This window comes from Coregonus clupeaformis, chromosome 27 (assembly GCF_020615455.1).
Source record: "Coregonus clupeaformis isolate EN_2021a chromosome 27, ASM2061545v1, whole genome shotgun sequence".
In the NCBI taxonomy this organism is placed as follows: domain Eukaryota; kingdom Metazoa; phylum Chordata; class Actinopteri; order Salmoniformes; family Salmonidae; genus Coregonus; species Coregonus clupeaformis.
Window position 1 is genome coordinate 21,086,531 of NC_059218.1, and position 144,179 is coordinate 21,230,709.

General features: G+C 45.3%; 1 protein-coding gene across 1 annotated transcript; it reads right to left on the reverse strand.

The window, feature by feature from the left end:
* Window positions 1–11,060: 11,060 nt before the first annotated feature.
* Window positions 11,061–111,341, reverse strand: LOC121541620 (matrix metalloproteinase-17-like). Its single transcript, XM_041850778.1, has 10 exons — window positions 110,759–111,341; window positions 64,757–64,889; window positions 64,400–64,547; window positions 41,058–41,344; window positions 20,159–20,335; window positions 18,973–19,075; window positions 17,843–17,925; window positions 17,434–17,586; window positions 14,722–14,979; window positions 11,061–13,045 (listed from the first exon to the last, which is right to left on the reverse strand). The coding sequence occupies exons 1-10, from the start codon at window positions 110,948–110,950 to the stop codon at window positions 12,717–12,719; spliced, it is 1,863 nt and encodes a 620-aa protein (XP_041706712.1). The 5' UTR covers window positions 110,951–111,341; the 3' UTR covers window positions 11,061–12,716.
* Between the last annotated feature and the right edge of the window lie 32,838 nt (window positions 111,342–144,179).

Consider the following 144,179-nt stretch of genomic DNA (forward strand, 5'->3'; position numbering starts at 1 on the left):
CAGGACTCCTATTATGATTGCTAAATACTGCACAATTTAAACACTTGCCCCTCAATCCCCCCTTCCCCACAACACGTGAAAGTATTGGACAAAAATATTATGCCTTCCTGTATTACACTTATGCTAAATATGTTATTATATTTTACTGAGCCATATACTTTATGTTCGTATTCTTATCTTTTATTATTTATTATTATTGTTGCATTGTCGAGAAGGAACCTGCAAGAAATGAAGGAACCTGCAAGTAAGCATTTCGTTAGCATCCCGGACACAAGTCCCCGCAGCACAGTTCCAACATCTACTGGAAAGCATTCCCAGAAGAGTGGAGGCTTTTATAGCAGCAAAGGGGGGACCAACTCCATATTAATGCCCATGATTTGGAATGAGATGTTTGACGAGCAGGTGTCCACATACTTTTGGTCATGTAGTGCATCTTATGAGCCATACACACATTCACTTTGTATTTTAGAACAAGGGTAAGGGATTGAAGACTCAAACTAAAGAATCTATCCTGCGAGAGTGGGACGTTCAGACCAAGAGAAAGAACAAATAGATAAAATATGCACTGGTCTACAGAGAGGCAACAGGCGAGACAGAGAGATAGCAATAATGGAAGCAGTTTTGAGAGACCATCAGGAGACAGGGAAGGACATTCAGGAATTAAAGACATCGGCAGAGAGGGAGAAAGGGCATGTCTGGGAGGGACGGAGAGACTAGTACACATGGAGAGAGAAATGGAAGACATGCAGAGGAAGATAAAGACACTAATAGAGAAGGGGAGGAAACAGTGAAAGTCAGCCAGAGATGGAGAGACAGCTACAAATGGAGAGAGACAAGGAAGACATGCAGAGGAAGATAAAGACTAACAGATGCAGAGGAAGATAAAGACTAACAGAGATGGGGAGAAATGGTCATAGTCAGAAAGAGAGAGAGACTGCTACCAATGGAGAGAAAGGATGAAGATATGCAGAAAGAGATTGAGAGACTTGGAGACAGGGGCATCATTTCAGCTATACCTAGGGATGGCAAAGTAAAGCCCATTTACTGCATTTCTACTCCAGCCCTTATCACCTTGGTTGCTGTAACTTCATTCAACCACAGTTGATCGGGGACGTAACATTTTACAAACACATGTCATACAGCAATTAGCTGCTACGCACTAGCTCAGCACCAGAATCAAAAACTCTAGTTTAGTTTCATGTCAAGTCAAACAGCAGTTACCTAGCCATCTACAGCCATCTTCCATCTCTGCATTGTTTTGAGAGAAAAGCTGCGCTGTTCACTGCAGAGTTGCGTCGATGTGCTGTCCCAGAGATACTGTATATATAATGATATGGTCTTGTCACTCCCAACAATGGGAGTCATTGTCCCAAAGACAGGCAGTCTGCTTATTTTTATTTAACTAGGCAAGTCAGTTAAGAACAAATTCTTATTTACAACGACGGCCTACAACAGGCCAATTGTGCGCCGCCCTATGGGACTCCCAATCACAGCCGGTTGTGATACAGCCTGGAATTGAACCAGGGAGTCTGTAGTGACGCCTCAAGCGCTGAGATGCAGTGCCTTAGACCGCTGCGCCACTCGGGAGCCCAGAGTAAACCCTCTCGCTTTGCCTCTTCATCTCTGGCTGTCCATAGTCGAGATTATGTGACGTGATGAGGTTGGACCCAGGAGCAGAGATGAGACCAGATGAGGAATCAGTTGTTTAGGATAAACGTAAGTACTTTACTCTGATCCTCAGTATTACTCTGAGGATCAGAGTAATACTGGAAAAACAACAAACACTAGGGCTAGACAACTCACTCAGGACACAAACGCACATGGAAAAAACGAATCAAGCTTCTGCTAAGGGAAACAGAAAAAACACTCTTAAAAGGGAAATCATAATTAGTGATTGAACACACCTGAGTGTCATTATTGTCTCTAGGACGGTCACTGCCGCCCTCTGGTGACAGGTGGAACCATGACAGATTCCCTAAAAACACGCCACTTCGATACAGCTACAACCGGAAGTGACATTCTTTCGTAGCAGGTTAGGAGAACTTACGCAGCAGGTTCGGAGAATTACCGTAGCAGGTTAGGAAAATTAAGTTAAGGAAAAAGGGTTAGGGTTAGCGAAAATGCACTTCTAACCTGCTACGAAAAGTCACTTCCAGTCGTAGCTGTATCAAAGTGGTGTGTCTTTAAGGAGTCCCATAGTCCAGCCTTCCCACCCTACGCTGAACCGCCTGTATGGTCCTAAAGCCATGCCTCTAATACCTCTACATTGCATTTGCCTTGTAATCGAGATTGGAATGATTTTAGTAGCCTATTTTAAACTGTTGGTGTTGAGCTAGGGTATGGCGATAGCCATACTCTGCCATACCCATTGAGGCCTCTGCTTGGAGAGGTTTAGAGAATGGTGGAGAGTCAGAAAGAAACCATGGAGGATGGAGAGGGAAACCAGGGAGATGGAGAGGGAGATGGAAGGACTCATAGAGAAGGTGTGATGAAGAGAAACAGAAAGTGATGGAGACACTGGCCAGAACAGAAAGAGAGATGGATGTGATGCAGAAGGAGATAGACTTAATAAATTAGTGAGGAAGATGGAGAGACAAAGGGATGATAAACAGAATGGATTTGAAACTGTTACAGGAGTGGGTTGCAGTTTCCTGAGCAACCCACTAGGAGTCATGCTCCGACAACCTTAGGCACCTCCTCACTCACAGTCGGGACTAATTATCTGCCTATTGGTGTCACCTGTGTCTATCTGATTCACTTGTGTATTTATGCCCTCACTTCCCTGTGTTCCCTTGCTCAGTTTTCTCTGCTAGTTCCTTGATGTCAAGCAGTATGTATCGGTGTCGGATCACGTGACGGAGTTACAGGTACTCGAGAAGTGTTCTCCCTGTGTCATTGTGTTTTTCCAGTCAGAGTAAGTATTTCGTATTGTTTGTTGTCAGCCTGTTTTTTGGCGACCTAAGTGCTCCTCATTTGTTTTCTTGTATAGTTTGTTGTTTTGTATCCTGGCTTTTGGATCACCAGTAAAGGTCCTTGTTTCACCATCCTTGCCTACTGCCTACTGTCTATCCTGCACCGCACCTGGGTCACACCTCACACCAACCCTTACATGAAACACAAAGAAAGATGGAACATGAAGATGCAAGAACAAAATACATTCTAAAAAAGACAGAGATGGAGATTAGAGAGTTGAGGCAAAATATGGAAGATATGCTAAACATGGAGAAAGAGAGAAATACAAATTCAACAACTGAGAAACAGAATAAAAACGTAACAATCAAGCTGGATGAAAGTGGTGGAGCGAGAGAGCGGTTCAGTGACACAAAGACAAATGTCGGGGGAGAGGAGAAATTGGGGAGGAAAGAGAGACAGAAAAAGAGAAAAAAAACGATTTAATACAAAACTTGTTTATGGATGATGACAAGGAAACAACAATGAGAATTGAAAATATAGAATATCCGAGATAAAAGAAACAGAGACTCAACACTTGAGCACTACCTAAAAACAATAGCGGAAAGTGATGTTGACAAAGTCATGACAACAAAAGGGAAAGAGGAGAGAGCGAGAGAGAGAGAGGAGGAGGAAAGATAGATCAAACTGAATGAAAGTGACAATAATAATATGCCATTTAGCAGATGCTTTTATCCAAAGTGATTTAGTCATGTGCGCATACATTTTTACGTATGGGTGGTCCCGGGGATCGAAACCACTACCCTGGCGTTACAAGCACCATGCTCTACCAATTGAGCTACAGAGGACCACATAGACAAGATGAGAGTGAGCGAGAGGGAGAGGGTCATTGACACAAAGACAGAAGCAAGTGACAAGAATGGCGGAGACAAGAGAAATTGGGGAGGAAAGAGGACGGGACGAGAGGAAAACGTATTTAATGCAAAGCTTGTTTGGGTGTGATGACAAGGAAGATACAACAGTAGTTACAATGATAATTGAGGAGGTAGGCCTACAAGAAATGGAGTCGGAGAGGGAAACAATTTGAAACATCAGGGAACAAAGCAAAAGGGACAAACCACTTCATAGCTATCTTGTGATGACAACGGGGGGAAATTGGAGACAGAGGCGGGAAGAAAAGAGAGATAAAGACAGACAGAAAAACAGAAAAGACAGCATTGCTAGATGAATTTAAAAGATTTCAAGATTTCAAAAATAGACAAAGACAGGGAGATAGTGGAAGAAAATGAAGGCAATGGAGAGAGTGAGAATGCAGAAAGAGGAGGAGAAACAACAGAAAGAACAAGAAAAGCAAATTGAGTTGGAGAGGAAGAAAGAGGAGTCAAGACAAAGAGTAGAAGAACAAAGGAAGTCCAAAGAGAGATGGATGACAGGCAAAAACAGATAGTCCAGAGAGAGGAGAATAAACGGATGGCAGGGGAAAAGGAAGAAACAGAGTAATGTAACAAAAATACAGAGAGCGCTAGCAAAATAAATTGTGGGGAACAGCAAAGAGTCAAGCCAACGAGAGGAGGAAAGGTGGAAGGTAACTAAACAGCAAATGGACGAAGAGAAAGGAAAAATCCAGGAAGTGGAGAAGAAACTGACATGGAAATGCAGGAAAGACAACGAGAGATTGATAATGAAAAAGAACCCAGACAGAACTAGAAAACAAAAATAAAAGGATGCGAGGATGAATGTAGCTGCACCATCAAGAGCATCCTCTGGTTGCATCACTGCCTGGTAGGGCAACTGCTCGGCCTCCGACCGCAAGGCACTATAGAAGGTAGTGCGTACGGCCCAGTACATCACTGGGGCCAAGCTTCCTGCCATCCAGGACCTCTATACCAGGCGGTGTCTGAGGAAGGCCCTAAAAATTGTAAAAGACTCCAGCCACCCTAGTCATAGACTGTTCTCTCTGCTACCGCACGGCAAGCGGTACCATAGCGCCAAGTCTAGGTCCAAGAGGCTTCTAAACAGCTTCTACCCCCAAGCCATAAGACTCCTGAACATCTAATCAAATGGCTACCCAGAATATTTGGATTGCCCCCCCTCTTTTAAGCTGCTGCTACTCTCTGTTTATTATCTATGCATAGTCACTTTAATAACTCTACCTACATGTATGTATTACTTCAAATACCTCGACTAACCGGTGCCCCCGCACATTGACTCTGTGCCGGTACCCCCTGTATATAGCCTCGCTATTGTTATTTTAATATTGTTATTTTACTGCTGCTCTTTAATTATTTGTTACTTTAATTTTTTATTTTTTGGGGTATTCTTTCTTAAAACTGCATTGTTGGTTAAGGGCTTGTAAGTAAGCATTTCACTGTAAGGTTTGTTGTATTCGGCGCATGTGACAAATAACATTTGATTTGATTTGAAAAGAGAGAGAAAGAGGCGCAAAATGAATCAGAGATAGAGAGAATCCTGAGAGAGGATGGGAATTGGAGAGCAGAGGTTACACAGCTAACAATACAATTCAATTGTGTATAGAGGCAGAAAAACGGCTTGCATTAAAGCAGGAGAGGAAGATGGAGACAGAGATGGAAAAAAGAGCAGAGTTAAAAGGTTGGAAGAACAGTTTGAAGAACAGTTTAATAGGGCAAGCGGCAGAGGAAGAAAAACAGCGAGCATTAGAAGATGGAAGATGGAGAGAGAGAGAGAGAAGGAAGAAAGACAAGAACAGATTGAAAGAGAAAAGAGTAAAAAAATTGAGTGGCAGAGCAAAGAGGAAATGAGGACAGAAGAGAGTAAGGAAGATGTTGAGGGAAACAATAACACAGAGAAAAATAAGAAGAAAAGCATCAGGAGGAAAATCAACTGGGGAAATGATAAGATCAAAGAAAGAAACAAACTGAAACTCGAGAGACCTTTTCAGAGGGTGAAGGAGGAAGGTGATAACTAAGTTATACAGCATAGGTAAGTTAGTTGCTTCCATTTGTTCTACTGAAGTGATAATGCCAGAGAAGCCGGTGTTTGGAGGATATATTGGCACGGGTGTTAGGCCCGAGACGGCTTTGAGGGCATTATTACTTTTATACAACGGGTTACTAACATATTCAAATAATGATTTACGTATTTTAATAAAAAACATTATTTTGATTAATTTATTCATACTATTTCATCCATCCACAAGATATATTCCTGACACAAATCGTTCTATCGGTTCGGTTGCCAGAGACGCGACCCAGTCGTTCAGTCTTTTTGTTCTGTATCTATGGACGCAACCCAGTTGCTTGTTCTAAATATTCCATTGCCATACTGGCTGGCAAAGTTCTTATCCCTTACTTTTTAGCTAGCCAACTACGGCTAACTTACAGTCAAGTGAAACATTGCAGCCAGAATAACAACAGTAGCTGCATTTGCATTTGTTTAAGCTGTTTTCTAGTGACATTTATTTGGAGACATCCATAACAATGAGCTAATGAGGCGCGATTTCGCCTGGCATAGAAAATGTGCTCTCTCGTCTGGACACTATTGTTCAGAGAGCTAGCCAACAATACAGCTAACACAATCGCTTCAAACTGAAGCTGGAAATACTGCAAACTAGCTGTACTTTGTTTCATTGTATCTTTTTTCAATTGACATTTCTTTGTATATATCCATAAAAATGATGCCAGCTGATTCATGATTTTGACTGGCTGAGAAACGCTGCCTGTCTGTCTCGTCCCGACACGTTCATTACTATGAGACAGCTGGAGATCAAATTTGACTATTGAAACAGTGTTGCAAATGTCGGAGAGACAGACAGCAAGGTTTATACAAATCTGTTGAAAACTAAATGTTAGTCTAAAAGAAATGTGAGATAATGTCTAGATGAAGTTTAGATGAAGTTTATAAATTGCCTGGCTGGGCTGATGAGACAGTGGATTGCGCAGTCAGATGGAACAGAGTAAATAGGCATTTTAACTGGTGGTAACTTGTGGAATAGACACCGGCTGGAATGCGGTTTTAACCAATCAGCATTCAGGATTAGAACCACCCGTTGTATAAATACTTTATAGTTAAGTTCCTTTTTGTGAGATGTTTCAAGAGAAAGTATTTTTTTTTAAATGACATAGATATTGTTTCAATATATACCAACCGTTTCTTTCCTCTGTCAGGAATCAACAGAAAAACAAGAGTGGAACGAGAGAGGGAGAAGAGGAAGCAGCATATACAGTGAGGGAAAAAAGTATTTGATCCCCTGCTGATTTTGTACGTTTGCCCACTGACAAAGACATGATCAGTCTATAATTTTAATGGTAGGTTTATTTGAACAGTGAGAGACAGAATAACAACAACAAAATCCAGAAAAACGCATGTCAAAAATGTTATAAATTGATTTGCATTTTAATGAGGGAAATAAGTATTTGACCCCTCTGCAAAACATGACTTTGTACTTGGTGGCAAAACCCTTGTTGGCAATAACAGAGGTCAGACGTTTCTTGTAGTTGGCCACCAGGTTTGCACACATCTCAGGAGGGATTTTGTCCCACTCCTCTTTGCAGATCTTCTCCAAGTCATTAAAGTTTCAAGCCTGATGTTTGGCAACTCGAACCTTCAGCTCCCTCCACAGATTTTCTATGGGATTAAGGTTTGGAGACTGGCTAGGCCACTCCAGGACCTTAATGTAGTTCTTCTTGAGCCACTCCTTTGTTGCCTTGGCCGTGTGTTTTGGGTTATTGTCATGCTGGAATACCCATCCATGACCCATTTTCAATGCCCTGGCTGAGGGAAGGAGGTTCTCACCCAAGATTTGACAGTACATGGCCCCGTCCATCGTCCCTTTGATGCGGTGAAGTTGTCCTGTCCCCTTAGCAGAAAAACACCCCCAAAGCATAATGATTCCACCTCCATGTTTGACGGTGGGGATGGTGTTCTTGGGGTCATAGGCAGCATTCCTCCTCCTCCAAACACGGCGAGTTGAGTTGATGCCAAAGACCTCCATTTTGGTCTCATCTGACCACAACACTTTCACCCAGTTCTCCTCTGAATCAGTCAGATGTTCATTGACAAACTTCAGACGGCCCTGTATATGTGCTTTCTTGAGCAGGGGGACCTTGCGGGCGCTGCAGGATTTCAGTCCTTCACTGCGTTGTGTGTTACCAATTGTTTTCTTGGTGACTATGGTCCCAGCTGCCTTGAGATCATTGGCAAGATCCTCCTGTGTAGTTCTGGGCTGATTCCTCACCGTTCAAATCTGGATTTTGTTGTTGTTATTCTGTCTCTCACTGTTCAGATAAACCTACCATTAAAATTATAGACTGATAATTTCTTTGTCAGTGGGCAAACGTACAAAATCATCAGGGGATCAAATACTTTTTTCCCTCACTGTAAGGGAGGAGGAGAAGAGGCAGAAGTGGGAAGAGGCCTGGCAAAAACTTCAGCGGGAGAGAGCTAAGGAGAAAGCCAAAAAGAAAGACCAAAACGAATTGAGCAGGGAGGAGTGGTATGAGAGGTGGGATGCCAAAAGAAAACAAAATGGTCTGAGGGGCTAAGTGTGTGAGGACCAACAGCAAGAGTATGTCACAGAGGACTTCACAGATTCATTCTGAGAAGAAATGCATGAGCATATGGCAGAAAAGACGGTTGAGGTACAGTATAATTTACGTCATTTAGCAGTATGTACATTATCTGTACATTTTTCCATAGTTGTTTGTCAAATGTCAACAGTATGTAATTTTATTAATGCGTGAAACTCATATTTAACTTCTGCCATATTTCTGTTCTGTTTCTCAGATTGAACGTTTTCAGCTGACTAGGCCTATGTGCTGCTCCACCACTCTTTACCCTCTCAATGTCTTCATGTATTCTTTGCTTTCCTATTCAGACACTGGCCTCCCTCTCAGACTCCACAGCCTTTTTCCTGTCTTCTCCACCTGAGTTCCATATGCTACCTTCATCCCTCTGATTGGTTCATCATCCATCTACCTTTATCTTTCTATTATTGTCATTTTTTTGCACATTTATTTGCAAGTGCTTACTTTAACAAAAAATTGTTTTTGCACGTTATGACAAGTAGTGAATTTGTTTTCACCACCAGGGGGCAGTGCAGGTCTACTAAAGTGAGGACACAGGAGCTAGAGGTGAGGTACTGTGGATGAGCGACACGGTATATCAAGTTTCCATCTGAGATATACCCCAGTGTTTCACCGAAAAGGCTCAGACTTTTCTGTTTCCATCTACGCGGGCAGGCCCCTTGACTCACTGGGCCATGGCTCCAGCGGACCTGCTCTGACTTGGGGCTGATGCAAAGCCACTGGTACTTTTCAGCAGGCATATACATAACAATGGCTAACTGTGAACTTTAACACCTTCTCACAAAGCAGCTGTCTTCATAATGCAGAGATTGTTGATTCTGCCTGCCCCAAGTCTTTAGTGTCACACTCCTGATGGAAACACAATTACACTAGAGCTTACATTAACATAAAACATTGGCAACACACTGGTGTCTTAGGTGGAAGGAAGTGCAGCACTACAGTAGTAGCCTAGTAGTAGAATGCCTCCCTCACCCCCCCCACCCTCCCCAGTAGTAGCCTAGTAGTAGAATGCCTCCCTCACCCCCCCACCCTCCCCAGTAGTAGCCTAGTAGTAGAATGCCTCCCTCACCCCCCCACCCTCCCCAGTAGTAGCCTAAATGATAGCCAGGACGTCACATGAAACATCCACTGCTGCATTCCTGCTCAGCAAACCCCATCCCGACAGACTCACAGACACACAGTAGCAATGCAGCCTCTCTAGACTCTGCCTTAAAGGTTGTGTGTAGAGGAGGGGGCGGTTTGGGAAATTGAGATCCAAGACCCAGAGCACCTCAGCCAGTGCAACGTTAACTTTTACTGTTCCAGTAGTCAGTGTGGTGCACCATGTGTCATGTCTTATTGTAGTAGTGGTTGTACAGCGCCATGAGGAGGCACATCAGAAAGGGTTATTACTGAAGAGGTGTGTGTGTGTGTCAAATATCCCATCTGCAGAAGAACTAAGGTCAAAAGATATTTCCATCTAAAATCAGACTGACAAACGCAGTATGTGCTGGCTCATGGCTCATATAAATAACGTTATATACAATGTAGACAGTACTGATATGTGCAAATTCAGGTAAGAAGGGTTGTATGTAGTGTAGCAGAGTTGTGCAGAGGTCAACTCCAACCACTGAGATGAGGCCCATTGTGATCGACATGGTCATGACCTTTCTGGTTGAAACAGCTTGCCATGATCTTCCCTGAAATTTTAAACTCTTTGAACTGAATGATCTTTTGCCCTGTACAAAGACCCCTCTGGAGTCTTTTGCTACTTTAAATGCAGTCAATTGGCAATAATTCAGTTCCTTCCTCCTTTGTGGATCCTTTATTTTGACCTGGCATTGTGCTGCTTATGTAACCCATGAAATTAGTCAGACACTTTCTCCCCAAGTTCGACTGCTGCAGCCTCTGGACTGCAAAAACACATGGCACGTACTGCTGCTTTCTCTGCGTGCTCATTTTTTAATACTGGAAAACAGTGGAGGCTGCTGAGGGAAGGACGGCTCATAATAATGTCTGGAATGGAGTATAATGGATGGAATAAGGTGAATGGAATAGTATCAAACACATGCATGTGGTTGATACCATTCCATTGAATCCATTCCAGCCATTATTATGAGCCGTTCTCCCCTCATCAGCCTCCACTGCTGGAAAACGGTTTGTTTCAATCCTCATGCCATGCATTGTGTGTCTGCTTGAGTGTCTGCCTCACATTTCTTTTTCCTTGAGTCAATAATACAGTATCTGGAGTGTTATTGGCTCTATTCACTGAGTCAACATTGTTCAGACTTATTCTCAAAAGTCACTGAATTCTATCACAAAACACACATATACACATGTATTACACATAATCCTGAATAAACAGATCTGAAACAAGGAATGCATGTAGAAGAAGATGGCTTGTTAACAGGAGAGTACAACTTAATTGGCATGGTTTTTTTTGCAGTGAGGAAATAATAAAATGCGCCTGTACATAAGAAACATGGCTCCCAACAACACAGAAAAGAAAGTAAATACCAGCCTGTGACGGCAGCTGACGCATTGTCCTCCTCTTTCTGTTCAGCCTGGGCTCCCTGTGACACAAAATCATTACACGACCCAGTACACTCTGTCTTACCCCCTCTTTATTTTTCTACAAAAATATTTCACCTTAGAAAAGACGGCTGAGAAATGTACGTTTTTTTTGCAACTGCCATATAACTTTTCACCTCAAATAGATCTGTATATAGAGACTGTAAGTAAATATATCTTAGCAATATTAATAAATCTAGTTGTGTTTTGAGTGGGTGCCCTCCTCTCAGCAGGCAGCTGGTGGGTATCCATGTCCAGCCTCTGTCCTGTTACCCAGACATCCCCCTATCCTCAGAGATAGTTCATGTTAGGAGAGACATCCAATGGAGAAGGAGAAAGGCGTCCCTGGGTGACCGTTGGGTATCGCTGACCACTGTGGTGACCACTGACCAGACCAGACCAAGACATCGTGAAAACCCCATCATGACCATCCCCGAGTAGCGTTCGACCACAATCTCTCTGTGTTTATTACAAAAATACATCCTAATAATCAATACTAATGGGTTACCCTCTCTAATGATGGCAGTAGGTGCTACTGTATCTGAGCTGAGAAAAAAAAGAAAGATACAGGTGCAAAGGTCACAAAAGGGCACGTGAGTGCATTCAAGGAAAGAGAGTCAGTGTCATTACAGGAAGTAGTGTCCATTCCATCCAGATAGCCCTGACATTAGAAGTGGGAGAACAAGCTGTCCAATGATAGGGGAGTGTCCATCCGGCCAGCCCAGACATTACCAGTTGAATGAGTGAGTGGAGACGGAAGCATTTGTCCCGCTAGCTCAGACCGTAAAAAACGCACATGAAGTGGTCTTTGTGTGTGTGAGGGTTCTTAAAGTAACTTTCCAGTGACAATCTAACTTTTAAAAGTTAATATTCTGTTAACTCATACATAAATAATGTTGTTGACTCAACCTATACTAGTATTTGTGGCCAAAACATAAATTGGAGACAAAACACTTGAAAAACCCCACCTCAAACCATTAAAAAAATGCTTGCTATTTCCTCAGAGAAGCTGGTCATCTTCCCGAGGAAGATGAGCTAGCCAATCAGTGGTCTACTCGCGTGAATATTTTTAATGACCGGTATACGCCAACACCATTCTGTTGTTGGGGTACGCCCACAACACTACAACAAAGAAAAGCTGCTTTTTAACATACTTAAATCAATTTGGAAGGAAAACTATTTCACTAATATTGTAATTAATAAAACGTCATATTTCACAGAAATCCCAAAACACTGGACAGTTACTTTAAAGCTCTTATAGTGATTGTAGGAACAAAGGGACAAGGGCGCACAGCATCCCAGAGTACCACTCTCCTGCTAGACTGCTTAGTCACATTTTTGGCTATAAACTTATCATTATTATCATCAAATTGATAAACTATTTCCATTATTGTCATGTTATCACATTTCTAATTCAATATCATAATTTAAACATTATTAATTTGAAAGCATATTGATCCATTGAGAATGATTTTGTATAATAAATAAAACATAAAAAAAACAAATTAACAATGAGGATCCCAATTAAGATAATAACAATAACAACAAATTCCTCCAGTCATCGTTTTGATTCGATGGTGTAGCTGGTCTGGCAGTACCCAGGCGAAAAGCCCCTTAAGCCACTCCCCAGCTCTCAGCAGATTGGCTGCTGTACTTCCTGTCACAGAGTGAGGCTGCTCCCCTCTGCTTACATCATAGAGGGACGTAGGATAGTACCCCAGAGAGAGTCAAGAGAAGGGCGAGCAGCCAGAGGGGGGAGGGCGAGGGCTGGGCTCCAAAGGGCGAGGCCGAGTCGGAGGTGCAGGAGCACACCTCGTAGCCATTTTCGGCGTGGTCGGCGTGGTGCTGCCCGTGTAGCCGCGTGTTAGCCGTGTTATTGGCCTCTGTGGCTGGGGAGTCCGACTGCATCTCTGTACACACCAGCCAGTCCTTTCCTATGGGCCGTGGGTACCCGGCCTCCACCTCCATATCACTGCCTACCACACGCCAGTACTCCTTCCCCTTGAAGAAGTATGAGGAGCCTTAGTGAAAAGAAGAGGACAAAGAGGCTGCATCAGTGAGAAAGAGGGTGTGATGATGATTTATTTTGCTATGCTAATACATCAATGTCGCTTGATTCTGTCGCGCTGTTTTCCTACCAGTCCCTCTCTCGCTATTCACCAGTTCATTTTTCCACAACAAACTCTCCTTCTCTTCCTCTCTCATATGTATTCTTTCCCCCCCTCCTTAATCTCTGTCATTCCCTGTCTAGCTGTCTCCTCTCTCTCCAAGCCGCTATCTCTCCCTCCCTCGCTCTCATCCTCCCTAGCACCACCATCTCTCCCTCTCTTTCCTTCCCTGTCACCACATCCACCTCTCTCCGCACTCTTTCTTCCTGAGGTCTTTGATGTGCTTCCAGTTCCCAGGCCCCCAGGGTCCACGTGTATGTATGTATGTATCCTCTTGTGGCTCAGACTGTCATTTGTGCGTGTGGCCTGTGCTCACACACACATCAAACAGCTCCGAGCAGGACCTCTAGAGTTGGCAGCGGTACAGAGCCCAGCACATGACGAAGGAAAGCGCTTACATACACTCAGCCACAGGAGTCGCTACAGGGGAGAAAGGATCTAACTGGCTCATGTGGAGACTGGGCTGGAGCTGGCCATGCGTGTGTTTATGCACTGTAGAGTGAGTGTGTAAAATGGCTGTGTGTGCTACTGAAGAAGGGGTTTTGATAACTTGTGGTCACTATACTGTTTGCATATGTTTGATAAGCTATTCTATGTGTTTGTAGCTACAGTATATGCTTGTGTGTGTGTGTGCTTGAGTTTGTGTGAGAGGTGAGGGCTGTATACTGCATGTGTGCTTTGTTGGGATATGATTGACCAATGTGTCAGACTGTGAGTGTACTTGAATTACTGTTAGACTGGCCCTCCACTGCTTAGGGTCTGACTCTGAAATAGGCATGAATAGTGCTGTGCAATAGCTGGGACATGATGCCCTAGCACCATCCTGCACACACAGACACACACATCTCAGCTGCAGGCGATTGCTGCCATGACAACCCAACAATGAAAACACGGGCTCGGCAATGGAAACACTATGGTTGCATCCCAAATGACACCCCATTCCTTATACAGTGCACTACTTTTGACTAGAGCCCTATAGGCCCTGGTTAAAGGTAGTGCACTAAATAGGGAATAGAGTGCCATTTGGGACACTGACCTATAATTCCCAGACCACACTCCAGATCAAAAGACAATATCAAATGACATGTTAGGGGCCGTCTGCATTGAGGGCTTTAGAATGCACAGCGGCTCCACCAGGACGGTGGTTTAGGCAGGCTTGACTGATCAATGACCTGGGCTGTTTTTGACTAGATTAGTCTCCAGTCTGAGAGAGTTAGAGGGCAGGGAGGGTGGAGACGAAAAGGACCCAGTGTGGGCTAGTAGTGGATATACTGTAGAAGTAGACCTGTCAGGACCCTGAGTGCAGGCATGAATGACATACACTCAGGTACTCTATTATTTTTGTGTTCTTTTTTACTACTGCTTCCATTATTTTGGTGTACTGTCAAGTGCAGTGTACTGAATGTGTAAGAATTTCAGCTTGTATTTCGTTTTTAGAAGTGAGCTATATGTGTATATGGAGTGTGTATTTTAGAGTAAATGTGTATGTTTAGCATGTTGATCTGTGTGTGTGTCTGTCTAATACTCACCGTCAGACCATCGCATGGCGTCGTCTAGTTGGGGCGGGACCCCCTTCCACAGTGTGCTGTCTTTGGGGTAGCCCTGATCCATACGCCGTAGATGGTCGTCATAGCGCCAGTAGCGGTTGTCCTTGAAGAAGTAAGTCTTGTAGTTGTGGAGCCACACGAAGGCTGCGTCCACGCCCTCCATAGGCAGGCCGAAGTCACTGATTGGCCGAGGATAACCCTCCTCCACGTTGTTGTCCTTGAATATCCAATACTTCAGTCCTGAGGAGGCGGGACAAAGGAACGTCAATCAACTAGAGTGAACTGGATCGCTTGTTTAATTTAATAACTCAACTGAATGAAAATGACTTGTGATTAAATGTGTTTTGTGATTAAACTATTCAATTGACTTTGAAATACAGACAGAGATATATACACTACCGGTCAAAGGTTTTAGAACACCTACTCATTCAAGGGTTTTTCTTTATTTTTACTATTTTCTACCTTGTAGAATAATAGTGAAGACATCAAAACTATGAAATAACACATATGGAATCATGTAGTAACCAAAAAGTGTTAAACAAATCAAAATGTATTTTATATTTGAGATTCTTCAAATAGCCACCGTTTGCTTTGATGACAGCTTTGAACACTCTTGGCACTCTCAACCAGCTTCATGAGGTAGTCACCTGGAATGCATTTCAATTAACAGGTGTGCCTTCTTAAAAGTAAATTGTGTGGAATTTCTTTCCTTCTTAATGCGTTTCAGCCAATCAGTTGTGTTGTGACAAGGAAGGGGGGGTATCCAGAAGCCCTATTTGGTAAAAAACCAAGTCCATATTATGGCAAGAACAGCTGAAATAAGCAAAGAGAAACAACAGTCCATCATTACTTTAAGACATGAAGGTCAGTCAATACGGAACATTTCAAGAACTTTGAAAGTTTCTTCAAGTGCAGTCGCAAAAACCATCAAGCGCTATGATGAAACTGGCTCTCATGAGGACCGCCACAGGAATGGAAGACCCAGAGTTACCTCTGCTGCAGAGGATAAGTTCATTTGAGTTGCCAGCCTCAGAAATTGCAGCTCAAATAAATGTTCATGTCACAGACACATCTCTACATCAACTGTTCAGAGGAGACTGTTCAGGCCTTCATGGTTGAATTGCTGCAAAGAAACCACTACTAAAAGACACCAATAAGAAGAGACTTGCTTGGACCAAAAGCAATGGACATTAGACTGGTGGAAATGTGTCCTTTGGTCTGGAGTCCAAATAGGAGATTTCTGGTTCCAACCGCTGTGTCTTTGTGAGACGTGGTGTGGGTGAACGGATGATCTCCGCATGTGTATTTCCCACCGTAAAGCGTTAAGGAGGATGTGTTATGGTGTGGTGGTGCTTTGCTGGTGACACTGTGATTTATTTTACTGGGCCTCCTGTAGCACAGTTGGTAGAGCATGGCGCTTACAACACCAGAGTTGTGGGTTCGATTCCCACGGGGGGCCAGTATGAAAAATTTATGCACTCACTAACTGTAAGTCGCTCTGGATAAGAGCGTCTGCTAAATGACTAAAATGTAAATGTGAAATTCAAGGCACACTTAACCAGCATGGCTACCACAGCAATCTGCAGCGATACGCCATCCCATCTGGTTTGGGCTTAGTGGGACTATCAATTGTTTTTCAACAGGACAATGACCCAACACACCTCCAGGCTGTGTAAGGGCTATTTTACCAAGAAGGAGAGTGATGGAGTGCTGCATCAGATGACCTGGCCTCCACAATCCCCCGACCTCAACCCAATTGAGATGGTTTGGGATGAGTCGGACCACAGAGTAAAGTAAAAGCAGCCAACAAGTGCTCAGCATATGTGGGAACTCCTTCAAGAGTGTTGGAAATGCATTCCAGGTGAAGCTGTTGAGAGAATGTCAAGTGTGCAAAGCTGTCTTCAAGGCAAAGGGTGGCTATTTGAAGAATCTCAAACATATTTTGATATGTAAAAAAAAAAAAGGGTTACTACATGATTCCAAATGTGTTATTTCATAGTTGATGTCTTCACTATTCTATAAATGTAGAAAATAGTAAAAATAAAGAAAAACCCTTGAATGAGTAGGTGTTCTAAAACTTTTGACTGGTAGTGTATTTTTTTCACAGGTTGTACCAAGAAGTGTAAGAGGTGTCCTTGTTTTGTGCTTTAGTAATCTTGATTATATTTTAAACCCTCTGTCATCCATAAAACCGTCAAAACACCCTCCAAAGCCCATGATGACACATTAAAGTAGCAATCAGCAGTAGAAACAATAACAAAGTGTTTCCCCACCCCTGTTTTGGTAAAAAAGCTGAGGGATGCAGCTGGAGAAATGTAACCACTCTGAAATTCAAGGACTGACCATCCATGATATCAAATTATAGTTTTAACCATGTTTTGAGGCTATATGGTGTTTACATTTACTTTGTTTACAAAAATTAGAGTGAACCAAGCTTATATTTTGGGTTCTGATGGGGTACATTATATTCTTCAAGAATCAATGGGTACATTTTTAAGTCCAAAAATGGATGTAGCATGATAGACCTCTTTTCATGTGTTTCTCAGAACACGTTCGTTTGACCAGCCCCAACATATGAAAAACCTTTAAATTACAACAAAACACTTCCTTTCATAGTTAACATAACATAGTTGGTATAATACCTGGACCTCCCTGCCTCCACCACGACCATGGCTGAGTTTATGAGTTATGTACCTTTGAAGAAGACGATCTTGTGGTCCCCAGGTCTCTCGTAGACAGCGTCCACACTGTCCAGGTTGGTAGGCAGGCCTCTCCAGAACCTGTGGATCTGAGCCGGACGCAGAGACACCAGGTGCTTCTCCCGCGTCAGACGCCAGAAGTACTTCCCTAGGAGGAAAATTGAGAAAGTAGAAAGTAAAGAAAAGTAGTAAGAAAAGAAAAAAGAGGAAATACAAAGTAATTCTCTCTCTTTAAGTGTTTGTATGTACAAGATTGTGCACAGTAGTGAGTGTGTGTTTGTAAGCCCCTCTAGGGCTATCCCTTGTCTTGGGAGTGTGAAGGTGTGTGTGGAACTCTGAGAGATATGCTTGGCTGGGTTCTATATTGATCGCAGGCAGAGCCACACTCTGTTCTCTCTCTGTACCTTTGAAAAAGAAGGCCTCTCCACGAATCTGGGCCACTGCATCGAAGTGACTGGTGCACCTGTTAGGGGCATCTCGTGGCGGCCTAAGAAAGAAAGAAAGAAAGAAAGAAAGAAAGAAAGAAAGAAAGAAAGAAAGAAAGAAAGAAAGAAAGAAAGAAAGAAAGAAAGAAAGAAAGAAAGAAAGAAAGAAAGAAAGAAAGAAAGAAAGAAAGAAAGAAAGAAAGAAAGAAAGAAAGAAAATAATTAATTGAAGAAACTAAGACAGAATGTACACCAAACAACTTCTCTATCCCCAGTCAGACGTAATGTGTGTACGTGTCACTAATATGTGTGCAAAACGCCCATGCACACTATATTTGTGTGTTTATTTACTGCGTATGCGTGCCAATTAAAAAACAAGCCAAACATCAGAGGAGATGTTATCGTCCTGACGCAGGAGACCAAGGTCCTCACACACATTATCCCAGTGCTAACGACCGAGTTAAGCGCCTGACGTGTCCTGGCTGCAAATGACGAGTCAATTACCACGACAGGGCTGCTTTTGTGAGACGCTACTCGCCTAGATCCTTATTAACAAAGATTTCTATTCAGGGCTTATTAACAGAGGAGCTGCGCAGAGACGACTATATTAGTGACCTTTGTCAGGCTAAATCCACCTTCTCCACACATCATCCAGCAAGATGGAGTGGAGGAGAAATGAGAAGGGAAAGCTACACAGGGGAGAAAAATAGTTAACAGAAAAGAGGACAAAGTATCCACTTGCTACGAGTCAATTATGAAAATCTATTATTTGTTCGGTGCTTCTGTTCTGACACTTGGTGTTGAGTGCTGTCATCTGGAGACTGGGTGTGGTATAAATGGCTTCATTTTGTACTCTGAGCACACACTCGGCTGTATTTTACTGTGACTGGGGAACAAGGTGAAATAAGGACTGCTATCTCTCACTGCTGCGGCATTGTGACAATGTCCAAATTCGCTGACCTCCAGGACAGATAGACAACTGAGGGAGAGAAAATAGGTCTGGAAGTTTCTGAGCTTCAGTTTGGAGGTATACAGGGGTGTGTAGATTTAATGTGTCTGCCTATGTGTCCATGTGAGTGTGTGAGTATATGTGTGTGTGTGTGACTTACGGGACAATAGATCTGTTCTCAGGGAGGTCCAGTAGTACAGGTGGGTCAGCGGTCTGGGAGGGATCATCAGGACGGGCCGTATGAGACACTGAATCTCTCACCCCTGGGAAAGATGAAAGGGCAAGGGTCAAGTCAACAGCACCTTGACACGCAACCCCACATTCAGATATTCAAAACATAGGCTGCGTTTACACAGGCAGCCCAATTCTGATATTTTTTTCACTAATTGGTCTTTTGACCAATCAGATCAGCTCTTTTGCCAATAATTGGGCAAAAGATCAGAATTGGGCTGCCTGTGTAAACGCAGCTATACAGCCCCAGCATGATTCAACATGTTTTCTCCCTCCTTCCCTTCCTTTTCTCTCTCCATCTCTCCCCCACTCTCTCACCCTCCCTTTCTTCTTTGTCCTACCTTGCCCGCTAACTCAAGTCTCTTCCCTTCTCCCCCAGCCCCTTATCCCCTCTCACCTATCAGTCTTCCTCTTGTCGCCCCTCAAGTATCTGTCTTCCTCTACTCTCCTCCCTCTCTCAGTAGCATGGCACGAGGTGATAAGCAGGGCCTGTGCCACAGGGATGACCAATTAAAGCCCTCTCTCCACTCCCTGCCACTGTAACCAGCAAGCTAATTAAATCAATAATCCCTGCATATAAACAAATACATTTTGCTTCCTGTGTCGAGGCCTTGAGTTTCCTGCTCTGTACCGCCGTGTCGCGCTGAGTGATGGGCGGCCACGTCCCACTAGGAATCATGGGTAATTATAGGAGACATTTGCAGTGAGTGGTTGAGGGGTGGTGGTGGGTGGGAGAGCGGGCGGTCTGCACCTGTACATTAGACAGCTAATGTATATCTCTAGGATTTTCCGCACAGCATGTGTACATAGAAGGGATGGCAGGATGCCAGTCCAGTGATCGGTGTCTAGTGTAAGTGGGGTAGGCGTGTGGGGGGGGGCAGGTATAGAAGAGTTATGGAGAAGTAGCAAGAGGTGTTCAGATGTGTGGAGCGAAGGATAAAGATGACTGAAATAGGAAAGATTGGTGGAGAGGAGAGTGGAGAGGGAGATGACTGGAATAGGAAAGATTGGTGGAGAGGAGAGTGGAGAGGGAGATGACTGGAATATGCGAGATGGAGAGGGGGAGAAGAGAAAGAGAAACGTTGGTTATAGTAGAGGAAAGCTGGAGAACGTACCGTAGAGCTGCCAGACACGGACCTTGTCCTCATAGGGGAGGTCGTACTTGAGTGGGTCCCCCACAGGACCCTGGTAGTACGGCCTCATGATGGACTCTATGGCTGAGGTGTGGGCCAGGCCAATAGCATGACCAAACTCATGCACTGCTACCGCAAACAGATCCATCCCATGAGATTCTGTGGAGAGAGAGCAAGCGAGAGGATAGACGTGAGAGAGATAACAGTGAGATTTCTCCATCCATTGAAGCAGAGAAAAGCTTTAATAAAGCTTTCGTATCATGAACACACCCCTCACTGATAGACAAGACAAGACAGAAGAATGTTGTGTTGGACTGACCTAGTAAGCCTTGGCTTGTGTGAACCGGAGTGGCTAATAGGAGCAGGAGCCTATTGTGACATGATGAGGTAGGACCCAGGAGCAGAAAAGAGAACCAGACGAGGAACCAGTGGCTTAGAATAAACGTAAATATTTTACTGGGAAAAAGTTCAAAAGTAGGTTTAAAGTAAAACTGGGAAAACAACAAACCCTAGGGCTCAAAAACTTAGGAGACAAATGCACACAGCAAACTAATCAAGCTTCTGCAAAGGGTAACAGAAAACACACCTCTTAAAAGGGAATCATAATTAGTAATAGAAAACACCTGAGTGTCATAATAGTCTTTAGGGCAGTCTCTGCCGCCATCTGGTGACAGGTGGGACAATGAGAGTACCCCCCTTCTAGGAGCGGCTCCAGCCGCGGATCCAGGGTGACCACCAAGTCATTGGTTGAAGTCCCTAACAAATTCCGGGTCCAGGATGTCCGGGCAGGCACCCACGCCCGCTCCTCGGGCCGTAGCCCTCTCAGTCCACCAGGTACTGCAGGGTGCCCCGGACCCGACGTGCTTCCAACAGACGACGGACAGTGTAGTCCGGGCAGCCGCCAACAAGTTGAGAGGGTGGAGGGGTAGGTGTGGGGGGAGAGAGGGACTGGTCCTTACAAGCTTGAGACATGGAAGGATGGACAGACTCTCATTAACCTGGGGAGCTGGAGACGATAGGTGACCGGGTTGATGCGACTCAGGATCTTGAATGGTCCCATGTAGCGTGGAGCAAGATTCCGAGAGTCCACTTTTAAGGGGAGATCACGGGTGGGCAGCCACACCCGTTGACCCGGTTAGAGGAGCCGCAGGGGCCTTCGGTGCCGGTTTGCCTGGTGTTGTTGTCGGACAGAGGAGTGGAGCAGGGAGGAACGCGCTCTAGTCCAGGTGCAGCAAAATCGTTGAATGAACGCCTCTGCTGAGGGCACCCCCGCTTCGGCCTCTTGTTCAGGAAATGGGGGGGGGGCAACCCGAACTGACACTTGAACTTGGGTAGTGCGATGAAATGGGCTGCCTTGGAGAACCGATCGACGACCACCAGGATAGTGGTAAGCCCTTGGGATGGAGGTAACCCCGTGATCAAGTCTAGGGACAGGTGGGACCAGGGCCAGTTGTGGATGGGCAAAGGTTGGAGCAACCCAGCCAGGTCGCGAGGACTTGCTTTGGGCACGGATGGAGCAGGTCGTAAGAAAGGATCTCACATCCTCAATCATGTTGGGCCACCAGAATTTCCGCCTAAGGAACTCCAGTGTCTGATTAACCACTGGATGCCCAATTAATTTAGAGGAGTGTCCCCATTGTAGTACTCGAGAACGGGCTGTTAGTGGGACCCCCACCGGGGTCAGGTTCTCGGGTCTGAGCTTGTCGGACCGTGGTCTCAAGAGCTCCCGGTTGCCTACATCATATTTGCGTTCCACTGGCGAGAACCGCTTGGAGAGAAAGGCACATGGGTGCAGTTTCCTGTCCCCCTCGTTCCGCTGTGAAAGGACCACCCCTGCTCCGGTATCCAGGGCGTCCACCTCTACCACGATGGGACGAGCAGAATCAGGATGAACGAGGATGGGTCTGGAAGTGAAACGTCCCTTGAGCCCCTCGAATGCCCTGTCAACCTTGGGTGTCCAGCAAAACTGGGTCTGGGATTGACGGGTTAGGGCTGTGAGTGGCGCTGCCACCGCACCAAAGTTGCTTATAAAACATCTGTAAAAATTGCAAACCCGATGAACCGCTGGCATTGTTTGAGTGAGGCGGGATGGGGCCAGTCGGTGACCGCCTTAACCTTTACGGGGTCCATTTAGATGCCGGCGGTAGAGATAATGTGGCCCAGGAATGAGACTTGGCATATGTGGAACTCACACTTCTCGATTTTGATGTACAGCTGACTCTGCAGGAGGCATCTCAGGACTTGGCGGACGTGCAAGATGTGTTCAAGAAGGGTCTTGGAGAAGATCAGGATGTCGTCGGGGGAAACAAAGACGAAATGATTCAACATGTCCCTAAGAGTCTCATTGACCAATGCTTGGAAGACTGCCGGTGAGTTCAATAATCCGAATGGCATGACTAAATAATCAGTGGCCACTAGGGGTGTTAAAGGCAGTTTTCCATTCATCGCTCTCCCTGATTCTCACCAGATTGTAAGCGTAGCGGAGGTCCAGTTTGGTGAAGAATTGGGCCCCTTGGGCAAGCTCCAAGGTGGAGGACATCAGGGGTAGGGGGTAACAGTTCTTAATCATAATCCTGTTCAGCCCTCTGTAATCGATGCAGGGACACAGACCCCCATCCTTCTTTCCCACGAAGAAGAAGCCTGCGCCGGCTGGGGATGTTGAGGAACAAATGAAGCCTGCCTCCAGCGACTCCCGGATGTAGTTGTCCATGGCTGCTGCTTCAGGGGCCGAGAGGGAGTAAAGACGACCCCGGGGAGGGGTTGAGCCAGGTAGGAGCTCTATAGCGCAGTCATATGGTCGATGAGGAGGGAGGGTGGCGGCTTGCCTCCTACTGAAGGATTCCCAGAGGTTGAAGTATTCGGGAGGGAGAGTGGAGAAGTCTTGGGCTTCAATGGATGCAGGGTGACGCGGAGAGCCTCTTAGTGGGGGTCTTAGGCATTTAATCTGGCAGTTATTTCCCCAGTCTAGTAGGTGTCCCGTTGGCCAGGAGAATAGTGGGTTGTTGTGCTAGCCAGGGGTACCCTAGGATAAGGGGGTTCTCGGGAGCAGTGATCAAAATAAATCTAAGAGTCTCTGAGTGTTTCACCCCGACCTGCAGTAGAATGGGCTTGGTCTGATATTACACCTGGCCGGAGCCGATGGGGCGTCCATCTTTGGCCTTGAATCTGCAGAGGGATGGGGCATTTCATGCAGAGGATTTGTAATTCTCTGGCGAGGTCCTGATCAATGAAATTATCCGCGGCCCCGGAGTCCACGAAGGCTTGAATATGGTGCTGATGGTTGTCCCAGTGTAGGGTCGTGGGTAGTGACAGACGGTGACTGGGTAGCCTGGGAGTCACTGCACAGCTCATCAGGGTCTCCCCTTGTCCTGGCGAGCCCCTGCGTTTCTCGTAAGCTCTGGGCATGTAGAACGGAGATGGCAGAGATCTCCGTAGTAGAGGCAGCAGCCTTTCCGCATGTGCCTGTCGCGTTCCTGTGGGCTCAGACATGTGCGTCCCAGCTGCATGGGCTCATGAGTGCTGGGCTCGGGGAGCTTGGGGTATTCGGGAAACCGGCATACTGGGATGCTGTCAAAGGGGTGCTGTCTCACTTGTTCTCGGATGCGGTTGTCGATCTTGATTTCCAGCGTTATCAGGGACTCAAGGTCCTCTCCCAGTTTCCGAGAGGCCAGTTCATCTTTGATAGAGTTAGACAGACCCCGGTGGAAGGCGGTGACCAGTGCCTCACTATTCCACCCACTCTCGACGGCGAGGGTGCAGATCTCAATGGCGAAGTCGGCCACTGGTCTTCTCGTCCGCCGACTGGGTGGTCGAAGACTCGTCGCAACTTGGAAGTGAAGGCTGTTAGCAAATCAAATTTTATTGGTCACATACACATATTTAGCAGATGTTATTGTGGGTGTAAAGAAATGCTATGGAGCTGCAGGATGGTGGCTGCTGTTCCCACACCATCGTTGCCCACACCAGGGCTTTGCCCGAGAGTAGAGAGAGGATATAGGCGATCTTGGCCCGATCGGTGTGGAACGAGGAGGGCTGTAGCTCGAACACCAGAGAGCACTGAGTGAGGAACCCCTTGCATCTTGCTGGGTGGCCATCATACTGTTCGGGGGCTGGGATCTTGGGTTCCCGGTGCAGGTTCCCTGGGGCATCTACGGCGATGTCTGGAGCACTGGGACTTGGGCAGTGGCTCCTCCTGGGTTGGGGGTGTGCAGTGGTTGGAGGGAGTCGGTAAGTGCCCGGAGAGTCTCTGATATTTGGGAGAGTTGTTCTTGCTGCCGCCCCAGCAGTGCTCCTTGGTGGGTTATAACGTTCTTGATCTGGTTGATCTCTGCTGGGTCCATGCTGGAGGCAGAAGCTTGCTGTGACATGATGAGGTAGGACCCAGGAGCAGAGAAGAGAACCAGATGAGGAACCAGTGGTTTAGAATAAACATAAATACTTTACTGGGAAAAAGTTAAACAGTAGGTAAAAGTAAAACTGGGAAAACAACAAACACTAGGACTCGAAAACGTACTCGGTAGACAAACATACATGGCAAACGAATCAAGCATCTACAAAGGGTAACAGAAAACACACCTCTCTTAAAAGGGAATCATAATTAGTAATAGAAAACACATGAGTGTCATAATAGTCTCTAGGGCGGTCTCTGCTGCCCTCTGGTGACAAGTGGAACCATGACAGGTCTCTGCCGCCCTCTGGTGACAGGTGGAAGCATGACGCTTATCTCCTGTTTCTGTAGCGTGAGGCAGTACACCCCCTGGACAGGACGCTAGTCTATTGCAAGGCCTTACTCCCAATCGATCTTCTTAATGCTGAGTGTCAAGCAAAAAGCAAATACTTTTTACAGTCTTTGGTACGACTCGGCCGGGGATCAAACTCCCAACCTTCCAATCTCAGGGCGGACACTTAGTTTTTTTCTCTTACTTCTGAACTCATCTTCATATAGTTACAGTTAAGAGGAGTGGCAGACAGGCACAGAGGCTTTTAATGCTTTTGGGGACATGGTGCAGAGAGATAGCTATGGAAATGCAGTCTGTGCCATGAGCTGTCAGTCACAGAGGAGCATTGAGGGACACCTGGAGAGAGTGCAGCATGCTAGAAATACCTCTTCTCTCCTCCATGCTCCTCTGTGACTGACACAAAAACAAAACCTGTTCGTCTGGCTCTGCTAAGCGAGACTAAGAGTTTTAACCTGTGGCTGAGAGATTTCAATTGCGGCTCCACCATCCACCAAAGTCAGTGTGGTGTGTGTGTGTTAGCTTGCCACAGCTAGCTAGGTTCCCTGGCGCTGTGTGTGTGGCTAGCTTTAGATTAGCACAGGCTTGGCTGCGGCTCAGTGTCATGCTCAAACACAGACAAATGAGAGAGTTGGTGATAGATTCACTCCTGGTTAGTGCAGCCACCAGAGCGATTAAAGTCCCAATACATGTTGTAATCTACAGGAGCACATTGTGCAGAAATGGAATGGAGAAATGGTGGAGAAGGAAGGGAGGGAAGGGAGGAAGGGATACAAGGATGGAGGGAGGTCATGGTACCATGGTGCCATTTCATTTACAAGGAGTATGCAGTGTGGAGGAGTTAGCGTCTGGGCTGGGATGGGTAGCAGCAGGGGGTTACAGAGAGAGGGAGAGAGAGCGTGCAGGCCAGATGGAGTCTGTCTGTCCCATTAGATTTGGGGATGGGACCCCTTTCTAAAAGCAAGCCACAGGTGTCCAGAAAAGGGTGCTGCTGGGAATGCTTTAGGAGTCTGTGGAGGATGATAGTAAAGGCTGTGTGTGTGATGAGAGGAACAATCCCCTATTCCCTCTTAGAGTCCTCTGTACACGGACTACAGCAAGTTCAGCCTTGTGACTATTTACTCAGCCAAAATGCTATCAGCTTTGTGGAACCTGACTCCATGCCCCTGTGACCATCTCTAAATATGAATAGGGCTCCATTCCGATGTCTCTCTCCACTCCTCAGGAGAGGGCTGCTGTTCCTCTGTGGTGAAGGTATACAGCCTGTTTGGCCACGGGGTGCATCCTGGTCCCCGAGGAGCCAGTCAGCCAGAGCAGGGAGACTAAATGACTGGCTGGCAGCTTGATAATGTGGATGAGCAGAGTGGAGCAATTTCCTCCCTCCAACGCTCTCTCTCTCTCTCTCTTCCCCTCTCCCTCTCCCTCTCCCTCTCCCTCTCCCTCTCCCTCTCTCTCTCTCTCTCTCTCTCTCTCTCTGCTCTCTCTCTCTCTCTCTCTCTCTCTCTCTCTCTCTCTCTCTCTCTCTCCCTCTTTCACACAAACATGAACACACTCAAGCATGCACACGCACACAGGCACGAATCGAAGCCAAATTGCGAAAGCCATCAAAAACACACCTGCTTAATGAGCCTTTTGTTTCGTCCACCGTAAGCAGTCTGCATTAGCGAGCAATCAGGGGCGAGATAATGAATAAAAGCAATCTGTCTGCTGTCAAAACAAAAACAGCCTTCCCCTGGCTCCACTTATGTGTCCCGGGCCCCAAGAGCCTACCCTGGCCACCACATTGGATGTCACCCCTTACAATCAACCAGTGGGGAGCAGAATGCTAGCGAACTTAAATGGAGCATTCAGCATTCTTCTAGCTCCGCTGTTCTCCAAATGTCCATTTTAAATTCAGTGTTAATTACACACATTAGCAGATGGCCCTCAAAGGGGGGAAAGTTCTAAGGTCCTGACAAGAACAATACACTGGGAGATGTTTTCAGAGAATAGGCAAGGGGCGAGAGAAAAAAAGGGTGAGAGGAAAAGCAATTACTCAAGTCTTATTCCTCTGATAACGTCCATCCTTCTTAAGAAGATTAGGGCCCTGGAAGTCTACTGAACCACCACGTTTCACTGCTAGCTCCTGACCTTACAAGTTTACAACCTCTCCAAAGATTATCGTCTTGTTGGAAAGTTGCAGCAACAACAACCCACTCCAATATCTAGGATACTGGGAAAAAAGCAAGGGCCAGGCCTTGAATCCTGTTACAGACTGACAGAAAAGGACCTAAATGAAAGAAGCACCTGCATGGCTCGCTATTATGACAGAAAACTAGGGACAACTAGTTAAGGTTTAACTCCCTTTTCTAACCCAAAGCACCAACAATGTTTTCATTACGCATGTCAAAGAACACAATCCTTCAGTATCGTAAACACAAAAATAACCATAACACACATACACAACACTTGCCAAGGTTAGGCATTGGTGTCAGTTTTAGTAAGAGATTTTTGAGGTTAGTATCCTACTGTGTGGAGGGACTAAGAGTCGCTGTGTTGACCCTACGGACTGTGAAGTTGAGAAGAAATTAAGAGATGTTTCATTAACTGGCTTTCCTGCGCCTCGGCCACTCACGTCTGCCACCAGAGAGTCAAGGCAAACACGAAACGCAAACAAACACAAATAAATCCAAGCGATGAAGGAGTAGGAAATTATACCAGAAATCAAGACGGTGGTTTGGGGTGTTTATTTGTTTCAGTAAAAGGGTTCATATCATAAGCAAATACTGGCGCGATCTCATTCCCTGTGTGGGTTGAAAAGGGTAAATCATCATATTCATCATCATCATTATCCTTCACTTCCACCTCCTCCTCCTCATCATCATTTATTAATGCAGTGTGCCAATGATGTGAAATGGCTTGGAGAGAGGCTGGATTTTCCAATCATCTTCCTTCACTTTCTCCCACATCATTGAATCCAACCCTCCATCCGCCAACCCTCTCAGTGTATTCCCCTGACCCCTACCGCCTCCCTCCTCCCTCCTCCCTCCCTCCCTGTCTGCTCCACCTGCCAGTCCCCGTGTAGGCAGCTGCTGCCTGCCTGCCCGGCCTGGTCAGGCCTGGTGGGAGCCCTAATTGGAGCAGACTGAGCCGCTGTCCAGGAGCATATGGCCCCCAGGCCTCCTGCAGGACAGTGGGAGACCAGGGCATGGCCTGGCAGCCTGGCCCCATCACCAGGCATACAAGCTGGGCCAGTCTGGATCACACAGCCCCGCTTCTCTCCTACCCCCACCTCCTACCCCCCACACTGAGGTCTGGGTCCCACAAGCAAGCATAGAAGGCCCTCGCTCGTCTGGCATTCGGCAAATCAGATCATGACTTGCTTCCTGTTTAAAAGCAGAAGCTGAAAAAGGAAGTACCCGCGATTCACTTCGTTGAGAAATGGTCACCAGAATCAGAGGTTATGCTTCAGGACTGCTTTGCTAGCACTGATTGGAATATGTTTAGAGACTACACTGATAACATCGACGAGCTAACCACCTCCATCACCGGCTTATTAGAAAACGCATCGGCGACGTTGTATCCACGGTGAGGGTTCGCTTCTTCCCCAATCAAAGGCCCTGGATTAACACCAAGGTTGGCATTAAACTAAAGAGCAGGGCTACCGCACACAGAGCTATCGCAGACAACCCTGATGCTACGGCCGAAGAGAGGAATAAGTACAAGAAGGCCCGCTATGATGTCTGCAGAGTCATCAAACGAGTAAAATAAAACTATAGGAAAATGGTGGAATCATTACACAGGCTCCGACGCCCGCCACATGTGGCAGGGGCTACTGTCTATTACGGATTACAAAGGAAGACCCAACCCCTCCTCAAAAAACCTACACTCGATCCCTCCGATGTCAACAACTACAGACCAGTATCCCTTCTTTCTTTTCTCTCCAAAACTCTTGAGCGTGCCGTCTCTAGCAAACTCTCCTGCTATCTCTCTCAGAATGACCTTCTTGATCCAAACCAGTCAGGTTTCAAGACTGGTCATTCAACTCAGACTGCTCTTTTCTGTGTCACGGAGGCTCTCCGCACTGCTAAAGCTAACTCTCTCTCCTCTGCTCTTATCCTTCTAGACCTATATGCTGCCTTTGATACTGTGAACCATCAGATCCTCCTCTCCACCCTCTCCGAGTTGGGCATCTCCGGCGCTGCTCACTCTTGGATTGCGTCCTACCTGACAGGTTGCTCCTACCAGGTGGCGTGGCGAGAATCTTTCTCCGCACCATGTGCTCTCACCACTGGTGTCCCCCAGGGCTCAGTTCTAGGCCTTCTCCTATTCTCGCTATACACCAAGTCACTTGGCTCTGTCATATCCTCACATGGTCTCTCCTATCATTGCTACGCAGACGACACACAATTAATTTTCTCTTTTCCTCCTTCAGATAACCAGGTGGCGAATCACATCTCTGCATGTCTGGCAGACTTATCAGTGTGGATGTCGGATCACCACCTCAAGCTGAACCTCGGCAAGACAGAGCTGCTCTTCCTCCAGGGGAAGGACTGCCCGCTCCATGATCTCGCCATCACGGTTGACAACTCCATTGTGTCCTCCTCCCAGAGTGCAAAGAACCTTGGCGTGACCCTGGACAACACCTTGTCGTTCTCCGCTAACATCAAAGCAGTGACCCGATCCTGCAGGTTCATGCACTACAACATTCGCAGAGTGCGACCCTACCTTACATAGAAAGCGGCACAGGTCCTAATCCAGGCACTTGTCATCTCCCGTCTGGATTACTGCAACTCGCTGTTGGCTGGGCTGCCTGCCTGTGCCATTAAACCCCTACAACTTATCCAGAACGCTGCAGCCCGTCTGGTGTTCAACCTTCCCAAGTTCTCTCATGTCACCCCGCTCCTCCGCACACTCCACTGGCTTCCAGTTGAAGCTCGCATCTACTACAAAACCATGGTGCTTGCCTACGGAGCTGTGAGGGGAACGGCACCTCCTTATCTTCAGGCTCTGATCAGACCCTACACCCAAACGAGGGCACTACGTTCATCCACCTCTGGCCTGCTAGCCCCCCTACCTCTACGGAAGCAAAGTTCCCGCTCAGCACAGTCAAAGCTATTCGCTGCTCTGGCACCCCAATGGTGGAACTAGTTCCCCCACGATGCCAGGACAGTGGAGTCACTGACCACCTTCCGGAGACACTTGAAACCCTACCTCTTTAAGAAATACCTGGAATAGTATAACAGTAATCCTTCTACCCCCCCTATCTTAAGTTATCTTAAGTTGAATGCACCAATTTGTAAGTCGCTCTGCATAAGCGTCTGCTAAATGACTTAAATGTAAATCTGCCTAACGATGCCTCTCTACCAGACGAACTCAATGTATTTTATGCACACTTTGACAACAACAACATCGAGCCGTGTGTGAGGGCCGTCACCGACCCAGAGGACTGGGTGATCTCGCTCTCTGAGGCCGGAGTGAGAAGGGTCTTTAATTAGGTCAACAGCCGCAAGGCCACAGGCCACACTGTATTCCAGGGCACGTTCTCAGAACATGCGCAGAACAGCTGGCAGGCATATTCAGGGTCATTTTAAACCTCTTCTTGTCCCAATCTACAATCCCCTCATGTTTTAAGATGATCACAATCACCCCTGTTCCTAAGAACTCTAAGGCTCATGCCACAATGATTACCGCCCTGTAGCACTCACTTCTATAATCATAAACTGCTTTGAGAGGCTGGTTATGGCACACATTAACTCCACCATCCCAGCCACCCTAGACCCACTCCAATTTGCCCCAACAGATCCATAGATGACGTAATCTCAATTGCTCTCCACACTGCCCTCACCCACCTAGATAAGAGGAATACCTATGTGAGAATGCTGTTCATTGACTAAAGCTCAGCGTTCAACACCATTATCCCCTCCAAGCTCGTCACCAAGCTTTAGACTCTGGGTCTGAACACCTCCCTCGGCTGTCTGGATCCTGGACATTCTGATGGGCCGACCCCAGGTGTTGAGGGTAGGCAACATCACCTCCACCACACTGACCCTTAATACAGGGGCCCCACAGGGGTGTGTGCTTAATCCCCTCCTGTATTCCCTGTTCACCCACGACTGTGTGGCCATGCACGACTCCAACACCATTATCAAGTTCGCTGACGACATGACAGTGGTAGGCCTGATCACTGGCGACGATGAGTCAGCCTACAGGGAGGAGGTCAGTGACCTGTGTGGTGCCGGAGTAACAACCTCTCCTTCAACGTCAGCAAGACCAAGGAGCTGATCGTGGACTACAGGAAACGGGGGGGCGAGCACACCCCCATCCACATCAACTGGGTGGCAGTGGAGCAGGTAGACAGCTTCAAGTTCCTCGGTGTCCAAATCACTAAAGACTTAAAATGGTCCAAACACACACGCACAGTCAAGAAGAAGGTGCGACAGTGCCTCTTCCCCTTCAGGAGGTTGAAAAAGTTTGGCATGGGCCCTCAAATCCTTAAAAGGTTCTACAGCTGTAACACTGAGAGCATATTGACTGGCTGCATCACTGCTTGGTATGGCAATAGCACCACCCTCGATCACATGGCGCTACAGAGGGTTGTGCGGACAGCCCAGTACATCACTTGGGCCGAGCTCCCTGCCATCCAGGACCTCTATATCAGGCGGTGTGAAAAGAAGGCCCATAAAATCGTCAAAGAACCCAACCACCCAAGCCATAGACTATTTTCTCTGCTGCTGCACGGCAAGAGGTACCGATGCATCAAGTCTAACACCAACAGGCTCTTGAACAGCTTCTATCCCCAAGCAATTAGACTAATAAATAGCTAATAAAATAGCTACACGGACCGAGTTTACCTTATATCTTTATTGACTGTTTATTTCAGTATTTGCACTCTCTCTATGCACACTCACACACACTGTCACTCCAACACACACACACAAACACTCACTCCATCATTTGCTCAGTAACACATTATTAACACATACAGTGCATTCGGAAAGTATTCAGACCCCTTCACTCTCTCCACATTTTGTTCTTACAGCCTTTTCCTAAAATTGATTAAATAAAAATGTTTACTCATCAATCTACACACAATATCCCATAGTGACAAAGTGAAAACAGATTTTTATACATTTTTGCAAATGTATTAAAAATAAAAAAAACTTTACTTAGGTATTCAGACCCTTTGCTATGAGACTCAAAATTGAGCTCAGGTGCATTCTGTTTCCATTGATCATCCTTGAGATATGTCTACAACTTGATTGCAGTCCACCTGTGGTAAAAAGATTTGGAAAGGCACACACCTGTCTATATAAGGTCCCACAGTTGACAGTGCATGTCAGAGCAAAAACCAAGCCATGAGGTCGAAGGAATTGTCCGTAGAGCTCCGAGACAGGATTGTGTCAAGGTACAGATCTGGGGAAGGGTACCAAAAAATGTCTACAGCATTGAAGGTCCCCAAGAACACAATGGACTCCATCATTCTTAAATGGAATAAGTTAGGAACCACCAAGACTCTTTCTAGAGCTTGCCACCTGGCCAAACGGAGCAATCGGGGAAGAAGGGCCTAGGTCAGGGAGGTGACCAAGAACCCGATGATCACTCTGACAGCGCTCCAGAGTTCCTCTGTGGAGATGGGAGAACCTTCCAGAAGGACAACCATCTCTGCAGCACTATACCAATCAGGCCTTTATGGTAGAGTGACCAGACGGAAGCCACTCCTCAGTAAAAGGAACATGTGTCAGGTTTGACGTGTATGCAGAAAACGAAGTCAAGCGCAGGACACCGAGCGACTGGCAGACGTACTTTACTAAACACAGTAATGAAAGTACAAAACAACAAAAACCTCCAAACAGGGAGGAACAACACTAGCATACAACAGCACTGCCGACCTAACGGAGAACAATCACACACACCAAACAATTGAGAGACAGGGGTATAAAGGGAATACAATCAACACTAATGGGACACAGGTGTACACAATACAGACCAATCTAGACAAACACCGAAACATAGATCGGTAGCAGCTAGTACTCCGGGGACGACGAACGCCGAAGCCTGCCCGAGCAAGGAGGAGGAGCAGCCTCGGCTGAATCCGTGACAGTACCCCCCCCCCTTGACGCGCGGCTCCAGCCGTGCGCTGACCCCGGCCTCGGGGACGGCCAGGAGGACGCGGAGCAGGGCGAGTCGGATGACTCCGGTGGTAATCCCTCAACATGGAGGGATCTAGGATGTCCCTCCTAGAGACCCAGCACCGTTCCTCCGGACCGTACCCCTCCCACTCCACGAGATACTGCAGGCCCCCCATCCGACGCCTCGAATCCAAGATGGAACGGACTGAGTACGCCGGAGCCCCCTCGATGTCCAATGGGGGCGGAGGAGCCTCTCGTACCTCACTCTCCTGGAGTGGACCAGCTACTACCGGCCTGAGGAGAGACACATGGAACAAGGGGTTAAAGCGGTAATTAATGGGCAGTTAGCATACCTCGTTCAATATCCTCAGGACTTTAAATGGCCCCACAAACCGCCTACCCAGCTTCCGGCAGGGCAGGCGAAGGGGCAGGTTTCGGGCCGAGAGCCAGACCCAATCTCCCGGTGCATACACCGGAGCCTCACTACGTTGGTGATCGGCACTCGCCTTCTGCCGCCTGATAGCCCGTTGCAGATGGACATGCGCAGCGTTCCATGTTTCTTCCGAGCGCCGAAACCACTCGTCCACCGCAGGGGCTTCGATCTGGCTCTGATGCCAAGGTGCCAGGACCGGCTGATAACCCAGCACACACTGAAAAGGCGTAAGGTTAGTGGAGGAGTGGCGGAGTGAGTTTTGGGCTATCTCCACCCAGGGGATATATCCCGACCACTCCCCCTGCCGGTCCTGGCAATAGGACCTCAGAAACCTACCCACATCCTGGTTCACTCTCTCCACCTGCCCATTACTCTCGGGGTGAAAACCAGAGGTAAGGCTAATCGAGACCCCCAGACGTTCCATAAACGCCCTCCAGACTCTAGAGGTGAACTGGGGACCCCGATCAGACACTATATCCTCAGGCACCCCGTAGTGCCTGAAGACGTGTGTAAACAGGGCGTCAGCAGTTTGTAGGGCTGTAGGGAGACCTGGCATAGGAATGAGATGGCAGGCCTTTGAAAACCAATCCACAACGACCAAGATCGTCGTGTTCCCCTGGGAGGGGGGAAGGTCCGTGACAAAATCCACCGATAGGTGAGACCACGGCCGTTGTGGAACGGGGAGGGGTTGTAACTTCCCTCTGGGCAGGTGTCTAGGTGTCTTACACTGGGCGCACACCGAGCAGGAGGAAACATAAACCCTCACGCCCTTAGCTAAAGTGGGCCACCAGTACTTCCCACTAAGCCAGTGCACTGTCCGACCAATACCAGGATGACCAGAGGAGGGTGACGTGTGAGCCCAATATATCAATCGATCACGAACCTCGAGCGGCACGTATTTCCGACCCTCTGGACATTGTGGGGGAGTAGGATCGGTACGTAACGCCCACTCGATGTCCGCATCAACCTCCCACACCACCGGTGCCACCAGACAAGACTCCGGAAGTATGGGAGTGGGCTCAATGGACCTCTCCCCTGTGTCATATAGTCGGGACAGGGCGTCTGCCTTAGTGTTCTGTGACCCTGGTCTATAGGTGAGCTTAAACACAAATCGGGTAAAAAACATAGCCCACCTTGCCTGGCGAGGGTTCAGCCTCCTTGCTGCCCGGATGTACTCCAGGTTACGATGGTCAGTCAAAATGAGAAAAGGGTGTTTAGCCCCCTCAAGCCAATGTCTCCACACCTTTAGGGCTTGAACCACAGCCAACAGCTCCCTGTCCCCCACGTTATAATTGCGCTCCGCCGGACAGAGCTTCTTAGAAAAGAAAGCACAGGGGCGGAGTTTTGGTGGCGTACCCGAGCGCTGAGACAGTACAGCACCGATCCCAGCCTCGGACGCATCCACTTCAACTTGGAACGCCAAAGAGGGATCCGGATGTGCCAGCACCGGAGCCGAGGTAAACAGGTCCTTCAGATGTCTAAAAGCCCTGTCCGCCTCAGCCGACCACTGCAGACGCACCGGACCCCCCTTAGCAGGGAGGTAATGGGAGCTGCTACCTGTCCAAAGCCCCGGATAAACCTCCGGTAGTAATTGGCAAAACCCAAGAACCGCTGCACTTCCTTCACTGTGGTGGGAGTCTGCCAATTACGCATGGCTGAAACGCGGTCAATCTCCATCTCCACCCCTGACGCGGACAACCGATGCCCCAGGAAGGAGATGGACTCCTGGAAGAACAGACATTTCTCCGCCTTCACATACAGGTCATGCTCCAACAGTCTACCAAGCACCCGACGCACCAGGGACACATGCTCGGCGCGTGTAGGGGAGTATATTAGAATGTCATCAATATACACCACTACACCCTGTCCATGCAAGTCCCGGAAAATCTAGTCCACAAACGATTGGAAGACTGAAGGAGCATTCATTAAACCGTATGGCATGACAAGGTACTCATAGTGACCCGAGGTTGTACTGAATGCTGTTTTCCACTCATCTCCCTCCCTAATGCGCACCAGGTTGTACGCGCTCCTGAGATCCAATTTTGTGAAGAATCGCGCCCCGTGTAATGACTCCGTCATACTAGCAATCAGAGGGAGAGGATAGCTGTATTTGATTGTGATCTGATTGAGACCACGGTAATCAATACACGGGCGTAAACCCCCATCCTTCTTCTTCACAAAAAAGAAACTCGATGACGCAGGGGAAGTGGACGGCCGTATGTATCCCTGTCCCAGAGATTCGGCGACATATATCTCCATAGCCGCCGTCTCCTCCTGAGACAGAGGATACACATGACTACGAGGAAGCGAAGCGCCTACTTGGAGGTCTATCGCACTATCCCCCTGTCGATGAGGTGGTAATTGAGTGCCAAATCGGCATACTCAGGTGGAATGTGCATGGGGGGAACTTGGTTCGGACTTTCCACCGTCGTTGCCCCTACGGAAACACCTACACACCACCCGAAACACTGATCAGACCATCCCTTGAGAGCCCTCTGTTGCCATGAAATGTTGGGGTCATGAGATATCAACCAGGGAAGTCCCAACACCACGGGAAACGCAGGAGAATCAATAAAATACAAACTAATTATCTCCTCATGGCCCTCCTGCGTTTTCATCTTGAGAGGGGCTGTGACTTCCCTAATCAATCCTGACCCCAAAGGGCGGCTATCTAGGGCATGGATGGGGAAGGGCACATCAACGGGCACAATAGGAATCCCTAACTTATAGGTGAACTGCCAATCTATAAAATTCCCAGCTGCACCTGAATCTACTAGCGCCTTATGCTGGGAATGAGGAGAAACCTCGGGAAACACAACTTTAATACACATATGCGCAACAGAGAGCTCTGGGTGAGTTGGGTGCCTACTCACCTGGAATGACTCATCAGTGCGCTGCCTACCGCCTCGATTCCTAGGAGACCCTGCCCAGCACCGACCAGCAGTGTGTCCTCTGCGGCCACAGTTGGTGCAGGAGACGGCCTCCTTCCTGGTCTCTCTCCTGGTCTCCCTAGCACCAGCACCTCCGAGCTCCATAGGGGTCGGCTCGGAAGTGCTGGGGGATGGAATGGACGGCCCTGAATCCGGACGTCCGCGGGTAGCCAACAGGGTATCCAGGCGAATTGACATGTCCACCAGTTGGTCGAATCTGAGGTTGGTGTCCCTGCAGGCCAATTCCCGACGCACGTCCTCCCTCAGGCTACATCTGTAGTGGTCGATGAGGGCCCTCTCATTCCATCCCGTGTTGGCAGCCAGCGTCCGGAAGTCCAGTGCGAACTCCTGTGCGCTCCTCCTCCCCTGCCTGAGGTGGAATAGCCGCTCACCTGCCGCCTTACCCTCTAGTGGATGATCGAAAACTGCCCTGAAGCGGCGGGTGAACTCCGCATAGTTGACAGTAGCGGCGTCTATTCCCCCCCACTCGGCGTTGGCCCACTCCAGCGCCTTGCCGGACAGGCAGGAGATGAGGGCGGACACGCTCTCGTATCCCGAGGGCACCGGGTGGATGGTTGCCAGGTAGAGTTCAACCTGGAGCAGGAAACCCTGACACCCGGCAGCTGTGCCATCATAAGCCCTCGGGAGTGAGAGCCGCATCCCACTGGACCCCGGAGGTGAAACGATGGGCAACGCCGATGGTGGTGGTATCGTCGGAGGAGGTGTAGGCAGACCCCCTCTTTCCCATCGCTCCATAATGCTCACCACCTGTTCCATGGTGGTGCCGAGAGCCTGGATCATGGCCGCTTGTTGTTCGACGCGTTCCTCCATTGATCCAGCTGGCACCGCCGTTCCTGCTGACTCCATGTGTAGGTGTGTGATTCTGTCAGGTTTGATGTGTATGTGGAAAACTAAGTCAAGCGCAGGACACAGAGCGACTGGCAGACGTACTTTACTAAACACAGTAATGAAAGTACATAACAACAAAAACCTCCAAACAGGGAGGAACAACACTAGCATACAACAGCACTGCCGACCTAACGGAGAACAATCACACACACCAAACAAATGAGAGACAGGGGGTATAAAGGGAATACAATCAACACTAATGGGACACAGGTGTACACAATACAGACCAATCTAGACAAACAGCTAGTACTCCGGGGACGACGAACGCCGAAGCCTGCCCGAGCAAGGAGGAGGAGCAGCCTCGGCTGAATCCGTGACAACATGACAGCCTGCTTGGAGTTTGCCAAAAAACACCTAAAGGACTCTCAGACCATGAGAAACAAGATTCTCTGGTCTGATGAAACCAAAATTGAACTCTTTGGCCTGAATGCCAAGCGCCACGTCTGGAGGAAACCTGGCACCATCCCTACGGTGAAGCATGGTGGTGGCAGCATCATGCTATGGGGATGTTTTTCAGCGGCAGGGACTGGGAGACTAGTCACGATCAAGGGAAAGATGAACAGAGGAAAGTACAGAGAGATCCTTGATGAAAACCTGCTCCAGAGCGCTCAGGACCTCAGACTGGGGCGAAAGTTCACCTTCCAACAAGACAACGACCCTAAGCACACAGCCAAGACAATGCAGGAGTGGCTTCAGGACAAGTCTCTGAATGTCCTTGAGTGGCCCAGCCAGAGCCCGGACTTGAACCCGATCGAACATCTTTGGAGAGACCTGAAAATAGCTGTGCAGCAACGCTCCCCATCCAACCTGACAGAGCTTGAGAGGATCTGCAGAGAAGAATGGGAGAAACTCCCCAAAGAAATGTGTGCCAAGTTGTAGCATCATCCCTAAGAAGACTCGATCTCTGCCAAAGGTGCTTCAACAAAGTACTGAGTAAAGGGTCTGAATACTTTTGATTTATTTATAAATTTGCAAACGTATAAAAACCTGTTTTTGCTTTGTCATTATGGGGTATGGTGTGTAGATTGATGAGGGAAAAAAACAATTTAATCAATTCTAGAATAAAGCTATAACATAAAAAAATGTGGTAAAAGTCAAGGGATCTAAATACTTTCCGAATGCACTGTACATTTATACTGACTCTACACACCCGCACACCCACTCACATACAAGCTGCTGCTACTCTGTTCATCTTACAGTGAGGGAAAAAAGTATTTGATCCCCTGCTGATTTTGTACGTTTGCCCACTGACAAAGAAATGATCAGTCTATCATTTTAATGGTAAGTTTATTTGAACAGTGAGAGACAGAATAACAACAAAAACATCCAGAAAAACCCATGTCAAGAATGTTAGAAATTGATTTGCATTTTAATGAGGGAAATAAGTATTTGACCCCCTCTCAATCAGAAAGTTTTCTGGCTCCCAGGTGTCTTTTATACAGGTAACGAGCTGAGATTAAAGGGAGTGCTCCTAATCTCAGCTTGTTACCTGTATAAAAGACACCTGTCCACAGAAGCAATCAATCAATCAGATTCCAAACTCTCCACCATGGCCAAGACCAAAGAGCTCTCCAAGGATGTCAGGGACAAGATTGTAGACCTACACAAGGCTGGAATGGGCTACAAGACCATCGCCAAGCAGCTTGGTGAGAAGGTGACAACAGTTGGTGCGATTATTCGCAAATGGAAGAAACACAAAAGAACTGTCAATCTCCCTCGGCCTGGGGCTCCATGCAAGATCTCACCTTGTGGAGTTGCAATGATCATGAGAACGGTGAGGAATCAGCCCAGAACTACACAGGAGGATCTTGTCAATGATCTCAAGGCAGCTGGGACCATAGTCACCAAGAAAACAATTGGTAACACACAACGCCGTGAAGGACTGAAATCCTGCAGCGTCCGCAAGGTCCCCCTGCTCAAGAAAGCACATATACAGGGCCGTCTGATGTTTGCCAATGAACATCTGAATGATTCAGAGGAGAACTGGGTGAAAGTGTTGTGGTCAGATGAGACCAAAATTGAGCTCTTTGGCATCAACTCAACTCGCCGTGTTTGGAGGAGGAGGAATGCTGCCTATGACCCCAAGAACACTATCCCCACCGTCAAACATGGAGGTGGAAACATTATGCTTTGGGGGTGTTTTTCTGCTAAGGGGACAGGACAACTTCACCACATCAAAGGGACGATGGACGGGGCCATGTACTGTCAAATCTTGGGTGAGAACCTCCTTCCCTCAGCCAGGGCATTGAAAATGGGTCGTGGATGGGTATTCCAACATGACAATGACCCAAAACACACGGCCAAGGCAACAAAGGAGTGGCTCAAGAAGAAGCACATTAAGGTCCTGGAGTAGCCTAGCCAGTCTCCAGACCTTAATCCCATAGAAAATCTGTGGAGGGAGCTGAAGGTTCGAGTTGCCAAACGTCAGCCTCGAAACCTTAATGACTTGGAGAAGATCTGCAAAGAGGAGTGGAACAAAATCCCTCCTGAGATGTGTGCAAACCTGGTGGCCAACTACAAGAAACGTCTGACCTCTGTGATTGCCAACAAGGGTTTTGCCACCAAGTACTAAGTCATGTTTTGCAGAGGGGTCAAATACTTATTTCTCTTATTAAAATGCAAATCAATTTATTCCAACATGACAATGACCCAAAACAGTCTCCCGAGTGGCGCAGTGGTCTAAGGCACTGCATCGCAGTGCTAGCTGTGCCACTAGAGATCCTGGTTCGAATCCAGGCTCTGTCGTAGCTGACCGCGACCGGGAGACCCATGCGACGGCGCACAATTGGTCCAGGGTAGGGGAGGGAATGGCCGGCAGGGATGTAGCTCAGTTGGTAGAGCGTGGCGTTTGCAACATCAGGGTTGTGGGTTCGATTCCCATGGGGGGCCAGTATGAAAAAATATATAAAAAAAATAATGAATGCACTCACTAACTGTAAGTTGCTCTGGATAAGAGCGTCTGCTAAATGACGTAAATGTTATTGATTGTTGGGTTTTGAGTTAGCAAGAAAAGGCATTTCACTGTACTTGTACGTGTGACATTAAAACTTGAAACCTGAAACTTGGGTCGGTTTTTCTTTGGGAGGGTGATAGATCTGTCCTGCCCTGTTGGAGAGGTAATGGGTGCAGCATACATCACACATTACATCACCTCTCCAGATGTGTTTGACTGTCTATCTTTGGATTTATTGGGCTTGGCTAGAGTGGAACATGATTCTATAAACTGTAGGATCTGCACTTCAGGGTGCTCTCAGCGGTTCTAGTCTCATCATAGATGGGGAGACAAACATTTTCCAAAACTGTCTGCGCTCGCCTGCCACCCTCTTCCTCCTTCTGTCTCAGGAAGGAAGTAGAGGTAAGGGCATAACAGAGAAGGCATTTCTTTCTCCATCAGAGATGGACAGGGAGGGAGCGATGGGGAGCCACCTTGAGTCCACTCAGTCTGATGAGAATGGGAGAGGGGAGTGGGAAGAGGTGGTGGACAGTCCTCAGCCGAGCAGCAGCAGGCAGACTTAATGATTCATGAGAGCATCCCTGTGTCTGGGAGCATTTAGTAGATCTGACTGACCCATGGCTGACCGACCAACCACTGTTGCTGCAAGGTGTCACTGGTCATCACACACACGCACGCACCCACGTGCAAACTCCTGGAAATGTACTTCATACACAGAAATATAATGAACAAATGAACATGATATCACATACAATACATGTACAATACACACTAGTCACTGAAGGCACAGTAAACCACCAACCACTCACCTGGTGATCTGAAGGTCCAGGCTTCATCATCATCAAAGTGGGTGTCCCCTGCCGTGAACCTCTCTCCTGGGAAGAAGGCGTGTGCCACGGTGCCTCCCGGCCCATCGAAAGGGTACCCGTCGTTGTGGTCTGCCTTGGTGAAGTCGATCTGGATGTCTGCGTCGTTCCCCGCCACTTCGTGGAAGTTGAGGGGTGAGATGTCACTCCAGACCTTGAGGGCATAGTACATGAGAGCTCGTACCGTATCTCTACCCAACAGAGGAGACTCCTTAGGAAAGGTACGAATCCTGGAGGAGGAGAGGAGAAGAGAAGAGAAGAGGGAGAGGGGACCAGATGGGAGAAGAGGAGAGGGGAAGAAGGAGAGGATGAGAGGAGTAGAGTGGAAGCAGATGGAAGTAAACACAGGGGTAGAGGAGGACAGGGAGAGAGGAGGGTCAGGTAAGAGAGGATAAAAAAGATAAGAGGAGGGGAGAGAGTGAGAGTGAGAGGTCAAAATGAGAATAAAGTACAAGTACACTGGCAGAGCTGCATTCACTGTTCAACAAAATGTTAGCTGATGGCAAACGATTGCCAGCTCATGTATGATTATATGGCTTGTTTGCAGATACCCACTGATTGTATCTCCTTTTCCATTTCATGGCTTGGTGAGCCCTCGCAGTGGAAAACAGATTGACCATAGTGTTAGAATACATCAACATCTTTGAACTGAGTTGCGGAGAGAGAGGAGAAAGACTCTTTTGAATAAACAGTGGGGCAGTCATACTCTTGCCCTCTCCTACCCCTCTTCTCTCACTCTCCTCTGTGTGTGTGTTTGTCCAAAGCGCACAGAGGGTGATTGGGAAGCCACTGTGCCACTCCCACACACACTAATCCCTCTCCTGCGAGGGCCATTTGTCCTCTCCACCCCAGACCAGATCGGTAGGAAATTAATTTAAAGTTCACCTGTTAAAACTTGAGCCCCGCTAGGAGTCCCACACACAGACCCACACACACAGAGTGGGATTCACTTAGGTAGCCATACTCCATTCTCTATCCACTAAGACCAGGACTATCACGTTCCCTATCAACAACCCCAGACTGAACACACACTCAATAGCATTATTACAGGTGCTTGGGCTGCCGTAGCGTAGTAATAGTAGCCTGCTAGCCAAGGTCAGCGGTAGCCTCCCCTGCATCACAGATGCACCTTAGAGACTGCTGCCCTATGTACAGAGTCTAGATCTGACAAGCGAGGAATGTGATTTCCCCAATTTCTTTGAGCATACAATATTTGTTTTGTGCAGTCATTGTTGTTCATCTTTATCGAGGCTGTCAATAATTTTGGACCCCACTTTATATAGAGACATTAAACACTGGACCATTTATTTTAGACGGTTTTTCACACTTCTAATAAACGTACAGTGAGCTCCAAAAGTATTGGGACAGTGACACATTTTTTATTGTTTTGGCTCTGTACTCCAGCAGTTTGGATTTGACCTGATATAATGACTATGTAGCATGTCTCTGTATCATACGCAAACTGTCAGCTTTAATTTGAGGCTATTTTCATCCATATCGGGTGAACCGGTTAGAAATTACAGCACTTCTTGTACATAGTCCCCCCATTTTAGGGGACCAAAAGTATTGGGACAAGTTCACTTATATGTGTATTAAAGTAGTCAAAAGTTTAGTATTTGGTCCCATATTCCTAGCACACAATGATTACATCAAGCTTCTGACACTACAAACTTGTTGGATGCATTTGCTGTTTGTTTTGGTTGTGTTTCATAGAAATGAATGGTAAATAATGTATTTTGTCATTTTGGAGTCATTTTTATTGCAAATAAGAATGGAATATGTGAATAATGTCAATAATGATGAGTGAGAAAGTTACAGACGCACAAATATCATACCCCCAAGACATGCTAACCTCTCACCATTACAATAACAGGGGAGGTTAGCATTTTCTGGGGGGGATGATATTTATGCCTCTGTAACTTTTCTACCAACTCCTGAGAAGTGCGTAGGAAAGCCATACGCAAGAAGGGTGTAATTTCCTAAATCGGAATCGGGCCTTATATGAATAAGAATCTGGCATATAACCAGTATATAAATAAGAATCCAGTATATAAATATGCAGTGTGTATAAACAGTGTGGCTCCCTTTAAATACAGTGTACCTTTTAGTTTGAATTTTGTCAACAGACTCAATTGAATATATTGAGAAAACGTGTTCAGAATATTAGGGATCAATGAAAGAAAGCCATATAAATATATGTATATTTGTCTTTGTTTTAGCACCAATAGGTAGATTGAAAAATACTCTGATGTTTTAGATTATTTAGGGTTAGGAAAGTATTTATGAATCATAAAAAACAGGTTTGGAGAGCTTTTATGCACAAAAGAAAGAAAACGGTGGTTTGATACATTCTGAAAATTGCCACATTCAGTTCTTTAACCCATGGTACTGTTGCAAGATTAGCGTAAATATAATTATAATAGGGAGAATAGTGTACAATAGTAGGCTATACCCTCATCTATTGCCTGCACTAACAATGGAACTGTGTTTTGACACAGCCAAGTATTGCATCATGCGTCAGGTTCAAACTGTTACGGCTTGGTCTGTGTTCCGCTCCATAATGATTTAATTAGCCTGGATGTCTGTTTTTTTATATTATCAACTGTTACTAATGATCCTCAGGAACAACCACATGGCCGTGACGGCGTTTACACAGGAAGCAAATTAAGGTAAACTAAACCATTTAATTAAATATAATGATAATGTAGCCTACACCAACTGAAGGAAACATACAGTAAATTGGCAGTTGAATATGTGTTGTTATTAGGCCTGCTGACGGTCGATACTGATATTGGCTAATATTTAACATGATAAAAATAGGAGACAGAGAAAGTCGGGCTAGCCTATAATTAAGACATTCGAGAGTCCCCATCCCTGCAAGTTAAAATACAATTTAAATTATGCATAATGGCACAGCATTTCATAAACTTTACTGTGGGAAAGTTATGTTGATATGCTTCTGATTTTGCTGCCATATGACTGATTTCACATTTGTCTCCAGCGATTATTAAGGTAAAATATATCTAAAACAAATGTCATTTATATTTACAATTCCCTTATCCAAATGGATTACTAATTTACCTAGCACTTATCAATAGCTCTTATCAAGGTGTAAATTACAGTGCATGGAGAATGGTGTTATTTCTATCTGAAAAGATCAAGTAGATGCTTTTTCCTCTTGGAAACGGTAGGTTTTCTAGACCTTATTCATGGTTTCCTCATGCGTAAAGGTGGTGGAATTATTAGCGAATTAAGTCAAGGTCAGAATATGGCGTATCTGTAGACACACCTCCACCATACCTTAATTTATTCGATCTCCACCCAAAACGAATAGCAGGTGAATAGCACACTATTCTCATGCTTAAAGGGATACTTCGGGATTTTGCCAATGAGGCCCTTTTATCTTCTTCCCCAGAGTCAGATTAACTCGTAGATACCATTTTTATGTATCTGTGTCCAGTATGAAGAAAGTTTCAAGAGCCAATGCTAACTAGCTTTAGTGCAATGACTGGAAGTCTGCTAGCAGATACCCATAGACTTCCAGTCATTGCGCTAACGCTAGATAGCAATTGCGCTAGCGGTAGTTAGCAACTTCTTTCAAATGGCATGCAGAGACATAAAAATGGAATCCATGAGTTCATCTGACTCTTGGGAAGTAGATAAAGGGCATCATTGCCAAAATCCCTAAATATCCCTTTAAGTTCAAGGTCAGAATACACAGAGAGAAAAGTGCATAAAAAGGGAATTACGTTCAATTCACGCTTGCTTAACTCGGGTCGGAATCGGGCCCATACTGTGTTCTTCACATTGCTCATTCTAATATATGTACTACTTAGTGGCGATTTTAGCATGTAAATCTTGGTGGGGCAAACAAAGCAACAAATTGTGGGATGCATGCCAGCAAAGCCACTACACAACACAACACTAAACAATACAGTAATTGCACTATAACGGTGACAAACGGTGCCCACAAACTGTTAGGGCCTACATAAAGCTGTCCCAACAGCAGAGTCCCAACAGCAGCCCCAACACCTTACCACTGCTACACCTGGCAATCAGCGGAGCCTTGTCTGGCAGTGAAACAGTTCATTCAGCCTCATTTACTGCCTTAAAAAAATATATAGCTGATATGGCTGACTTGCTTAAACAAATGTGGTTTCTACTGACAATTGAGATGTACAAACTATGGCATAAGGGGACGACAAGCGGATAAGAGGCAATCCATATTTTCCCAGTCAGAGCTAGTTTTTCCCGAGTTCCCAATTGTCTTGAACTCACTGAAGTCAGATTTCGCAGTTCCGAGTTAACAGTTGTTTATGTCCAATGGCCGATGAGCACCGATACGTTTTATCTATAATTTCTCTTCATTATTTCTCTTCATATGACAAGGATTAAAAAGGATTTGCCAGTAGATTGTGGACTTGATTCATGATGATGACTGCTAGCTAAGATTTTGAAAGTATGATGTTGACATGATCAGTCCAATCAAAGCTACTGTAGATATAACGTGATTTGTTTTCATTTTATCTGTGGCCAATGACCTTGAGTCTTCTTGGATGGGCACTTCTAATGTAACTCTATGGCAGCACCCAAGGGGCTTGAATTTTCGAGCTCTACCCTTAGACTTGCCGGTGATGAAGTGTCCCCATGAGTGACAGAACACAGCCAATCACGGCGCAACTAGAACATTACCAACACCTACGCTCCGTATTTTCCGCTGGCTGCCCCACCACCACCACCACAGAAAGCACTGAGCTAGGCTGAAACGCCTGCATTTTGGAGCTGCCTTACTCAAGAAAGCAAAAAATGTGGCACCTGCCTTAAATGACGGGTCGCCACTGCTACTACTGTACATTTAATTTTGTTTTGTTATACACACCGCCTGTATTTATATACTGGATTGTTAACATAGCTCACTGTAATATATCTTCTGTGGTACATATCATTCTAAGTATATATTTTTGATGTATATATGCATAAATTGCATTTGGATTACTGATACAGTGTTACTTGGGTTGTTAACTGGATTCGTCCTGACATTCGTGATTTCTTGCTTCTAGTCTTGATTATTATTTGTTTTCTATTGCTCTATTATTATTTAGTTAGACATTTTTTGCGGCACTGTTAGACGCTAGTAACACAAGCATTTTGCTGCACCTGCTATAAAGTCTGCTAAACTGTGTACGCAACCCATAAACTTTGATTTGATTTGAGTGAGGTAACCTTTCAGGCCCTGAGCCTGACACGCTGACACTTTCGCCAGCCATGAGTATGTACCCATTATGGTGTCACATCATTGAAGGTGCCGAGAGGGCAAGGCAACTGGAGGCTATCTGTATGTGTGTGTGTGTGTGTATGGAGACACAAGGTTGTGACACACAAAGGGATCTTTGAACCTGAGCTGTAATTTGACTGAGGGAGTTTAGTTGAATTTAGGAAGAGGGTACCAGACCTGCTCACGCACCACACCCGTACGCATATGTGATAGAATTAAAAGTACATTAATAATAACAAAATAATAATACAGAATCATAATGTGTACCAGTAAGTAATATGCGGTTCATTTATCTAAATGCTGATTATACGATCTGTGTGCTCTACTGATCTGTGTGCTCCAGTATGGAAAAAAATTAAAATGTATGCACTCACTAACTGTAAGTCGCTCTGGATAAGAGCGTCTGCTAAATGACTAAAATGTAAAATGTAAATGTAAATGCTCTATTGATGTCTGATCTGAGTTTAATTCCTATAGGGGCGCACAGGACTTCCCAGCTCACTCAATACAAGTGACTTGAAGCCGAAGCTACATCTATGAATGCGATTTCGAATGTGTTTTTTCATGTCAGAATGTTACAGATGTTACTGTGTGTTATTTAGTCAGTAGCAAAGATGTTTAAAACATTACATGTGTTATTTTTATGTTTAGACCACCTCGAAATTAGCCGTTTTTCTAGCTTGCTTGCTAAAAGACTGCTCACTTGCACAAGGTGAATTCGTGATCAGAGCATGCCCGAGAGAGACCGCGCACAGCTCCTGTGTGTGTGGGTGAATGGGAACAATCAAAAACGTTCTGTTGTTGTAATCTAAAGCACTAAATACAAATTAATACAAGGTTATACATGTTTTTGTTATTAGGATGACAAAATAAATATAGGAACAGTATATACAAGGATATTTAATGGTGATAATAAATAGTGGGATACGTGATGCATTTAAAAAGGTTAAAAGGTTTGTCATTGCATTTCATAGTGTCAATTTAAAGAGGGATAATAAAGGAATCATTGTTATGTATAAATGAGACTACTGGTTTCTTGAACAATTGTAATAGCTACAGTGAGGGAAAAAACAGAATAACAACAAAGAAATCCAGAAAAATGCATGTCAAAAATGTTATGAATTGATTTGCATTTTAATGAGGGAAATAAGTATTTGACCCCTCTGCAAAACATGACTTAGTACTTGGTGGCAAAACCCTTGTTGGCAATCACAGAGGTCAGACGTTTCTTGTAGTTGGCCACCAGGTTTGCACACATCTCAGGAGGGATTTTGTCCCACTCCTCTTTGCAGATCTTCTCCAAGTCATTAAGGTTTCGAGCCTGACGTTTGGAACTCGAACCTTCAGCTCCCTCCACAGATTTTCTATGGGATAAAGGTCTGGAGACTGGCTAGGCCACTCCAGGACCTTAATGTGCTTCTTCTTGAGCCACTCCTTTGTTGCCTTGGCCGTGTGTTTTGGGTCATTGTCATGCTGGAATAAATAAACGTACCATTCAAATTATAGACTGATCATGTCTTTGTCAGTGGGCAAACGTACAAAATCAGTAGGGGATCAAATACTTTTTTCCCTCACTGTATGTCATTTTAGAGAATATATTTTGTGCATTTGTGAAACATATTTTGTACCTATGAAAATGGTTGATGATTTTATATGAAAAACACTCATTACAAGTGACTTGAAGCCAAAGCTACATCTCTGTGTGATTTATATATATATTTCCCCCTTTCAGGGGTATAACACATACAATACACACATATTATACTCCGGAACAAAATCAAAATGCTACTGCATACTCAGTCCTAGATAGGAAGCAACATCAAAATGCTTTCAGGGTCGCCCAGTTCATCAGGATGCTACACAGGGCCTGATAAGGGCAGCTTATTCCCAATGATATTTCCCATCCCACTCAACTTGTCCATTGCAGGATTTCTGAGCGATGAACACCTTCATTTGATGGATGACTAAGTGCAGTCTTTTTCATGGCTGGCCATAGGCAGGGCAGTATGGGGATGAGCAGTCTGTGACTCTGACCTGAGATGGATATACAATGAGCCCTGGCTGCTATCTTCCCCGAACTCAATTGTTGACTTTTCATTTGCAAGTCCAGTCACAGCTCCTGCACTGCCTCTCCCATAGTCTGATGACTCAGATATTTTTCTCTTTCTCACTTAAATCTCTCAGCAGGATTAACCTCCGTAGCTCCCTGGCCCCGATATGAAAGAAGCTGGCTTTCTCTCTTCATGGAAACACATATATGCACACACACAGATTCTCTCTACTGACACACACATGCACACACGCAGACAGGCGCGTTTAAAGGATGTCACGCTTCTTGCTTAGCGAGTACCGTTTCCTCCTGATTCGGCTCACACAGAGGCTCGAACCCAGGACCTCTGCTTTGCTAGCGCGTGACCGCCATCCCGAAGCCTCTTGCCACTCTTACCAGTTGCGCCACACGAAAAGCTAGCCGATCGGCTAATCAGTGGTGCGAGTGGTCCCCACATCCCCATGTGCTACACACACAGCCACACAAGCACACACACACACACACATACACACACACAACCATGTAAAATTGTGAAAGTACAGTGGGGAAAAAAAGTATTTAGTCAGCCACCAATTGTGCAAGTTCTCCCACTTAAAAAGATGAGAGAGGCCTGTAATTTTCATCATAGGTACACGTCAACTATGACAGACAAATTGAGAATTTTTTTCTCCAGAAAATCACATTGTAGGATTTTTTATTAATTTATTTGCAAATTATGGTGGAAAATAAGTATTTGGTCACCTGCAAACAAGCAAGATTTCTGGCTCTCACAGACCTGTAACTTCTTCTTTAAGAGGCTCCTCTTTCCTCCACTCATTACCTGTATTAATGGCACCTGTTTAACTTGTTATCAGTATAAAAGACACCTGTCCACAACCTCAAACAGTCACACTCCAAACTCCACTATGGCCAAGACCAAAGAGCTGTCAAAGGACAAAATTGTAGACCTGCACCAGGCTGGGAAGACTGAATCTGCAATAGGTAAGCAGCTTGGTTTGAAGAAATCAACTGTGGGAGCAATTATTAGGAAATGGAAGACATACAAGACCACTGATAATCTCCCTCGATCTGGGGCTCCACGCAAGATCTCACCCCGTGGGGTCAAAATGATCACAAGAACGGTGAGCAAAAACCACATGGGGGGACCTAGTGAATGACCTGCAGAGAGCTGGGACCAAAGTAACAAAGCCTACCATCAGTAACACACTACGCCCCCTGCTTAAGCCAGTACATGTCCAGGCCCGTCTGAAGTTTGCTAGAGTGCATTTGGATGATCCAGAAGAGGATTGGGAGAATGTCATATGGTCAGATGAAACCAAAATAGAACTCTTTGGTAAAAACTCAACTCGTCGTGTTTGGAGGACAAAGAATGCTGAGTTGCATCCAAAGAACACCATACCTACTGTGAAGCATGGGGGTGGAAACATCATGCTTTGGGGCTGTTTTTCTGCAAAGGGACCAGGACGACTGATCCGTGTAAAGGAAAGAATGAATGGGGCCATGTATCGTGAGATTTTGAGTGAAAACCTCCTTCCATCAGCAAGGGCATTGAAGATGAAACGTGGCTGGGTCTTTCAGCATGACAATGATCCCAAACACACCGCCCGGGCAAAGAAGGAGTGGCTTCGTAAGAAGCATTTCAAGGTCCTGGAGTGGCCTAGCCAGTCTCCAGATCTCAACCCCATAGAAAATCTTTGGAGGGAGTTGAAAGTCCGTGTTGCCCAGTGACAGCCCCAAAACATCACTGCTCTAGAGGAGATCTGCATGGAGGAATGGGCCAAAATACCAGCAACAGTGTGTGAAAACCTTGTGAAGACTTACAGAAAACGTTTGATCTGTGTCATTGCCAACAAAGGGTATATAACAAAGTATTGAGAAACTTTTGTTATTGACCAAATACTTATTTTCCACCATAATTTGCAAATAAATTCAAAAAAAATCCTACAATGTGATTTTCTGGAAAATGTTTTCTCATTTTGTCTGTCATAGTTGACGTGTACGTATGATGAAAATTACAGGCCTCTCTCATCTTTTTAAGTGGGAGAACTTGCACAATTGGTGGCTGACTAAATACTTTTTTCCCCACTGTACATGCAATCTTTACGCGTTACACTTCCACCGCAAACTCACAAGTATCAACACCACAAGCTCCCAGCTACTATCTAATCAACGCAACATTGACATTATCCCACCCCTGGTTAGCCACTATTGGCTTAAAAATGCACTATGCAGAAATCGCTTTGCCATTTCCTGGTTGCTAAATTTCAAATAGTTAGCCTAATTTCAGTTTATGTGACAAAACAAGCAAGTATAGTGTAGGGAATCATTGTACCATCTAAACCGCTGTGAAATATATTTTACATATCCAAAAATATTGTATTTTCAGCTGTTTGAAGCTGGTGTTCAAGTAAAGTAAAAAACGCAAAAACGAAACTTAAGAATGGGAAGCATAGAAGTAGCACACATAGAACAGATCTACTGCTTCTTAGACTTGCGTTTAATGAGAATGACAGATATATACTGTAACTCACATTTCTATGTGAATTTGGTAGGGTCGCACAAAAAGTTATATATTGCAGCTTTAAAAAGCCAAACCTAACACAATATCTGCCAATTAATTTCCAGCAATATCGTCCTGTCTGTCTGTGTCTTGCGCGCGTTCTCTCACTCCATGTGTAGCCAGTTGATGTGATCACCGTCTTGTGGGTTGACAGAAATATGTTGATGAGGGCAGGTGTTCGGCAGGCGGGAGCGAAGGACACTGTCTATCGGTTTCGCTCCAACTAGCTAGCAAGGAGGACTCCAGGAGACGGGGCGAAAAATAAAAAATAAAATGTTTTTCCCCTTTCGACCCACATTCAAAAGTGTCACAAGTATGAAGATGTCGTACCCGAGGGTTGGGGGGCGTTCATGTAGGAACCAATGGGGTGCTCAAGGAGGGGCATTCATGCAGGAACCAATGGGATGCTCGAGGGGGGGTTGTTCATGACGGAACCAATGGGATTTTTTTTCTTCTGATTTGATTTAAGCATTGACATGGACACAGAACATCCAATCCCGTTGTGTCTCTATGAACAATTGTAATTTTGAGAGTGAAAAGCCAAAAAAAATCTAAAACCAGGAGAAATAAAACAGAGAAAACAGAGAAAGAAAATTCACAGATTTTTAACCATTATTTTACCAGTATATTGACAGAAAACATAGTGCTCTTGTACACTAAGGACCCGGGGAAGAGTTGCAGGGGAGAGAAGAATGTGCCTATTTGAAGGCTAGAAAAAAATGTGTAGCTAGCGACATGTTTCATTTTTTAAAAGTAGCTCTCATGCTAGAAAAGGTTGGAGACCCTTGCTCCAGAGAGAGCTTCCTAAATTAAGAGAGTCCTGCGTGAGTCTCCGTCAGCCCTGACCGAGACAGGTCTTCTTCTCTTTGTTCCTCTGAAAGGGACTGCCACTGCTCCTTACACCTCTGTCCTGCTAAACTGTCTAGGGCCGGGAGAGAATAATAGGAATTTTCGCTGACACTTAACAGTAACTTTATTCTTTAACTTTGACACACTGGGCTGAGTAATAACTGAGTGTTAAATAAGCTCATTGCAAAGTTAAAATGGAGTGAACTTGTGAGGTTTAAAGATAGTATCCTTCAGTAGGATAATAATCCCATCCCGCCATCCATCCTTTGTCAGGAGTGAGGCAGCTCTTCCTCCATTTCCCCGTCAAAGTGGCTGTCTCAGCTGTCAAGCACGGTTCTAATGATGACAGCATAGGGAGAAGGGTGGAATTGATGTGGTGTCCCTTTGTTATTACTATCACTTTATGGTAACACCCTCATCATTGGATCACCCAGCTATGGTACAATGCCGATGTGATGGGGCTTCCTTAGGTTCCTTTGGTCTGTCCTTTGGTTCACATACACACGAATCTCTCCTCCCCTACTGTATCCCTAAAACATATATTTCCTTAACACTTGTGTATAGGTTGTTATGCTGGGAATGTGACAACCTATACTGTATCTAATTTATCCATGCTCTTTCTCTGATCCATTGTATTCATTAAGTCACTCAAATCCAGATAGGAACCAGAGGGTACAGTAAGGTCATGGTGACAGAGTGACTGATGCTTATCATGACTGTCTCCTTCCTCCACTGCAGCATGTTAACCCCAGCCAGCCAGCTGGACTAGACAGACAGTACAGGGAAATGAATTAGAGCTCTAGACCGACAGACAGACAGACAGAACTGACAGACAGGGAAGTGAATTAGAGCAGTAGACAGACAGGCAGACAGATAGACAGACAGACAGACAGACAGGGACGTGAATTAGAGCAGTAGACAGACAGAGAGCGAGAGAGAGAGGGAGGGAGGCTGCTCTGCTGCTCTGATCCTCTGCTTTCCCCACCTATCTGTTTAGGTGATTAATCCATCCGCTAACGAGCAGGAGGCTGTCTGCTGGGGGATAATGGGCTAAAAGTCTGTGATGAACTGGACTGTGTGTTTGTGAGTGTGTGAAGGGTTGTGTGTGCTTGTGTGGGTTTGTGTGTAGGTGTGTGTTTGTGTGTGTCATTAGGAGGCTGTGTCTTCTGTCTGACTATAATGTGATTTATGCTTGATTCAGCAACGCAGTGCGGAGGCTCCGTACGGAGGGTGTGACGCAATTGCAGAGCCTCCTGAGCCTCGCAGAGGCCAAATTGAGCTCTGTATGGCGATGCCGTGCACCTCCCAAATTTTGTTGACGGTAGGTGGGGGCGGTACATCCTGTATAAACACACTCACTTCCTTGACAACTTCTTTCACAACAAACATAGAGAACTTTCACGAAAGGTGTTCGCAAATAGAAACATATTTATGATACCTCGTGTAGGAATTTGAAAGACATGAAAATGAGTTTGAACTCCTGGAAAGAGATCGGGGAGGTAATGGGGATAGATGCAGTAAAGATGTCAACGGAACGCAGACTGTGAGGGAGCTCCTATGTCAAGCACCGGAAATCTCAGAACATCTCAGAAGAGGTTAGGTCTTGTCTTTTTGTTTAGCCAGTTGCTCGTAATTTGCTGGCTGGCTATAGAAATGAGCCCTGAATCACTACGAGTGGTGCGTTTTAAGTGGTGCAGACCAATTTATTGGATGTGTATGAATCACTCCGCACTCCTCTGCTCCCCGAAGCGCAAGAAGTATTAATGCTCTGACTTCTGCGGAGGCCGCATCGTAGTACAGCCATCTAACCAATTGTACTATTATGTGTTTTTTCGCGTTATTTGTAATTTATTCTGTACATAATGTTTCTACCACCGTCTCTTATGACCAAAAAGAGCTTCTGGATATCAGGACAGCGATTACTCACCTCGTATTGGATGAAGATTTTTTCTTCAACGAGTCGGACGTGAAGGATATTCTACAGACACCCGACAAGGCCCAAATCCCCATCATTCGCATGAGAAAGAGACGGATATATCGTGGACGTAGGTCGGGATGCCTTGTAAGGATCCGACATCGAGCGAGTAAACTGCCTCTTCCATCAATCTTATTAGCCAATGTTCAATCATTTGAAAATAAATTGGACGACCTAAGATTACGGTTATCCTACCAACGGGACATTAAAAACTGTAATATCTTATGTTTCACCGAGTCGTGGCTGAACGACGACATGGATAACATACAGCTGGCGGGATATACGCTACATCGGCAGGATAGAACGGCTGACTCCGGTAAGACAAGGGCTGGTGGTCTGTGTATATTTGTAAACAACAGCTGGTGCATAAAATCTAATACTAAGGAAGTATCGAGATTTAGCTCGCCTGAGGGAGAGTATCTCATGATATGCTGTAGACCACACTATTTACCAAGAGAGTTTTCATCTATATATTTTTCGTAGCTGTCTATTTACCACCACAAACCGATGCTGGCACTAAGATTGCCCTCAATTAGCTGTATAAGGCCATAAGTAAACAGGAAAACGCTCATCCAGAGGCAGCGCTCCTAGTGGCCGGGGACTTTAATGCAGGGAAACTTCAATCCGTTCTACCTAATTTCTACCAGCATGTTAAATGTGCAACCAGAGAAAAAAAAAAAACTCTAGACCACCTTTACTCCACACACAGAGACACAAACAAAGCTCTCCCTCGCCCTCCATTTGGCAAATCTGACCATAACTCTATCCTCCTGATTCCTGCTTATGAGCAAAAACTAAAGCAGGAAGCACCAGTAACTCGGTAAATAAGGAAGTGGTCAGATGACGCAGATGCTAAGCTACAGGACTGTTTTGCTAGCACAGACTGGAATATGTTCCGGGATTCTTCCGATAGCATTGAGGAGTACACCACATCAGTCACTGGCTTCATCAATAAGTGCATCGATGACATCGTCCCCACAGTGACTGTACGTACATACCCCAACCAGAAGTCATGGATTACAGGCAACATCTGCACTGAGCTAAAGGTTAGAGCTGCGCTTTCAAGGAGCGGGACTCTAACCCGGAGGCTTATAAGAAATTCCGCTATGCCCTCCGACGAACCATCAAACAGGCAAAGAGTCAATACAGGGCTAAGATTGAATTGTACTACACTGGCTCCGACGCTCGTCGGATGTGGCAGGGCTTGAAAACTATTACAAAGGGAAGCACAGCCGCGAGCTTCCCAGTGACACAAGCCTACCAGACGAGCTAAATCAATTCTATGCTCGCTTCGAGGCAAGCAACACTGAAGCATGCATGAGAGCATCAGCTGTTCCAGATGACTATGTGATCACGCTATCCGTAGCCAATGTGAGTAAGACTTTAAAGCAGGTCAACATTCACAATGCCGCAGGGCCAGACGGATTACCAGGATGTGTACTCCGAGCATGCGCTGACCAACTGGCAAGTGTCTTCACTGACATTTTCAACATGTCCCTGACTGAGTCTGTAATACCAACATGTTTCAAGCAGTCCACCATAGTCCCTGTGCCCAAGAACACTAACATAACCTGCCTAAATGACTACCGACCCGTAGCACTCACGTCTGTAGCCATGAAGTGCTTTGAAAGGATGGTCATGGCTCACATCAACACCATTATCCCAGAAACCCTAGACCAACTCCAATTTGCATACTGCCCCAACAGATCCACAGATGACGCAATCTCTATTGCACTGCACACTGCCCTTTCCCACGCGGACAAGAGGAACACCTACGTGAGAATGCTATTCATTGACTACAGCTCAGTGTTCAACACCATAGTGCCCTCAAAGCTCATCACTAAGCTAAGGACCTTGGAACTAAACACCTCCCTCTGCAACTGGATCCTGGACTTCCTGACAGGCCGCCCCAGGTGGTAAGGGTAGGTAACAACACATCTGCCACGCTGATCCTCAACACGGGGGCCCCTCAGGGGTGCATGCTCAGTCCCCTCCTGTACTCCCTGTTCACCCATGACTGTATGGCCAGGCACGACTCCAACACCATCATTAAGTTTGCAGACGACACAACAGTGGTAGGCCTGATCACCGACAACGATGAGACAGCCTATAGGGAGGAGGTCAGAGACCTGGCCGTGTGGTGCCAGGACAACAACCTCTCCTTCAACATGATCAAGACAAAGGAGATGATTGTGGACTACAGGAAAAAAAAGAGGACTGAGCACGCCCCCATTCTCATCGACGGGGCTGTAGTGGAACAGGTTTAGAGCTTCAAGTTTCTTGGTGTCCACATCACCAACAAACGATCATGATCCAAACACACCAAGACAGTCGTGAAGAGGGCACGACAAAGCCTATTCCCCCTCTGGAGACAGAAAAGATTTAGCATGGGTCCTCAGATCCTCAAAGAGTTCTACAGCTGCACCATCGAGAGCATCCTGACTGGTTGCATCGCCGCCTGGTATGGCAACTGTTCGGCCTCCGACCACAAGGCACTACAGAGGGTAGTGCGTACGGCCCTGAACATCACTGGGGCCAAGCTTCCTGCCATCCAGGACCTCCATACCAGGCGGTGTCAGAGGAAGGCCCTAAAAATTGTCAAAGACTCCAGCCACCCTAGTCATAGAATGTTCTCTCTGCTACCGCACGGCAAGCGGTACCGGAGCACCAAGTCTAGGTCCAAAAGGCTTCTTAACAGCTTCTACCACCAAGCCATAAGACTACTGAACAGCTAATCATGGCTACCCGGACTATTTGCATTGCCCCTCATTTGATTTGATTTGTACAGCCACTGCAGATGGTGGATTGACCATAAATCGGCTTTAATGTTGGGGCTGTTCTGGATTCATGTCGCAACAGCTGGGTCCACCAACCTCTGCTCTCACCAGCCAATCAATGTTCATCCTCACACTATTCAGGTCTGAAATCAGCCTATCATGGTGTCGTATACATTACTCCAGTCCCCGATATATAGTGAGTCTCATGGCATCAAGGCATTATTACTGGTTTACCATGATCATTGTTGCATACTTCACACTGTTAAAGGGATACTTTGGGATTTTGAAAATGAGGCCCTTTATCTACTTCCCCAGAGTCAGATGAACTTATGGATACCATGTGTCCAGTATGAAGGAAGTTAGAAGTAGTTTTGTGAGCCAATTCTAACTAGCGTTAGCACAATGACTGGAAGTATATGGGTATCTGCTAGCATGCTAGCAGATAAAGGGGCCTCAATGCCAAAATCCCGAGGTATTCCTTTAAGTGTTGTCTCACAGGTGACTAGTCTATCTTTTGACATCAAACCAAATTCAACTAGTCTCATACTTCTAATAATACATGATACAAGGACAACAAAACAACACAAGGTCAATCCCTAGTTTGGGTTTTAAGATACAGTATTGTTTGTGTGTTCCTAAAATAGAGCCTGTTTTGGACTAGCTGTGAGTTCTGCCTCTGCTATTGATTATGTTACTATCTCCGGTTCAAATACCCCTTCCTTCACTGAGTCGATATGGTAATCCAGCCCATTAGAGAATAACCTTCGCTGACAGGCTAGGAGTGCTAGCCCACTAACAATACTATGGGCCACAGGAAGTCGTGGCACCTTTACTGGGGAGAACGGGCTCGTGGTAATGACTGGAGCGAATAGTGGAATGGTAACAAATATATCAAACATATGGTTTCCAGGTGTTTGATGCCATTCCATTTGCACCATTCTTGCCATTATTATGAGCCATTCTCCCCTCAGCAGCCTCCTGTGCTAGGGGCTCTATTTTAATAAACCTAAAGCAATGGTAAATCTAAGTGCAGGCGGTAGCGCTATAGGTTCTGGGGTGTCATAAATATTTTAGCTATTTTCACTATTACAATTATCGGCGCACTTGCTGGCGTTTGATGAATAAACAAGTTGTGGGTGTGTCGAGGCTTGGCCCCTCACTGGCCAATTAGAACGTGCTCCATGGCAAAATATGTGGTTGCTTCTAGTTGTGTATTTACGGTATTTTATGTATTGCCTTGGAATCAACTCCAATTCCAATGTTAGTCCGTTATAGTTTGTTAAATGGCTTACAGAAACGAAATAACTAAATATAGACCTATCTTTGCTAAATATGTTAACTTGAACCCATTTGCAGTCCACATTGTTCTAAGTAATTGCATGGCTTCAATAGCATTCACACTGATATAGGGGCTAGGCCTACTGTAAATTACATTATGGCTGAGCATGGACATGCCAAACATTGTCAATAAGCAAGATTACATTCCTTATTGATAAGGCCTAAACAAAACGAAACAACATCTTGCTTTAAATATGCTACGTCACACTTACAGGCACCATAACTTCTCCCCGTGGGCATATAATATTAAAACAACGCAGACTATGGAGGGTTTTACACACATCCAAACGTTTCACAGTAGCTGGACAAAGATCCAATATAAAGAGAAAGGGAGAATGTCCACTCACTGTTATACTGCTCCCAAATAGACCTATGTTTTATTAAGCTAATCGGAACCATTTTACAGATCACATCGCATTCACACTCCAGAAGTTGCATTGCATGCGCGCCACGGATGTTGTAACCATAAAACCAGGAAGGTGAATCATTCTAATAAGATTGGTCGTAATAAAATGTAACGAAAAACAAGCAATCTGTTTTTTTTTACAACAATAAATACATGTTAAATGTAATGATATCATAAAGTCGCCAGGATAAAAAAACACATTGCTTTTGAACCAGCCTTTGTTATAGTGTGCCTAAGGGAGGGGTTTGGAATATATTAAACAGAAAACAAGCAATTATTACAGGTTACAGATAACTTGTAAATACGATGGGCATGACATGTAGCCTACATCATGGAGGGGGTTTAACGCATGGAACCTGCATGGCTAAAATAATGTGGGCCTGCCTACAATGCATAGATAAAAAGGGAATGTCAGCTCACTGTTTTACTCCTCTCAAACTTTATATTTCAATAAAGCTTTGGTGATTAAGATTTATTTCCAAGCGATCTCAGGAGCCAAACCCTTTATCGACAGTCTTGACTACTTTGTGATTGCATTGGGCAGGACAAAAAAAATAGGAGGGGAGTCTATGCTTGTTTTTTAACCAAATAAAGCGTAATGGGAAAAAACATTAGTTTTTTATGTTTCTAAATACGAAGTATACAGGCACCAAAAGCACATTAGGCTACTCTTGTTCCACGCACATATGGGCAGTGTGCGTCACGGCTGGATAGGCTGCCCAGCTAGCACAGTGGATCTGGGCCGATTCCGGCTGAGAGTCGGGGCACTCTGCTGAGAGTCAGACTCAGTCGACGTCATGTGGCCCGAGTCTGGGCCGCCTTCGGCAGTGTTACTTATGGGTAGGATGCGGGGATTGAGCTCGGGCCGATTCCGGTGTAAGTTATCTGGCCCAAATGTATTATTTGGGTCTCAGGCCGATTGTGGCTACTCTCTGGCAGATGATTACACGGGCTGATATATATAATTAACATTTCATTATTTATTTATTTTTCCATATTTTCTCATTGTTTCTGTGATCAAAAAATTAACTTTCCTGTTTAAGTAGTATGTTGGTATTTTTATACTTTGTGCAAAGCAATTGATCAGCATTAAAAACTTTGTGGCTGGGGCCTCCTGAGTGGCACAGCGGTCTAAGACACTGCATCACAGTGCAAGCTGCGTTGCTATAGATGCTGGTTTGATACCCGTCTGTGTCGCAGCCAGCCGCGACCGGGATATCCATGAGGCGGCGCACAATTGGCCCAGCGGCCGGCAAACCCACGGTTAGGGGTGGGTTTGGCCGGCTGGGATGTCCTTGTCCAATCGCGCTGTAGCGACTCCTGTGGCGGGCCGGGTGCATGCATGCTGACATGGTCACCAGGTATACAGTGTTTCCTCCGACACGTTGGTGCGGCTGGCTTCCGGGTTAAGCAGCGCGGCTTGGTGGGGTTGTGTTTCGGAGGACGCACGGCTCTTGACCTTCGCCTCTCCCGAGGCCGTACGGGAGTTGCAGCGATGGGACAAGACAGTAACTACCAATTGGATATGACGAAAAGGGGGTAAAAAATACAACTTGGTGGATGGGTATAATTTGAATGTATAATAGTAATATTTAAAATTACTAAATTGGGTAATTTTGTATACATTTATTTAAATTTGCATCAGCCCTCTTCTGGGGGATTCTGGTAAGATGCCGGCAAAGTCGGCTGAATTCCGGTAGACGGAAACGGCCCGATGTACTTGGGCCGATTCTGGGCAGTCATTCATTTTGATCCCGGGCCGAGTCCGACAGCCGATTCCGGGCCAATTCAATCAGTTCTGGCCCTCCGGAAGACGGCCGCTTCTGGGCCGATTCCTCATTGCTAGCTGGGTGCGTTTCCGCTGTCAAAATTCATGCCATAACCAACTGTGTTACTGCTAAAAACAGCTTTTGATTGGTCTTAAATATCCCTACCAGCACTGCCTGAAATTAGAACTTTGGATCATGTTTTTATGGACAAGCCTAAAATATTTCCACCCCTCTGAGCGCAAGCGTGCTGATATAAGACAGGTAAATTGCCGAACCTGGCGTTAGGGCTGGAAAATGCGTTTGACACTAGCGCCGCCTTAACGCCAGCAGAAAATAGCTCCCTATATATCTATATGTGGAACTCTATTGAAGTGTGGACTCTACTGTACTTCCCTGAGTGTTTGTGTGTGTGTGTATCCCTCTCCACACAGCTCCCAGCCAAGCCCCTGCCCCATGACCCTCTGCTCTACACCAGCCCCTTATCTCCAGCGCTCTCAAACAAACCATTAAGGAACGTTATTACAGCATTTGACCCCTGACCTTACTCTCACTGGGGCTGGTAGACCCCGAGGCCAGTCTGTGACTGAGAGAGGTCATTAGAACTGACAGAGAGAACTTCACCTGTTTAAATAACTCCTGTTGACTCTTTAGATGACTGGAGGAACATGGATTCAAGCTTTTTTTCTGGGATGCTTTCATTTGCACGGTGCAGTGAGGCAAGACTGGGTTTAAGTCAACAGATAATCAATGGGTGCTAATTTTCAAAGCAAACCCTCAGGTAAAGAAGCATATACAAGATCTGCTTGGTCTCTGAGCTCTACAGCCCAAACCAATAAATCTGTGAGAGTAAACCAGCTCTCCATCCAGTGAGCACAGTGTTTTCAGGACTCTGTACAAATCAGTACTAGTGTGAATACAAACACATTCTTCCTGGTCTCAACAGACAGTCAGGCTGCTAGCAGACATTTGAGGTGAGAGGAGAGCAGGAGCAAGCAGACAGGAGCAAGGCATATGATTGGCACTAGAATGCAGGCGAAAGAGGGAGAGACTTAGAGGGAAAAAAGGAAAGCGATACACTACCGTTCAAAAGTTTGGGGTCACTTAGAAAATGTGTTGTCTTCGAAAGAAACACCATTTTTTTGTCCATTAAAATAACATAAAATTGATCAGAAATACAGAGTAGACATTGTTACATTTACATTTACATTTTAGTCATTTAGCAGACGCTCTTATCCAGAGCGACTTACAGGAGCAATTAGGGTTAAGTGCCTTGCTCAAGGGCACATTTACGTCATTTAGCAGACGCTCTAGTCCAGAGCGACTCACAAATTGATGCATTCACCCTATAGCCAGTGGGATAACCACTTTACAAATTTTTTTTTTGGGGGTAGAAGGATTACTTTATCCTATCCCAGGTATTCCTTAAAGAGGTGGGGGTTTCAAATGTCTCCGGAAGGTGGTGAGTGACTCCGCTGTGGGGTGGGGTGGGGGGTAGAAGGATTACTTTATCCTATCCCAGGTATTCCTTAAAGAGGTGGGGTTTCAAATGTCTCCGGAAGGTGGTGAGTGACTCCGCTGTGGGTTGGGGTGAGGGGTTGGGGGGTGTGGGGGTAGAAGGATTACTTTATCCTATCCCAGGTATTCCTTAAAGAGGTGGGGTTTCAAATGTCTCCGGAAGGTGGTGAGCGACTCCGCTGTGTGTGTGGGGGGGTAGAAGGATTGCTTTATCCTATCCCAGGTATTCCTTAAAGAGGTGGGGTTTCAAATGTCTCCGGAAGGTGGTGAGTGACTCCGCTGTCCTGGCGTCGTGAGGGAGCTTGTTCCACCATTGGGGTGCCAGAGCAGCGAACAGTTTTGACTGGGCTGAGCGGGAACTATGCTTCCGCAGAGGAAGGGGAGCCAGCAGGCCAGAGGTGGATGAACGCAATGCCCTCGTTTGGGTGTAGGGACTGATCAGAGCCCGAAGGTACAGAGGTGCCGTTCCCCCTCGCTGCTCCAAAGGCAAGCACCATGGTCTTGTAACGGATGCGAGCTTCAACTGGAAGCCAGTGGAGTGTGCGGAGGAGGGGGTGACGTGAGAGAACTTGGGAAGGTTGAACACCAGACGGGCTGCGGCATTCTGGATGAGTTGTAGGGGTTTAATGGCACATGCAGGGAGGCCAGCCAACAGCGAGTTGCAGTAATCCAGACGGGAGATGACAAGTGCCTGGATTAGGACCTGTGCCGCTTCCTGTGTAAGGCAGGGTCGTACTCTCCGAATGTTAATGTAGTAAATGGCTATTGTAGCTGGAAACTGCTGATTTTTTATGGAATATCTACATAGGCGTACAGAGGCCCATTATCAGCAACCATCAGTCCTGTGTTCCAATGGCACGTTGTGTTTGCTAATCCAAGTTGATCATTTTATGTTAGCACAGCTGAAAACTGTTGTGCTGATTAAAGAAGCAATAAAACTGGCCTTCTTGAGACTAGTTGAGTATCTGGAGCATCAGCAATTGTGGGTTCGATCACAGGCTCAAAATGGCCAGAAACAAATAACTTTCTTCTGATACTCGTCAGAAAAAGCCATATCTCAGACTGCACATCTTAATCTTTTATTTTTATTGGCCAGTCTGAGATATGGTGTGTGTGTGTGTGTGTGCATGTGAGAGAGGATATGTAGCTGTCAGCAACTTTACAATCCATCTCTCTCAACTCTCTCATGCACACGTACTCACGCACACACATATGTTTGTTTTACTATCCTTGTGGGGACCAAACTACTGATTTCCATTCAAAATCCTATTTTCCCTAACCCCTAACCCTAACTCACTCACTCTCTCACTCACCCATACTGACACAAACCAGCTAACAGTAGCTCACTATCCAAGCTACCTCCTGCTCTTGCTGGTTCAGCTTCAGAGCATGATTAAATCACCATAAAGGCAGACCATATGTTGTTCTACTTCCCCATCTCTGACAGATGTTACGAGATGCTGTCAACCCATTGTTACAGATGCATACAGTAGGCCTAGCCATTTACTTTCAAAGAACCCCCCATATGGCTCTGTCTATGACCACTTCCATGACCCTTTGACCCCTTCAACCAACAACTCATTGGCTAATTAACTGTACAATCGTCCATTACCATGGGCAATCTATACTGAACAAAAATGTAAATGCAAAATGTAAAGTGTTTTTCCCATGTTTCATGAGCTAAAATAAAAGATCCCAGAAATGTTCCATTTGCACAAAAAGCTTATTTCTCTAAAATGTTGTGCACAAATGTGTTTACATACCTGTTAGTGAGCATTTCTCCTTTGCCAAGATAATACATCCATCTGACAGGTGTGGCATATCAAGAAGCTGATTAAACTGCATGAGCATTACACAGGTGCACCTTGTGCTGGGGACAATAAAAGGCCACTCTAGAATGTGCAGTTTTGTCACACAACACAATGCCACAGATGTTTTGAAGGAGCGTGCAATTGGCATGCTGACTGCAGGAATGTCCACCAGAGCTGTTGCCAGAAAATGGAATGTTCATTTCTCTACCAACGTCGTTTTAGAGAATCTGGCAGCACGTCCAACCGGCCTCACAACCGCAGTCCACGTGTAACCACGCCAGCCCAGGACCTCCACATCCGGCTTCTTCACCTGTGGGATCGTCTGAGACCAGCCACCCAGACAGCTAATGAAACTGAGGAGTATTTCTGTCTGTAACAAAGCCCTTTTGTGGGGATAAATGTATTCTGGTTTGCTGGGCCTGGCTCCCCAGTGGGTGGGCCTGTGCCCTCCCAGGCCAACCCATGGCTGCGCCCCTGCCCAGTCATGTGAAATCCATAGATTAGGGCCTAATGAATTTGTTTAGATTTCCTTATATGAACTGTAACTCAGTAAAATCGTTGAAATTGTTGCATGTTGCATTTATATTTTTGTTCAGTATAGTAATGGTTTCAACCATGACCGTGCACATGACCCTGCACACAGATCCATCAGTAGTCCAGCACAGCGGTCCACATGCAGGGACTGTTTGTGCAATGTTTCACCCATTTCATAAAGTAATCCCACACATCCAACTCTGATCCTCCCTGATATCCAATACACCTGCTCAACACCATGTGCATCATTAGCCATGGACTAGACTGTACATGCTAAGCAGGTTATGTGTTCCCTACCATCCCTGGTACCATACTCTCTACCATACGCAGTCCACTCTACATATCCATCCCCAGTCAGCCTCACACTGATAGCACACAGACTGATGTTGTGGTCAGGTGTGTTTATTCTATTGTCGTGTACTGTACCTCCAGGAGAGGTGTCTCTTGCTCCACTTGTTCTGGGGCGTCAGGGCTCGTCTCCTGCGGCCCGCCGCCGCCTCGGTCTCAGACAGGTCCCCAGACAGGTCCGGGAGGGAACACCTCGGGGTCTTCATTAGGCCCAGGGTGGCTTGGTCTGAGCAGGGGAACGGATACGCAGATGTACACATTAATATAGAGTAGTAAACTAGTGAGCATGTTCATCCATTAATCCATTAAAGCTGTATTGTTTTAGCAAAATAAAAACAAGACAAAGAAAAAGGCAAAGACAGTGTGTGCATATGTGCCACACACACACACACACACACACACACACACACACACACACACACACACACACACCACCTAGCACTCCGGTCTCCTCCAGTCCTCCAAACTTCTGCATGGCTTTGATGGCTTTGGTCAGGGCCTCCTTGGTCTGCAGCTGTCCAGTCACTGGGTCAGGGGGTGGGAGATACCCAAACTTACTCAGCCAATCCTGGAGGAGACAAAACAGGAAGTGTTAAGGACCATTCCAGCCATTCCTAACCCCTGTGAATGAGTCAGTGTTATGAATGTGTAGGTATGTGTGTTTGAACATTTATAGTATATATTTGATGTGTGTGTGAGCACGTGCAAGAGAATATTAGAGGTTATACAACGGGTGGGTCTTATCCTAGATACTGATTGGTTAAAACCATGTTACAGACGGTGTCTATTCCACAAGTTAACACTGGCTAAGTCTATAATGTTGAAATGCCTATTCACTATTCCATCTGACTGCGCAATCCACTGTCTCTTCAGCCCAGCCATGCAATTTATAAACTGGATCTCCACTGTAAAAAGCATCTAGACATTATCTCCCATTTATTTTAGACTAGCATTTGTTTTTCAACAGCAGAGATTTGTATTAACCTTGCTGTCTGTCTCTCCGACATTTGCAACATTGTTAAAATATTGAAATTCAATCTCCAGCTGTCCCATAGTAATGAAGGTGTCGAGAGTCGGGACGAGACAGACAGTCTGGCAGCTTTTCTCAGCCAGTCGAAATCATGAATCAGCATAATTTTTATGGATATATACAAAGAAATGCCAATAGATACTTTAAGCATATGTTTTCTTTTCAGTCGCCTCCATCTCCTCTAACTGAAGCTAATTGTAGAGATTTTTTTTCTATTGATAATGTCAAATTAACAGCCACACAGAAAGACTCATGTGAAGGTGAAATTACAGAGGAGGAACTTCTGGATGCAATTAAAGACTTTAAGTCCGGGAAAACTCCAGGGTTGAATGGCATACCAGTCGAGGTATACCAAACCTTTTTTGATATACTAAGAGGACCGTTATTAGCATGTTTTAACCACTCCTATGTAAATGGTAGATTATCTGACACTCAAGAAGAAGGTCTGATCTCATTATTACTGAAACAGGATACAAGTGGAAAATATAAAGATCCAGTCCATTTACAAAATTGGAGGCCCCTTACACTTCAGTGTTGTGATGCAAAAATCCTAGCAAAATGTATAGCGCATAGAATTAAAAAGGTATTGTCGGATATTATTCATTCTAATCAGACAGGTTTTTTACACCTGCATTACTAGCTGTTTGGGGTTTTAGGCTGGGTTTCTGTACAGCACTTCGAGATATTAGCTGATGTAAGAAGGGCTATATAAAATAAAATTGATTGATTGATTGATTGATTTTACATGGAAGATACATTGGAGATAATATAAGGCAAGTATTGGAAACAATAGAACACTATGGAAAATATGGGAAACCAGGCCTGCTATTCATAGCAGACTTCGAAAAGGCATTTGATAAAGTTCGACTGGGGTTTATATATAAATGCCTGGAGCATTTCAATTTTGGAGAATCTCTTATAAAATGGGTCAAAATCATATATAGTAACCCTAGGTGTAAAATAGTAAATAATGGCTATTTCTCAGAAAGTTTTAAACTGTCAAGAGGAGTGAAACAAGGTTGTCCACTATCGGCATATCTATTTATTGTGGCCATCGAGATGTTAGCTATTAAAACCAGATCCAATAATAATATCAGAGGATTAGAAATACAGGGCTTAAAAACAAAGGTGTCATTGTACGCTGATGATTCATGTTTTCTTTTAAATCCACAACTAGAATCCCTCCACAGCCTCATAGAGGATCTAGATACATTTTCTAACCTCTCTGGATTACAACCAAATTATGACAAATGTACTATATTACGTATTGGATCACTAAAAATACAATTTTTACATTACCATGTAGTTTACCAATAAAATGGTCTGATGGTGATGTGGATATACTCGGAATACATATCCCAAAGGAAATTAATGATCTCACTTCAATAAATTTTTATAGAAAGTTAGCAAAAATAGATAAGATCTTACTACCATGGAAAGGAAAATACCTGTCAATTTGTGGAAAAATCACCCTGATTAACTCTTTAGTATTATCCCAGTTTACCTATTTGCTTATGGTCTTGCCTACGCCTAGCGAACATTTTAAATTATATGAGAAAAAAATATTCAATTTTATTTGGAACGGCAAGCCAGACAAAATTAAAAGGTCATATTTATATAATGAATATGAATTCGGAGGACAGAAATTATTAAATATTAAAGCATTAGACCTATCACTAAAAGCTTCAGTCATACAAAAGTTATACTTAAATCCGAACTGGTTCTCAAGCAAATTAGTAAGATTGTCTCACCCAATGTTCAAGAAAGGCCTTTTTCCCTTTATTCAGATTACAACCTCTCACTTTCAGTTATTTGAAAAGGAAATCATCTCCCAATTGCAATTTCAATTTAATCCTCCAGAAACGACAGAACAAATAATGCAACAAATATTGTGGTTAAATTCAAATATACTAATTGACAAAAAACCTTTATTTTTTGACAGAATGTTTAAAAAAGGTATAATCTTCGTAAATGATATCATCGGTAGGACTGGTGGAGTTATGTCGCACATGCAGCTAACAAAAACATATGGAAATGTCTGCTCTACCCAATATTACAACCAAATAATTGCAGCCTTACCGCAAAAGTGGAAGAGGAAAGTGGAAGGGGGAGAAAGTAAGGAACTTGTCTGTCGGCCTTGCATTAAAGAACATAATTGGTTAAGGAAAACTGTGATAAATAAAAAAGTATATCAGTTTCACTTAAGGACCAAAGGATTGACAGCCGTCCCATATAGATTGCAAAATAGTTGGGAAAAGTATAATAATACTTTTAGCAAAAATGTTTATTTTTAATACACAATCTGTAGAAGCAATGAGAATAGAAAGGTTCAGAACTTTTGTAAAACATCACAGTACGGTTGAAATATATATGGCAAATAGAAATCCTATATGGATGGTGTTAAGAGATAGATGGGAGGTATTGAATAGAGTTGAAGGATGGGACTAATAACAAATAACAACAAATAATAACAAAGATAGCTAATAATGTAAGCATACTGTGTCCATAATAAGTATATAGGTTGTATGTTGGGAGCTTTTGGGAAAGAGCACAGTTAGATAGATATGGCATATAGAAGCAAACCGGATGGACATCATGAAAATGATCAGAGAGGTTGAGAGTAGAAGAAGTTCAGGAGCTAAAAATATATATATATATATATAATAGAATTATTGTAAAATTAACTCTGTCCATAAGGTGTAGATAGTAAGTATAGACCGGAAGTAGAGGCCTGGGCATTGTTGTTCACTAATTTACTCCAAGTAGGGAAAGGATGGTGGGGTTGAAAAGTAATAAAGGGGAGTATATATATTTAAAAAAACATGGGGGATTGGAAGTGATGCAGACAATTACATTGATAGAAGATACAATCTATCTGCAATATTAAGCTGATCCATTCCCCCCCCCCCAAAAAAAATAAAAAATAATAATAATAAAAAGAACAAAAAAAAGAACAAAAAAAAAGAATGCCAATAGAAAAACACGAAATGCTGCTAGTTTGCTGTCATTCCAGCTTCAATTTGAAGTGATTGTGTTAGCTGTGTAAGTTAGCTGGCTAGCTTCTCTGAACAGTGTCCTGGCGAGAGAGCAAATTTTCTATGCCAGATGAAATTACTAGAAAACAGCTTAAACAAACGCAAATGCAGCTACTTTTCTGTTATTCTGGCTGCACTGTTTGATGCGACTATGTTAGCCGAAGTTGTCTAGCTAGCAAGCAAAGGATAGGGATAAGAACATTGGGAAAGGGAAGGGAAAGGGGATGCCTAGTCAGCTGCACAAGTCTGAGAGTTAATCATGTCTGGCTAAAATGAGAGTTAAGTTCTGACATCCTCTCTTACACCCATTGATGTAATATATATTACAATATAATGTTATACACTGATAACCACTCAAGCATTTTCTCCTCCATCTCTGAGCATGCAGTCAGAGTTGGTTAGTTTTAAATGGGCTTTTGATCAGCGTTGAGTGATGAATGACTTGCATCGATAGCCAGGACCCCCCCTTCAACAAATTCCATTACCCAAATTGCTTTGTGCTTACACCGCAATCCTGCCGATGATATGTGCCTCCCCATCCATGGTATTAGCAGAGTTCAGGGCTGCAAACTGGGAAAAGTTTCTTCAGCAAAGTTTTAAGCACATGAAGTTACGTTTTCTAATCAAAATGTACAAATCCTCCTACCTCATAAAATAAAAAATTAATTAGATTCAAACCAATTCAATAACTTCAGCTAACGAACAAAACTATTACATTTACATTTTAGTCATTTAGCAGACGCTCTTATCCAGAGCGACTTACAGTTAGTGAGTGCATACATCTTTCATACTGGCCCCCCGTGGGAATCGAACCCACAACCCTGGCGTTGCAAGCACCATGCTCTACCAACTGAGCTACAGTGGTGACTAACTATAAAGTTTGTCACCATGACTACACTAATCAGTGTGTGTGTGTGTTTGTGTGTGTGTCTGTGCGCGAGCATGTGTACATGCACGTGTGTTTGACATCTCAAGTCTTGTGTGAAAGAGAAAAGTGACACTTCTGAAAGTGTTGATTCTGTGAGGGAGGCAGCTGTGAGCAGTGTGTTTGCACCTTAGCAGTGCTGTCAAACCAAACCAGGGCACTCTGACTTCCTGCTTGCTTAACCCAGCAGCCAGCTCACTACATCACCACACTACTACATGTGGACACACACAGCCACTGGCCCAGAGCCTCAGTCTATTGCCTGACCTATGGAAGCCAATCTAACACATCTGAGAGCTGCAAAGGCTACTGGAGAAAGAAGGAAAATTGAAAAGGTTGCCATCTATAGCAGCTGAATTAGAAGAATGACGACATCAGCATTTCACTCGTCTGCTGACTGGAGAGTGGAGAGAATGGAGAGAGATGTTTTGTGGGTCGAGGGGTTTTGGGTGGTACTGGGCCATTCTGCTGAGCTTGTAGGTTCTGTGTTGCCCAAAAGTCCAACTGCCACCACACAACTCCAGTTTTTTATGGATTAGATTCAGTAGAACAAAGTGTTTGGTGATCGATGAGTGCCTATAGTATAAGTGTAAAGCTTTTCATACTGTACACTGGCTTGTGCATTCACTATGCTGTCACTGATACACACCTAATACCCAGAGAGAGAGAGAGAGAGAGAGAGAGAGAGAGAGAGAGAGAGAGAGAGAGAGAGAGAGAGAGAGAGAGAGAGAGAGAGAGAATACAAAGGACATTGCTCAGTACTGAAAGAACAGACCCTAAGGAGGACAAAAAGTAATCTCCTCTCCTCTCTTCTCCTATCACTAAATCCCAGTCTCATGTTGACTGTAGTGGGCTCCACTCCCTGCTGACACTGTTTGTGTGTTGACCAAGCATCCAGCTGTCTCTTTGTGGAGAGAGGGCTCTCTCTCTCTCTCTCTCTCTCTCTCTCTCTCTCTCTCTGTGTGTGTGTGTGTGTGAGTGGGTGAGAGTGCTCTCCTCCTCCGGCTGGCTGGGAAATCGATGCATGACAAGTTATAATACACATCTCCTCCATGGCATTGACCTGGCACAGTTATCAACTACAGTGCGGGCTCCTTTAGCAGTCGGAGATGAGATTCCTCTCACCCGCAACAACACAATACAGCCACACACACACCACACCACATCAGGCTACCCACACTGCCACAGTCCTCTCACCTACTTACCCAATTCTAAACAAGCCTCTGATTAAAAGGCTAGGACAAAAACCAGCATACACCCTTACGAATCAGAGTTATACCCCACTGGGCTGATAGAGAAAGGGAATACCAATATAAACATATTGGATTTGACTCAATCACAGCGCAGAAGATTTCACTCTACATAATCAGTCCATCACTCTAGCAATAAGAAAACCATCTTCCAACAAAAAAAACTGTGTAAGGATCAGGCAGACAGGCACTTTGTCCTCTCCTTGAGTTACTTACAGTAAGAGAACTGAAGTATGTGTGTGTGTGTGTGTGTGTGTGTGTGTGTTTTTGTTTGTTTGTGTGTGTGGGTGTGTGTCTGTGTGTGCAAAAGCTCAGGAACGGGATGGGTATGTCCTCACTAACAAGCAAAAAAGCCAATCTATTTAGGCTACACATCAAGCCAGATCAGAGGTGGAGGGAGAAAGAGAGAGAGAGAGAGAGAGAGAGAGAGAGAGAGAGAGAGAGAGAGAGAGAGAGAGAGAGAGAGAGAGAGAGAGAGAGAGAGAGAGAGAGAGAGAGAGAGAGAGAGAGAGAGAGAGAGAGAGAGAGAGAGAGAGAGAGAAAGAGAGAGAGAGAGAGAGAGAGGGTGGTGAGAGAAGGAGAGAGAGAGAGAGAGAGAAAGAGAGAGAGATGGAGAGAGAGAGAAATGAAGAGAGAGAAACAGAGAACCTTGCTAGACATCAAAGTAAAATGGAGAGATGTATTCCAAAAGGAATTAGCAAAATGGTATTATATTGGGAAAATGGGTTAATCTGTGGAAATCTGAGTTAAGATCAGAATGAATGGTGCTGTGGGGGAAAACCCAGCACTTGAAGAAAGATGAAATTAGGAATATGTGAGTGAAAATAGCTGTATGTAGCAGTAGAAGTATTGTTGTCCGTTAGTTTACTCCAATCAGGGTAGGGATGGCAGGGTTGGGGGGAAATATAAGGGGAATTATAAATGATGCAAACAGTTTTAAAAAATCACCCCCCAAAAAATAGAGTCTGGGAGGCAATAACAGGCAGGATCACCTCTAACATGTCGTCTCTGCGCCAAGACAACCTTTTACATTTACATCATTTAGCAGACGCTCTTATCCAGAGCGACTTACAGTTAGTGAATACATATATATTTTTTTTATACTAGCCCCCCGTGGGAATCGAACCCACAACACTGGCGTTGCAAACGCCATGCTCTATCAACTGAGCGACATCCCTGCCGGCCATTCCCTCCCCTACCCTGGACGACGCTGGGCCAATTGTGCGCCGGCTGCGACAGAGCCTGGATTCGAACCAGGATCTCTAGTGGCACAGTTAGCACTGCGATGCAGTGCCTTAGACCACTGCGCCACTCAGGAGACACAGGAGACACTTTTAGACAACAAATCGAAAACTAACAGCAAGGTTGATGTTCATTTAGCTGGAAGCCAAAACAAAAAGCTGTGTGTGTATGTGCCTTTGTCCTTGTGTGTACAGTATTTTATTCACACCTTGCTGCGGCATTCTGCTGTGTGGAATCTCATTTGACCTTTGGGCACTCTAATGACGAAACAAAGCAGACATATCGATCCTCCTGAATATCTCTCTCTCTCTCTCTCTCTCTCTCTCTCTCTCTCTCTCTCTCTCTCTCTCTCTCTCTCTCTCTCTCTCTCTCTCCCCCTCCCTCCCTCCCCCCCCTACCTGCTACCTCTGTCTTCTATTCTCTTACAATTTCCCTAACATCCCTTTCCTCCTTCTCTCTCTGTCGTCCCCCCCTCTCCTTTCCTTCTTCTCTCTCTTCTCTGTCTGACAGTTTAACCTTGCATGATGTCTGGCTCTGTGCCACTCACCTGATACAGTGAAAGGTTAATAGGCAGATTGGATAGGGAGGAGAGACACGTTGGGCTTCATCCATAGGACTACTGCATGTAGAGTGAAAGAGCACCCCTGAGGGTTGACAGGCGATGGATACAGGAGGAGGGGCTAACGAAACCAAACCCAGCTACAGTCTCAGAGTAATAATCAAAGTATTGGCTGCAGAAACACTTCTGAAGGATGCAGTAAAATCAATGCTTTTCAGGTCTGTCTGGCCCAAAAAAACACAACAAATAATTAAAGAACGCAGAGGGAGAGAGAGGAGACACTGCCCAGTATTCCAAAATCCCATCTCAGCATCTCATCCAATCCAGAGCAAAGTACGGGAGCAAAATGGGATCGGTGATGAGCTCCTTTTTTTCCTGCTGTCTGTTGCCACCGGCAAGACTGTCAGTCTCCCGGCTATAGGCCGCTGCACTTATCTCAGAAACAGTCAGTCTTCCCTGAGCAGCCCCCGCTTCTCCTTCCTGACCCCTTACACCTCCTCCCTCCCCTTGACCCCCACTTTACAGGCAGACCTGCCTAGCAGCCATGACAGGAGCAGGGGGAAGGAGGGAAGGAGAGAAGGAAAGGGAGATGGGGAAGGACATACAGTGCCTTTGGAAAGTATTCAGACCCCTTGATTCAATTGATTGGACATGATTTGGAAAGGCACACACCTGTCTATATAAGGCCCCACAGTTGACAGTGCATGTCAGAACAAAAACCAAGCCATGAGGTCGAGGGAATTGACCGTAGAGGCACAGATCTGGGGAAGGGTACCAAAAAAAGACTTTTGAATCAATTTTAGAATAAGGCTGTAACGTAACAAAATGTGGAAAAAGTCAAGGGGTCTGAATACTTTCCCAAATGTACTGTATTCTCAGCCCTCTGGGGAAACCTGTCCATGTCTTCCATGTCCCTGGAATGATTTGATGCTATAATGTAACTGTACAGGGCACGCCTACCGCCTATTTGTTGGTCTTTTACCAGCCCCTAGGGCAATATGTTCGTGTTTTTACGTACTATTTGTACAAGTTATTTTTTATACAAGACCAGAGAAAGTATTATAGGGTTCAAAACAGGTCCTGACAAACAGTATAGTGAGCCAGAGAGTGCTGTGTGCTGGTAGAGTATGTCTCGTCAGGGCCTTCTAGGCCTTCAGTGAAGCCTGTGGTCCTCTGTAGCTCAGCTGGTAGAGCACGGCGCTTGTAACGCTAAGGTAGTGGGTTCGATCCCCGGGACCACCCATACACAAAAAAAAATGTATGCACGCATGACTGTAAGTCGCTTTGGATAAAAGCGTCTGCTAAATGGCATATTATTATTATTATTAAGCCCTAAGGATTTGTAGAATTTGTATTATATTTTTGTATTTTAATTTATTTTAAATGTATATTTAATCTGTTCAATCATTTAAATTATATTCTGATTATATCTCTTCAGTTTGTGTTGGAAATGGAAGGGTTAACACATACAGTGAGGGAAAAAAGTATTTGATCCCCTGCTGATTTTGTACGTTTGCCCACTGACAAAGACATGATCAGTCTATAATTTGAATGGTAGGTTTATTTGAACAGTGAGAGACAGAAAAACAAAAAATAAATCCAGAAAAACGCATGTCAAAAATGTTATGAATTGATTTGCATTTTAATGAGGGAAATAAGTATTTGACCCCTCTGCAAAACATGACTTAGTACTTGGTGGCAAAACCCTTGTTGGCAATCACAGAGGTCAGACGTTTCTTGTCGTTGGCCACCAGGTTTGCACACATCTCAGGAGGGATTTTGTCCCACTCCTCTTTGCAGATCTTCTCCAAGTCATTAAGGTTTCGAGGCTGACGTTTGGCAACTCGAACCTTCAGCTCCCTCCACAGATTTTCTATGGGATTAAGGTCTGGAGACTGGCTAGGCCACTCCGGGACCTTAATGTGCTTCTTCTTGAGCCACTCCTTTGTTGCCTTGGCCGTGTGTTTTGGGTCATTGTCATGCTGGAATACCCATCCACGACAAGATTTGACGGTACATGGCCCCGTCCATCGTCCCTTTGATGCGGTGAAGTTGTCCTGTCCCCTTAGCAGAAAACACCCCCAAAGCATAATGTTTCCACCTCCATGTTTGACGGTGGGGATGGTGTTCTAGGGGTCATAGGCAGCATTCCTCCACCTCCAAACACAGCGAATTGAGTTAATGCTAAAGAGCTCGATTTTGGTCTCATCTGACCACAACACTTTCACCCAGTTCTCCTCTGAATCATTCAGATGTTCATTGGCAAACTTCAGACGGGCCTGTATATGTGCTTTCTTGAGCAGTGGGACCTTGCGGGCGCTGCAAGATTTCAGTCCTTCATGGCATAGTGTGTTACCAATTGTTTTCTTGACTATGGTCCCAGCTGCCTTGAGATCATTGACAAGAGCCTCCCGTGTAGTTCTGGGCTGATTCCTCACCGTTCTCATGATCATTGCAACTCCACGAGGTGAGATCTTGCATGGAGCCCCAGGCCGAGGGAGATTGACAGTTATTTTGTGTTTCTTCCATTTGCGAATATTCGCACCAACTGTTGTCACCTTTTCACCAAGCTGCTTGGCGATGGTCTTGTAGCCCATTCCAGCCTTGTGTAGGTCTACAATCTTTGCCCTGACATCCTTGGAGAGCTCTTTGGTCTTGGCCATGGTGGAGAGTTTGGAATCTGATTGATTGATTGCTTCTGTGGACAGGTGTCTTTTTATACAGGTAACAAACTGAGATTAGGAGCACTCCCTTTAAGAGTGTGCTCCTAATCTCAGCTCGTTACCTGTATAAAAGACACCTGGGAGCCAGAAATCTTTCTGATTTAAAAGGGGTTCAAATACTTATTTCGCTCATTAAAATGCAAATCAATTTATAACATTTTTGACATGCGTTTTTCTGGATTTTTTTGTTGTTATTCTGTCTCTCACTGTTCAAATAAACCTACCATTAAAATTATAGACTGATCATTTCTTTGTCAGTGGGCAAACGTACAAAATCAGCAGGGGATCAAATACTTTTTTCCCTCACTGTAAGAGAAAAAAAGATCCAATCAGGATTTTTCTTTGGTGGTCTCTGGGGAGAAAAATCTAGCTAACTAGCTCAGCAATTGGCTAGGTCCTTCAGAAGCTAGATTGAAGGCGTCGCCCATTCAACTGTATTATGCCAGAATTTTGGCGTGAGAGTGGAAAACCAATTACATTTAGACTTGCAATGGGTGGGACAGTTTTTACATATTGATGGGTGAAAACGTATACGTTCTCGAAGGCCCTGAGACGTCACTACTGAGCAGCAGTAGCAGCAGTAGTTTTCCCACGCTTTAGCTTACTTTTGTTGTGTGTGGCTGTGGCTGCAGCAGCAGCAGGTGTTATCGAGGACTCGGAGGATGTTGTTGCTAATTTGTTATCATCACCTTTTGAAGATGAACTTTCAACAATAAATTAAGTTTAAAATGATAATCATCTGGTAAGTGGCACAGTTTTTTATTGCAGCTCACTTGCCGTTAGCTATCTCTTTGAAAATGCGTGTGAAAGTTAAAACATTGTTGCATTTAAACTTAAGATCACCAGTTACTTTGTGTCAGGGGATGGAACCTACATTTCCAATTGTTTTGTTCTGAACAAAACCATACTTTTTTTTCATTCTATTCCACTGTTCTGACCAGCAAAGTTTTGAATCAGTCCGAACCCCCCAAAAAGTAACGATTTATATTGTTCCTTTCTGTTCCTTTTTAGTACTTCACCAATCAGTGCGGATAGAGCAGCTTGCTATATGGAGCGGGCATGCTACAGTGAGGGAAAAAAGTATTTGATCCCCTGCTGATTTTGTACGTTTGACCACTGACAAAGAAATTATCAGTCTATAATTTTAATGGTAGATTTATTTGAACAGTGAGAGACAGAATAACAACAAAGAAATCCAGAAAAATGCATGTCAAAAATGTTATAAATTGATTAGCATTTTAATGAGGGAAATAAGTATTTGACCCCCTCTCAATCAGAAAGATTTCTGGCTCCCAGGTGTCTTTTATACAGGTAACGAGCTGAGATTAGGAGAACACTCTTAAAGGGAGTGCTCCTAATCTCAGCTTGGTACCTGTATAAAAGACACCTGTCCACAGAAGCAATCAATCAATCAGATTCCAAACTCTCCACCATGGCCAAGACCAAAGAGCTCTCCAAGGATGTAAGGGACAAGATTGTAGACCTACACAAGGCTGGAATGGGCTACAAGACCATCGCCAAGCAGCTTGGTGAGAAGGTGACAACAGTTGGTGCGATTATTCGCAAATGGAAGAAACACAAATGAACTGTCAATCTCCCTCGGCCTGGGGCTCCATGTAAAATCTCACCTCGTGGAGTTGCAATGATCATGAGAATGGTGAGGAATCAGCCCAGAACTACACGGGAGGATCTTGTCAATGATCTCAAGGCAGCTGGGACCATAGTCACCAAGGAAACAATTGGTAACACACTACGCCGTGAAGGACTGAAATCCTGCAGCGCCCGCAAGGTCCCCCTGCTCAAGAAAGCACATATACATGCCCGTCTGAAGTTTGCCAATGAACATCTGAATGATTCAGAGGAGAACTGGGTGAAAGTATTGTGGTCAGATGAGACCAAAATTGAGCTCTTTGGCATCAACTCAACTCGCCATGTTTGGAGGAGGAGGAATGCTGCCTATGACCCCAAGAACACCATCCCCACCGTCAAACATGGAGGTGGAAACATTATGCTTTGGGGGGGGGTTTCTGCTAAGGGGACAGGACAACTTCACTGAATCAAAGGGACAATGGACAGGGCCATGTACCATCAAATCTTGGGTGAGAATGTCACGCCCTGGCTCTGGGGACTCTCGTATGTTGAGCCAGGGTGTTAGGTTCTAGTTTTGTGTTTCTATGTTGGCCAGGGTGGCTCCCAATCAGAGACGGCTGTAGCTCGTTGTCTCTGATTGGGAGCCATACTTAGGTAACTGTTAGGCATTCGTTTGGTGTGGTTTCTTGTTCCTTTTGGTTTGTGGTTGTACCGTAGGACTTCACGTATCGTTTGTTGTTTTGTTCGCTGTGGTGTACTAAAATAAAATATGTACGCATCTCACGCTGCGCCTTGGCCCGCTTCTTTTCAAGACGATCGTGACAGAAGAAACCACCACGACTGGGTCAAGCAGCGTGATGAGGAGAGAGGTTGGAATTGGGAGCAGTGGAGTGAGAGTTGGGCGAGAACCATGGAGGCCTGGTCCACGGGGGAGAGACAAGCCCAGAAATTTTAGGGGGGGCTCACGTCGTGGACGACGGGGCAGCAGGTGTACAGGATAGAGTGGTTCAGAGGGTTGGCAGAGGAGGCCGCCAGGTTACGGGAGTTACTGGACACCAGGGGGAAGGAGAATGTAGAGGCACGGCGAGAGGTACTGGGGTGTGTTGCCAGTCCGGTCCGGCCCATTCCTGATCCCCGCATAGGGCCAGTGGCGTGTGTCCCCAGTACGGTCCGGCCTGTTCCTGTCTCTCGCACCGAGCCTGTGGTGCGCGTCGCCAGCCCGGTTCGGCCTGTTCCTGCTCCCCGCACCAAGCCTATGGTGCGCATCGCCAGCCCAGCCCGGCCTGTTCCTGCTCCCCGCACCAAGCCAGTGGTGCGCTTCGTCAGCCCGGTTCGGCCCGTTCCTGCTCCCCGCACCAAGCCAATGGTGCGCGTCGTCAGCCCGGTCCGGCCTGTTCCTGCTCCCCGCACCAAGCCAGTGGTGCGCTTCATTAGCCCGGTTCGCCCGTTCCTGCTCCCCGCACAAGCCAATGGTGCGCCGTCGTCAGCCCGGTCCGGCCTGTTCCTGCTCCCCGCACCGGGCCGGTGGTGCGGCGTCGTCAGCCCGGTCCGGCCCGTCCCTGCTCCCCGCACCAAGCCTGTGGTGCGCTGCGTCGTCCAGTCCGGCACAGCCCGTGCCTGTTCCACCGGTGCCTGGTCCGGCACCAGTCAGCTGCTCCATTCCGGAGCTAGAGCATTCCGCTCCACCAGTGTTCAGTCCAGCTCCGGCCAGCAGGGCCAGACCGGACCAGGGGCGCTTTGGGGGGTTAGAGAGGGAGTGGGAGTCATGCCCGGAGCCGGATCCGCCGCCGAGGCGGAGTGCCCACCCGGTCCCTCCCCTGTTGTGTTTGGTTGGCGCGGTCGGAGTCCGCGCCTTTGGGGGGGGGGGGGGTACTGTCACGCCCTGGCTCTGGGGACTCTCGTATGTTGAGCCAGGGTGTTAGGTTCTAGTTTTGTGTTTCTATGTTGGCCAGGGTGGCTCCCAATCAGAGACGGCTGTAGCTCGTTGTCTCTGATTGGGAGCCATACATAGGTAGCTGTTAGGCATTCGTTTGGTGTGGTTTCTTGTTCCTTTTGGTTTGTGGTTGTACCGTAGGACTTCACGTATCGTTTGTTGTTTTGTTCGCTGTGGTGTACTAAAATAAAATATGTACGCATCTCACGCTGCGCCTTGGCCCGCTTCTTTTCAAGACGATCGTGACAGAGAACCTCCTTCCCTCAGCCAGTGCATTGAAAATGGGTCGTGGACGGATATTCCAGCATGACAATGACCGAAAACACACGGCCAAGGCAACAAAGGAGTGGCTCAAGAAGAGGCACATTAAGGTCCTGGAGTGGCCTAGCCAGTCACCAGACCTTAATCCCATAGAAAATCTGTGGAGGGAGCTGAAGGTTCGAGTTGCCAAACGTCAGCCTAGAAACCTTAATGACTTGGAAAAGATCTGCAAAGAGGAGTGGGACAAAATCCCTCCTGAGATGTGTGCAAACCTGGTGGCCAACTACAAGAAACGTCTGACCTCTGTGATTGCCAACAAGGGTTTTGCCACCAAGTACTAAGTCATGTTTTGCAGAGGGGTCAAATACTTATTTCCCTCATTAAAATGCAAATCAATTTATAACATTTTTGACATGCGTGTTTCTGGATTTTTTTGTTGTTATTCTGTCTCTCACTGTTCAAATAAACCTACCATTAAAATTATTGACTGATCATTTCTTTGTCAGTGGGCAAACGTACAAAATCAGCAGGGGATCAAATACTTTTTTCCCTCACTGTATAGCTGTTAACATGCATTGGACAGACAAGCGTAGGACATGAGATGCGACTGAAATTTTGCAGGTGGGGAGAAAGCGAGAGATGGTGGAGGAGGAGGCTCGGCTTGAAGCGCTGGCCATTTTGTTACGACATGCATTAGCTATCTGAATTAGGCCTACATAATTATACCTATCAATGAGCGGCTTCTATGAAGGAACTTTTAACTTCTGAGAGTTGACTTAATGTACCGGTAGCCTACTGTATCTATGACTGCGGTAGATAAAACGTAATATACTGGTGGCTACTGTGCTCCCCCGGGTTGTTCTGAGACCTTGGCCATGCTTTAGACCACAGTTCAGAGTCAGAGCAGACTTTAGAGCAGGCAGGCGGCACATGGGCACACATACACACACCCTGTAATTCCCTAACACTCTGTCCCTGTCACACACACTCCCCGGACACACAGACACAGACAGACACACACTCACACACAGGTCATGCACGTACACACACACATTCCCCCCATACATTTCTGCACACACACACTCCCATGTGAGTCACCAGATTAGTATCCACTCTGTGTAAAGTTTTTCCTTTATCCCACAGTGAAAGAAAACTACTTTCCCTCTTTTCTCTGCGTAATCCCTAATCTCACCAGTTACCAACAGTAATCCTAATGGTCTAAAAACATTCAGTGGCGCATGATAGAGTAGTGACCCGAAAAGATGTAGGCAAAAGAAAATAACATATTTTTTCTTCCTCTAGATCCGGGGGGATCGGGAGGGAGCGAGAGAGGCAGAGGAAGAGACAGAGCGAGAGATACAGTATATAGAAAAATGGGAGGAGAAGGAGAGAGAAAGAGAGAGAAACCAGTCCTAAACCCTAAACAGAACATTTAGTTCCAGTCACTTCATCCCTCTGTTGTGGATTAGGACACTGTCAGGATCACATAACACATGTTATCCGATGAGACGGGGAGATTCAATTGGACAACTAGGGAGGACTCTCACACTGAGCTCTGTGAGGTCAAAGTGCACAACCCTTCCTCTTCCTCCTCCGCCCTGCTGACTGTAACTAGTCAGTTGGTTCTACTCACCATGCCACCACACACAACAGCCATGTGTCCCCTTCTGATGACCTTCTCCATCACACAATGCTCCTCTCTGTGGGGTCCTCAGGACCAGCTGCAGACCAGGGCTCCTTCATCTGCCTTAGTGACAGGAAGTGAATCATCAGGCCAGACTTAACCCCTGACCCCTCTCTCTCAGAGTCCTTCCTAGCCCTCCGTATCAGTCGTAGACAAATAGTGTTTACACAGCTATTTCATGGCAAGGCCAGGTCAGATCAGATCAGATGAGCTGATACCATGTTCCTCCACGATATGAAGTCTAATGAAGCATGAGGCTTGAAGTAGTATGAAGTCAACATGAAGTGTGAACATGGGTTTGGCCACACCACGTCCGAGGCTAATGTAAGGATAGTGTAAACAGAAAAGGTGCAAATCTGATAGTGAAGTAAGGCAGAACTTACTTTGCATATTTTGTAGGTGTAAAAAGTCCCAGAGAGAGAAACAAACACAGCCAAACACAGAAACACACAGACACAGACACACACACACACTTGCAAATACACACAACTGTTCCGGTTCAGAATATTCAGAGGCCATTTGTTCCTGATGGAAAGATTCAATCTCAGCATAATTTCTTTTGCGCGGATGAAGCCGGGTGTCTTCAAAAACCATCCAGATCCTTTTCCATTACAGCCAAAGACGTATTATCGTTTTGCCCTAAGCTGTTACATCTCAAAAGCCCTATAATCTCAGAGAAACTATTTGTCTGTGATAGATCGATGGGAGGATTCAGAACACTTGTGTGCTCTGAGTTTGGCTGAGGAGAGGAGCCAAGCAGCAAAACACAGTTTGTCTTTGAGAGTAAACAGAGTTTAGTGATGGATGAGCTCACCTGTGGAAATAGACGAGTGGAGCAAGGGAGGAGAAAAAGAGAGGGAGAGGGAGAAGAGAGAACACATGCAGGCGACACTCAGGGGGTTTCAGAGCCTTACTGACATCAATATCCAACACCAGATTTGATGTGGATTAAAAGCAAGCAAAAGTGAGAACTAATCCCTGTCTTGATGCTATCTTGCATCTTTGATGCTTTTTCCTCTCACATCTTCAATCCAATGGTCTCTGTTCCCATGGTGCCATCCTATCATCCTGACGTTAATCAAAAGTTTCCTTACAAACAAAACTCTCTCAGTTGAACTCACCAGAGACCAATTCCCATAATAAATGTCATTGTCGCCGAGGCGGATAACTGGAAAACACAGTAAACACTGCTGACTGCAGTTGTCGGCTCTGGCTACAAGTTGCCGGTGGAAACCGATCTAAAATCAGCTTACCCTCACCCCAACCTATCAGTTGAATGTTAAAAATGTCCTGTCAAGTTCTGATTAAAGAAGAAAGGACCAAACACGACGTTCCACCTTTACTAAGGTTATGGAGCGTCTAGGCTGACTGGGCTGGTTCATTCCCATATTGTGCTGTGTGTGCAGTATGTTGACAGCATATGTTGGCCCTGGGCCATAACGATCCCCAGAGGATGAGCAAGGTGCAGAAGTGCTCACACACACGCACACACATGCATGAAAACACACACACACACCCACACAGCTACAGGAGCCAAAGGGAAAGAGGGGATTTAACCAGCAAAACAAGTGAAGCAGGGAATGGAAACCCAGCGAGCGAGAAGTCCAAATGCACACCTCCATCTAACGCCAGAGGAAAGACAGATTAAAGATGACTGACTGGTGGAGCTTTATAGGTGTAACTTCCATCAGGAGTAGCCACGTTTTCTAGGGGACCACAAGCCAAGATAGAAGCAGGATGACGCATAAAACATTAACGTGTCAACTGCGCAAACAATAAACCGCATGACAGAGAAAGAGAGAGCGAGAGAGAGAGAGCGAGAGAGAGAGAGCGAGAGAAAAGAGAACGATAGAGTGAGAGAAAAGAAGAGGGAGAGAGATAAAGAGATAAAGAGAGAACGAGCTAACACGAGAAGAGAGAGAGAGAGATCCTTGCTGCCTGTTCCAGTACATCCATATTCAGGGAGCTGGTGGCAGCACAAACAAACAGGGATGGGTCGATCTAAACAATGGCACCTCTTAGCATTCAACACAGAGCTACATTAATACACACCTCAGGAGGGTGATCAATCATATACCAGAAGGAAGCCATCCACCACGATAACACACACTTGCACTACTTCAATACGTTTCTACTACAATAGCTTGTGTCTTCATACCATTTATTAGAGTACTACTGTAGTACTACTGTAGAAGTGCACACAGGAGAGGGTACTGCACAGTATATCTAGTAGATGTAGAGATGTCCATCATGATAAAGGAGGTGCAGAGGGTAGTCTCAGAGCTCTTCTATAATGATATACTAGAGGACACAGGGGTGTATGGTTCACATGACGAGAGAGAGGTCGCTACACACTGGGTTTATTTAGTCACACACTGTCCATACACCAAGAGGTGTGAACGTCAGAGAGACTGCTACTTGGAGATCAAATGGGCCAGATGCACTAAGAAACAGAGGGTGATGTGTGTGTGTGTGTATGTGTGTTAGTGTGTATATGTGACTGTGTGACTGTGTGTGTCAGCATGTATTTCCGTTACACACTCTCATGGGTTGCACTTGTGTCTGGTCTGTCATCAGCCTCTCAGAAGCCCCCTCAGGGAGCAAGCAATGTGGAGTCGACACTAACCTGTCCAGACACACACAATCTGACAGCGATAACCCTGACACATGCACGCTCGCTGGAGGAAGCGCACGTCAACAAGGGCGCTGCGCTTATCCTCTTAGGCCTGCGGCGATGGTGGTAGATTTGGCGTTCGGTGATGCAGGTGTGTGTTCAATGGGGCGTGTGTGTGAATGTGTTTGTGCCTTAGTGGGTTGACACCCTGAGTATGAAACAGCTTCATCATAACCCGTCCTTAAACAGAGACCATAGCAAGGTAACAACACTTGCCGGTCTTGTTCACTTTAATATGATTTTATGTGTGTTTGAGGGTGTATGAAATGGAGTGAGTGAACAATATCTGGCATGTTTGTCTGAGAATATGCTTTTACTTGTGTGTATAAGGTGTACAGTGGCGACTCGTCATTCAGGGCAGGTGGGGCTAAGGCCCACCTGTTTTGAGCCCCACCTGTTTAGCTAAAAAACTAACAAAAAAACAAATGTTTTTGTTGTTGTTGTTGTTGCCGGTTTTGCATGTTATTTTGGCATTAACACGTGTCACATATCAGTTTTCAAACAATGTAAAAAAAATAATATATTGAGTTAATAAAGCCGCATACAACCATGGTCATTTCTTTGCTTTCTTGAGTAAGGCAGCTCCAAAATGCAGGCGTTTCAGCCTAGCTCAGTGATTTCTGTGGTGGAGGGGCAGCCAGCGGAAAATACAGTGCGGAGGGGTTGGTAATCTTCTGTAGTTGCGCCGTGATTGGCTCAGTGTTCTGTCACTAATGGGGACATTACGTCACCGCAAAATCTACAGGGAGAACTAGAAAGTTCAAGCCCCCTTGGGTACTGCCATATATTTACATTAGAAGTGCCCAGCCAAGAAGGCTCAAGGTCATTGGCCACAGATAAAATGACGTCAAATCACATTATATCTACCGTAGCTTTGATTGGACTAATCATGTCAACATCATACTTTCAAAATCTTAGCTGGCAAGCTAGACAAGCAGTCATCGACATGAATCACATCGACAATCTACTGGCAAATCCTTTTCAATCCTTGTCATATGAAGAGAAATTATAGATAAAACGTATCGGTGCTCATCGGCAATTGGACATAAACATTACACAACAAGTTGGAAATCGCAAATTCAACAATGAGTGGTTTGGAAGGATTCAGTGGCTAACTGCAAGCGTTGCAAAGCAATCACTATTTTGCTTCCCCTGCCGGCTATTCGGTGGAGAGGGTGTGTGGTCCAAGTCTGGGTTTAAGGGTCTCTTTTCCAAGCTTAAAAGGATAAACATTCACACACAACACCATGGGCCAGAAAAGGTTTAATACATTGGCCATGCTGTCAATCCAGCATGACTTCTGCCGCGTTCAAAACAACTGGAAACTCGGAACTGGGAAATCTCAGACTTCAGTGAGTTCAAGACAACTGGGAACTCTTAAAAAAACTGGGAAAATACGTTTGAATGGTCATCCAACTCGGAATTCCAAGTCGGGAACTCTGGCCTCTTTCTAGAGCTCCGACCTGAAGATCACTGATGTCATGACTAGACCTTGTTTTTTCAGAGTTTTCAGTTGTCTTGAAAGCACCATAAATCCAGAGAATGCCAGAATTTGATGACAAAGTTTCATGACAAAAGTTGCCCACAAGAAGGACCGCCGCGCCACCTTCCTGTTCAAGTAAGCACAGCACAACGGTGAAAATTATTGTAATAATTTGGTCCCTTTCCCCCTCATAACTTAGCCTACTGTTCTGACTTGGTGGTGCACATGTAGCCTATAGCCTGTTTTAGAGAAATGTCATAATCTAATATTGTAAGAACTTTCATTGTCTGCTTATATGCCCCCTTTATTTATCCTACGGTTCTGACTTGGTGTACAGGGAGAATACTGTAAGAATGGCACATGTTCTGAATTCTTTTGCTGTACATTTCAAAAGTGCTGAACAAATAGTTATATTGACCACGTCCGTCTTAGCTCGCTCATTAATGTCTTAATCGAAATTACAGATTGCCTCTTATCGCTCATTGTCCCTTATTCCATAGTTTGTACATCTCAATTGTCAGTAGAAACCACATTTGTTTAAGCAAGGCAGCCATATCAGCTATGTTTTAAAAAAAGGCAGTAAATGAGGCTGAATGCTGTTTCGCTGCCAGACAAAGCTCTGCTGATAGCCAGGTGTAGCGGTGGTAAGGATTCACTCCATGGTGCTGAAAAGAAAGCACTGCTGTTGGGAAAGCTGTACGTAGGCCCTAACAGTTTCTGGGCACTGTTTGTCACCGTTATAGTGCAATTAATGTATTGTTTAGTGTTGTGTTGTGGCTTTTCTGGCATGCATTAACAAAAACATGTTGAGTTTGCACCACCAAGATTTACATGCTAAAATCGCCACTGAAGGTGTATATGAGTGTGTCTGTGAGTGTATCTCATCACTTCTGATAGTGAGTCTGTGTGGATGTGTGTGTGTGTATGTGTGTGCGCACGCACATAAAAGTGTGATTCTCGGTGTGCGAGCCCCAGTGTGATGTGGAATGTGTGTGTGCGACACACAGGCAGAGACCCAGGATTAAAATGTAGCTGATAAAGTAGTCTTAAATCCATGGATCTTGACATTTGATGTAAGGGAAAAGAGATAGAGCTCATATCTGTCCGTAAGGAGGGACTTACTGCTGACAGAGGGAGGAAAGAAAGAAAGAGAGAGTGGTAGGGATGAGAGACAGAAAATTAGAACGAGAGAGACAAAGACAGAGAGAAAGAGACAGAGGGAAATCAAGGGACAGTAAGTGTGGTCCCATCAGGTACATCAGTGACAGGAGGCTAATGGGTATCAGACTCCATTGAACAGGCACGGTCACCCCTCATAGACACAGGGCAGTTGATTCATTAAAATCTGCTGGGAAGGATGGAGAGAGAGAGAGAAGGACGGAGGGAGACAGAGGGAGGGGATCAATATGGCAGATCCATCACACTGGCTTTCTTCTGCGGGGATATCCACAACCAGTTAATGGGAACTATGGTCATTAGCTCGATGAGTGCGATCTGCATCGGATCGGTCAAGAGAGTGTGTGTTGTGTGTAGGGGGGAATGATGGTTCTGGTGGGCAGCTGTTCCTCCAACGCACCATTTATTCCAAAGAGGGCTAACTGTAGGCTGATTCACTGCAGTAATATGACAGTGATGGAGGCTATGGCGTGGCTAAGAACAGCATCTGATTAACGGATCTCAGCCATCCCATCATTGGCACCTTTTCACTGTGGTGGAGGAAGTGCCTCTTTCTGGCACCATCGCGGAGTGCGCTACAATTTCCCCCCCCATCACCCCTTGGTAAGTATTTACAGTGAAAATAAAGACCAAATCCCACATCAGAAGCGTTTTATATGTGTGCTTATGAATTAAACCCTGTCAGGGAAAACACACACGGTAAACAAAAGTTGGCTCAAGTTAGAAAATAAACAAACCGTGACGTCGAAGCCAATTTGGAGATGCCCTATAACTGCCAAAGTGGATCCAAACTTCTAGAACCGTTTGATGTCGGATCTCTTTTGGGCAACGATCTGACGTGGCACCACGCCAAAGCCCACAACCAGAAGGATTGAATAAAGCTGGCCTGGTGCCCTACTGTGATATTTATTACATATGTCACGGAGGGAAAAGAGAGACGCACAGTCACACACAGACTGTCTGCCATCCACCAGAGACCTGCCAAGGAAAATCTCCATAACTGTTAGATGCCATCCAGTGCTATGATGAATCCCTGAGTGTGTGTGTATGTGTGCATGGACAGTATGAAATTGTGTGTGTGTGCAAGGGAGAATGCAAATGCTGGAGCTGTTTGAATGGGTGAGTGGTTTGTGTTTGTCTGTGAGTTATTACCGTGTGTCTATTAGCCAGTGCGAGTGTGACTGTATGCATATGCGTATGTATTTATCTGTGTATGTCTGAGTGTTATTGTTACCATTTATATGAATGAGGTTGAGTGTCAGTATGTGTGTATAAATGTGTGTGCGTCTATGTATAACTATGTGTGTGAGTATTTATGTAGGCCTACAATATGTGTATGTAATTCATGGCCTGGAAAGTAACTGTGGGACAGCTGTTGTGTGCTGCTGTAGCGACCAGTGTCATAGAGACAGATTTGCCCTCCTAGTCTAAGCCGTGAGCCCCATTGACAACACACTGAGTAACAGCAGCAACTGGCCTAAAACTCTCACATACTCAGACCAAACAATAAAAACCACAGACAAGCCCCATCAACGCCACAGGATAAACAAACTTTTCATCCTGTAAGGCAGACAGTGTGAGAGTTTCTACTGCCATCTTCACACACAGGGATATTACAACCCCTAGCTGCAACAAACTACTACTGTACATTAGACACAATAGCAGTTTCCCCAGAAAAGGTAGGAAGTGAAACAACAACACAAAGAAAACAACATTTCAGAGTAGCCACGGGCGATGAAAAGTGCAGCAAAGTGTTGGGTGACGAGCGCTTACTGTGACATAAAGTTTTCATGTGTTACCTGAGTACGGGGACCGTGCCAGCAGCTTTGAGAGTGGGTGGAATGCCAGGGGCCACTAGAATGGCTGGCCGGAGATAGTCTACATAGCCTAGCTATTGCGTGTCTTGTTCATGGAGAGAAGTGGAGAGGACACAGAACCCAGAGCCATAAAACACCACGACAATGTCCCACTGTGAATCACCATCAACCAGAGGTGGAGAAAAGGCTATTTTCAGAGGCAAAGACTTCACTAAAGACTTTCGAATGAACACAGTGAAAACAAGTACTGCTGAATTGAAAAAACCTCCTAAATTGAAAATGGACAATCGATTCAGGTGAAATAAGGTAAAGCAGGAGATTGTGTATTGGTTGGAGACTAAGGGGACACTAGCTGCTACCTAACACTCCTAGACTGGATTGTTCTTAGCAATGGTGTCAATGTTCAAACTCCAACAACACTCCCATGAATAAAATGGGCTGGACTCAAATAGCCCAAATGCTGTGGCATCACAGCATGGTAGTTGTGTCCCAGCTAGCACAAAATGTTCTGAGAACCATATGTTTCTTAGAGCTTGGTGAGAGCGTGGTTGTCCTATGGTTATTTTGCATACAACCGTACCACAACTTTCTGGGAATGGTGCAGGATAGTTACTTGGCTTTGGAATATTCTCAGCACATTTAAGGAAATTGACAAAGAAACGTTATTTTCTTGGTATTTCATGACTTTCACATAACGTTTCCTAAAAGTTCAAACATGGTTTTGGTAATGTTCTAGGAACGTTATCCAACTGGTTTGACATTGGGAATGTTCTCAAATATACTGAACATAAATATGTTTCATGTGCTGAAATAAAAGTTCACAGACATTTTCCATAAGCACAAAAAACTTATTTCGCTCAAATTTTGAGCACAAATGTGTTTACATCCCTGTTAGTGAGCATTTCTCCTTTGCCAAGATAATACATCCACCTGACAGGTGTGACATATCAAGAAGCTGATTAAACAGAATGATCATTGCACAGATGAACCTTGTGTTGGGGACAATAAAAGGCCACTCTAAAATGTGCAGTTTTGTCAGACAACACAATGCCACAAATGTCTCAAGATTTGAGGGAGCATGCAATTGGCATGCTGACTGCAGGAATGTCCACCAGAGCTGTTGCCTGTGAACTGAATGTTCTCTACCATAAGCCGCCTCCAATGTCGTTTTAGAGAATTTGGCAGTACGTCCAACCGGCCTCATAACCGCAGACCATGTGTAACCACGCCAGCCCAGGACCTCCACAACCGGCTACGTCACCTGCGGGATCGCCTGAGACCAGCCACCCGGACAGCTGGTGAAACTGTGGGTTTGCACAAACAACGAATTTCTGCACAAACTGTCAGAAACGTCTCAGGGAAGCTCATCCGTGTGCTCGTTGTCCTCACCAGGGTCTTGACCTGACTGCAGTTTGGCATTGTAACGGATTTCAGTGGGCAAATGCTCACCTTCGATGGCCGCTGGTACGCTGGAGAAGTGTGCTCTTCACGGATGAATCCCGGTTTCAACTGTACCAGGCAGATGGCAGACAGCGTGTATGGCGTTGTGTGGGCAGCGGTTTGCTGATGTCAATGTTGTGAACAGAGTGCCCCATGTTGGCGGTGGGATTATGGTGTGGGCAGGCATAAACTACAGACGACTAACACAATTGCATTTTATCGATGGCAATTTGAATGCACAGAAAATACCGTGACGAGATCCTGAGGCCCATTGTCGTGCCATTCATCCGCCACCATCACCTCATGTTTCAGCATGCTAATGCACGGCCCCATCTCACAAGGATCTGTTTACAATTCCTGGAAGCTGAAAATGTCCCAGTTCTTCCATGGCCTGCATACTCACCAGACATGTCACCCATTGACGTGTACGACAGCATTTTCCAGTTCCCGCCAATATCTAACAACTTCGCACAGCCATTGAAGAGGAGTGGGACAACATTACACAGGCCACAATCAACAGCTTGATCAACTCTATGCAAAAGAGATGTGTCGTGCTGCATGAGGCAAATGGTGGTCACACCAGAATCAGACTTGGTTTTTTTTCAGTAAAATCTTTGAAATTGTTGCATGTTGATTTTATATTTTTGTTCAGTGTAGTTCAGAGAACATTAAGAAACAACGTTCTTCTGTGAAAATGTAAATACTTCAGCATAACTTTTCCTACAGGTTTCCTCATGGTTCTATTTAAAGTCATGTTCTCAAATTGTTCCAAGAACGTTAAGAAAACGTTCCATAAAAACCACAAGAAAACTTTAGTTACGTTTGGAGAACGTTCTAAGAATGTTATTTAAAAACATATACATTCCATTCTCAGCATCAACAAAACGTTCTCTATCCTCTGTTTTGTTAAGTGTGATCAGGTGTGTTTGCCATGCCCACTAATTGGCCACATCTGATCTTAATGAGTTATTGTTTTCTTTGTATTGGGGTCTGTTTGAATAGACTAAAATGAACAGCTTTGAATGCGTAAACAAAATGGCATGCTAGCTCCATCCTGGTGGTGCAGTGGATTAATTCCATGGATGGGAAACAAGAGATTATAGGTTTGAATCTCACTGATGTCATGTTACAATAAAAAAGAAATGTATTTGCATGATTAATACCTAAGAAAATGAAAGTCTTATTGAAACTTTCAGTGAATGTTTTAAGTAAGTTATTAAAAAACCTCAAAATAACCTATATTTTCTGTTCTCAGAGCATTAATAAAACCTCCCAGAAAAACTTTCAGGGAAACATAGTAACTTTTCCTCAGAACAGCCCTGCATCCTAAAAATGTACGTTAACAGAACAGGCAACATTTTCACTTCCTTTCTCAGAATGTTCAAAAAACGTTCTGTTTTACCGGTCAGGAAACGTATGGCTTCGTTCCCAGAACCAATGGGAAACCAAAAACGTACTTTCCCACAACTTCCAAGGAACCAAATGTGCTACCTGGGGTGTGTGTGTGTGTCAGTGATCCAATTAATGCAGTGGCCTGTGAGTTTCTCTAACTCAGCTCATGCTAAATTAGATCTCATTTGCCGTGCTGGATGGTGAGGAGGGGTGCCCATACAGGGTTTAGCTGGCAGGGCAGTGTGGGTAGTGATACCCACCCCACACAGGGCACAAGGGGGGTTAGTGGGTGCCCCGCAGCACTAACTGATCACAGTTGCCATCTCACTAATGACACTAATGACTGCTAATAAGCTGTTCCGTCTCCTCTCTCTCTGATTCACCTGTCGTTATGTAGATGGATCGTTCCACGAAATGAATCCCTTTTGGGTAATGTAACTTGGTTAATAGTTTTTTTTATTTCACAGAATTTTAACATTATGTCATGAAGAGCACATGTTCAACTTAATAAAAAACATGTTTTCCCATCTCAAGAGATTAAATAATAAAATTACTATATCAATCAATCAATGAAACCTATTTATAAAGCCCTTTTTACATCAGCAGTTGTCACAAAGTGATTACACAGAAAGCCAGCATAATGCAAGCAATGCTAATGTAGAAGCACGGTGGCTAGGAAAAACTCCCTAGAAAGGCAGGAACCTAGGAAGAAACCTAGAGAGGAACCAAGCTCTGAGGGGTGGCCAGTCCTCTTCTGGCTGTGCCGGGTGGAGATTATAGGAGTACATGACCATTAAGGTCAGATCGTTCTTCAAGATGTTCAAACATTCATAGATGACCAGTAGTGTCAAATAATAATCACAGTGGTTATAGAGGGTGCAACAGATCAGCACCTCAGGAGTAAATGTCAGCTGGCTTTTCATGTGTTATGCTTGACGTGTTATGTTCGAACCACTCTGTTTTCCACCACAAAACACCAGAAACTGTCCATAAAGAGTAGAATCAGCTCACCTGTCTTTACACTATGAATTGACTATTAGATGTTCAATGTTTGTTTTGAAAATAATATTTTAAAAGGAATAGTTTCCCCATATTAGTCCCCAGTTAAGTTCACATAACAGGGTTGACCTTAAAAGGAGGGACAGTTATTATTTATTTATTTTTACCTTAAAATGAATCACTAATCACATGAAATAAATAATAATCTTCAGAAATTACTTTGTCAAAGCAACAGAATAACTAAGGCTTTACAATGATGGTGAAAACTTATGAGGGTTAAAATCTTCCTAGAAGTCAGAGAGAGTGACATGTCAAAATGCTGAATTTTGGCACATTAGCAAGTCTTTATTCATATAGAAAAATCTGATTTATTGAATTTTCCATGTGGTCTATATTAAAGGCCACTTCATTTAATATAACAGGCTTTTAAAATTATATATTGGTGTACAATTTCTACTTAAAATATCAAAGGGACGCAAAAGGGACTCATTTTGTGGAACGACCCAGAAGAGTCTGTGACGCCAGACTGGAATCAGGGGGCTCGCCTCACCGCAGGGCCTGCTGTCAAACCACAGCCCCAGACACTTACCCCTAGGCAGAGCAAGGAGATCCAAGAGGACGGAAACATGAATGTATCATTAATGACAGTCTGGCAACCAGCAAACAGCAGCGGGCTGCGGGGCTCTATGAAAAAAATCACCTACCAAATGACTAGTCCCATTCACACATACATGTGAAGAATGCATGCTGCTCTAAATGATAAATACAGCACTTCACACGGCATGTTTACACACTTGTATGAGTTATCGCAATTCATATTCATCGACCTTGGATAATTTTTTTAAAAACAGGGAAAATAATGAGTATATTTGTCGGTGTGAATAAATACGATTTTTTGGGACTGTCTCCCGGGTCTAATTTATTCATAGTCTGACATATTGGCACTTGGTGAAACAGAACCATTTAATTCCAAGGTGAATCAGGGTTTTATAAAAGCAGTGTTGGTAAAGCGGAAAAGGCGTTTAGGGCTGCGGGATGCGAACCACAGGCAGATGGAGGAGACAATTGATCTGGTTAAATTGATAATAACATGGCGCTGAGCACAGTAGGCCTGTTCTTTATTATCTTCACTTTATGCAGCAAATCCTGATTTAGTCCATTACAGGGTGCTACTTAACAATGACAGAGAGGATACAAAATGAGAGGATCCAGCTGGGTCCGCTTGTTCATGGACTGGGGAAGGGAAAGAAACAGTCCTGCCACAAAAGACTGGGAAGAACAGAATCTCTCTCTCTTTCTACGAACTCTTCTTGTTAGACGCAGAGGTAATTAGATAGGAAAATTGGATGGAGGGCAGAGCTGAAGAGGTAACGTTTTTTTTTCAGAACATAGGCGATATCATAGAATTACAAATTAGTAATTTGTAGGATCTCTGTGGGCTACATGCTCTTAAGGTGTCTTTGCGCAAGTAAGGACCAGGAGCATCTCTTTGCCTAATTTTGAGGGCAATGTATTAGTGTGGTTGCACTACTGTGACCCTGCTTTAAAGTACACCAGCTTCATTCTAGCTGGGCTAGGCCCATTAATACTGGTCGGTGTGCCAATAACGACCAATCAGATCAACGCCGGCCTGAAATCATATTAATAAGGGCATCAAAAAATAAAGCAAAGCAGAGCACTTTGGCCACTCTGAAAAAGCACATTTTCTGCTTTGCTTCTGGCTTGTGGGACTAACTCTCCCTTTCCATGTGAAGGCTAGAGCTCTTCAGCAGATCTGTGGACTTTTCTGCAAAGCCAGTGAAAGGTACAGCGGGGAGAACAAGTATTTGATACACTGCCGATTTTGCAGGTTTTCCTACTTACAAAGCATGTAGAGGTCTGTAATTTTTAGCATAGGTACACTTCAACTGTGAGAGACGGAATCTAAAACAAAAATCCAGAAAATCACATTGTATGATTTTTAAGTAATTAATTTGCATTTTATTGCATGACATAAGTATTTGATACATCAGAAAAGCAGAACATAATATTTGGTACAGAAACCTTTGTTTGCAATTACAGAGATCATACGTTTCCTGTAGGTCTTGACCAGGTTTGCACACACTGCAGCAGGGATTTTGGCCCACTCCTCCATACAGACCTTCTCCAGATCCTTCAGGTTTCGGGGCTGTTGCTGGGCAATACGGACTTTCAGCTCCCTCCAAAGATTTTCTATTGGGTTCAGGTCTGGAGACTGGCTAGGCCACTCCAGGACCTTGAGATGCTTCTTACGGAGCCACTCCTTAGTTGCCCTGGCTGTGTGTTTCGGGTCGCTGTCATGCTGGAAGACCCAGCCACAACCCATCTTCAATGCTCTTACTGAGGGAAGGAGGTTGTTGGCCAAGATCTCGCGATACATGGCCCCATCCATCCTCCCCTCAATACGGTGCAGTCGTCCTGTCCCCTTTGCAGAAAAGCATCCCCAAAGAATGATGTTTCCACCTCCATGCTTCATGGTTGGAATGGTGTTCTTGGGGTTGTACTCATCCTTCTTCTTCCTCCAAACACGGCGAGTGGAGTTTAGACCAGAAAGCTCTATTTTTGTCTCATCAGACCACATGACCTTCTCCCATTCCTCCTCTGGATCATCCAGATGGTCATTGGCAAACTTCAGACGGGCCTGGACATGCGCTGGCTTGAGCAGGGGGACCTTGCGTGTGCTGCAGGATTTTAATCCATGACGGCGCAGTGTGTTACTAATGGTTTTCTTTGAGACTGTGGTCCCAGCTCTCTTCAGGTCCTGCCATGTAGTTCTGGGCTGATCCCTCACCTTCCTCATGATCATTGATGCCCCACGAGGTGAGATCTTGCATGGAGCCCCAGACCGAGGGTGATTGAGCGTCATCTTGAACTTCTTCCATTTTCTTCCAGTTGTTGCCTTCTCACCAAGCTGCTTGCCTATTGTCCTGTAGCCCATCCCAGCCTTGTGCAGGTCTACAATTTTATCCCTGATGTCCTTACACAGCTCTCTGGTCTTGGCTATTGTGGAGAGGTTGGAGTCTGTTTGATTGAGTGTGTGGACAGGTGTCTTTTATACAGGTAACGAGTTCAAACAGGTGCAGTTAATACAGGTAATGAGTGGTGAACAGGAGGGCTTCTTAAAGAAAAACTAACAGGTCTGTGAGAGCCGGAATTTTTACTGGTTGGTAGGTGATCAAATACTTATGTCATGCAATAAAATGCAAATTAATTACTTAAAAATCATACAATGTGATTTTCTGGATTTTTGTTTTAGATTCTGTCTCTGACAGTTGAAGTGTACCTATGATAAAAATTACAGACCTCTACATGCTTTGTAAGTAGGAAAACCTGCAAAATCGGCAGTGTATCAAATACTTGTTCTCCCCACTGTATATGGGCACTGGAATACCCAGAAGCCACAGGGGTCAAAGAAGTGAATAGATAGAGAAAAGCCTATTTCTATCCCTGCTTAGCTACATTCATACACAGCATTCTCTGAGCAGATACAATTTTCCAGGGTGACTTACAATGTTGTCTTACTCAGAGGCAGTAACCCATTTACTGAAAATCCATTTGAAATGAAGCCGGTGAGTTGAGGAGTCCATATCAAGGGCACAGTGAGGGGCATTACCTTTAGTGGGCTCCCTGCGGAGCCAACCCCAGCCACACAGGTATCCTGTCTGCCTTCTACACCAATATTTTATTTAATAGACTGATACACGTTCGTGGATTGGTGGTTCTTGCACTTTGTATGGGCTGTCAGAACTCTAAAGAAGCAGTGTCAATCAAGGAGTAACTTGTTTTCTTCTGTAGTACTTTTACACTTTAATTAATGACATGGTTATTAAGACATCCATCCATACAGAGAATAATAATAATAATAATAATAATAATAATAATAATAATAATAAGCCATTTAGCAGACGCTTTTATCCAAAGCGACTTACAGTCATGCGTGCATACATTTGTGTGTATGGGGTGGTCCCGGGGATCGAACCCACTACCTTGGCGTTACAAGCACCGTGCTCTACCAGTTGAGCTACAGAGGACCACAGACTCTCTCTCTCTCACATGGGCTCGGCTGAAGAGAAAATCCTGTCAACAACTAATTGTTCCACTAATGATTACTCTCCAATGTGTGGTTAAGATGATTTTCATCACAGTCTGATTATTCTCACCTAATAGCTAATTCCCTGATCCTATCAGCGTCTCGTATCTAATTAGCACTAGCAGGCCTCTGAAAACAAGGTGCTAGCTAACACAACCTGCTCCTTCTCTTTCCAACTTCCTTCCATAAGGACCAGCAGAGGAATAGGGTCTTGTCATGATAACATTACATGGCGGGCTTGAAGCTGATTCTACACTACACATCAAACATCTCCACTCCCCAAAATGATTTCTCTGAGGGAGCTTTTTCGCATCCATTTTTTCACTGCTCCGCTCTCCTTTCGTCTTGTTAAGAACTGACAAATGCTAATGAGAGACAAATGGCGGCAACACCTGCTGCGTGGCTTAGAACAACCTGGAAAATGAACAAACTTACTAAAAGCCAAAGGGGCCTGTCACCTGCATCAGCAACAAGGTGGCTTTCTACATTAATTTTGCCTGCTTACTCATAGCGGGAAATGACTGCTTTACTGACTTACTTGACTTGCCCTCACATGAATGCATTATGCATACCGCACACATTCCAAACAAACCTGATCACATGCAGACGCACACACAGTTTTTTCTTTATTTTTCTGCACATTTCTGCAAGCAGTGTAAGAGCTGTGTTATTGCTTTGTGGTTTACTTAATGGTGCATTAAGGACGTGCATTGCCAGATTAGCTGGCTGGACTCTGGGTTATTTTGAGATGCGACAGTCAAGGCAGCGCAATACCAGAAACCACAGTAATTACAAGAGCTCCTTGGTCATTTGGATGGCGATGGTGACGATTCCCTTGATCTGGGATGAGATGGGGAGAGGGGGGCCCTCTCGGCTAAAATAAGACCCGGGAGGGAGCACATGGAGTTGGTTTGGGGTTTTCTTGGAGTGGAGCAGCTTCGTTTGTAAACCTCAGTTGAGTGCAGAAATCAGTGTGAGCCAATAGAGAGAGGGAGATCGCTTGCAGCTCTGTTGCGAAGAACAATAATTCCCGCTCCTTCGCCAACACAATTTGATTCATTACAACTGTAAGTCATACTTTCTGATATTTGGAATTCCCTTGAACATCTTTTTTCGATGCATGCAACATTACAATGGCTTGAATTAAGTCTAGAGATTGCAAATGAAGATTTCTGGCCAGTGAAGTATTGTTTCTCTGTTCCATTGCTTCACTCTGATCATAGTCAATGTTGTTGGAATATTATGAGGTAATCCAATTTGGTGTGTGTGAGTTTATGTATGCTTTATGTGGCTGTTCTGCTTGTGTCGTTGTTTCACGAGAACTAATTTCTTCATCTTGTTATCGAGTGGTGCAGCGGTCTAAGGCACTGCATCTCAGTGCTTGAGGCGTCACTACAGACTCCCTGGTTCGATTCCAGGCTGTATCACAACTGGCCGTGATTGGGAGTCCCACAGGGCGGCACACAATTGGCCCAGCGTCGTCCGGGTTTGGCCGGTGTAGGCCATCATTGTAAATGAGAATTTGTTCTTAACTGACTTGCCTAGTTAAATAAAGAATTATAATTAATACAAAATTATACCTCACTGCAAAGTACGAGTATTTGATCTATCAAGGGTCTGGATATGCCTGTCTTCGTGTTGATTGATAGGGTCTGGATGAGGTCAGCGCAGCAATCCAAGACGGCAGACCTGCTGCGGCTGCCAATGCGGTGTCAAGATCTGCAAAACCTCACGGATAGGACCTTTGAGGCTGTCTTAAACCCTTCAGCAAATCTGACAATCTCCTCAAGAACCTACACTCAGCACGGTTATACACTTAAACAAGGAACCCAGCTAACAGTTCTAGGGAGAGAGAATGTTTTTGTAATGTTACCCGTAATGTTCCCCTAATGTTTGAGTGTCCAGTTTTCCGTTAGTTAGGGGAACATTCTATCTATGTTAGCAAAAACCTTCAAATACATTTTTTAGCAGGTTTTGGTGTTAAAGTTAAAAGATCATTCCCTTAATGTCAAGCAGAACTTATCTAGAATGTAGTTATAATGTTCTCAGAATATACAATATTAATGTTCTAGACACGTTTCATGGGATGTTGCAAGAATATTCAATTGTCCAGTTTTCTGCGGGTAAGGAGAGTATTCCATCAATGTCCCACCAAACATACACAGAACACGGTTGCCATGTTCTCAGAATGTTAGATATGAATGTTCTAGACACGTTTCATAGGAACATTGCAAGAAAATTTCTGTGTATCAGTTGTCAGGACGTCACCTGATGGTCCCAAAGATACATTCTCCAAAAACGAAAGTGTTTCATTACACATCACGGCTTGTTACTGTTGCCAAGACCATCAAGGCCCTGATTGGTGAACCACTGATCAATTCACATATATTTTTGTATGTTGGCAAGGGATACTCACACACAGTGCTTTTGACATGTATTGTTTTCAACTTACAATTAATTACATTGTGTATGTTCATTTATACAGTAATTCATATTCAACATGTCCTCATATGTGATTTGAACTCACAACGTTTGGTTCATGGCATTCAGCGCTTCCTTCAATGCCACCATGTCTGTGTCAGCTATCAGTTAATTTGACTATTCTCTCATCATTGATTTAATGTAATTATTTCAACAATTTAAGGGCTTTCTGTATAGTTGTCTAATGTTGGTGGGGCATATTAACCTGTTTTAATGATACTCCTGAATCACTATGATCAATAAAAGTCGTTCTTGAGTGTACTTTTAACAGAGCTGAGATTTACTTTATTCACCCTACTCAAAATACCTGGTAAAATAATGGTTAATAAAAATGATATATATAATTTTTTTTTCCTGGTGTTAGATTTTTTTAGTTTTTCACTCTCAAAATTACAATTGTTCATAGAAAAACTACGAAATTGGATGTTTTGAGTCCAGGTCAATGCTTAAATCACATCAGAAGACAATTTTGTTAGGTCTGGAAGAAAACTAACACATTTAGATTTTTTTAGTGTAATTCCCCTTTAATTGCGCATCTGTCCCTTTAATTGTGCATCTAGTGAGTGAGGAATGTACGATTTTTTGTCAGGGGGTGCAGGATTATTTAGGCCTGATTTAGATATGTTTCTGCTTATAATTTAGTTAGTCAACTGGTCTATAATTAGATACATGCAGCTACTCTTCTGTCATTATGTATTGCCTTAGAAGACAAAAAAAACCTTGCTCACCAGAATAATGTCATAAATCGATAAAATCAATGATTCAATCTAGTTGACATCAGTAAAGTTCTCTGTCATCTCTGCTTCTTTCGCAAAGCAAAGACGATTAGGGATCAGGGAGAAAATGCAATAACACAATTTAAAAAAAACATGGGAAGATTTTCTGTGCAAAATGTCCATATGACATCAGTTTGACAGGTTGTAAGGAAATAAAAAGCTGTGAAAATGACCCAACATGTATCTGATAAGATTTCAGTTCGGCTTGGAAGCAGATTTTATGTGGTTGACATGCTATCAGCTTTTATGATGCTGACAAAGATAGTATCTCTACAGACGGTATCTAACTGCGCATTCGCATTCTCTCAAGATACTGAAATAAATAAATCATATTTCTCCACTCTTGTATAATTTTACTGCACATAATGCTTAATTCTGCAGGGTCAGTGGCGAATTTAGCATGTAACACAACACAACACTAAACAATACATTAATAGCATATAACGGTAACAAAAGGTGCCCACAAACTGTTAAGGCCTACATAAAGCTGTCCCAAGAGCAGAGCTTTCTTTTCAGCACCATGGACTGAATCCTTACCACCGCTACATCTGGCTATCAGCGGAGCCTTGGCTGGCAGCGAAACAGTTCACTCAGCCTCATTTACTGGCTTTTTAAAAAACATAGTTGATATTGATGACTTGTTTAAACAAATGTGGTTTCTACTGACAATTTTTAAAATATATATACAGTCCCAGTCAAAGGTTTGGACACACCTACTCATTCAAGGGTTTTTCTTTATTTTTACTATTTTCTACATAGAATAATAGGGAAGACATCAAAACTATGAAATAACACATATGGAATCATGTAGTAAGCAAAAAAGTATTAAACAAATCTTAATAAATGTTCTATTTTAGATTCTTCAAAGTTGCCACGCTCTGCCTTGATGACAGTTTTGCACACTCTTGGCATTCTCTCAACCAGCTTCATCTGGAATGCTTTTCCAACAGTCTTGAAGGAGTTCCCACATATGCTGAGCACTTGTTGGCTGCTTTTCCTTCACTCTGCGGTCCGACTCATCCCAAACCATCTCAATTGGGTTGAGGTCGGGGTATTGTGGCGGCCAGGTCATCTGATGCAGCACCCCATCACTCTAATTCTTGTTAATTAGCCCTTACACAGCCTGGGAGGTGTGTTGGGTCATTGTCCTGTTGAAAAACAAATAGTCCCACTAAGCCCAAACCAGATGGGATGGCGTATCGCTGCAGAATGCTGTGGTAGCCATGCTGGTTAAATGTGCCTTGAATTCTAAATAATTCACAGACAGTGTCACCAGCAAAGCATCCCCACACCATCACACCTCCTCCACGCTTCACGGTGGGAACCACACATGCGGAGATCATCCGTTCACCTACTCTGGGTCTCACAAAGACACGACGGTTAGAACCAAAAATCTCAAATTTGGACTCATCAGACCAAAGGACAGATTTCCACTGGTCTAATGTTCATTGCTCCTGTTTCTTGGCCCAAGCAAGTCTCTTCTTCTTGTTGGTGTCCTTTAGTAGTGGTTTCTTTGCAGCAATTCGACCATGAAGGCCTGATTCACACAGTCTCCTCTGAACAGTTGATGTTGAGATGTTTCTGTTACTTGAACTCTGTGAAGCATTTATTTGGGCTGCAATCTGAGGTGCAGTTAACTCTAATGAACTTATCCTCTGCACAGAGGTAACTCTGGGTCTTCCTTTCCTGTGGCGGTGTCACGATCGTCGGGACCAGAGGACCAAGGCGCAGCGTGGAAGGTGAACATATCTTTATTATTTGAGTAATACCACGAACAAAACAATAAACGATAACGTGACGTCCTCGGTTCAGACACAAACCTAAACAGGAACAAGATCCCACAAACATTGTGGGAAAACTGGCTACCTAAGTATGGTTCCCAATCAGAGACAACAAGCAACAGCTGATACACGTTGCCTCTGATTGAGAACCACACCGGCCAACCTAGAAATACTAACCTAGAACGAAAAACAAATGAAAACTCACACCCTGGCTCAACATACTAGAGTCCCCAGAGCCAGGGCATGACAGTACCCCCCCCCCCCAAAGGCGCGGACTCCGACCGCGCCAACCAAACACCACAGGGGAGGGACCAGGTGGGCACTCCGCCTTGGCGGCGGATCCGGCTCCGGGCATGATCCCCACTCCCTCTCTAACCCCCCAAAGTACCCCTGGTCCGGTCTGGCCCTGCTGACCGGAGCTGGACTGCACACTGGTGGAGCGGATTGCTCCAGCTCCGGCGCTGGCAGCTGACCCGTGCCGAACCAGGCACCGGTGGAACAGGCACGGGCTGTGCCGGACTGACGACGCACACCACTGGCCTGGTGTGGGGAGCAGGAACGGGCCAAGCCGGGCTGACGAAACGCACCCCTGACTTGGTGCGAGGAGCAGGAGCGGGCCGGACCGGGCTGACGAAGCGCAATACTGACTTGGTGCGGGGAGCAGGAACGGGCCGAGCCGGGCTGACGAAGCGCACCACTGACTTGGTGCGGGGAGCAGGAACGGGCCGAGCTGGGCTGACGAAACGCACCACTGACTTGGTGCGGGGAGCAGGAGCGGACCGGACCGGGCTGGCGAAGCGCACCACTGGCTTGGTGCGGGGAGCAGGAATGGGCCGGACTGGGCTGGCGACGCGCACCACAGGCTTGGTGCGGGGAGCAGGAACAGGCCGGACCGAGCTGGCGACGCGCACCGTAGGCTTGGTGCGAGTGGCAGGAACAGGCCGGACCGTACTGGGAACACACACCACTGGCCCTACGCGGGGATCAGGAACAGGCCGGATCGGACTGGCAACACACCCCAGTACCTCTCGCCGTGCCTCTACATCCTCTTTCCCCCTGGTGACCAGTGACTCCCGTAACCTGGCGGCCTCCTGCTGCCCCGTCGTCCACGGCGTGAGCCCCCCCCCTAAAAAATGTCTGGGCGTCTCTCCTACCCGTGGACCAGGTCTCCATGTCTCTCGCCAGACTTTCGCCCTTGTGCTTCCAAGTCCAGCCTCTCACTTCCTCACACGGCTTGACCCAGTCGAGGAGGCGAAGGAGATCCGCTAGAGATCTCCCTGGCGATGGCTCCTGGACACGCTGCTTGGTCCAGTCTTGGTGGGATCTTCTGTCACGATCGTCGGGACCAGAGGACCAAGGCGCAGCGTGGAAGGTGAACATATCTTTATTATTTGAGTAATACCACGAACAAAACAATAAACGATAACGTGACGTCCTCGGTTCAGACACAAACCTAAACAGCAACAAGATCCCACAAACACTGTGGGAAAACTGGCTTCCTAAGTATGGTTCCCAATCAGAGACAACAAGCAACAGCTGATACACGTTGCCTCTGATTGAGAACCACACCGGCCAACCTAGAAATATTAACCTAGAACGAAAAACAAATGAAAACTCACACCCTGGCTCAACATACTAGAGTCCCCAGAGCCAGGGCGTGACAGGCGGTCCTCATGAGAGCCAGTTTCATCATAGCGCTTGATGGTTTTTGTGACTGCACTTGAAGAAACTTTCAAAGTTCTTGACATTTTGACTGACCTTCATGTCTTAAAGTAATGATGGACTGTCTTTCTCTATGTGTATTTGAGCTGTTCTTGCCATAATATGGACTTGGTCTTTTATCAAATAGGGCTATCTTGTCACAACACAACTGACTGGCTCAAATGCATTAAGAAGGAAATAAATTCCACAAATTAACTTTTAAGAAGGCACACCTGTTAATTGAAATGCATTCCAGGTGACTACCTCATGAAGCTGGTTGAGAGAATGCCAAGAGTGTGCAAAGCTGTCATCAAGGCAAATGGTGGTTATTTGAAGAATCTCAAATCTCAAATATATTTTTATTTGTTTAACACTTTTTTGGTTACTACATGATTCCATATGTGTTATTTCATAGTTTTGATGTCTTCACTTTTATTCTACAATGTAGAAATAGTAAAAATAAAGAAAAACACTGGAATGAGTAGGTGTGTCCAAACTTTTGACTGGTACTGTATATATATATATATATATATTTTTTTACCTAAACAGGTGGGGCTCTGCTCCACCTGCCCTGAATGACGGGTCGCCACTGGCAGGAGTTAATATTAAGGCTATGAGGTTATAGACCTACAGTCAGTGTCCAGATTTCAGTTTCCATTTAACCCATCTGAACAGTAGGCTACTGTTCCCTTGATGTGCCATAGGCTTATTTGAAGTCCCCGTCTTGTGACTGTCGAATTTGTATAGCTCCATCATCACACAAAACATAGCTGGCACTGCTGTCATCCTCTTTTACCACTTCACCGAATCTTTCCCAAACATTACTTTTCTGGCCCTCCCTTCTCTTTATTTTGTAGCTTTTCTCTTATTGAATTAAACTCTGACATTGTCCTTTTTGCCTACTTGGATCGACGTTCCCAAAAGCATTTTGCGACTGGCGTGCAGGCTATTTGGCGCGCTTACAGTTAGGCCCTAAAGCTTAAGCTTATGCACTAATGCCAGATAAAAATAATGAAAGTAAAACCTCAATGTAGCCTATAGATATAAATTGCACAAGAATGATACATTTATGGATTTTTTAAGGTATTGTTTTCTCTTTATTCAACTAGCTTGCCACCCACCTGCCCTTCATCCACTCATGAATGACCCTAAACTCGCCCGCCCCGCAGATTTAACCGCGGGGACTGCGGGTTATGAGTCAACCTGCGCATCACTAGCGCGCACCCTGGGGTGCGGGTAAACAAAAGTCTAACAGCAATAATGACATGAACATAGCTAAGAATGTGAGAGTAAGGTGACTCCCCTAGCAGGTCTCAAACACAGGCCACCAGCACCAATGACAAACGTCCTAAACACTGTCCCAATAAGGGATATCGCTAGGGTATGTGCTTATTGGGCCAGTATAGTTAGGACCTAACCCCTCCTCCCTAGGCACTTGTAGATCTGAAACAACTTGATAGGTGTAAGCAATAGGGTGAATGCACTTTGCAGTAAATCTAAGCTCTGTTAAAAGTACAATCAAGAAAATATTTTATTGATTATAGTGTTTCAGGAGTATCAATAAAACAGGTTAATATAGCCCAACAACATTAGACAACTATTCAGAAAACCCTTAAATTGCTGAAATAAGTAAATAAAATCAATGTTTAGAGAATGGTCAGATTAACTAATATTTGACACAGACATGGTGGCGTAGCAGGAAGATCGGAGTACCGTGAACCAAGAGGTTGTGAGTTCCCAGGTGAGGATATGTTGAATAATAATTACTGTATAAATGAACATGTACAATGTAATCATGTATGTCAAATATGTACGTTGAAAACACTGTATATTAAAAGAACTGTGTGTGTGAGTATCCCTACCTTTGCTAACAGACAAAGAGCTATGAATGGATCAGTGGTTCACCAATCAGGGCCAAAGCAACATTAACAAGATGTGATGTGCAATGAATTTTTTTGGGACACATAAATGTTCTTGCAACGTTCCCACGAAACCTGTCTAGAACATTAATATCTTATGTCCTGAGAACATAGCAACCATGTTCTGTGTATGTTGGTGGGACGTTGATGGAATTTTCTCCTTTCCCACAGAAATCTGGACACAACGCTTTTGCCACGTTCCCATGAAACATGTCTAGAACATTAATATTTTATATTCTAAAAACATGGCAACCATGTTCTGTGTATGTTTGGCGTGACGTTGATGGAATATTCTCCTAACCCTCAGAAAAACTGGACACATTAATGTTCTTACAACATTCCCATGAAGTGTGTCTAAAACATAAATATCTTATATTCGGAGAACATGGCAACCAAGTTCTGTGTAAGTTCTGTTTGACAATAAGGGAATGGTCTGTTGGAAACAGTCCTTGCACATCACTGGAACATTCCTATGAAAATGTTAGGTAATAACATAATGAGACACTTAAGGGAACGTTCTCTAAAGTTGTGGGAACGCTTGTTGTTAGCTGAGTATTCCTCTTTCTCTGTACAGTAATATATTCTCTCCTGCACTGCGGCCTCCTCCCCCTAGAAATTGTTCCTGAAATAACCTCCTTGCCCTGAATCTGAGTCCCTACGATGCCGTGCAATGGACATGAGGTCACAGGCGTCCAAAGTGCCAACAGAAAGTAGGACAGACGTGCTAAAAGTGGACTAGGAACCAGGGGTGTGTGGGAAAGAGAAGGCATACCATTATTATTAAAATCCCACATCACTATTATCTAGGCCTCTATTTAATCTGCGTTACAGATTGTGCGATAGAAATGTAGAGGTAATTTCCGATTCCGCTAATATTGCCTTTAAATTTCAATCACGCTGTAACGCTAAACTTCCGCAATATGGATTGGATAGAGCTCATAGTCACATACCGTAACTTAACAGGCACACTTGAGTCATGACTACAGCTGACGAGGACAATTAAGTAAAAATGTATCCTCTCTCCTCTCCACAGATGCAAATCTCTCCCCAGAGCATTAGCCCAGAGAGACAGTTCCATCCCAGCTGCAGAGAAGGTATTGATTTCATGTTTGCCACTTGTCTAAGTGGTGCGGTAGCTTTTTTTGTTTGGTGTGCGTGTCTTTTGTGCCTCTCTGTTTGATTGCTCCTTTCAGACCTACACTAACTCCTACCCATTTTCCTTTCCCCGTCAATCAATCCCTCTCTCTTTCATTTCCCTGTTCCCGACTCCTCTCTGGGTAATTGGAGCAGCCTGGGGTTGGTGAAGGAATGCATCCTATCTACAGAGTTCCAGAGGAGAAATGCTATAGGTGGGACAGAGTGAGCTGAGAGGAAGTGACACGACTGGACTGTGTGGTGTGAATTCAAGGGTGTGTGTGTGTGTGTGGGGGGGGGGGGTATCCTCCTCTCTTCTCCACTCCACTGGAGATGGGACCAGATGGTGCTCTCATTTAAGACATTACAGCAAAATTAGATTATCCACTTTAGGATAGAGACGGGCTGGTAAGGTCGATATCATCCTGCCAATCTCCAAACAGAATGGGGGAGTCAAACAGTAGCACTTAATATCTTCACACATTTCAGCTGGAACCATTTCACACTGTTTCTCATAAGCGTTGTGACAACATTTAGGGTGTATTAATAACCAGTGATGTAGTGGTAAAAAATAAGTGGGCAAACTATAAACTCTATTAGGCAATTGAGATAAGATGAACAATCACCGATATAAACGAACACATATGACATTTTTAGAACTGTATTGTTTGCATTTTGATTGCATTTTAATGTAGGCCTATATGGAAGGCAGGCCATGGGGAGTTATTCATATTGAAACATATCTTTTTTTTTTTTTGCCTATTAAAAAAAAAAAAAAAAGATTAGTACAGATTTTCTCAGGGGACCCCACATGGGGCCCCGACCCCAAGTTTGGGGACCTCTGTACTAACCTCTTTCTCTGCTTGCTTCCTCTCTCTTTGTCTCCTCTGCCTCCTCCTGCATGCATCACAGCCTACCTCAGCCGCACCACTGTCTGTCTCACTAATACTCTCTGTAAAGCAAAGTTTTGATGAGAATTTAGTAGCCTATCTTTTGCTACTGCTGAGGTCAGGCTCCGTTTAACGTTAGCTTCTTACATTAGCTAGCTGGCTAACACTAGCCTTTAACGTTACTGCAATACTAGTAGAAGTCTCTGCCAGCAGCTAGCCACCTGACTGACTGAATGACTGACATATCTATAAGCGACTCTTTACCAGTTGTGCACTCATTCTTTTTCGTTTGTTTGGGTGATGTCTGTAGACACATAAGGAGTCACGGACATAAAAAAAAGCCTAATGTCCGGCATCTCGCAAACCCACTAGTCTGTCAACGGCGTCTCTAGTTGCCTACTTGCATGCTCTGCTGAGCCTGACTCCGAGCTAGGGTAGTTCGTTTACGTCTCACTGGCTCTCGGCCTGTGCCGCGACTCGCGAGAGGGCAGAGTTAGCCGCTTGAGAGTGGTAAATGTGTTGCTAACAAGGCAAATCCGGGGGTAAATTCGGGGGGCGCAAGTAAACATAACGAACAAACAATTGTTCATGATTCCACTCGTTCGCAAAGAGGCATGCACAATTAGAACGTATATCGTGTTCTGAGCTTTGATCAATGCTGGGAATGCAATAATAAGTGGGTAAACGCTAATTAACTAAATAAAAAGGGGCGTAAATGGTGTTTACTTGCGTTTATCCTTCACTACATCCCTGATAATAACTCTAGTTTTGCAAAATAGGCTGTATTCTCTCTACTGCAACTACACATCCTCTACAGGAGTGATTTGTTGGCTGATAAAAAAAATAATCTCAGTGCTTCCTCAGATCGTCTGTATGACAGATAAAGAGATGCTTGAGAGCTGTGAGAGTTGTCCACTGGGGAGTTAGGGCTCTCAGTATCAGCAGACTGAAAACCACAGGGGGGAAATGATATGACGAGCAGAAAGCATTTTGTGCTGATTATAGCTTGAATGTGTCCATTTGATCCCAATTCCTAGAATGTTGTAAAATTGCCAAACGGACTGTGCATGTGAAGTACAATTACAATAATCCAGACATCGAGACAGTGTCTAGTGTGTGTCAGTGGGCTGTCTGGAGTGGGGCTCACCCCAAGCCCCTGGTACATAGCAGTCTCAGACATGGTTCTGCTAAGTAGGGGAACACATCCACCTGCCCCATGCAAACCTTAATTTAATCCCAGCCGGCCACAGAAGGTGGTGAGATGGGGTGGCACTCCAGGGGACAGAAGTCTTTACATCTGTCTGTCTGAGTATTGACCAACGCCCTCCCGCAGCGGGAACTTCTATGCACCTGAGCCTGCCCAGCTGAGCCGGACACACCCAAATGCACACCCACACAACTTGCACCAGTACACACCGACATGCACCAGCACACGCGTTGAATTGTCTGTGTAATCATCTGATCACATCTCTGCTGTAAAGCCTGTGTTGTGGATGGGCTGGTTGTGCAGATTAGTGATGCGCGGGTTGACTCATAATCCGCAGCGGGCGGGTTCAGGGTCAATAAATATTGTGTGAATGAAGAGTGGGTGGGCGGGTGGCGGGTGGGCGGGTTGAATAAAGAGGAAACAATACCTTAAAACATATTGTGCAATTTTTAACTATAGGCTACATTGAGGTTTTTCTTTCATTATTTTAGGCTATCTGGCATTAGTACGTAAGCCTAAGATTTAGAGCCTAACTGTACTCTCGCCAAATAGCCTTCACGCCAATCGCCAAATGCTTTTGGGAACGGACAGAAAAAGTTAACATCAATCCACAGAGGCAAAAATAACAATGTCAGAGGTTAATTCAATAAGAGAAAAGTTGCGAAATGAAGAGTTGAAAATAAAGAGAAGGGAGGGCCAGAAAAGTAATGTTTGGGAAAGATTTGTTGCAGTGGTAAAAGAAGATGACAGCAGTGCCTGCTACTGTATGTTATGTGTGATGATTGTGAGGCGCTATACAAATTTGACAGTCACAAGACAGGAACTTCAAATAGGCCTATGACACATCAAAGGAACTGTAGCCTACTGTTCAGATGGGTTAAATCTGGACACTGACTGTAGGTTAACTTCTCACATAGCCTTAATATTAACTCCTGCAGAATAAAGCATTTCTTGCAGTAAAATGATACACCAACAAGAGTGGAGAAATGTGATTTATTTCTTTCAACATCTTGAGAGAATGTGAATGCGCAGTGACATACTGTCTGTAGAGGTGCTATCTTTATCAGCATCATAAAAGCTGATAGTATTTCAACCACATAAAATATGCATCCAAGCCAAACTGAAATCTTATCAGAGACATGTTGGGTCATTTTCACAGCTTTCTATTCCCTTATGACATTATTCTGGTGAACAAGGGTTTATTTAGTCTTCTAGAGCAACATATCATGACAGAAGAGTAGCTGCATGTATCTAATTATAGACAAGTTGACTAACAAATTATAAGCAGAAACATATCTAAATCAGGCAAGAAAAATCTACCGTCTCTGACTGTAGCTTCCAGTGCATTTTTTATATTAGCGGGTTATGTTCAGGTGTGGGCCTCAGATTCTCACTTTATCACATATAGGCATAATCGGGCGGTTGCAGATGGGTTATTAGCATTTGCGGGCTGGTGTGGGTGAACAAAGAGCTGACCCGTGCGCCACTAGATGCAGAATGATCCCCTGTCTAAGCCTTCTGCCTCCTTGCTGTGCCACATTAATACGGTTCAGTTATTGGCTAACTTATTACCCCGCTAAGCTGGCCATCACCTGTACTGACACATCCCAGTAATGGTGCCAGCCAGGCCCTGGTCCACACAGTAACACCAGGCAATTAGAGTGTCCACTGTGTTGAATGCGTCAGCTCCACAGAGACATGATGCAGCTATGTTAAATGTGCGAGCTTACACCACTCACTGGGCTCCAGGGGGGCCATGTGGAGGTCAGCACATGAAAAAGCATTTGTGCGACCCTTGTTTATGGGATAAAGCTGAGACAAGATCATCTTCTGCCCCCTGCCCTCGCAGCCTCCATGCTAGAGAATGAACTTTGAAAACATAGGGAGGAAGATCGGCATATTGTGTGTTGAGAGAGAGAGTTTGGGGTGGGGTGGGTAGGGGCAGGACAGTTTACAGATGACTGTAATGCTGTACAAAAGTATTTCGGGGACAATAATCTTCTCAATAGAATGGGGCAATCATTATAAAGCTTGGGTACTGGTTCCTGAATACAAGCCTGATGGTACTGTCTAAATTAAATGGTGTTGGAGAACTTCTTTAAGGGATAAATGAGGACCACTTACAGAATTTCTCGACTTTCAACTAATTTAATGCTTGGATGCTTGTGTAAAGTGTAAATGACCTCTCTGATTATTTTAGCAGCGATTTTTTGTCTACTCGCTTTGAGGAGCGAGCATCAGAAATATTGAGGCACTCAGAAATGCAATTTCAAAGTGAAACATGTCTTCAGGGGTCACTTCTCCATGAGCTCCATTGCCTACAGGGCAATTAGCCTACACTCTTGGGCGATATTGCGTTTGAAATCTGCTTACATTTTGGTAGCATTTCTTCAACCGTTCTTCAATTTCTTCCTCTCTCACCTCTCCACCCTCAGGCAGTGACAGCCATGATTGTGATTTGCATTTACTAAAAGTTCAAAGAATTCCTTCATCGTTCTGTGCCATATGTGTAATGTGGCCATGGTATGTGTACCCTACACATTGTGCATGTGAAAACTGATAAATACAGGATAAATACAATCTTATACAAGATTGATAACATATTGACACGGTCTGAACAGTGATATAGAGAATGATGCAGAGCTATTTTCTCTCATACAAGCTTGTACGAAACGTAACATATCATACTAAATGGAATAATATGAAATGCTCTGAGACCAGGTTGGACGGAGCAGTAGCTCACATTGCAGTGTCCAAATAAATAATTATGGATAGCCTACCATGAAAATATTTACTGAAAGTCAGACGGATTTCACTGAATATTTCATTTAATATATTAGGCAAATGCACCTGGGAGACTACAGGGCACACACACAATACTCACTCCCAATTATTCACTCTCCCTTTTATCTTCTGTTTCTAAACGACTGAAGCCATAAGGCTACAATAAAAAGCAACCTATATGATTCCTCAATGTTCACTGAATGCGCAGGAGTTAGACTACTATTACACACCACAGTTGGCATCGTCTTGATATGCTGATGATGAACTAATATGAGGTAGCCTATTTCAACAGCCTAATGTAGGCCTATGTGGATAAAAGTGTTGTTATATTATTCTAGGAACTGTGGAGGCTACGTAGCCTATTTAACCAATAAAATGTGTCCACTACAGGAGCCTAGGTTCAAAGATTCAGCGTAAAGTGTCGGAAGAATATAGACACTTACCACCCCCATGTCCATCTGTTCAGCCGTCAGCGAGGGTGCTGCAAGAGCCTGAGATAAGAACCAAAACATGGGAAGCAGGAGCATCTCTGGAGAAATAATCCAAACGCGCCGCGCGGACTGAAACATTTCAGAAATCATGTTCCGCCACTCGCTGCTCCTGCAGCGTTCAGAGACCGACCCTGGCCGCCGCATTCATCAAATAAATCACCCAGGTCCGGATCCCTCTGATATGCAGTCAAATTTGGACGAGAAGTCTACCTCACTGTTGCGCGTAAACACATGAAACACATATAACATAGAGCCGAAAATTACTTTAAAAACATTTAGCAGTTAGTTTCCTCCAAGATCAGCGTCCTGAAAAACAAAACCATATCAGTCATATTGCTGTTCCTTAGTGGACCACCCCATTACGCCAACGATTACCAGTATTTACAAAGAAATATAACTTCTACTTCCCGGCATAAGAGTCTGCATTTATTTCAGAATGTCCAAGATACCTATGAGGCAAAGAAAATTAATCCGTTAAATATTCCCTCTGCAACACAGGCAAACGGAGGTAGGCTCGCGCTCCCTGCGCCGTGCATCGGAGACCGAGACAGACGCACGGTGAGAGAGTGGAGAGGAATTTAGCCAGTTGCAGGATGGGAGGAGGGGATAAAGGCGCATTATTCAGTCCACTTAGAATGTGCATAGTATTGAATTTGTGACATCCTTTTAATATTTAGACCCTCGGTTTAAGTGTTGCAGGCACAACAGTGTGCACATCAGATAGGCCTATACATGTGCACCAGAGATGCCATCTCTGCATTTTGTTCAAATTAAGAAAGTATTGTTCCACAGGGTGAAATGTAGCCCGTAGGCCTGTAACTACAGCATTAGTCAAATTAACATATAGACCTACATATAATGCTACCCATAGTTCAAAGGCTTGCCTACCAAGAAAGTTGATATAGGCACACCCATAGGTTATAGGACTAGCTGATGTTGCAAAAACTTGTGTGTAGCCTACTTGGCCTATGTGATGCAAGCCTACAGTAGGCTAGCTTACATGGAAACAACATATGAAGTAGAGGTTTGAGTATAGCCTGGTGCGAGGTTATGCGTGAGGGGACAGAAAAGCTAGTGAGGAGAAAGACAGCCACATAAAATGAACAAGTATCTCTATGAAGAAAGCCTCGGCTCCCAGGCTTCGCTCACTTTGTACAGAAGGTGAGGTGAAAGCCTGGGCACTGGGCAGAGGCTAAACTGTGTAGAGAACGATAGTCACCGGAGTGTAACTCCAGTTCTATGAGTGGAGCGGAGCCCCATAGGGGAGCTCTGCTCCTATTGGTTTACCCCGCTGCCTATGCAGCGAACAGCCTGAGACAAAATTATGCACACACCTGCAGCCAATAGGAGTACAGGTGTCCCTATAAGAGGGGACGCTTCCCCTCAATCAGCCTCCCGAGATATTATCTTCAGCGAGACTAGAGAGGGTCGGCAGGGCCTTAAGTCCTATGGGGCTCCGCTCCACTCATAGAACTGGAGTTACACTCCGGTAACTATCGTTCTATATCGTGGAGCTCTGCCCCATAGGGGAGCTCTGCTCCTATTGGTTTAAGGCGGAGCGCAACGCTCCAAAATGTACTCCCTGCCGAGCCCAACACTTCCCATCGAAATGAAAAAGGTCGGGCCTAGCAATGGCTGCGACCAAGTCCCGCAGTACTGTAACACACTGTGTCACAATATACTGCGTCATCGGTCCAAATCCGCCCCACCTAGTCCAATGGCATCACCAATGTCTAGTGGGCAGATCACCAGAATACGGGCCATACTAATCTGTACTAGCAGATAGATGGTACCTCAATATCCTGTTACAACAATACCGACCACTAATGGAATGACACAAAGTGTCACTCTACATTGTGTACACGGTAGCCCGCCCTACTCAATCAATGGAACCCCAAAGATTAGTGGGCAGATCCCAGAACATGATTCATACTAATCTGAACAAGCAGATAGATGACGTCACATTCCGTCAAAATTGTCATGACCGGTCTAATAGTACCGTAAACAAGGTTACTACTATTATCCCTCTTCATTCCGCCTCAACCCAGTTATTCACTGGTGGGCAGATGAATACATGCCTTCTACTGTACTGAACATGTCAGTCAGGAGTCATGCTAGAATATGTCCTTCTATCAGAAGCGGACCTGAAAGAGACCTGTCTCTTCGGTCCTGCATTCCTCTCTCTTAGCTCAAGTCCTTCCCTCAGCCACGCTGAGTACAGACTGAGCCAAAGAGTTAGAAGACATATCAAAGCGATATAAACGGATAAATGGAGACGGTGACTACCACGACGCCGCTGCACAGATATCCTCTACCCCTGTTCCTCTGAAAAGGGCAGTAGAAGCCGCTACTCCACGAGTGGAGTGGGCTCTTATATCCTGAGGCAATTGTCGCCCCACTGCCTCATAAGCTGTCTCAATGCCTTCGCAAAGCCAATGAGACAGACGCTGTTTCGAAAGTGGTCTACCTAGTGCAGCCGCACCGTGACACACAAACAGCTGAGGCGATGACCTAATCGCTGCTGTGCGCTCAACGTAACACGCCAAAGCGCGCACTGGGCACAGGCGATGGAGCCTCCACTGTCTGTGATCTATATGAGCTCTTAATAACCTTCGGCATAAATGCCGGGATAGGACGTAACACCGCTCTGCTCAAATCGCCATTAATGGCAAGGCAGTCGGGTCTCGTCGAAAGAGCACATAAATCACTGACACGCTTAGCAGTAGTCAAAGCGAGCAACAATGCCATCTTCATAGACAGCATCTTGAGGGGTATTTGATTCAATTGCTCGAACGGCGACTCACAGAGCGCTTCAAGTACCAAAGCCAAATCCCACTGAGGAAGTGTGGCTCTAGGCATTGGCATAAGCCGCCGCGTTCCTAGTAAGAAAGGTTTCACTAGAGGGTGGCTGAAGACAGTGTCTCTGCCAAACCCCTCGTGACAAGCTGAAATCGCCACTGCAAACACCTTAATGGTGGCGGGCGATCGCTGCTTATCAAACATAAACTGCAGGAACGAAAGTACACTCTCAACCCGACAGTCCATGGGGTCTACATTCTCTGTGACACACCACTGTGAAAAAACTTTCCATTTACTGGCATACATTTATTGGCAGACTAAATAGCCTTGGTTTCTCAAATGACTGCCTCGCCTGGTTCACCAACTACTTCTCAGATAGAGTTCAGTGTGTCAAATCGGAGGGCCTGTTGTCTGGACCTATGGCAGTCTCTATGGGGGTGCCACAGGGTTCAATTCTTGGGCCGACACTTTTCTCCGTGTATATCAATGATGTCGCTCTTGCTGCTGGTGACTCTCAGATCCACCTCTACGCAGACGACACCATTTTGTATACATCTGGCCCTTCATTGGACACTGTGTTAACAAACCTCCAAACGAGCTTCAATGCCATACAACAATCCTTCAGTAGCCTCCAACTGCTCTTAAACACTAGTAAAACTAAATGCATGCTTTTCAATCGAACGCTGCTGGCACCCGCCCACCCGACTAGAATCACCACTCTCGACGGGTCTGACCTAGAGTATGTGGACAACTACAAATACCTAGGTGTCTGGTTAGACTGTAAACTCAACTTCCAGACTCACATAAAGAATCTCCAATCCAAAGTTAAATCTAGAATCGGCTTCCTATTTCGCAACAAAGCCTCCTTCACTCATGCTGCCAAACATGCCCTCGTAAAACTGACTATCCTACCGATCCTTGACTTCGGCGATGTCATTTACAAAATAGCCTCCAACACTCTACTCAGCAAATTGGATGTAGTCTATCACAGTGCCATCCGTTTTGTCTCCAAAGCCCCATACACTACCCACCACTGTGACCTGTACGCTCTTGTTGGCTGGTCCTCACTACATGTTCGTCGCTAAACCCACTGGCTCCAGGCCATCTATAAATCACTGCTAGGCAAATCCCCGCCTTATCTTAGCTCATTGGTCACCATAGCAGCACCCACCCGTAGTCTGCGCTCCAGCAGGTATATCTCACTGGTCATTCCCAAAGCCAACACCTCCTTTGGCCGCCATTCCTTCCAGTTCTCTGCTGCCAATGACTGGAACGAATTGCAAAAATCTCTGAAGCTGGAGACTCTTATCTCCCTCAATAACTTTAAGCATCAGTTGTCAGAGCACCTTACCGATCACTGCACCTGTACACAGCCCATCTGAAATCAGCCCACCCAACTACCTCATCCCTATATTGTTATTTATTTTGCTCTTTTGCACCCCAGTATCTCTATTTGCACATAATCTCTTGCACATCTAGCATTCCAGTGTTAATACTATTGTAATTATTCTGCACTATAGCCTATTTATTGCCTTACCTCCATAACTTGCTACATTTGCACACACTGTATATATATTTTCTGTTGTATTTCTGACTTTATGTTTTTTACCCCATATGTAACTCTGTGTTGTTTTTTATTGCACTACTTTGCTTTATCTTGGCCAGGTCGCAGTTGTAAATGAGAACCTGTTCTCAACTGGCTTACCTGGTTAAATAAAGGTGAAAAAAAAAAAAAAAAAAAATAACACCCTGGAAGTGGAACCGGCATGTGAACCCTGTATGGTCCTGATTACTGAATCAGATAACCCACGGCGCTCTAGCCTGTCCCTCTCAGGAGCCAAGCCTTCAGTGGTTGGCCGATTATGGGCAATCGCCCTATCGAGCCTCCCGCCCGAGACAACGCGTCCCGTCGCTGTGGAATTTGCCAAGGTGGCGCAATCAACATCTGACTCATCTCCGCGAACCATGGAGCCTCTGGGCGATCGGGGGCCACCAATATTATTGACAGCCCGCCTGATCTCACCCTGGCTAACAGTGTGAGAATGCAGGACAGCGGTGGGAATGCATACAGGAGAACTCTCGGCTACGGTCGGTGCGCAAATGCGTCCCTTCCCAGTGGCGGTTCGTCCTGTTCCCTCAGAGAGAACCATAGAAGACAATGCGCGTTCACGCGTGACGCGAATAAGTCCACCTCGGCTCTCCCGAACTGTTCCCAAATTTGGAGAACAATGTCCGGGTGCAGACGCCACTCGTCGTCTCGAGGACCCCCTCGAGACATGAGGTCTGCCCCCACGTTCAAGAAGCCCGGAATGTGTGCTGCTCTCAACGAGCGAAGGTGCTCGTGAGCCCACAGCCACAATACCTCCGCCGACCGGTGGAGTGCAGGAGACCTGACTCCTCCCTGGCGATTTATGTAGGCTACTGTGGTCCGGTTGTCTGACCAGACCAACACATCGCGACCCTGAAGGGTAGACGCGAAGTGGGTCTGAACCAGTCGAACCGTTTCCAACTCCAAGAGGTTGATGTGGCGACTCGAAAGAGGCCACACCCCTCCTATCGCTTGGGTCTGACATGTCCCTCCCCATCCAGTCAGAGAGGCATCTGTAAACACTGGAATGTAGGAGGACACTTTGCCTATCGGGACTCCGTGCGTGAGAACGCATGGGTCTCTCCAATAGTTCAGATCTGCACTGAGCGAGAGAGGAACCACCACCAACCGATGACGTTGACGCACTGGGTCTAGTCTTAGTTGGGCGAACCATCGCTGCATCCTGCGCATGCGCAGGAGTCCCAGTGGGACCACGAAATGGGCTGATGACATTAGACCCAAGAGTGACATGACTGACAGTGCCGTTACCGTGTGATTCGGACAAAACCTTCTCAGGGCTAGCAACAGGGCTACCCTTCGAGGGTCCGAAATTCGAGCCCTCATCATTACAGTGTCTAGCTGTATCCCCAGGTAGACAATCTGATGACTGGGCCAGGGCGCGCTCTTTTTCCAATTCACAGCGAACCTCAGACGCATGAGATGAATCACTGTCTGTGTCGTGTGAATGAACGCCAGCTCTGCTGACGGGGCGAGAACCAGTAGGTCAACGCAACGGTTCCAATGCCGCCGCCACACACTTGGAAAACGTGCGAGGTGCCAGGGCGTACCCGAATGGCATCCTCGTGAACTTGTACGCCACCCCTTGAAAGGCGAATCGCATAAACTTTCTGTGACGTGTCTGCACCGGCACATGAAAGTACGCGTCCTTTAGGTCTATGCTCATACAAAAGTCTCCTTTCTGGACACATTCCAGTAGACGTTTTGTCATGAGCATTCGGAAGGGCTGTTTGGCTACGCTCTCATTGAGAATGCGTAAATCCAATATCGGCATCATTCCCCCCGTCTTTTTGGGCACCAGGAAATAGGGCGAATATAGCACTTTGTTCCTTTGCTCCCGGGAAACTACTGTGATCGCCTCCTTCCGTAATCTCTGAAACCAGAGCGGCCACTTTTTTGGGCATTTTCATCACTGTCTCCACCACCCCCCTGAATGGTGGAGGGGTCCGATGGAATTGGATGGCATAACCCTTCTGCAACGTCTGGTCTAGCCAGCGTGAGAGGGTACAGCTTCGCCGCCACTCCCAGCAACGCAGAGAAAGCAGAAGAGCGCGAAGCTGTGGTACATTCAGTAGGAAGGACCTGTATTCCTCGATGGCCCTCGCCGCCGCTGTTTTCCAGCACTGAGGTGGTGGAACAGCCCAAGGCGGGCCTCCCATGAAAGGGAGAGGAAACATCAGCGCGTTCTGAGAGAAACGGGGGCGCCAATACGTTGGTTAAACTCGTAACTGTAGTATTCCTGCCCTCCGTGAACGCAGCACGGGTCTGAACTGCACTGACTGAAGCGTTAGCCTGAGACAGAGCGCCATCCCCGAATAGCAGTCACGTCATCATGCCATTATCTGGCTGAGACTGCAGCCTGCTATGTGAGACACTCACTACAGCACTCCTAGGAGTCTGTAACGTGAGGTCTCTATGAGGTAACACAAGGCGGTGCCTTGATACCTTTTTAACACTCGCCTCATGTGTGTGGTGGGCTGAGCTACACTCAGAGGGGTGAACATCAGTGCGTTCTGTGAGAAACGGGGCCACTGATACGTTGGTTACACTCGTAACCATAGTATTCCGGCCCTCCGTGAACGCAGCACGGGTCTGAACTGCACTGACCGAGGCGCTAGCCTGAGACTGAGCGCCGTCCCCGCATAGCGATTGCGTCATCATTCCATTACCTGGCTGTAACTGCATTCTGCTATGAGAGACCTTCCCCACAGCACTCCTAGGAGTCAGTAATGTGAGGTCTTTATGAGGTAAACTAAGGCGGCACCTTGTTACCTTTATCACACTCACCTCGTGTGTGCTCAGCTATGCACCCTTGGTGGGCTGAGCTACACTCAGAGTGGTTAACATCAGCGTGTTCTGTGAGAAACGGGGGCGCCGATACGTTGGTTACACCCGTAACCGTAGTATTCCGGCCCTCAGTGAACGCAGCACAGGTCTGAACTGCACTGACCGAGGCGGTAGCCTGGGGCAGAGCGCCGTCCCCGCATAGCGATTGCGTCATCAATCCATTATCTGGTTGTGACTGCATTCTGCTATGAGAGATCTTCACTACAGCAGTCTGTAGTGTGAGATCTTTATGAGGTAAGCTAAGGCGGTGCCTTGCTACCTTTATCACACTTGCCTCGTGTGTGTGCTCAGCTACACACCCTTGGTGGGCTGAGCTACACTCAGAGTGGTGGGAGAGAGACATAGGGAGTGAAGTGTTCTGAACGTTCTCAGACGTGTTATGGAAAAGGAGCTCTCTCGTGACAACGTCAATTGGAGCCAACTCTTTATTGCACACATCAAAACATACAGTCTCCTCCATACCCTCAACAGAAGGGTGGGGGGGAATAGTGGGCTCAGTCGTACCACGCGCCGAGCCAGCTCCCATTCTCTCCCCCTCGTCCCGTCATTGGCGCCATCTCTTGTGAGTACCCTTAGGGTGCTGCCAAGTCGACGCTGTAATCACCTCTCTCGCCGGCGGAATCGTCGAAGCCACGGGTGCCGCTGGGGGGGCGGGGCCCACTCGCCTGCTGCTCGCGGCTGACGTCTGACGCCTGGCGCGCCGCCTCGCCGTAGATCCTGATCTACTGGGGGCGTTGGAGGTGGACAGCTTCTGTGGTGCGTGCCTAGACTTCCCTGCCAGTGGCAGGTGTCTTGCCAGCTGCTTCTTCTCCTCGTCCATCTTGGCAAAACGCTCTGTCGCCTCTTTGACGGCGACTCCAAAGAGACCGTCGCCAGAGAGGGGGGCGTTGAGCAGTGACGCTCTGTCGGCCTCTTTCATGGCCGTTAAAGACAGCCAGAGGTGTCGCTCCGTGACCACCGAAGTGGCCATGGACCTCCCCGCACAGACGGCCGACGCCTGGGTTAGGTGAAGAATAGCGCCAGAAATTCTGGACGCCTCTTCCACCTCCTCTCTCGTGAGCTCAGTCCTACCCGTTGTTAGACGGGACAGAGAGGCCGCGAGGAGGGCAATATTGTCCAACGTGAAGGACTTCTCTGCCAGCTGCGCTGTGAGTCTGTCCTTCTGCGTCGGCAAAGTAGCCTTTTTGGAGGAGGGCCAGGGACTCGAACCCGGCACTAGATACGCCGCCTTGGCGCTCTCGAGCCTGGGGATTCCCTTGGCAACCATCTCTCTTCCTTCCACTCTAGTGAATGGGAGGTACGCTTTAGCCGGCGAACGTGCCGCTAAAGGTGCCTCCCATGAGCCCTCGACGTACTTACTGAGAGAGGGCATGGCTGGAGCCAATGGCTCTGCCGCCCTTCTCGGCCGAGAATAGGGTCCGCCCTCCATCATATCCACCTCCGCAGCGGGGGGATTGGGGGGCATATCCTAGCTGAGGCTAACACTGATAGCACGTCCTCTAAGGGGATATCCTCCCTGAAAGACGCCCAACGCTGCTTCCTCTCCTTCAATGGAAGGAGGGTGCAGCTGGCGCAAATAGGGGGATCGCTGATTCCGTCCTTGGCGTGCTGTGAACCCAAACACACGAAACAAAGGTCGTGGGAGTCCGCAGCCGCCATGGAGGAGCAGCGGCATTGAGCTCTGAAAAGAGCTTTTGGGGGTGGAAAACTTCCCGGTGTGCTCATTAGGACAACGTCGAGAGCTGGATATCGACTGCGTTATCTTCGTCCTGAGTCTTCGTCTCTTCTTGGTTTCTTCAGTCTAGTCCAGTCGCTGAAGATAAAGGGAGGCTGATTGAGGGGAAGCGTCCCCTCTTATAGGGACACCTGTACTCCTATTGGCTGCAGGTGTGTGCATAATTTTGTCTCAGGCTGTTCGCTGCATAGGCAGCGGGGTAAACCAATAGGAGCAGAGCTCCCCTATGGGGCGGAGCTCCACGATATAGAACATTTTCGTCTCACTGGAGGGAAATCAGTGGGTAGCCTTTATGTCTTACTGCACCGCTTCTGTCAACAGAAGTCAGTCAATATTAGTATTTCACTGTGGCCTTCAAGTTTAATCTATAGAAAAACGTATAAACGTATCAAACAACTGGTATCTGATTCTTTACATGAGTCATGCCTCGTGGCATTTCAACTTCTCGTCTCTTGAAGTACACTACACATCAATGTCATGGGCCTACTCGTGTTTGACAAGTCAACGAGGCTAGGCCTTGCTCTCAACCTTTACGAAGTTGTAAAATAATATATAAAATCTCATATAAATATAATTATGACAGCCATGGTTCTGCCAAGGTTAGGCAGATGGTGTGTTGACTAGTTTGGGTACTACCTTATCTATTTCCTGATTGGACCTTGAGTCTTCTGTCTGACATGCCTATTGGTATTAATCACCTGGCTTCTTCCAAGGACGTCAACATTGAGGAAGCCCTAGATGATCAAGATAGACAATAATATATATTGTTTACATTATAGCCATCCCCATTCCTCAAGGATGGAAATGGTTATAACACATTTGTAACATACATTTTGGAGAGTGCATCCTTCTTACACCTAAGCACACTAACCTGTTTTAGTAAAGCCCTTCTGTGTTTGTGCCCTCAGTTCATTTAATAAATTCTGCAGAGTTAGGCACTGTGGGGATGACTGACTTAAAGGGGCACTGGTGAGTTTACACAGCAGGGTGAAATGATTGATAAACGGGGCCTTGCAGTACCGAGAAAATGATGATATGCAGTAAGGGCCCACCAGCCTGCAGTTATAAACTAACTGATGTAGGTTACTGTTTTTGTCTGGCACACACACCCACGCCGCCTCTGTTTTGGTAAAAAGCTGTGGGATGGGCCTGGAGAAATGTAACCACTCTCAAATTTATAGACAGAGCTATGGATGCAAGGCCTTTTGAGGCTATACAGAGTTTGTTTACATTTACATTGTTTACTAACATTGGAGTAAAACAAGCTTATATTTTGGGTTCTGATAGGGTATGACAGTTGAACTAAGCTCATGAGGCATTTTTAAATTATATTCTTCAAGAATCAATGGGTATACAGTATATCATACATTTATACATCCAAAAATGGATGTAGCAACAAAATATTCTAGCTTTAAAGAATAGTTAGGTCTCCTCCATTCCTCCGGAACTCATGGATCTCTATTTCAAATATGGCTGCTGTATAAAACCGTAAATAGATATTATCATTATCTTTTACCAGTTGGGGTATTTAGCAAACCAGTGATTCATGTTATGGCTTTTTTGTTGTCGTTAGAGACCAGGAGCCCCCAGAATATACAAGTGAGTGTTCAGGGAGCCAACTGACACCCAATTAAATATACATATATCGCCAGCAGCAAAGTCCTTGGACTGAAAAGAGTGGGAATGCCTCTGAAATACAGAAGCTGTTTTATTTTCTACCCCTCATTACTCTGGCATTTCAAAAGACACAGAAAACTACAAACCAATTCGGAAAAAAACAGAAATCATCACAATTACACAAAATCAGAGGGTTCACAATGGAGAACAGACAATCAGATTATCCATATTCTTCTATAGCAAATGAGTTACACTTTGTTGTTGTGAATATAAAAGACACAATTATGACATCTTTATGTTGTGATGTTCAAAGTCACCAGTAAGGAGAGAGACTGTGTAACAAGTTTAATTAATACAGTGATAGCCCTATTATACCAAGCTTTGTATGTAAACGGGCAAGTATGTCTGTATTCTGCTACTTCTGCTATGTTCCAAAAACGTCTGAAACTCAACCTCTTCAAAAAGTATCTTAAATAATCCCACAGCCACCCCCCTCCTCCCCCCACTAAAAAAATACAACTTGCCTTTCAGGAACTAAAACTCACACTTTAATTTGTCCTACTAAATAAAAATAGATGTTGTATTGTCACATACACTCGATTGGTGCAGTAAAATGTGTTGTTTTACAGGGTCAGCCATAGTAGTATGGCACCCCTGGAGCAAATTAGGGTTAAGTACATTAGGTACATCGACTGTCACGTTCATTGTGTAAAGGATCGGACCAAGGTGCAGCGTGGTATGCGTAAATAGTCGTTTATTTTAATAAATAATAATAATAATAATAATATGCCATTTAGCAGACGCTTTTATCCAAAGCGACTTACAGTCGTGCGTGCATACATTTTTGTGTATGGGTGGTCCCGGGGATCGAACCCACTACCTTGGCGTTACAAGCGCCGTGCTCTACCAGCTGAGCTACAGAGGACCACACAAACACCGACAAAATAACCAAATCCAACAGAACGTGAAGTTCAAGAGGCTAAACATCAAACAAGCCAAACAGAAACAAGATCCCACAACTAAGGTAGCCTAAGTATGATCCCCAATCAGAGACAACGACCGACAGCTGCCTCTGATTGGGAACCACACCCGGCCAACATAGAAATATATAAATTTGATTTCACACCCTGACCAACCCAACTAGAGATCTCAATGTCAGCGCGTGACATCGACACATTTTTCACCTTGTGTACTAGCACTGACTTTGCTGATCGCTACTTCAAGTCACTCTGGAATTACTAAAATGTCAAATATAAAAATGTAAATGTATGTTTGAACTATAGTCTGTTTAAACTTTTCAGAAATGTTTCAGAAACATATGCACAAAGGCAGCCTTTGAATGAAAAACATGAGAGATTAAGCGGTCTCTATGATGGTGTTAAAATTCCTACCAGACTGTTTGACCATTGACTCCATCATTATCAACACAATTTCATGCAAAAAGAGTGAAAAGAGGCCTAAAGCTAACCAAAGATGCATTGCCAACACACACAAACACCTTCTCTTCCCACATTGTCTATTCAGATCAGGTACAACAGTCTGTCATTCATCTGAAGCCTTGAGGACCGAGACATGTAAAAATACATGATGCTTTATTTGTTCCCGACAAAAGCAGTATTAAGTTATCAGAGCCAAGGGGTAATATCCTTGCATTACAATCTCAAGTCGCAGACCTTGCTGTAACATTATATTAATGTTTTTTTAAATGCTGTGTTTCCAATTCCAATTTCCCCCCCCAAAAAAGTTAAAGCTCATTTACTGCATTTCTATACAATTTAAAAACTTGATGATTACTACAAGTTTAGATAGCTGGCTATGTTTTAACAGACATGGGCTAATTGTGTGACATATAACAAGAGGAAAACTGCTGATGCACCAAAATTACAGAGGTCTGGACCTCGATCTGCTCATATGTAGCTACACCCCTGATGATAATCATCGCTTATTTGGTGAGATTACATAACATTACCTCAAACATGACCTAAGGCAATGGAATGCCTGTGTCTAACAAAACAGAACATTTAAGAGACCTTCTATTGGAAACAATCTGAAGGCTTTTTGGAGCAGGTTTTGGTACCATGCCTATCCCTGGTATCTTTTCACCTCTCAGGCCAAGCCTGGGATATGTATAAGGAACACAAGGATTTCATGTCTACTTTTCAGTTTATATCTTGTCTATTCTGAGTATGGATATTCACGCTAGAGATATTCATACAGAGGGACTAAACATATTTTCTTGCTATATAAAAAAAAAAACAATTGGAGCCAGTGTCTGAGACGGTGTCTGTCTGCCTGTAATTGTGTTTATCACACTGTGCATCTCAACCTGGTGAATTCCGCATCTCCACTGCCAGCACTGCCTAATGGGCATTCCCATTGGACAGGTTAAGATTACAGTCTTAACAAACTCACAAACAAACAGACATACATGTCAACTGGGCATTAATGAATATCTTTGGCTTTTGTACTCTCTGGCTTTTTGTGTGTGTCTGTGTCTGTGTGTACTGAAGTATAACCAAAAAAGCTCAAGGACAATAGCATACCGTAGAACATGAAAAATACTATAGATCCATACATTTACATTTTAGTCATTTAGCAGATGCTCTTATCCAGAGCAACTTACAGTTAGTGAGTGCATACATTATTTTATTTATTTTTCATACTGGCCCCTCGTGGGAATGCCATGCTCTACCAACTGAGCTACATCCCTGCCAGCCATTCCCTCCCCTACCCTGGACGACGCTGGGCCAATTGTGCGCCGCCCCATGAGTCTCCCGGTCATGGCCGGCTACGAACCAGGATCTCTAGTGGTACAGCTAGAACTGCGATGCAGTGCCTTAGACCACTGCGCCACTCGGGATACATACACACACAAGAAGTCAAAGTTACACTGATAATGAGGAATATTCACATCATAACTGATTCCTGTGTTATATTCTCTCTTGCAGAAGGCTATAATTTTATTCATAAACATACTCAGCAAGACCCCAGAACCCTCTGTGAAGACACAGATAGCCTAAAGTATGAAGGCCATCTTGCATTGTTGTGATGCACATACAGATTATATTAAGTCACATCTATTCAGTTTTCTTGTACATGAACGACCCATAACATCAGATAATGACCCAGGGACTTGCTCATACTCTTCTTTCAGAGACATTGGGCCAACATACAGACATACAGCATTTTCAATGAAATATCTTGGGAAAAAATGATTGATAAATATGATTGATCTTCTGGTGGGTAACAGGGAAAACATGCCAAAAACAGCTATTGGTCCATGCTACTGGTGGCTTTTTCATGTTTCATTGATGAGATGTTGCAGATCTTTCGAGACTGTCAATCATTGAGACATATAAAAACACAGTTTCCCCTCTTCTTCTTGCGCAAGCATGCACTATGTGTGATGAACATTTTTATTTTATTTCACCTTTATTTAACCAGGTAAGCCAGTTGAGAACAAGTTCTCACTTACAACTCCGACCTGGCCAAGATAAAGCAAAGCAGTGCGATAAAAACAACAACACAGAGTTACATATGGGGTAAACAAAACATACATGAAAGAAACCCATAAGAAAAGCATGCTAACATGCAGAGAAAGACCAGGAGACAAAATAAAACAGCCACATCAATATTTGCCCAACCTTTGGACTACAGTGCACCTTACCTTAATTGTCTTCATTTAAAACCCTTCAGAACTGCCTTCTCTGCAGATGAGATTGTGTGTTTCAATCAAAGAGAGGAAATCAAACGGGGTATACATGTCAGCATGTACCAGATTGGATCAGACGGGGGCTGTCTGTGACGGGTGAGGGGTGGCTGGGGCTGGTGGTGGAGTGCAGGGTCTAGGCGGGGGCGGGGGGCTGCGGTGTCCAACCCTCCCTGCCTCCTCAATGTCACCCTTCAGCTTGTCTCCGTCTGATAGCCACCACAGAAGGTTGTACATGAGGCCAACAATGTAAGGCACAGGATGGGAGGAGGAGGTGGGGGAGGATGTGGAGGAGGAGGTGGAGGATGGAAGAAGGCAGACGAAGGGGAAGAGGAGAATGGGAGGTTACAGGCTGAGATGCCCAGGTGAATACACCCTTGGGGAAATCATGCAACACCTTAGGTGCGTCAAACTCTAACATCAATAGTAGACCTATTACCATACTGACATGCATTCATTAGTGATGGTAACCCTTCTGCAACCCGTCTCAGATGTTTATTATCAGTAATCCCTGGGGGAAATGGCTTTGTCATGTCTCTTGTGATCCATGAAGGATCCTTTCAAGTTGAACCCCTAAAAAAACGTAGACCTGTATAACCCATTACTGTGCTTAGTCTCTGAACTCCAACTACCCTCGTCCATCTTCCTTTCTCTGCAGTCTCTCTTTTAGATACAGCCATTCAGCCTACAGTAGTATTCCTTCCCACCTATGCCTCTCACATCCATTGGCTTCGGTTACTATAACGTTTAACAGCAGCAGCTGTTCAGAGAGCCCTCTACCTGCGCTGACCTCATTACGGCGCTCTGTGTTAGGAGCTTGTTCCTCTGATCTGCAGGTTCTCAGAGTAAGCCATCAATGATTTAGACCAACACTAGGAGCCCTCTCTTCTCCCTTCTCCTCTACAAGAGCCGCAGGTGGGTTAGCTAGCAAGCGCTCTCATACATCACTAAAGAATGATCAACCCTGCTTTTCCTCATTCTTTGCATGCTTTCAGTGTAGCTATATTGTTTAGAAAGCCCTCCCCCTCCACCACTTGTACATTTTAGCTACAGTACTCTTTTATCACATAGGGGAAAGTCTCCTTCTCCTGTCTTATAACGCCACGCCCCATCTCCATGTTTTTCTTCCTAACCATTTTTCATCTATTATCTGTTTCATGTATATTGCTGGGCAGTGGTCTATCTATTATCTAAGTATAAATTGATGGATTTACGAGAGTCTTAAAACCATGTGCTAGCATCCCGTGGAACAGACTGCGCACCATCCAGGCATTCTCTCAATCATTTTGCCTTTAATTAATTAGCTAATTAATCAAATTAAGCTCCAAAGCTGATTTATGGTACGTTTATGGATTAGGCGTGATGAATAGAAGCAGGGGTAAGCAGTACCACTCACTAGAGGCCATATTTAATCCATAGATCTCCCCATTTGACTTTTGATTTCATACCAGATACGCCACGCTATTCACCAAGTGCTTTGTGTTAGCAGTTTTGCCTTTGTGACATGCAAAACGATCTGCGAACGCTCCGTGATTCATCATTAGTGGCAACCGGATGATTATTAGTTTGATTAAATCTCCAGCCTTAACCCAAAGCCGACATCGCATAATGAAAACTGATATTCTCAGTGAGAGATGGCTCGAGACGGCGGGTAACAACGTGCATGCTTTAGAGCCGTGGATATACACGTTTCCCCCCATTCAATCTACCCCCACCACCTTCATCCCTGGTGTCTAATTGAAGAAGAGCAGCGTTGGGAAATTGAAATCAGACAGGCCAGAGGACGTAGACACGTGCACCATACATATGCACCTCATATTTCCTCATGTTAATCAGACTCTAATGTAACCCCTCTCGGTTGTGTCTCTCTGTGAGAGCTGCTTTCTAGATTGGACGTGGTACTCTGCTGCCTGTGACAGAGGCTTGTCTGTACCAGCAGAGAGGTAATCTCATTGCTCACTTCCCCCTTGCCATTCCCAGTGGGAGCACACACACTGAATAAAACAAATAATAGATTGTCCTCTGATTCCATTTGCAATCTAGCGGAGTGTGTGCGTTTGTGCTTGTGTAAGGTGAGTACTCCTTCAAGAAGCAGAGGAGTGAACAAGCCCCGATCCACATCAACGGGACTGCAGTAGACAGAGTTTTAAGTTCCTCGGCATTCACATCACGAGGACATTTGAATGGACCATCAAAACCACCACTCTTGTCAAGAGGGCGCAACAGTGTCTCTACTTCCTAAGGCGGCTGAATAAATTTGACATGCCAACCCGGGACCTTTACAAATACTACCGCTGCACCATCGAGAGCGGCCTCACCGAATGCATTGCGGCCTGGTATGGGAATTATTATTATTTTTTTTTATTTAACCAGGTAAGCCAGTTGAGAACAAGTTCTCATTTACAACTGCGACCTGGCCAAGATAAAGCAAAGCAGTGTGATAAAAACAATGTAGTATCTGAACATTCCAGAACTTGGCTCTGCTTGCGGAAACATCTGGAAAACATTACTATAGGGGCCCCCTAAAACAGAGGAGAGTCTGCTATGTAGAGGCCAGGGATTGGTCTATCTAAAACCACCCATCTTATGTTACATAGGATAAATACCATGCTTTTGAACAAAGGACGGAGAGAATAACATATTAGAGATTGGGTCAGTTGTTCTCCAGATTTCTGCAAGAGTCTGTAAATTGATACTGTAATCTTTGATGTAATAAACCATTATAATCAAGGACAGTGTCAGCGGATTTCTTGTCATCACAGCATATCAGCATCGTTGTCTCGACACCACAGAATGGCGACGAGGATTTTTGGGACGTGTTGCGTCTCTCCAGTGTTCCATTCATGAGCTACGAAGTGACTCCCGCTCAAGACGCCGGCAGATAAGGTGAGATTTCTCACAAGCTTTGGGCGCTGGTCAGTTCGTGTGCTTGTGTGTGTGTGTGCGTTGGGGGGATGTACCGTATTTGGACTTGCGTGTGCGCTTTGCTCTTATTTGCTGTGTGATGAGAATCCGTTCTAAATTTCTAAATTTGTTTGTGTTGGGAACAACGCAAACAGGGGGGAGTGTCTATAGGAATTGTTAACACTGGGCACACAGATATTTGGCTTGAATAAAATTAAATGGAGTGTCCAGGGATAGCATGAAGGAATAAGGCCAGGAAATAAGGAAAAAGTATACTTTTAGGACGTCGCTGATTTAAGGAAGCCCTCAAACGAGGCGATCATTAGGATGGGCCGAAAATCCTGAAAACTCACTAGGTTGATTTTTAAGGTCAGTTCTGGGAACTGGAGTTTGTGGAAAATACATTCCATTGTAAGTTACCTCTCGACATATAGTTGACGAGGTATGTGTTCGAAGTAACCTCTCATTGAATATCTGCAACTCGAGGTAGCAGATATTTAGGAAGGAACAATGAGAAATAAGGAGCGACGGTAGCATGCTTAGTGTATTGTATGAACGGATTCATTCCTCTTGAATTGTGTGTGTGTGTGAGAGGAAGAGGGCCTATGCGTGTGTGTAAAAGGGGAGGTCTCTGCTGTGTGTCGACTAAGGCAATGACAACAGGGGTTTTAGTTTTTTGTAAGGAAATATGTTAGTTAAGGTTAAAATCTTATGAGTCTCTATAAAAGAGAACGTTTAATAATTGTAAAAAAACTATGAGCCCCTGGGAGGACGTTAAGGTTAAAACCTTATATGAGTCTCTATAAAAGAGAACGTTTAATAATTGTTAAAAAACTATGAGCCCCTGGGAGGACGTTAGATGTAATGGATAAGAAAATAAGTCTACAGATTAGAGTAAAAAATTTGAAGATAGAGGAGAGAGAAAATAGATTGTGGTAAAGTTAAGAAACTTCGAAGTAGGATTTGTGTTCTATGTTCTGTGTTGGTTTGTGAGTTTTGTTAAGTGTTACTGTTTGTCTGTGTTGGAAATAATGGAGGGACAGCTGGTCTGTCTGCTTTCTGTTGTTTAGCTTGGAGAGAGCTGCTTGGGAGAGCTCCTCTCGCTTTGAAATCGCACTGGTGAATGAGCTGTGTATGCGTGGGATTTTATGAGTTTAGAGTTATGTAGAGCAAATATGCCACTCCCCTGCCTGCACTGAGCTGCTGTGACACGCAGATTTAGTGCTGCAGGGATGTGAAAAGGGGGGAGATTTTGAATACACACGGATAAAGTATTCTGTTTGATAAGTGGCTGTTGCTTAACTATGAAACTATTTGATTGAGATCTATTGAATTTATAAATGAGAGATATGTTGATGGATTAAAAAAATATATAATAAAAAAATATATATATATGTTATTGCGCTATTTATAATATTCCTGAGTTAAGCTGTTTGCTTATTTCTTAGCGCGAATGTGAACATAGGTATGCATAAAATACTAAATTGTTGTCTGTTTCCTTTGTTCTCCTGTCATGTGAGAGACGAGAAGGAGGAGACAGAGAGAGAGAGGAGGTGCTGACCAGTGCGTCACGCGACAGTGTGTGCTGCCGCGGATCCAGTCCAATCAAGGCCAGTACTGTTCTGTTCACAAACTTACTTTCCCATACAGGATATTGTGTGTGCCTAGCATATTTCATGTTGTGACAATTTAACAGGGACTTGGCAACAGACTGATCAATTGATGTAATTAAGAATTGCACATTGGAGTTTTTTTATGCATGGGTTGGTTTGATTAGAGTTGTGTTGTGTTGGAAATCCAGCACTGACATTATTCTGTAAAATTAAGGTAATTGGGTGATTATTAAGCAATTGGTTTGTGAGTGCTGTAGTGTTGCTGGATTACAGGTCTTTCTTTTTTGGATTGCTCTGAAGTTGACTACTTTCCTTTACTTTTCCTGATCGGATGTGGTAAGATTTCCACTAATCAATAATTTGGTAAAATAAAATAAAATAAAAATAAAAATAAATTAATAAATTAATAAATTAATAAATTAATATATTGATTAAATAAATACATTAATTAATTGAAATACAAAAAAAGGGAGGGAAACATAAGCTACATAGTCTAAAGTATTTTTGGGTTTACAAATTAATTGGTTTAAAATAATAATAATAATAAAATAATTCACAATAAAGGAATTTAAAAGAGTTGTTACAATGGGGAAAAAGGACATCAAAACTACGAAAGTAATTACTCCTGTTGATGTAGTACAAAATAGTAATCCTCTAGTTAATGGTATTGCAAAGTTATCTGGAAAATGGAATAAACGTTGGCCTGACATTGAACAACCATGGCCAGTGGAAGGGACTCTTAACCCAGACGTCATCAAGATAATGAAAGTGCTTGTATCCACATATAAGGCAGATCAAAAGAAGGGGAAAAAAGGGAAACAACGTAAAGAAAAGAGACAAAGAGAGCTGGGGGTTCTTAAGCTGTTTGAAAATGAAGGACAAAAACTGATAAAAGATACAAAAGATAAAAGAGACAGAGGTATAGAGAAAATGGCAAAAGAGGTGAAGGTGACAGAAAAACTAATGGCAGAAGTCAATACACCTTTCTCACATATGGATTCAGCAAAAAGACCCCCACCTTACGAGGAAGAAGTAGAGTTTAAGGACGTCTATCCTCAGCTTCCAGTGATCATTCAGGAGGGTGATTATTGCATCAGAGATGAAGATGAACGAATAATAGAGAGAGGACAAACAGAAACGACCATAAAGATTAATCCAAACTCCAAAAGTACGAAGAAAACGAGATGTCTGGAAACTAAGGGTGGAGTGAGGTTCAGGAGGATGGAACTTGAAGATGATGATGATGATGATGATCAGAGTGATTCAGAAGAGATCATGGGTGGATATGACCCTGTGATCAGACGGAGGTTGGCCAGAGCGGAAAGAAGGGGTGATGGAAGTTGGAAGAAGAAGAATACAAGAGATTCGAGTTCTGATGAAAGTGAAGATGAAGACCGCGATAAAGATTTGGAGATTAAAGGTGCTTCATATTCAAGAGGATTTTATCCTACAATGACTAGCACAGAAGAAATAGAAAAAGATATAGACCGATGCATATCATGCTTGGATAAGGCCAATAATTTAGAAGAAGTAAGAGAACTGGAAGAACAACTCAAGAAGCTGAAGATACAGAAGAAAAAACTGCTGAAAAAAGGATCCCAAGAATTGGAGAAGAGGTTGTGATGTCACGAGAGGCTGTGTCCTGGAGGGACGTTACATCCCCCTGAGATGGCTGCAAACCCAGACAGCTATGGCTCCATCTGCTGGTATGGTCGGGAACTCCAACCCTCTATGGCCAATCTTCCCACGCAGCTGAAACCAATGAGGAGCTGATGAGCTGAAGGTTTGGGAAGGGAAGAGACACGGTCTGGAGGGTGGGCTCTGGGAAGAAGAGAATTGTGTTATAATTTCGTTAGTTGCCGCAGACCTTTAATAAAAGCCTTGTTTTGGTTGAACCTGGACTCCTTGCACTACTTGGGCAATCCCGCTGGAAGCGGTAGCCTCTCGTGGCATCACAGATGGTGGAGAACACAGGCACGCTCAAGCGTTAATAGTGCATGTCAGAGGAGGATACCGAAGGTTTGATCACCCAGTTTTCCAAGTTGGCCGTAGGCTCCCCGCCGACTGAAATGGAGGACATATTGAAAGCCCTTGTTGCTGGCCAGCAAGCCCAGATGCAAGCAAACGTGGCTCTCTTGGAGGAGCAAAAGAAAGCCAACCTTCTGAAGGCAGAGGAATTGCAGTTGCAGAGACAGAGGGTTGTCCAAAATACCCGCCCAATAAAGGCAAGTGACTTTATATCTAAGATGGGAGCTACCGATGACATTGAGGCATACCTGCATGCATTTGAGGCCACGGCCACTAGGGAAGCCTGGCCCAAGCAACAGTGGGTTGGTCTGTTAGCCCCCTTTCTAACCGGGGAATCGCTGAATGCTGTCCGGGACCTGGGCCCTGACCAGGTTACTGACTATGATGCCCTGAAGTCTGAGATCCTCAGCAGATATGGACTCACAAAGTTTGGTATGGCCCAGCGCTTTCACGGCTGGACCTTCCAACCAGACCAACCTCCTCGGGCGCAGATGCATGAACTTGTCCGAATCGCAAGGAAATGGCTGGATCCGCAGAGGAATACAGCAGCGGCGGTGGTGGAGGCCGTTGTGGTGGATCGTTACCTACGCGCCCTGCCTTATGAGGCAAAACGGTTCATCAGTCAACAGGCCTTGACCACGGCTGATCTGACCGTGGAAGCTGTGGAAAAGTACCAGGCCACAGCGGAGATGCTGAATGCTTCCCGAAAAAGACCCCAGGAGTGCGGCCCCACCACAAATGGGAAGAACCCGTCCAAAGGACCCCAAGGTCTCGAACCCAGCCACGTCAGGACTTATCCCGGCTCCAGGGGGAGCCAGAAACCAGGCGGGTCCAAGAAGAGTACACCAGGAGGGGGGAAACTCGACAGTGTTACCGGTGTGGGGAGATGGGACATATCTCCTGGCAGTGTGGGAAACCAGCCGATGAACCTATGCCCACTGCGGAGTCCTCCAGCTCAGCACCCACACACCGTTTTGCCTCGCTCTTGGGAGTCGTAGATGGCGGCCCAGATCGACCCCCCACCTGCCCGGTAACTGTGAATCACCATGATGTGGAGGCCTTACTGGATTCTGGTAGCCGGGCCACCCTGGTGCGTAAGGATTTGGTGGGCCCAACGTGTCTGACCCCGGGGAAAGTCCTCCCAGTTTCCTGTGTCCATGGGGACACCAGAGAATACCCCATTACTGAACTTACAATGACCAGCACACGGGGAACCATACACACGACGGCGGGGTGGTTGATTCCCTCCCCGTCCCTGTCCCTAATTGGACGAGACTGCCCAGCCTTTTACCCACTCTGGAGAGAGTCTCAGGAGAGGATAACCCGAGTACCTCGGAAACGGAGAGGCAAGACTCATCCTGGGAAGGCTCCGGTGCAATCCTCCGAATTACTCACTCCCGCCCCGGGCTCTGATAGGGATGGCAGGTGCCCAGACCGACACAGAGACGGAGCTACAGAATCTGGACAAAGAACTGTCTGGTCTGAAGGGGACCGCTGAGAGGTATCGTTTGTTAAAGCAACAGTTAGACATGAAGACAGAAGAGTTAGATATCCTCCAGGCTAAACTCCAACAGAGCTCCTTCCATAAGCAACAGGAGGAGCTGGAGAGGCTGCGCAGGACCATCGAGGAGTGTGAGGAGACCCTGCGCAGTAGTAAGGAGGTCCAGAAGAAGGCAGAGGAGAAGTACAAGGTGTTGGAGAACAAGATGAAGAATGCGGAGGCAGAGAGAGAGAAGGAACTGAAAGCTGCTCAACAGAAGCTAAACTCTGCTAAAACCAAGGCTGATGCGTTCAGTAAGAAACTCAAGGAGAGACAACAGGAGGCTGAGTCCCTGGTCCTAGAGGTGGAGGAGTTGAAGAGAGAGCAGGCTGGCAAGCACCACGGCAATGCGGACGCCCTCTCCCGGCGTGATGCCTTCTTCGCTGCCTTTACCCGACGAGGACGTCGGTCCCGAGGAGGGGATGTGTGATGTCACGAGAGGCTGTGTCCTGGAGGGACGTTACATCCCCTGAGATGGCTGCAAACCCAGACAGCTATGGCTCCATCTGCTGGTATGGTCGGGAACTCCAACCCTCTATGGCCAATCTTCCCACGCAGCTGAAACCAATGAGGAGCTGATGAGCTGAAGGTTTGGGAAGGGAAGAGACACGGTCTGGAGGGTGGGCTCTGGGAAGAAGAGAATTGTGTTATAATTTCGTTAGTTGCCGCAGACCTTTAATAAAAGCCTTGTTTTGGTTGAACCTGGACTCCTTGCACTACTTGGGCAATCCCGCTGGAAGCGGTAGCCTCTCATGGCATCACAAGGTATACATTGAGGCCAAGACAAGGGAGCACAAGTAAGAAGATGATGCCAGTGATAATTCGAGGACAGAACCTGGAGTATAAGCCTTTGCAGAATACCGATATGTCAGATATACTTGAGAAGCTGCCTACTCTTTAAGATGGAGCATATCCTTGGATTTCAAAATTGGAAGAAATTACGGTGGGAACACAGTCTGCCATAGGAGACATTAAGAGAGTTTTGGCTAATCTCCTTGGGATTCCAGGTGTGGAAGACATTTTTCAGAGAGCTGGACTTCATCGATATGTGGGGACTGCGGTGAATGATCCTGAATTGTTGGCTGCAAGTAGAAATCGGCTGTGGAGAGCACTGAAAGATACGTTTCCAACAAATGTGCATCCTGACAACATTCTGATTGACCCACTAGGACCAACATGACCAAGAAACTCTCAGAAAACACAAATACAAATACAACTGGTGGAGAATAAGAAGGAGAAGAAACAAGCTTTGGTTATGCAGAATCAGTGTGCACCAAATCAACAATCACTGCCACAGCTTCAACCGAACCAGTTCCAACCGCAATTGTACCAGCCACCAATAGAGGTACCAGTTGTTTCATATCCACAGCCAGTTTCTGGACAGACACAGAATTGGAGAGGAAGAGGACGGGAAGGCTTAGGAAGAGGAAGAGGAGGAAGATTTAAGCCATACTTCCAGCAATCTTCAGAAGTGTGTTATAATTGTGGACAGGTTGGTCACTTTGCCCGTGAGTGTAATGGGCCAGGAGGAAACACCAGAGGGAATTTCAGAGGAAGATACAGGGGCCAGTCAAGATCATCTGGAGGACCGGTGAACCCTTATAGGGGCCCGGAGCAAGGATTCTAGAGGTGCCCAGAAGATCCGAAAGGGGGGTGTCAGCTGGTAGCATCAGGACCGGAAAAAGATCCAACAATTGAGGTGAAAGTAAACAAACAACCATTGGAAGTGATGGTGGATAGCGGAGCTGCTTTTACCTGTGTTCGGCCTGAAGATGCTACACATCTCCCTATGTCCAATCAACTAATTAGGACAATCGGATTTGAGGGAGTGAAACAGCTGATTCCTCTTACGGAACCAATTGAGCTCTGCTATGAAAATCAGAAAATTACAATACCCATACTGGTATCAGAACATACACCTATTGCATTGTTGGGAAGAGATGCATTGTGTAAATTGAACTGTACAATAAAATTTACACCAAACGGCTGTCTGGTAGAAGTGCCAAAGGAAAAGGTTTACCAATTGTTGATGACGACAGAGATGGATTCTTCTTCAGTATTCTGGATTGGAAATCTCAGTGAATTTTTTTGGAAGCAGGCTAAGATATGGGAGAAATTCATTGTGGCAAACATGCCAGATGCGAGGCTTCCGGAATATCCATTTCATTGTACGCTCAAGTATTTCAAGAATGCTGCCCAATCGAACTCAGAGGAATGGTTGAGTCATCAACCAAAGAAAGTTCAACTCAGCTCATGTTGTATAATTTTAGGACCACAAGGAGCAGCTATGAAGATAAACACAGACGATTATCTGGATAAAGAATTTGAGATTGAGAAGAGTGTGCCACATGTGACCTTGTTGGTTTCTGAAGGCTATGAGCAGAAGCAAATAGGAGAAATTATGACAGAAGCAGAGAAAGCTGTTTTCGTACCGATGAAAGAGAATTTGGCAATTTGGAGGAGTGAAGATCAGCGATTTCTCAAAATCATGATTTCGGCTCAAGGACAAGGAGAGCCACAAGCTGTACGGATGACACATGAATCTATTTGCAGTGCGAAGATGGATTCAGACCCTATGAAAGAGGAGATGTTGCAATAAGTTCCAGAATGTTTGTGGTCTCAACACAGTACCGATATTGGACTTGTGAAATCAGCCCAATTGAGGTGAAAGTTGAACTTCGACCAGGAGCCAGACCTCCTTGGAAGAATCAGTATCCATTGAAAGATGAAGCAATCCAAGGGATTGAACCATAAATTGAAGGACTTTCGAAAACAGGTGTTTTGGAAAAAAATAAAATTAAAAAAAACTCAGAGTAACACGCCTTTGTTGTCTTTGGAGAAACCATGAGGGGTTGATAGTAGCGCCTCTACACCTATTAGGTCTGATGATTCAGGAAGCACATGGGTTAGCTCATGTGGCAAGGGGGGAGGTTAGGAGAAAGATCACAAAGGAGTATGGTTTTTGGGCACCATATTTGCTTGAACAGGTTGACTATGTCATAGGCAGGTGCACAATCTGTCTGAAAAATAATATTCGCAGGGGTGTGACTGTTATTCCTGGTCACATTCCTACACCGAGAGGTCCTATGCGTGAGTTGGTTATCGACTTTGTTGATATGATAAAACCAGTTGATGGGAAAAGATACATGTTGGTGGTTGTAGATAGATTTTCACGATGGCCGGAGGCCTGTCCAACCAAGCGAAAAGATGCTCAGTCGGTTGCTAAGTTCTTATGTAAAGAAGTCATAAGCAGGTGGGGACTTCCCGATCAAAATATCCTCAGATAGTGGGAGAGAGTTTTGTGGATAAATCAGTGAAATGGATTTTGAAAAAATTGGGGAAAAGTTATGAAAACTAGGGTTGAAGTAACTCTAGGAAATTTTCACATTTTTCACGTCTTTACATATTATTGTGATATTTAGTATTTTCTTATGAATCAAAGGGGGGAAATGGAATGTGATTCATTTTATATATCATTTTTATATTATTGTTGATATTGATGTGTCACGCCCTGACTCTAGGGACTTGTATTTGTTGAGTCAGGGTGTGTATTTTCTGTGTTGGGTGTCTATGTTAGTTTCTAGATCGTTTAGATCAGGGGTGTCAAACTCATTTTAGCTCAGGGGCCACATGGAGGAAAATCTATTCCCAAGTGGGCCGGACCGGAAAAATCATGGTATATATAACTTAAAAACAACAACTTCAGATTGTTTTCTTTGTTTTAATACGATCAACATACAACATAAAGCTGGAGCCTGAGGACAGTGTGTCCAAAATAGTACAAGCACAACATCACTATTAATCATAAAACACGTCAAGTTTATTTGAAAATTCTAAAGAAAAAGAACACACAAACACACAATGCCTCAGTGATTAACAGAACTGTTTCACAGATCACAGAATTATATCAGGGTGTCATTTCTCAGGCAGAAATGTAGATAAAAATAATGAAATCCTGTTCCCCAAACAAGTGCAAGAACCACAGAGTCAAGAATAGGTTAAATATACAAATAAAATAAAATCAATTAAAAACAATAGCACATCAACATAAAAACATATAAACATAAAGCTGGAGCCTGAGGACAGTGTCCAAAAGCACAACATCACTATTAATCATAAAACACCTCAAGTTATTTGAAAGTTCTGAGGACAAAGAACACACAAACACACAATGCCTCAGTGATTCACAGAAGTACATCACAGATCACAGAACTATATCAGGGTGTCATTTCTCAGGCAGAAATGTAGATAAAAATAATGAAATCCTGTTCCCCAAACAAGTGCAAGAACCACAGAGTCAAGAATAGGTTAAATATACAAATAAAATCAATTAAAAACAATAGCACATCAACATAAAAACATCAACATAAATCTGAAAGCGTTGCTCAAACTCCCGTAACAGTCCCGTTATTTTATCTTTGAACCGCTTCATGTCTGCCACATGTTGGGTCGCGCACACATTTTTCAGACAGGGGAAGTGAGCTGCATCACCACCGGCAAGTTGCGTCTCCCACAATGACAGCTTCAACTTGAAAGAACGTATGCTGTCATAATACTGCGTGACAACTTTGTTGCGCCCTTGCAGCTGTTTGTTCAAGTTATTCAGGTGCTCTGTAACATCCACCATAAATGCAAGGTCCTGCATCCATTCTGCGGAATGAAATTCTAACACTGGTTTGCCCTTTTCTTCCATGAACTGTTCAATTTCTTCTCGTAAATCAAAGAAACGCCTCAGCACAGCACCTCGGCTTAACCATCTTACCTCAGTGTGGTATGGCAGGCCATAGATGTGGTCTTTCTCTCTGAGAAGGCTGTCAAACTGTCGGTGATTCAGGCTTCTGGATCGGATGAAATTAACAGTTTGGATGACCACCTTCATTACGTTATCCATCTTTAATGACTTGCAACACAAAGCCTCCTGGTGCAAAATACAGTGAAAAGTCAAAAAATCACGTCCTCCATTTGCAGATTGCACTTTCTCTCTGAACTTTGTCACAACGCCTGCTTTTTTCCCCGATCATTGAGGGCGCACCATCTGTAGCCAGGCTGACAGCGCGGGACCAGTCCACTCCGACCCTGTCCAGCGCGCCCGACGAGTCGCGGTAAAAATATCAGCTGCTGTCGTTGTATCTGTCATCGGCACCAACTCCACGAACTCCTCGGTGACGGTCAATGTGTCATCAACTCCGCGGATGAAAATGGCCAGTTGTGCAACATCTGTAATGTCCGTGCTTTCATCAATTGCAACCAAAACGCAATAAATGACTTTACTTTTTGCTTCAACTGGCTGTCCAAATCCACTGAAATATCGGAAATCCTGTCTGCAACTGTATTTCTTGTCAGGCTGATATTTGCAAAAGCCTGCCGCTTTTCAGGGCACACAATCTCCGCTGCCTTCATCATGCATGTTTTTACAAATTCACCCTCACTAAATGGTTTTGAAGCCACTGCGATTTCATTAGCAATGAGGTAGCTAGCTTTCACTGCAGCGTCACTGATGTCTCGGCTGTCAGTAAACACAGACTGCTGTTTCTTCAGACCCGCCAACAGTTCATTCACCTTCTCTCATCTCCGCTGTCCTTGAAAGTTGTCATATTTGTCGGCATGAAGACTCACATAGTGGCGGCCGAAGGTTATATTCTTTCAGCACTGCAACATGCTCTGAACACACCAAACATACAGCTTTCCCATTCAATTCCGTGAATAAATAGGATGACAATTTTTCTTGGAACACTCTGCACTCTGCGTCCACTTTTCTCTTTTTGACAGAGACATATTGGGGCAATGAGGGTGCCAAAGCACATAATGTTAAAAGTAGAAGCCGTAATAAATATCGTGGGCAAAACAAAGTAGCTCATTGGCTGCACGTGCTTGACCTACTTGCTCTGCCCCGGTATAAACAGTTTGCTTGCTTAACACTATTGCTATTGCGCCATCCAGTGGACGCAATTGGAACAGCAGTTTATTTTATTGAAAAATTGCAGCGCATTTTTATACTTTACACCAAAAAAAAAAAAAACGTTTGCCGTACGTTTGACACCCCTGGTTTAGATCTATGTTGGCCAGGGTGGTTCCCAATCAGAGGCAGCTGTAGCTCGTTGTCTCTGATTGGGGACAATACTTAGGTAGCCTGTTGGCACTAGTGGGGTGTGGGATCTTGTTCCGTGTGAGGTATGTTATTTGTCTACCTTGGACTTCACGTTTCGTTTGTTGTTTTGTCGTGTGTTCAGTACGTAAATAAATATGAATGCATATCACGCTGCGCCTTGGTCCTTCTCGTCCGTAAACGATCGTGATAGAAGATCCCACCAATCCTGGATCAAGCAGCATGACGAGGAGAGAGGATGGACTTGGGAGGAGATGAGCGAGAGTCTGGCAAGAGGGATCGAGGCCATGATCACGGGGGAGAGACAAGCCCCAAAAAATTTTAGGGGGGGGGGCTCACGCCGTGGACGACGAGGCAGCAGGAGGCCGCGATAGAGCGGTTCAGCCGTTTAGCAGAGGAGTCCGCCAGATTAAGGGGGTCATTGGTTCAGAAGGATCAGAAGGAAAGTGTAGAGGCACGGCGAGAGGAGCTGGTTAGGCAGCAGAAGGAGCAGGGGTTAATGAAGGAACCCAGTCCCGCTCCTCGCACCAATCAAGTGGTGCGTGTCGCCAGTCCGGTCCGGCCCGTTCCTGATTCCCGCACTAAGCCAGTGGTGGGTGTTCCCAGTATGGTTCGGCCCATTCCTGCTCCTCGCATCAAGCCAGTGGTGTGCATCGCCAGCCCGGTCCGGCCTGTACCTGTCCCTCGCACCAAGTCAGTGGTGCGCGTCGCCAGCCCGGTCCGACCTGTTCCTGTCCCCCGCACCAGGCCAGTGGTGCGCGTCGCCAGTCCGGTCCGGCCCGTTCCTGCTCCCCGCACCAAGCCAGTGGTGCGCGTCGTCAGCCCAGTCCGGCCTGTTCCTGCTCCCCGCACCAAGCCAGGGGTGCGCGTCATCAGCCAGGTCCGGCCCGTTCCTGCTCCCCGCACCAAGCCAGTGGTGCGTGTGTCCAGTCCGGCACGGCCTGTGCCTGTTCCACCGGTGCCTGGTCCGGCACCGGTCAGCTGCTCCACTCCGGAGCCAGAGCAATCCGCTCCACCGGGGTCCAGTCCGCTCCACCGGTGCCTGATCCAGCTCCGGTCAGCGGCTCCACCCCGGAGCCAGAGCAGTTCGATCCACCGTCGTCGGGTCCAGCTCCAGTCAGCGCGCCGAGGTCCAGACCAGACCAGGGGCGCAACGGGGAGGTGGAGAGTAAGTGGTGGTCACACCCGTAGCCGGATCCGCCTCCGAGGCGGAATGCCCACCCGGCCCCTACCCTGTTAGGTTTATGTGGCGCGGTCGGAGTCCGCACCTTTGGGGGGGGGTACTGTCACGCCCTGACTCTAGGGACTTGTATTTGTTGAGTCAGGGTGTGTATTTTCTGTGTTGGGTGTCTATGTTAGTTTCTAGATCGTTTAGATCTATGTTGGCCAGGGTGGTTCCCAATCAGAGGCAGCTGTAGTTCGTTGTCTCTGATTGGGGACCATACTTAGGTAGCCTGTTGGCACTAGTGGGGTGTGGGATCTTGTTCCGTGTGAGGTATGTTATTTGTCTACCTTGGACTTCACGTTTCGTTTGTTGTTTTGTCGTGTGTTCAGTACGTAAATAAATATGAATGCATATCACGCTGCGCCTTGGTCCTTCTCGTCCGTAAACGATCGTGACATGATGTTTTAATTTGCATGTGTTGTTTTGCAAAAGATACTGGTTGGTGTTTTCTTTTCTTCCAGAAGTATATGGGGATGTGTAGAGGGGATTCAAATACTCAAACATGGACAATATGAATGGACTGGAGGAAGTGGAACAAGGAAGGTGTGGAAATGTTCAGATTCCATCATCGACGTTTGCATTAAAAGTCGACACTGCTGAGGAGATGCAGTGTAGTGGACTACATTCCAGTGTCTGCAATGATATATATACATATTTGTATGTGTAATACATAATTTGTGTCATATTCTTTCTGTATTAATTTTTGAAGAATGATGTTTTCTGTTGTTGGATGCATGTGGGGACCTCAGATGTTTTTGTTTATTTCGTGGATGCTTAGGGATATTGGGTCTAGGCAGGGACAGAGAGAATCCACAGGAGGGTCCGATGGGTCGACCAGCCTGAATGTGGACAAGTTTGATTGTACTTTGTTTTCTGAGGTTTTCATGTGTATTCAATTGCATCATATCTTAAAATGCATTGATAAAGATTTATAAATTGATCTGGAGTACTTAGGTGGTCGCCTGGGGCAGAGGGGCCGTGAGAGAATTTTACTGTCTTGATTGATTGATGGATATTTGGAAAGAAAGCTGCCAGACAGGTTTTTCGCTCTTACACTCCATAACGATTTGTTTACACTTCATAAAAATGTGTTCACACTACATACATTTTGTTTTATTGTTAAAGTTACACAAGATTTGTGATAATCCTATTCTTTTTGTTTTCGAGACTTAATTAGTCTCGAAGGGGGGAAATATGTAGTATCTGAACATTCCAGAACTTGGCTCTGCTTGCGGAAACATCTGGAAAACATTACTATAGGGGCCCCCTAAAACAGAGGAGAGTCTGCTATGTAGAGGCCAGGGATTGGTCTATCTAAAACCACCCATCTTATGTTACATAGGATAAATACCATGTTTTTGAACAAAGGACGGAGAGAATAACATATTAGAGATTGGGTCAGTTGTTCTCCAGATTTCTGCAAGAGTCTGTAAATTGATACTGTAATCTTTGATGTAATAAACCATTATAATCAAGGACAGTGTCAGCTGATTTCTTGTCATCACAGCATATCAGCATCGTTGTCTCGACACCACAACAACAACACAGAGTTACATATGGGGTAAAACAAAACATAAAGTCAAACAAATACAACAGAAAATATATATACAGCGTGTGAAAATGTAGCAAGATATGGAGGTAAGGCAATAAATAGGCCATAGTGCAAAATAATTACAATTAGTATTGACACTGGAATGATAGATGTGCAAGAGATGATGTGCAAATAGAGATATTGTGGTGCAAATTAGCAAAATAAATAACAATATGGGGATGAGGTAGTTGGGTGGGCTAATTTCAGATGGGCTGTGTACAGGTGCAGTGATCGGTAAGGTGCTCTGACAACTGATGCTTAAAGTTAGTGAGGGAGATAAGAGTCTCCAGCTTCAGAGATTTTTGCAGTTCGTTCCAGTCATTGGCAGCAGGGAACTGGAATGAATGGCGGCCAAAGGAGGTGTTGGCTTTGGGGATGACCAGTGAGATATACCTGCTGGAGAGCATACTACGGGTGGGTGTTGCTATGGTGACCAATGAGCTAAGATAAGGCGGGGATTTGCCTAGCAGTGAATTATAGATGGCCTGGAGCCAGTGGGTTTGGCGACGAATATGTAGTGAGGACCAGCCAACAAGAGCGTACAGGTCACAGTGGTGGGTAGTGTATGGGGCTTTGGTGACAAAACGGATGGCACAGTGATAGACTACATCCAATTTGCTGAGTAGAGTGTTGGAGGCTATTTTGTAAATGACATCGCCGAAGTCAAGGATCGGTAGGATAGTCAGTTTTACGAGGGCATGTTTAGCAGCATGTTTGAAAAAGCTAGCCTTTGCTTTCCTAACTGCTTGTGTATATTGGTTCCTAACTTCCCTGAAAAGTTGCATATCGCGGGGGCTGTTCGATGCTAATGTAGTACGCCACAGGATGTTTTAGTGCTGGTCAAGGGCAGTCAAGTCTGAGGAGAACCAGGGGCTAAATCTGTTCTTAGTTCTGAATTTTTTGAATGGGGCATGCTTATTTAAGATTGAGAGGAAAGCACTTTTAAATAACAACCAGGCATCCTCTACTGACGGAATGAGATCGATATCCATCCAGGATACCTGGGCCAGGTCAATTAGGAAGGCCTGCTCGCTAAAGTGTTTTAGGGAGCGTTTGACAGTGATGAGGGGTGGTCGTTTGACCGCGGACCTGTTACGGACGCAGGCAATAAGGCAGTGATCACTGAGATCCTGGTTGAAGACAGCGGTGGGTGTATTTAAAGGGTAAGTTAGTCAGGATGATATCTATAAGGGTGCCCATGTTTACGGATTTATTGTTGTACCTGGTAGGTTCCTTGATCATTTGAGGGAGATTGAAGGCATCTAGTTTGGATTGTAGGATGGCCGGGGTGTTAAGCATATCCCAGTTTAGGTCACCAAGCAGTACGAACTCTGAGGATAGATGTGGGGCAATCAATTCACATATGGTGTCCAGGGCACAGCTGGAAGCTGAGGGGGGTCTGTAGCAAGTGGCAACAGTGAGAGACTTATTTCTGGAAAGGTGGATTTTTATCTCTACAGTAGATTGCAACTCCACCCCCTTTGGCAGTTCTATCTAGACGGAAAATGTTGTAGTTGGGGATGGAAATGTCTGAATTCTTGGTGGCCTTCCTAAGCCAGGATTCAGACACTGCTAGAACATCAGGGTTGGCGGAGTGTGCTAACGCAGTGAATAACTCAAACTTAGGGAGGAGGCTTCTGATGTTAATATGCAAAAAAACAATACTTTTACGGTTACAGTAGTCAACAAATGATAGCTCCTGGGGAGTAGGAGTGATACTGGGGGCTGCAGGGCCTGGGTTAACCTCTACATCACCAGAGGAACAGAGGAGGAGTAGAATAAGGATACGGCTAAAGGCTTTAAGAACTGGTCTTCTAGTGCTTTGGGTACAGAGAATAAAGGGGGCATATTTCCGGGCGTTGTAGAATAGATTCAGGGCATTATGTACAGACAAGGTTATGGAAGGATATGAGTACAGTGGAGGTAAACCTAAGCGTTGGGTAACAATGAAAGAGATAGCATCACTGGAGGCACCGATTGAGCCGGTCTCCGCGTGTATGGGGGGTGGAACAAAGGAGCTATTTGAGGCAGTTTGAGAGGGACTTGGGACTCT

What these genes read in the sequence shown, in the direction of transcription:
- LOC121541620 (XM_041850778.1), bottom strand. Translation starts at nt 110,950, where the DNA reads ATGCGGCGGCCAGGGTCGGTCTCTGAACGCTGCAGGAGCAGCGAGTGG. An exon ending in AAGAGACACCTCTCCTGGAG is followed by an intron (nt 41,345 to 64,399) that starts GTACAGTACACG and finishes CTCCTCCTCCAG; the next exon opens with GATTCGTACCTTTCCTAAGG. An exon ending in AGAGGCCTTCTTTTTCAAAG is followed by an intron (nt 17,587 to 17,842) that starts GTACAGAGAGAG and finishes TTTTCCTCCTAG; the next exon opens with GGAAGTACTTCTGGCGTCTG.